General features: G+C 41.6%; 2 pseudogenes; both read left to right on the top strand.

Moving 5' to 3' along the window:
- Positions 1-26,927: 26,927 nt before the first annotated feature.
- On the top strand, positions 26,928-27,444 carry LOC147452395 (large ribosomal subunit protein uL5 pseudogene; annotated as a pseudogene).
- An 863-nt stretch (positions 27,445-28,307) lies between these two features.
- LOC147452394 (large ribosomal subunit protein uL15x pseudogene) lies at positions 28,308-28,739 on the top strand (annotated as a pseudogene).
- The last annotated feature ends 115,440 nt before the right edge of the window (positions 28,740-144,179 follow it).

Below are 144,179 nucleotides of genomic sequence, written 5' to 3'. Positions count from 1 at the left end.
ATGGTTGGAACCAAGTCAAAGCTGTTCCTTCTAATGTCAATCCAAATCCCTCATACTGAGTATGGAAATCCGCAATCTGTTCAGCTCTCAAAACTTGTTTGAGGAGTGAGACATGAGCATATGGATCCATTGACCCATTGTACTTTGTCTTGACACATTGAGCCACTTCATATCGTCGTAATTGTTGTGGTTCAGTCACTAAGTTAACCAATTCGTGGTCTCTTGCAAAGTCGAATATCTCTCTTTCCACTCGTCTTGGAGAAAATCATGGTGGAATCCTCTGAGGTATGTGCTCTGGCATAATTTTTGACTGAAAGTAAGTAGAGATCGGAGTACTTTGTATGTGTATTGTTCTAAGTCAATTGGATCAACAAGTTTGTACTCTCTTCCATACTTATCTATCATCAAAACTTGAACTTCATGGGCATTTGTATATGTGAATGCATAGGGGTTCTTATGGAATGTCAACTCTCTAGTGTAGGGTTCTACACACCTATAGAAGATATATGGATCCCCGTTTGTGAATCTATATATGCCCTCATGAGCATAATCTGTAAGCACTCTCATGGATTCATTGTCTTTGATGAATCTCATGTTTGGTTTGTTGATTAGCGAATGTCTCTCCTCTATGTATTCTCCCAATCCCACTGTTGTCGGCATTGTAACATTTCTTGCGTTTTTCATGTCTCTGAGTGGAGTAGAAAACCCTGGTGGTGGATGATTTTTCATGGTCAAGGCTCACTCAAATCTCTCAAGATAGTACTTGACAAGCCCAACTTGGCTTAGTGAAACTTATCCCTTTTTGCCCTTGATCAGGTCTCTCAAAAGTCAAGAATTTATGACTTTTTGGTTTTTGAAGACTAGTCTTGGGGTACCCTAAAAGTTTGGATTCAGGAAACCTGAAAAAACTCCTGGCTATACCTGACTCAATTTGGAGTTGTCTATAAAAAATTAGAGCACTTTTAGTGAACTTCACTTGAAACAACACTCAAAACAATTCCAGGACATGAACATGGGAATTTTGGCTTGTATCTTGGCCTCCCGAAGGTATTTTTAGCTCAAACTTGAGATTTGGGATGTACTCAAGTATGTCTACAAGATCACCAAGTTAGATACCAACTATGTTGAGGTACATGGATCGCGATCCATGTTCCTCTGTCAAATTTTTTTCTACAAATTTTAACTATGTGTAGACAAGGTCATGTGCAGGCTCTGTGCCAATTTTCATCAAATTTTGAGGTTGAGATACATGGATCGCGATCCATGTTCAACCACATCTGGACTTGATCTCCTAGGAGTTTGTGCCTGACTATGTCCACAAGCTAAATCTCAAATATTTTTGGATTTGGACTTGTTTTGATAGATCCAATACCCAATACAAGTCACCTCTTTTGCTCCCTTTTGACCCAAATTTGCTCAATTTTTTCCAAAACTAGACTTGGGGATATGTTTTCTTGTGTATGCACTATTGATCTCGAAAGTTTCAACTCAAGTTATCACTTGGGAACATGGATTGCGATCCATGTTTGGAGCCCAAATTGACTTCTCTTGGTACCATCAGATTTAGCATGATTAGTAGGTCATGTGGTATCAAAATCTTTGAAAACGGACCTCTCGATTGAAAGTTAGGTCAGTTTTGGCACTTGCATAGAGTACTTGGCAGTTATCGGCTTTTGGTTTGGTTTTTGATATCCAAATTTACTTTTGAAAATACAACTAGACTCCTTGTGATGGGCTCTAGCTATGGTGCAAATATGGTATCAGTTTGTGACAAAGGAACATGGATCGCGATCCATGTACCTCTGTGTCAGATGGTAATAAAACTTGGCACACAGCTTCCCCTTGGTCTACTGATCCCTGCTATAATGGTTTTTATGTGATTTGGATCACTGTAGGTCAAGCAAAAGTCAATTCATTGGTCTGTTTTAGGGTTTTTCTCTTTGCACTATTTTTGGCACTTTTGACACAATTTTTGAACTTTTTTGACAAAAAAAATTTGGAGAATTTTGTCACAATGGTCTCTGCTATAGGCTTGAAAAGTTTTTTTTCCATAAATTTCTCAGAGGTACATGGATCGTGATCCATGTTCCCCCACTTTTGGATCTGAATTTTTGGTGTGCTGATAGCTTATAATGTTTGTAGCCTGCTCCACAAATCTTTTTGCATTTGGTTCAGGTTTGCCCTAGCAAAACTGGCTTCTAGAGTCTGTTGTGACAGTTTTGACAATGTTCTGTTTTTGGCTCTTTTGACCACTTTTTACAACTTTTTTGCATATGGTTCTTTTGGGAAAGTTGTTTCAAATGGTAGTAGCTACCTACTGCTCAAATCTCAACCAAAAAAAAAATCAAAAATTTTCATGAGGTACATGGATCACGATCCATGTTTGGTTGGAAGCCAAATTGACTTTTCTTGGTACCATAAGAATCACCATGTTTAGTAGATGTTGTGGTATCAAAAGTTTTGGATTTGGACTAGTTTTTGTCATTCAAAAGCAAGTTTTTCTGTCTGTCCTGTGGTTTTTGACTAGTTTTTGTATTTGGCTATTTTGTCCAACTTTTTTAAATTTTTTGCTATGGCCCCTTTTGGCAAAGTTATTCCACTAGTTATCACGGATGTACTTGTCAAATATCAACCCAAATGTCAAAAGGTACATGGATCGCGATCTAATGTTGGCATCAATTTTTCATGAATTTTGTTTTGCAGGTTCTCTATGCCCTGTAGAAGCCAATCTCACCCCTTTTTGAATTTGGATCCTAAAATCTCAAGATTTGCCCAATTTTGTGTATGAATCCATGTTTTTGTTGTTTCTACCCTAACAGTCAATTCTGATGTGATTTTTGAGTTTTTCTTTCAAGCAAACTTGATCAAAGCAGTTTCCCAATGCTGTACACTGTAACTGGTCACTTTTCACCAAAAATGGTCTCTGGGGTACATGGATCACGATCCATGTTCCTCCACAGATTCTTGCCAGACTTTCCAAATTGCTTCTAAATAGTCTGCTAATGCCCTTGATCCACAAAATTTTGAATTTGGATCACTTTTGAGGCCTCTACCATCAAATTCTCAAAATTTCGGAGTTATGGTCATTTTTGCCAAAATATGGTTTTCACTCTTTTTTCCCTCAATCTTTTAGCCCAAATTTGATGGTGGTAGTTTCTACTTACCCTACTCCTATTGGCTCTACTATGTATTCTAATCCATGGAATCTCACAAGATCCTTTTGCTACAACTCTTAAGTATCAAATAGGAACTGTAAAACAGGAGACGAGTACTCGAACAAGGGCAGACAAGAGAACGGCGTTACCACAATTCGCATGACCACTGAAGCCCTCTTCGAAGGCTGCTTATAGCTGCATTTTCTTTGCATAGAAAAAAAAACGTCCTCAGCTCCTCTGCCCTGGTTCTGCCGAGTGTTTCCATCTTCTTCCTGCACCATGGTGCCCCCGTCTACCTTCGTTGTCTGGTGGTGTTGTTGGTTTCACTACTCAATTGCCCTGCTCTCGCTGCCATCGCGCTCCATCTGCAGCTCATGTTTTCTTTTTTTAGACTGGTGTGGACCGCTAGACTGGCCACTCTTTTTGTGTTTAGAGAGAGAGAGAGAGAGAAAGAGGGAGGATGTCTTTAGATTCTGCTTCCCATTTCTTTTTTAAAAATGGGTATCACCTACTCCTAAGTATTGAAATGAAACATGAAACAAAAACAAACTAAATGGTACAAAATAAAGTGGAAACGTAAAATGAAACAGCACTCTGAAAACATGGAGAAAATTGAATAATGAAACGCTTTTGGCTATCTCACTCACAACCCTCTTTACCTCTCAAGAATAGATATAGCACCTCCTCGACTTCTAGGCTCTATCAAGCACTAAACCCCGTGTCTAGCTGCTTCGCTGCTAAAGTATAAACAAAATGGAGAGACAAATCTTCAAAAAAGAACTCTCTAAATACGCACTAGGTCACTCACCATCTAACGATCATATCCCCAACAATGGTGCCAATGTTAGCGGGTCGCCGCGATAGATGTCTGCAGCATAGCTTTTTGGCACTAACATAATGTCAATACGCAGGGGAAGTGACTCGGATGGGTCACGGAGACTATATGAGATCGTCAATCTCACGAAGTGAACCTTAAGAAGAAAACACATTAGCTCAACAAGCAAACCAACACTCAATGATCAGGGAAATCTGCATATGTCCTTTCTCACAAGTCTAGGTCATCACGCCATTTTGGCACTCGAACGGACTCGAAATGCAACAAAACTTTAAGAGGAGGTCTAGGACACCTAGAGGCACTATCCTAGAAAGTCTGGTTGCAATCTGACAAGGTACCAAAATCATGATCCATCATGAAAAAGGTCATGAAAACTGCAATAGAACATGCCAAAAATGTTGTCCTATGGTCTAAGAACACTCTCCTATGGTCAAAACGACTATAAACAATGATTTAAGCACTCAAATCTACAATTACAACTCACAGACGCGTAGTCACGAACCACAACAAAATTGACAATGTTTACACTTGAATTATAGAGCAAAGAGAGAGGAACACAATGCAAGTTTTTTAATCAAAAACGGATTACGAAATCATTAACTGCCATGATTACAAGGTGGACCAGCTCGTAGCTTGAGCGTACATACAGCAGATCTCTTTCTTCTTCTAAAGATAAGCCTCCTTTCACATTAAGGTTATTGACATTTATATTTAGGGCATTCTAAATGTCCAGTGGCCGATTCACATAGACCTTTACAAATATCATTACATCATTACAACTCAGGGGATTGACCCACTACTCTAGAATCAAGATTACACAGAGTATTACTACACTAGCTCTGTAAAATAATAAACTACAAATGTGGTGTCCGGCTATGTGTCCGACCAATTGGGCGCCCGTTCAAACTGTCCTAAAACAACAATCATCGGGATGTGCTCTGTCAATAGCATCATATGGGTTGGTTGGCAAGGACATGTATGTGCCATTGAGTTCATTGGTAAAGAACTCAATCGTACCAAAATGTCTACTCTGAACTCTGCTATCTGCCGTATAGAAGGGTCTATATCGGCTGAGAAGGTACCTCTGGTATAGGAATGTCCATCATGGTCAAGAAACCAAGGCATTGTTGGAATTAGGGTTGCAGAGAAACGCACACAGCTTGGAGAAGACGAAGGAAGCTCAAGGCACACAATAGAGAGTGTGTTACTTAGTGTGCAATGGAAAGATAGATAGCCCTAGAGTGATGGGCGTATATACAATGCACGGGGGGAAAACCTCCTAAAGAGAGAAAAAGTGCCCCAGCGGTCCTAGTGTGTTCACACACATCACTACCACATGTATATGGTAACAAATCCCCCCTGGAGTGATGCGGTGAACGAGAGCTGGCACATGAGTAAAGGGAAGTGCCATGCCCTAAGGACATGATCAATCCACAAAGGGGATTAAGCCCAAAGCTTTGCGGAAAGATTCAAGCTTCTCACGAGACAATGCCTTTGTGAAAATATCTGCAAGGTTGTCCTGTGTTGGCACATAAGCCAAGCTGATCTCTCCTGCTGAGAGCCTCTCCCTGACATAGTGGTAATGCACCTCAATGTGCTTTGTGCGAGCATGAAAAACTGGGTTCCTCTCAACTACTGATAGCCATTTTTCGGCTCTTTGTAATTGCCACAGTGAGTTACCTCACCCTACCAAAATCACCCAAACACTATGGCTATCCCTACCATTTCACTGTACATAGGCGTGTGTGAGTTAGGGGGCTTTTCCCATATCTTCTTAAAAACCCTCAGCTAGCTAGTCACTGGGCTAGTTGAGCCAAAAAAAAAAAAAAAAGTATATTATGGCCTCTTTGTGTGTAAATATTTCTTTGTATATAGGGCCTAAATAAAAGATTTTTTCATAATTATTTTGGTATTTATTTAAATATTTCTACCTAGGTGTGTGTTATTTATACTCTGTACATTGCCTCACCATTACCACAATTTTTTCTTACCATTTTTCATACTCTTTATTCCATATAGAAATATTTTCATGTAAGCTTCTTTTATATTTGGTGTAACTCCACCCCAACAAAAATCCAAAAAAACTAGTTTTATTTATGTGTATATTTTTTCACTATTTTGATTTTTCCCTTCCTACATCTATTTTGTTTTTTTCTAAAAAATTAGAACACCAAAAATATTTATCTTTTTATGGTAGCCTCATAATGAGAGAGATTTCTTTTGACCCCTTTATATTTTTTCCACTTATATTATTTATATTTGACATGTACATATTTTTTAGACCCCTCAATATTTGATTTTCTTAGTTGTACTATTCACTTATATCCTAATCTCAACAATATCTTCAATTATAGACCTACCAAATAAGGTCAAGGGTAGGTGGCATGCATACATGCACTATGGAGGGCTCACTCTTGGAGGTATTCAAAAGAATCATCCAAAGAAGGACCCCACAAGGACCTTTGCAGTGGAAAACAACGGTCGGTTTTGCTAAATTTTTAAAATTCACTTGCTCTCCGAATTTGAAAAGGTGATACAAACAAAAGTTGTAGCTCGTGGGCTGAACTTTTGCCTCAAATTTTTTCATATTTTTTTGAGCTACGAGCTGTGAGCTATCATTTTTTTAGTGGACCCCAGTTTTCCCATGCTATGCAGCCACACTCTCTCTTCCACTTTATCATTTTCCTCCTTCACACACACTTCTCCACTCATCATCCCCAACTCTCTCACCACTCCTCTCTTCACACTACTCACCTTCTCCTCAACCTTGAAGAATAAGAGAAACCATGGTGAACTCATACCTCCCACACACAATTCCATTCCAAAATTGACCACCTAGTCTCATTTTTCCTCCTCCAAATTACCCATATCTATCAAAAAAACCACAAAATTCAGCCTCTTCTCTTAAAAGACAGCATCATGGTGGTTGATTACTCAGCTTCAATTACCTTGTCTCTCAAGGAAGGTCAAGAGTGGAGAAAAAATGTACCGTCAAAGCTAGTGGACCGTCAACAAGCGTCAAAATTGGCCCTACTCAAGACACTTGGAGCATCAACCTTGTAAGAAATCCACCTTTTCTTACCTCTTAAGAGTTTTTCTTCCTTATTTGTATCCTACATGGATACTCCCATTGTAAATATCCAATTCCATTTGTAAATTAATACTAACTCTACTAACACTAACCCACTATGAAAAGTCCTATCACCTCCATTTCTCTCCTCTCTCTTTCCCCACCAACTTCTTGATAATTCCAAGCAAAAGAAAATAGATAAATTGCTGAAAATCTAACCCAACCATGGTTAGAGGAGTAACCCTAGCCTTCAAAATTGCTATAAAAGGAGGGTGTAGCTAGCACAAAAGGGGGAGCCATAAGCAAGAGCACTATGCTATAGCTTGAGAAGCAAAGCTCAACCTCTCTAGAAGGAGCTCTTGAGTGGAAGCTCATTGTCTTATGCATGTGCATGTGTTGTAATAGGGGATTAGCAAGGGAACTCTATGCCATTGTAAGAGAGAGAGTGATCATTCAATTGAGAGTAGGAAATCTATCATTTCTCCTACTAGTGTAAGCCCAAACAATTGCTGAATCAAGGAGGGTGGATTTGGACTAAGCTTGGATACTTTGTCTCCCTCCCAACGTGAAGTAATGGACAACAATGATGCGTAAGTGTCTTGGTGTTTTTTGTTAAGTTCTTGATAGCTTGTCTCTGGTGTTGTCATCAATCTAGCCATAAATCCCACATACTGTAAGAGGGCGACAGGGTGGAGAGGACTCCCCTGGCCTTAAGACAGTGATTGGGGTGGCTTTTCTTGTGATGTGTTGTGGTGAAATTTACGCAAGCTATGTTGAGCAAATACTAATCTCACTTTGATTTATCATGACAGATTTGTAAGAAGGTATTAATGCAACAAACACCCCCTCCCCCTTTCTCTCTCTTTCTTAAATATATAGTTGTGTTTGCTTGATCATTGTCGATACGTTTCAAAGCAACCCGAGCACTATCTCTCTCTCTCTCTCTCTCTCTCTCTCTCTCTCTCTCTCTCTCTCTCTCTCTCTCTCTCTCTCTCTCTCTCTCTCGTGTTTTAGTGTGTAAGAGTGTTCCATTGGTGTTAGGGTTAGTGTAAATTCCTTGCTTGTTTGTGGGTTGCTCTAACGATTCTCCTCTTTTGCGTCCTAGTTCGCTCTTAAACTAGGTGGTGCCCCTTGTGTAGTTGGGATTTGGCTGTGGGTTTGTTGTTTTGGTTTGTGTTGTGTTGTGCCCCAGCCCCATTGAGCAGCACGGGAGCCTTGAAGGGTGTCTAGAGGCCACTCTTCTTGTTGCCCGCCCCGGACCGCCTCAAATTGGTGCCCCCACTGAGGACAGGCTTGTGTATGTTTTGTGAAGGCTCAACCTTTAGCATAATCAAGTAGCTTGCATGAATCACGAGAATTTGTATGATCCCTTCATTCCCATTGCAAGGCAAAAGGTACACATAATTGTTAGTACTAAGTTGCAATTTCAGCGAGTAATTCGTAGAATTTTAGGTCCTCTTAGGTTAGCCGAGATAAACACTTCGGTAAATCCTTTTATTTTGCCTCTCATTAGGTACGATATTAGCTTGGACGTCTATATTTTTGTGTTATTTTAAGCATTAGGACATGCATAGGCCATGGATAATGGCCCAGGAATAGAGGTTTTTCCCTTTTATTTTACTCCACACATTAGAATAAACGTTGCAATTAGTAGAAAGATCCATTTTCAACAACGAATGGTGTTCATGTTTGGTGCCCAAAGAGCAGGAGAAATTCTTGCATCACCAAACCCTGTCATTCTACCTCTCATCAACTACCACACTTCTTTTGATGTACATGTGTTCATTTTATTTTAAAATGAAGTGCGGCCCGGCAAAATAGTGTGTGTTTGTTTTTTCTTTGTTGTTACAAGAAACAAAAAAACGATCATTTGTTCTAACTGGGAATGTGTGTGCAGTGAAAGTTCAATCCTTAGAGATCTAGCTCTATTACCAATTGAGTTGCAGGAGCAAGTAGTAAGGCGTCTCCCTCATAACAAGAGGGTGGTGAAGTTAAGACGGAAGGTCCTACGCGTGGATTCCATTTTCCTCTTGTTGTTGGGCACTAAGGAAGACCGCGCATTCATCCAACTAGTGTGTGCCCTAAGACTGGTAAATAGAGTGAAATTTGGCGTTTGGCGAGTGCATTTCACCATTGAGGAAGACTCTTCAGGAAACTTGCGGCCAGAGTTCATGCTTCATAGACTCACATTTGGTGAATTTTTCCCTCATTTGCGTCTTATTAATAGTCTTCCTTTCGCTTTCAACAAAGGAGATAGGGAGCTATTCAGAGCTTGTCTTAATAAAGAGAGCATAGAGAAGATTGCAAATTTGTATAAATTCTCATCCTTCTCTACTTTCTATGACACTTTGTTCATAGAGACATTGTAAATCTCTTTATGCTTTTGAATGATTTGACCATAATCCTAAGGAGTTTTTGTCCAGGAATTTTGTAGCACAAGTGGAGTCTTTAAATCTTGCAAACTTGATTGTACTTGATGAGGATGTTCTTTATGAAATTGTGAGAAGGTTGCCTCACTCCGACTGTGTGGAACTCGAAGGAAAGGAGCTCCTAGTCAATTGCTACTTTCTCACGGCCTTCGACGAGCATGAAGATCTAGTTTTTATACAAACCGCTTGTGCATTGGGAATTGTAGAGCAAGTGCAATTTATCACTTGGGACGTGGTTGCTCTTTTGGATCCAGAAAATGAAGTTCTAGAGATTTCTGTTTATTGCCTTAGCTTTGAAGAATTTCAACCCTTCTTAGAGCTCATCAATAGTCTACCCTTTTGTTTTGATCAAACAAATCGAGACCTTATTGAAGCTTGGATAGCTGAAGAAGAAAACCTAGAGTGGTATTTTCTCACTTCTTCATTTGCAGGCGAGTGGTTCTAAATCTCTATTGTATCCCTTATTGTAACTCGTGTTGTAATCTTTCATAATAATGGAGAGCCAACGCCAAATGTCTGGATATCCTCTTTTCTTTGGAGAGCCTGGAGAGGATGTAGAATTATTTTTGGCAAATTTCAAGATGTCTTGTCGTATCAAGAGGATAGTAACTGATCAAGAACGTGTAGAAATGTTTGAGGTAGTCCTTAGGAAAGATGCTAGCACTTGGTTTGACTCTTTGCCTGAGGAAGTTAAAGAAAATTACATGGAATTTGTCAATCATTTCAAGAGATACTTCTTTGATCCCCAAAACACTCAAAAGCTATGGCAAGACATTGTTTCTCATAAGCAAAAAGACTTAGATGACTACTACTTGTACAAGCAAGAGTTCCTACGTCTTTGGGCTCTATGGATACGAAATGTTGCTAACCCTGGTGATGGTGCAGAATTTCTAAAGAAGGAGAGGTTCATAGCCGGACTCTTTCCTGACCTTAAGGTAAAAGTTGAGGCGGGTGCACCTGCTACCTTTGATGCAGCTGAAACTATGGCTGCTGAGAAATATAGGAAACTCAAGTGCTTAAGGGGAGAGGTTCCAATAGAAGGTCTGAGACCCAAAGGTAAGTCACAAGCATCAACATCGAGGGAGCTTCCTGAGGTAACGGCGGAAGTAATTGAGAAGTTAAACGAATCTTTAAGCAGCCTGTCAATTCACCTGGCACAAGCTGTAGGTCCAAAGGGACAAGCAAAGAAGTCAAAAGAGCGAGATCCACGACCTAGGAGAGTCTTGCAATGTTGGAATTGTGGAGAGTCTGGACATGGGATGTATAATTGTCCTTGGCCCCGTGGAGAGCCAGGGAGACCTAACTTGAATTACCCAGTGATGAATGCAGGAGAAGGAGCTGGTCAACAACCAAGGCTTCTACAAAGGCCAAATGGACCAAGACCACCTCCACAAGGGGTAGAAGGAGTTCCACCTTTGCCAGATCCAAATGTGCATGTGGTAGAGGTGACAAATTCAAATGAGGTTGACATGGAAGCCAATGGAATTAAGCGTGGCCGAGGAAAAGGTAAAGAGAAAGAAGGAGTCACATCACAGAGTGACCATGGACAAGGCAAGAAGGCAAAGGAAACCAAGGAAACCAAGAGGAATCGACGTCGTATCAACCTCCAAGACTTCCCTCTTGGACATGGTATGGCTCCGTACAACATGTTGGAAGACATGAGAGGTAAGGGTCCTGATATTTTATGGCCTCAATTTCTTGCATTATGTCCACAAGTTAGGAGGGATTTAACAAGGGCAGTTAGCACTAGGAGAAAGGTAAAAGAGAGTGTGCCTGTTGTAAAAATTGCACAAGCTGAAATGAATGAGGACATTACACCGGTGCTAGACTGTTACATCAAAGGAAGATTGGTTAGGAAAGGTCTAGTGGATGGGGGTGCACAAATTTGCATCATGACAGAAGGGCTCATGCAAAGACTAGGCATGCACATCCATGAGACACCTGAAATCAAAGTGAAATAGCAAACAATAGCAAGGCTAGGTGCGTAGGCATTTGTAAAAATGTTTTTGTGGAGGCCTTTGGCATTAAGAAGGCAGTGGATTTCTATGTCATGTCTACCAAGGGAAATGGTTACCCATTTATCCTAGGAAGACCATGGCTAATGAAAATGCGAGCTTTGCAGGATTGGGAGAGTGGAAAGCTAATTTGCAGGAATGACAATCACAAGAAGGTTGTCTTTGACATGAAGGAGCAACGCCAAGAGGAGCTCCATGAAGAATCATCTCAAAGTGAGACGGAAGAAGATTGGACTGAAAACACTTCAGAAGAAGAAAGTGGCAGCAGCATTACTGAAGAGGAGTCCTCCATTGAAGTCATGGGGGTAAGGTTTAAGCCAAACAACTAGGAGACCTCTTCTCGAGGTTTGGAAGAGGTAGGTTCCCAAGAGAACCAAAAGGTGGAAGATGAAGGAATGTTAGAAGGTATGTTGTCTATAACACTTACAAAGGATGAAAGAGAGGAGTTCAAATGTGTGCTAAGAAAATTTCCGAGGCTTTTTGCTAAAGACTACACCGATGTGCGTGGAGTAGATGTTGTTCAACACAAGATTGAGTTGAAGCCAGAGGCCACACCTAAGGCTCAAAAGCTACGAAGGCTAGGAGTCATCAAGGAGCAGGCTTTACTCAAGGAGGTAAGAAAGCTTCTAGCAGCAGGTTTCATTTATCCAGTGGAGAATTCAGAGTGGGTCTCTCCCGTTGTTGTCACTCCTAAGAAAAACGGAAAGTGGAGGGTGTGTGTGGATTACCGTCCACTCAATGAGGCAACAAAAAGAGATCACTTTCCCCTCCCATTTCAGGATGAGATACTAAATGAAGTAGCTGGTCATGAGAAGTACATTGTGTGTGATGGCTACTCGGGTTACTTTCAAATAGGTATCGCATTGGAGGATCAATTGAAAAAAACCTTTATCACTCCTTGGGGTTGTTATGCTTTTAGAGTCATGCCATTTGGCCTGACAAATGCTCCTGCAACTTTCCAACGCTTCATGAATATGGTGTTTCAAGCATTCTTTGGAAAGTCAATTAGGGTGTTCATTGATGATTTCTGTATTTATAGCTCAAAATCATTGCATCTACAAAGGGTAGAAGAAGGTTTAAAGAAGCTCTACGACATGGGAGGTCAACTCAACCCCGATAAGTGCCATATAGGTGAGGATAAAGTAATCTTGCTTGGTCATAAAGTTTCTTACAAAGGCATTGAAGTGGATCCTTCAAAGGCAAAGGCTCTTATTGAGCTACCATCACCCAAGAGTATTAAGGAGGTCATCTCATTCATTCAAAAGGTGAAGTATATGTCACGCTTCATTCACTTAGCCTCGGAGTTGCTTCATCCTTTGCAAAAGTTGACACAACAAGTAGAATTTGCATGGTCTGATGAGCTTGAAGAGTATTTTTGTAACATTAAAGTCATTTTGTTAGAGCTACCAACACTCATGCCTCCTTGTTGGGAGTACACATTCTTTGTTAGCTCTAGTGTTGGAAGGGAAACAATTGGTGCTGTGTTGCTACAACAAGATCCCCACAGTACAAGGATGCGACCCATCTACTTTGCTAGTAGGGTCATGAATGCTTTGGAGAGAGACTACACAGAAGCAGAAATCATGATGCTTTCTCTCATGTTTGCGGTGAGAAAGTTTAGATCCTACCTACTACCAAAACCTTTTGTAATTCTCACTGCAGAAAATTTGTTCCCTTGGGTGTCATCTCAAATGAATCTTAGTACTAGGATCTCAAAGTGGATTATGGAGTTGCAAGAGTTCCAATACTCTTTCAAGGTAGAAGATAGTGTGCGTGCACAATTGGCAGGGATTCTCACTTATAGGGTACATGAGAAGGAAATTAAGGTGCCTCAAGTAAAGACCCTACCATTGCCACCACCAAAAAGTATTCCCAATGCTTTTACCTTGTTCTTTGATGGAGCTTTTCGACGAGCCACAGGAAAAGCAGGGGGAGGGCTAGTGTTGCTCAACCCAAGTGGAGAGGTGGTCATGAAAGAGAAGGTCAATCTACCAGGTTCAACCAGCAACAATGAAGCAGAATACGACACACTACTTCATGGTTTGAAGATGTGCATTGGCCAAGGGATAAAACGTCTCATGGTAAAGGGAGATGCACTTCTCATTGTTAAACAGATTTTAGGCATTTGGGCATGCAAGAATGAAAGCTTAAGGACAAAAGTTCATGCCATTCATAAGATGTTTAATCAGTTTGAAGAAGTGCAACTATATCATATTCCGAGGAAACAAAATGAAGATGTCGATTTACTTGCACAACAAGCAGTTACATGTGTTGAGAGAGAAGTGCAGGTCATCATGGTGGCAGCAGCTGTCAAGCAACCGAGATAACAGGGATTGGAGTCATTGGCTCCCATTATCGGCTACATTTTGGAGGGTGAGTTTCCACAAGACTTCACGAAGGCTCAGAAGAGGAGACTCATGAAGAAGGCAAGTTTCTATCTCTTCCTAGAAGGCTCCCTCTATCAAAAAGGGAAGGATCAAGTGTGCAGAAGAGTACTTTACTATCGAGGAAATTCCAGCCATTCTAAAAGGTTTGCATGAAGAGGCATGTGGTGGTCATTTTGCCCAAGAATCAACTGTGAAGAAGATTTTGCTTGCGGGGTATGTTTGGCCAAGCTTGCATGTGGACGTTCAACATTGGTGTAAAAGCTGTCACATATGTCAGATAAATGGAAATAGAAGGTTGGTGCATGGCCCGAGGCAAATAGTTCTTGCAAATATGGGTCCTCTGCCTAGGACAAAAAATGGTAAACTCTACATTCTAGTGGCTGTAGACTATATGACTAGGTGGGTGGAAGCTCAAAGTGTGGCAAGAGTTAATGAGAGGACAGTTAGCAAGTTTGTGTACACTCACATTTGTTGCAGATTTGGCACACCTTTGGAGATCGTTTCCGATAATGGTCCAGGATTTCGGAAGGGCTTGCTCACAGAAGTTTGTAATGAGCTTCACATTCTACATCGGCATAGCACACCCTACTATCCTCAATCAAATGGTTTGGTAGAGAGGGCTAATGGTGTCATTGCAGGAATCATTAGAAAGATGGTGCAAAACAAGACAAAATTATGGGATGACTTCTTGGATGGTGCCTTGTGGGCATATCGAACCACATATAGGGAAGCCACGGAGTTCACACCATTTCACTTGGTCTATGGTCAAGAGGCTTTGCAGCCTATCGAGCTCAACATTCCAACAATGCGACGTCATGGCAAAGGAGCACAAGATGATCAAGAGGTATGGATGGATCGACTTCTTACGTTAGTGGAGCTTGAGTGGAAAAGAGAAGCAGCATACGAGTGCTACAAGAGGAAAGCCACACAAGCGAAAGAAACGCACGACAAGAAACTGAAGGACAAAGGCATCAAGGAAGGAGAGCTTGTGCTAAGGTATGACAATCGACTTGACAATCGTTTTGATGCCAAGTTTGAAACTAGATGGCAAGGGCCATACATAGTCAAGAAGGCTTTCAATTCTAGTTACTATCAGCTTATGGACTTGAATGGTAAAGAGCACTCCAGGAAGGTAGACGGGTATCGCTTGAAGCCCTATTTGAGTCGCCTTCTACCAAAGGATCTACCAAAGATCTGTCCAAAGGCCGCTGTCTCATGTAAGTATTGTTACATGAAGCATGAGTGTAACTCTAGCAAAAATTCTGAGGGGCCAAACAATAAAGATCTCGTCAAGGACTCTGAAGCACTCTCTTTGGAAAAAATGCTTTATGATGGTACATGAATATACCATCATCCAGGGGGAGGGCTAATGATAGCCGTTTTTCGGCTCTTTGTAATTGCCACAGTGAGTTACCTCACCCTACCAAAATCACCCAAACGCTATGGCTATCCCTACCATTTCACTGTACATAGACGTGAGTGAGTTAGGGGGCTTTTCCCATATCTTCTTAAAAACCCTCAGCTAGCTAGTCACTGGGCTAGTTGAGCCAAAAAAAAAAAAAAAAGTATATTATGGCCTCTTTGTGTGTAAATATTTCTTTGTATATAGGGCCTAAATAAAAGATTTTTTCATAATTATTTTGGTATTTATTTAAATATTTCTACCTAGGTGTGTTATTTATACTCTGTACATTGCCTCACCATTACCACAATTTTTTCTTACCATTTTTCATACTCTTTATTCCATATAGAAATATTTTCATGTAAGCTTCTCTTATATTTGGTGTAACTCCACCCCAACAAAAATCCAAAAAAACTAGTTTTATTTATGTGTATATTTTTTCACTATTTTGATTTTTCCCTTCCTACATCTATTTTGTTTTTTTCTAAAAAATTAGAACACCAAAAATATTTATCTTTTTATGGTAGCCTCATAATGAGAGAGATTTCTTTTGACCCCTTTATATTTTTTCCACTTATATTATTTATATTTGACATGTACATATTTTTTAGACCCCTCAATATTTGATTTTCTTAGTTGTACTATTCACTTATATCCTAATCTCAACAATATCTTCAATTATAGACCTACCAAATAAGGTCAAGGGTAGGTGGCATGCATACATGCACTATGGAGGGCTCACTCTTGGAGGTATTCAAAAGAATCATCCAAAGAAGGACCCCACAAGGACCTTTGCAGTGGAAAAAAACGGTCGGTTTTGCTGAATTTTTAAAGTTCACTTGCTCTCCGAATTTGAAAAGGTGATACAAACAAAAGTTGTAGCTCGTGGGCTGAACTTTTGCCTCAAATTTTTTCATATTTTTTTGAGCTACGAGCTGTGAGCTATCATTTTTTTAGTGGACCCCAGTTTTCCCATGCTATGCAGCCACACTCTCTCTTCCACTTTATCATTTTCCTCTTTCACACACACTTCTCCACTCATCATCCCCATCTCTCTCACCACTCCTCTCTGCACACTACTCACCTTCTCCTCAACCTTGAAGAATAAGAGAAACCATGGTGAACTCATACCTCCCACACACAATTCCATTCCAAAATTGACCACCTAGTCTCATTTTTCCTCCTCCAAATTACCCATATCTATCAAAAAAACCACAAAATTCAGCCTCTTCTCTTAAAAGACAGCATCATGGTGGTTGATTACTCAGCTTCAATTACCTTGTCTCTCAAGGAAGGTCAAGAGTGGAGAAAAAATGTACCGTCAAAGCTAGTGGACCGTCAACAAGAGTCAAAATTGGCCCTACTCAAGACACTTGGAGCATCAACCTTGTAAGAAATCCACCTTTTCTTACCTCTTAAGAGTTTTTCTTCCTTATTTGTATCCTACATGGATACTCCCATTGTAAATATCCAATTCCATTTGTAAATTAATACTAACTCTACTAACACTAATCCACTATGAAAAGTCCTATCACCTCCATTTCTCTCCTCTCTCTTTCCCCACCAACTTCTTGATAATTCCAAGCAAAAGAAAATAGATAAATTGCTGAAAATCTAACCCAACCATGGTTAGAGGAGTAACCCTAGCCTTCAAAATTGCTATAAAAGGAGGGTGTAGCTAGCACAAAAGGGGGAGCCATAAGCAAGAGCACTATGCTATAGCTTGAGAAGCAAAGATCAGCCTCTCTAGAAGGAGCTCTTGAGTGGAAGCTCATTGTCTTATGCATGTGCATGTGTTGTAATAGGGGATTAGCAAGGGAACTCTATGCCATTGTAAGAGAGAGAGTGATCATTCAATTGAGAGTAGGAAATCTATCATTTCTCCTACTAGTGTAAGCCCAAACAATTGTTGAATCAAGGAGGGTGGATTTGGACTAAGCTTGGATACTTTGTCTCCCTCCCAACGTGAAGTAATGGACAACAATGATGCGTAAGTGTCTTGGTGTTTTTTGTTAAGTTCTTGATAGCTTGTCTCTGGTGTTGTCATCAATCTAGCCATAAATCCCACATACTGTAAGAGGGCGACAGGGTGGAGAGGACTCCCCTGGCCTTAAGACAGTGATTGGGGTGGCTTTTCTTGTGATGTGTTGTGGTGAAATTTACGCAAGCTATGTTGAGCAAATACTAATCTCACTTTGATTTATCATGACAGATTTGTAAGAAGGTATTAATGCAACAAACACCCCCTCCCCCTTTCTCTCTCTTTCTTTAATATATAGTTGTGTTTGCTTGATCATTGTCGATACGTTTCAAAGCAACCCGAGCACTATCTCTCTCTCTCTCTCTCTCTCTCTCTCTCTCTCTCTCTCTCTCTCTCTCTCTCTCTCTCTCTCTCTCTCTCTCTCTCTCTCTCTCTCTCTCTCTCTCTCGTGTTTTAGTGTGTAAGAGTGTTCCATTGGTGTTAGGGTTAGTGTAAATTCCTTGCTTGTTTGTGGGTTGCTCTAACGATTCTCCTCTTTTGCGTCCTAGTTCGCTCTTAAACTAGGTGGTGCCCCTTGTGTAGTTGGGATTTGGCTGTGGGTTTGTTGTTTTGGTTTGTGTTGTGTTGTGCCCCAGTCCCATTGAGCAGCACGGGAGCCTTGAAGGGTGTCTAGAGGCCACTCTTCTTGTTGCCCGCCCCGGACCGCCTCACTACCAATGCACTCTGACTGTCAGTGTAGATAGTGTTGGAAGTGTCCTGTCCAACACCCAAATCAACCATAAGGCGTCTGAGCCATACACACTCAACCGTAGCTGTGAAGACTACCCTGTACTCAGCCTCACAACTCGAAGTGGCCACAGTAGGTTCTTTACATACAACGTGCTTTATGTTGGACTGTTACAAAAGCCTCGTTTAACCAAATGAGTGTCAGCTTTCTCATACCAAGCACGAGGAGATTGCTTCAACCCATACAAAGCCTTCTTACATCTGCACACTTTGTCCTCTTGTCCTTTTATGACAAAACCGCGAGGCTGCGTTACATAAACTTCCTCAAATATGTCACCATTCAAGAAAGCAGTAACAATGTCTGATTGATGTACATCCCAACCGAAATGAGCTGCCAATGCACATAGAAAACGCACAGTAGTCATACGACAAGTGGGAGCAAAAGTCTCTTCATAATCTATGCCTTTTTGTTGTGCATAACCCTTTGCAACAAGTCGAGCCTTATGGAGATTGATCTCACCATCCAGCTTGCGTTTCAACTTGTAAACCCACTTCGTACCAATGGCCTTTTTGCCAGGAGGCAAATCACATAAATTCCATGTGTCGTTTTCTATAAGTGCATCATATTTTGATTGCATGGCAGCCATCCAATTTTTTGAACTCTGTGCTTCATCAAAAGACAGAGGCTCCTCAACATCATGTAAGCTAGACATAGGCAAAGCATAACAATCCGATGCATAAGATGCATGGCAAGAGCCTGAACGAGTACGAGTAGACAAAGGTGCATCCAATTTAGTACTGTCACGCAAAGTGTGCACCAGCCATTTTGGCAAAGTGTGCAAATGATGTACTTGATGAGGAAAGGGCTGAAAATGAGTCTAGCCTACTCATTTTCAGCCCTTTCCTCATCAAGTACATCATGTACATTTGCATCAGTAATAGGCTGATTTGTAACATTTTCAGAAACCCCCATAGGCTGTACATTTGCCTCATTGGAAATTACATTCGTATTTCCACCACTGAAAAGAGGCAACAAAGTGTCATAAATGTCCTGTGAGCTTACATTACTGTTTCTAGTACATGACAGCAAGGGCTGAACAGAATCTTCCACAAACACTACATCCTGAGAAACCAGAATACGCTTTGTTTGCGGATGATATAACATGTAACCTTTGCTTTCAGCACTATAATCAACAAAAATACATTTGACAACCTTATCATCCGTGGCACCAAAGCATATGCCAAACAACAAAAAACACGCATGTGCTCAATAGAAGGCTTTCTATCATTCCATGCTTAATATGGAGTAATATACTACAAAGCTTTCGTAGGAAACCTGTGAAGTACATAAGTGGCACACATGATGGCCTCAAGCCAAAAAGAATGCGGCAAAGCTTGACTTTTGACCATACATCGTGCCATTTTCGTCAGTGACCTGTTTTTCCTCTCAGCAACACCATTTTGCTTAGGTGTATAAGGCACTGTACATTGGTGTTTTATCCCACGACTAGCCATAAATGCATTAAATTCATGAGACATATACTCCCCCCCTCGATCAGAGCGGAGGGTGCCCATAGTACATTTCAAGACATTTTCAACCATAGCCAGAAATTGTTTGAAGCACATAAAAACTTCGGACTTCGCTTTAAGCAGAAATACCCATGCATGCCTGGAGTAATCATCAATGAAAGTCATGAAGTACAGGTAATTGCCCAAGGACGGAGTTTGCATGGGCCCACAAACATCACTATGCACAAGCTGCAACCTGCATGTGGCCCGAACTGAACCATCCTTTGGAAACTTAGAACGCTGCATCTTACCCGAAATACGGCCTTCACAAACATGTTTGACAGGTGCTTCAAGAGGTAGCAGAGAAGCAACCGTATCAGATTTCTGCAAACGCAGCAAACTGGCAAAATTTAGATGACCAAAACGTGCATGCCAAAGTTTTGCATCTGAAATAGCCCTTGAATCTGCAACAACATTTGCAAAATTTTGTCCACCCTTGTCATACAAATTGAGCTTATACATTCCACGGCACAAAAGGCCAGATGCAACAATTTCATCATCAAAACTGAGATCATGAACTGTACATATGTCATCCACAAATTTGACTACAAGTCCAAGTCTAGCAAGTGCGGATACAGACAAGAGATTCTTCTTGATCCTAGGTACATAAAGTGCATCAACAAGTTTGAAGGAACTGCCATTTGTAGCAATAAGCACAATCTTTCCAACTCCCTGAATCGGATAAGAGGCATTGTTGGCACAAGTGGCTGAATTCCCATGAGGGACAGACTCGAGAGAGGTAAACAATTCACGATGTGAGGTAATGTGCTTTGTAGCACCACTGTCGAAATACCACACATGTGAATCTGCAGTAACTGACAAGCATGCATCATGGACAGCAGGATTGTAAGTGCACTTTGCGCTAAAAGCCCATTCTGCACCAACATCAGCAACACAGTCTCCTTTCACAGAAGACTCAACAATGGCTGCATTTGTAGTGGAACCATCATTTGTAGTGGAACCACCCTCTTTCTTCTTAGCCTCTTTGGCCTTCAACTTAGGACATGACTTGATCAAGTGATCATTAGCTTTACAATAATGGCAATGCATCTTCTTTTTGCTCTTATCACCAGAATTGCCAGACGAAGTGTTGCCAGCAGAAGCATTAGGAACAGAATTTTTGTCACTCGCAGCAGAACCATAAGAAGTGGCTGCATTGCTGTTATCACCCTTTCTTTGAGAAGCAATAAAAGCTTGTTCAACTGCACGTTGTCTAGTCCTGTTTTTTCTATAAAGTGACTCTTGCAACAGCAATGTGCATAATGCATCAAACTTGACAACTTCTGGATTTCCTTGGGTCATAAGTCTCCAAGTACTAGCAAAAGTCTGGTAAGAATCTGGTAAGCCATCAAGAACAGTTTGCACAAGGGAACTGTCTGAAATGACTTCACCTGCAGAAATAAGCTGCTCATTAATATCCTTGACACTAGCAAGGAAAGTTTCCATATCATGTTCCTCGTGCATAGTCTTCGACTCCAGCTCTTTACGCAACAAAGAAATTTTAGCCTCATTGCGGCTTCCATAAAGACCTGCTAGAATATCCCAAGCCTGTTTTGCAGATTTTGCTGAACGGATGTGAGGAACAATGGTGCGCTTTATAGACAACGCAATCAATGGATGAGCTTGCACCTCCTTTACATCCCAACGAGCTTGTTCTGCCGTAGGCAAAACAACTCTAATAGCAGCAATCCTTGCAGCAAGACCTGCAACATCCTCAACATCGCCTACATCCTCAGAACAAGGACGTACATCAATGCCCTGCACAATATTCTAGATGCGCTTTGACACAAGAACATGTTGCATCATATAAGCCCACATAGGGTAATTATCCTCATCCAACCCGTCCTCAGCAGCAAACATCTTGAACACATCTGTGTTGTTGTTGTCAACCATGGTAAATGTTGCACCTGATGTGAAAACTGCCCGAAAATAGGAGAAATGGAACAGGAACAACCCGTGCTATATAGCACAAACTGTAGAAGACTATAAGGCACTTGTTATGCAAAAAATGGCACTGACAAAAAATTTACGCAAAATGACGAATTTGCCTGTGCAGACTTGCCTGTAGTGGAAACGGAGGCCGAAATGAGCCCGAATCAAAAATCTGAGCAGATTGAGCTCTATGAGCAATCCCAAAATTTTTGTCGACCTGCGAACGCTTTCCAAAGCTCACTGAAATTGGAGAAAGTGAGCAGGCGTGTGGTGGAGCAGCTAACGACTAAGCCCAGGAGGACGCAACTTGCTCTAATACCAATTGTTGGAATTAGGGTTGCAAAGAAACGCACACAGCTTGGAGAAGATGAAGGAAGCTCAAGGCACACAATAGAGAGTGTGTTACTTAGTGTGCAATGGAAAGATAGATAGCCCTAGAGTGATGGGCGTATATCCAATGCACGGGGGGAAAAACCTCCTAAAGAGGGAAAAAATGCCCCGGCGGTCCTAGTGTGTTCACACACATCACTACCACATGTATATGGTAATAGGCATGGCTCCTCTATAGCCTACAAATTGTAGCACAATCTCATCTCGGTCCTCAATACTTGGAGTGTCAACCCTAGGCTCGGCTCGTGCCCTGCATGGTGGCTCTAGGTTATCTAGCAACCATCGGCAAATCTGGTGCATGTGAGCTGAAAAGCTCAATATGTAGTGTGCTCATGGCTGGCAATGTGCAAGGTGGTACCATGTCTAAAACCTCTCTAGCATTCAAAATCAGAGGTGTAATTGTCTCTGTGACTCGTAGCTCTGGTCGTGCACTAGTATGGCTCTGCATCCTACGCTCCATATCTGCCATAGACTCTACTCTGATCTGTGTTGAGATCAGTATCCTAGATAGTGGTGAGGATGGAAATCCTAGAGGTGATCAAACCTCAAGATCCATGATTGCCAAAGTCTAGCAGTCTAGGTCAAATCTGGTGTTATGGGGCAATAAACCAATGCACTAGGTGCAAGGCATAATCTAGCAATGAATGGCTATCCACATGGTAATCGGGATCTCTAGATGTAATTTGACTCTAAAATTGGTCACTCGGTCAAAGTCGTAGCCAAATGTAGGTCTAGTAACAAAATCGAGCTCTAATCGCGCGTCGGTGTGCTAAGAATAGCCAAAAGCAGCCAAATCAAGATCTCGCGTGTGAACATGCTCTAACTAGCTAAATTTGGTCAATATCAAGACCAAAATGAATCTCTATCGCAAGTCAAGGTCAAATATGTTCAATCGTGGGACTCTGCGGTCAAATCGAGTCAAATCAAACCAAAATGCATATTGCACGCAAAACAACTCTAAAGCATGTAATCTGGAAAATCGTAGATCCAAAATCAAAATCTGTGTCAAACAAGTTCTATGTCTGTGATTTGGCTCGAAGAGTTCTACCAAACATCGAGCGAACTGTTCGAGCTAGACTTTGGCAATCATGGATCTCGAAGTCTAGCAAGCTCAAAACCGAGCAAAGTTATCAAGTGAGTTTCTCACGTATATATACATGTCACCATTGCTAGCAAAAATATGTTGTTTTGGAAACTTAAATATAGATCGCTTGAACAGCTTAGTTCACAAAGATGGAAGATGCGACTCCTTTCCATTTTGGATCATTGTTTGGAAAAATTTAGCAGATGTTTAGAAGGCCATAATTTGTTTGCGGAAAATTTCAATCTCTTTTGAGCTTGTGTCTGCTCAGGAGAAGGTGGTAAAGAAATCTTGCTAGTTGGCATGGATGAGGGAAAGGGTTGCATCGTATTGACATCGCATTTTTTTGCAGATGATAGAGACTTGCCAAACCAAGAGCTACCATGTATGTCCACTAGGAGGAGAGCTAACAAGTGAGAAGAGATGCTTAGATATTCTCTCTCTCTCTCTCTCTCTCTCTCTCTCTCTCTCTCTCTCTCAAAAAAAAAAAAAAAAAAAGAGAAACAATATCACTATCACCGACTTTTCTCATCATATACAAAAGATCTTTACAACAAAATGTTGAGGTTGGAGAATCCCCAAGAAAAAGTCTTTTCACTTTCAGGGACCAAAGCTGACTAGATTTACTTCAATCTTTGACTTATTTTTCTTCTCTTTCACTTCACCTTGCACATTCTCCCACTTAAGTTTAGTCCTCATGAAAACCAAGCCAACGTCTAAGCACAATTAAACTACGTTGTAGGATTTGTTCTCTCTCTCTCTCTCTCTCTCTCTCTCTCTCTCTCTCTCTCTCTCTCTCTCTCTCACACACACACACACACACACACACACACACACACACACACAACTCTCTGAAAAGTCTATGTCTCTTTCAAAAAAAAAAATCAATAAAAAGATCCTTCTATTAGTTACTGAAACTGCCAATAGGGCTACAACCACCTCTTCAAGAGAGGGATACAACAACCATGATGGGAGACTCTCCCAATGAAAAAACCAGCATATGTACAATGGGGCTAAATCAAGAAATGGGGGAGGGAAAAGCCACATAGGTGGTCGGTAATGCCATCGGAGTACACCCTAGACCATGGTGTAAAAAGGCCCAGGACGCTAGAGTCGAAGGAAAGCCTCTTTGCGCTCCCACATGCGGTCGGAGCTGCCATGTAGTCCCTCAAGCTGTCCTCTGAGAGTATGGATCAGTTCTAGCCAAAAATCACGAACAGTCTCTGTTGGTGGCACAGGGCGAGCCTCAAAGATGCGGAAGCAACGGGCCCGCCTAATGAACCAAAGTGTCAGGCCACTGATGAGCTCCCAACACTCCTCTCTCTCACTGCACCAATCCTGTGGAGTAAGCTCTGTATAGCACGCTGGAGTGAGTCTCTTTCAATTTTTAGATTTCAAGTCTGCTAAAATATAATGCTAAGAGCCGATTGAAAACTCAAAACAACCAATTGAAGGGAGGGAAAGAAGGATAAAATCCAGTTTGAAAATTCAAGAAAATAGAGTTCAATTGCAAAAAATTCCGTTATTCTGAGAAATTTCCTCTATGGATGTTTGTGAAATTAATTTTTCCCGAACACTATTTGAAGCATGTGAACCTATGCGCTCTCTCTCTCTCTCTCTCTCTCTCTCTCTCTCTCTCTCTCTCTCTCTCTCTCTCTCTTTGACACAATGAGCATACACTCATTAGAAGTATAACAAGATGACATTTGTCAAAAAATGATTCGCAGGAAAAACCGAGCAGCAGTACCAGAAAGTAAAACTTACTTTAGCAGCACTACATTCCAAAGAGACACCTACCTAAGATTAGTTAAGCTAATTCTCTGGAATCTCAACATCCCCAATCGTGTGGAATCTCAACATCCCCAATCGTCAATCTCTGTTTGTAAATCCTTGGGATCCTTGCCATTCACAGAGTAACCCACACAAACGCAGTACCAACAATTTCCTGTACTATGCCAGCAAGCTCCTTTGCCATTGAACTGGGATGCATCACACCGGCAATCTCAATCACATCATCGAAAGAAATGTTTCCATTGTGCTTGATGTTCTTAAATGTATAACGAGAAGGAAAAGGAGTCTGCAAGTCAGAAACTAACTAAGAGCTCATGGGACACACTACCATGGAGCAAAACCCTGTTGCGAATGCTAGGACTGAGGGGCTAGCAGAAGAAGAAGAAAAACTCAATCGAGTGCTGCAGCGGCTTGCATGGTCAGATTAATAGGAGGAATTTTCACAATGAAATTATGAGAGTAGGCAGCAAGTAGGCCTCTCTAATCTTAGAACAAAGAAAAATGTTGCAAAGTCATCAACATTTGTAAGATGAAAAGTAAACAATTTGTAAAGCTGTGAAGAATTTGAAGATAGTGAAGCATATGGAAGGTCGAACGTGTTCCAAGTTAACCTTACCGGATATTTTTGGAGGCGTTGAGACCTCTCAAAGACTCTACACAATGTGAAGTAGCAAAATTGGCCAACTATGAAGGTCGAGATATTGATGCCACGATAGAGTGAGCAAAGTGAGAGTGTAGGTGAGGCCAAAGTACAGGGCAGGTCTCTAGCCAGCAAATGTCATTGGATGAGTGACTGATTTGTTGGGTAATAGCTGCTCCATTGATGGACCTGAGAACACATTGATGCAATGTTGGAGAAGACAAGGTTGATTTTACATACAGAGGACGACAAGAGTGAGATTACATCTATGAGGGAGATGAAAAAATTCTACTAAAAAGATTGTAAGATACAACATGTAAAAGTTATAGCTACACGGTCCAAGCATAGCTATAGCAATTCTGCTCATTCAATCGATTCTAGTGCCTGCGAGGTATGGTGTGAGCCAGAGAAGGTGGGGGCGTGTCCTCTTTGGTCCATTTTCTCAATTATTTTAAAAGAACATATATAAGCTAGCATAAGCATTTAGATGAAAAAGGGAGCATTTAGACAAAAATGGGCCTTTGGAAGGTGAAGAGCCTGAAATAGAACGACAAAAGGTAGGCTATGGCGCCCATCTTCTCATTGTCGCGGGTTGAAGCAGGTGTAGGAATGTCTCCTACTGACCATTCTCGTTAATCATGGGCGATCGACGGAGGTCGGGAGCCCTGATTACGTTGGGAATGGTCAGTAGGCGACCATTCCCGGCCTTCAAGCGTCGGGGGGAGGGGGGCCAACACTAACATACTGGGTTGATTAGTTAGCAGTGTACAGCCCTGACATCTGGTGCAAATTTGCCTCAAGAACCCACTGAGTCTTGATTGTGCACCATCTGTCCAATTCTGCAGTCCCTGAGTGCTCTTGAATTGCTTGCGAATCCGTCATGAAATGACTGGCAATCATAATGGGCAATGATTGGAGGAGACAATCCCTTGGAACGGGTGACAATGAGTAAATTGAGGGGATTACAAGCGCTGATGTGTCGGCAGTTGAGCGCATTCCCACTGCTAAACTGGACTAACCTGATTAGTGGAATGGCAAGAGCTTTCCATGTGCTAACTTGTCAGACATCTGTGACGAACGGTTGGTTAGATTCCACAATTTGCAGACGCCCTGATTGGATGGTAGGATCTTCAGTCCCCCCAACCTTGAAGGAAGGAGGAGGACGCGAGTGTCACTGCATCCACATAGCATCGAGGAGTATGTGTGCACATTCTCGAGAATATGACCGCGGCTATTTTTGGGTTGGAATTTCTCCCTTTCCCCTTGCTTTTAACCGAATATTTTGGAAATTGAAAACGGCACGATATTAAGCTGACTGCTCACCTGTCTTTTCGACAATTTTTCTCTATTTTTGGGGAGGAATTTCTCCTTTTCCCCTTGCTTTTAACCGGCATTTTGGATTATAAGGTGACTACTCACTCCTTCCTCTCTCTCTCTCTCCTTGAAAGAGTTGAGTTTTGAGAGAGAGAGAGAGAGATCTTTTTCGCAGCAGCGTATCAGCGAGATCGGTGGGGGATTCTTCTCGTCACAACTATGGCCGTGTCAGCAGAGAAGAAGGCTGCCAACCCCATGCGGGAGATCAAACTGCAGAAGCTTGTGCTGAACATATCAGTCGGTGAGAGTGGTGATCGTCTCACAAGGGCTGCTAAGGTTCTTGAGCAACTAAGTGGGAAAACTCCGGTCTTTTCCAAGGCTCGTGAGGTCTTTTGGAATCAGGAGGAATGAAAAGATTGCCTGTTATGTAACTGTTCGGGGAGCTAAGGCCATGCAGCTCCTTGAGAGTGGCTTGAAGGTGAAAGAGTATGAGCTCATCAGAAGAAATTTCAGTGACACTGGCTGTTTTGGTTTCGGCATTCAAGAGCACATTGATCTGGGTATCAAATATGACCCATCTACTGGTATTTATGGCATGGATTTCTATGTGGGGCTTGAGCGTGCTGGCTATAGAGTCGGTAGGAGAAAGAGGGCCAAGGCACGTGTTGGCCAAGGCACGGGTTGTGGCTATTACATCGTATATCAGTCTCAGGACTTGCGGCTTTGATGGCCTGAAATTTTTCAGAGCCTGAAATACTTATGTAAACGAGTTACTTTTGGCTGGAAATTTTGTGTGGTGGTTTTCTTACGTCTGCTTTGTGTATTGCAAAGCCTACCTAGAAGTTTCAGAGTTGTATACCCAAAAAGAGAGAGAGAGAGAGAGAGAGAGAGAGAGAGAGAGAGAGAGAGACTTCGGCGTGCGCTCCTTGAAAGAGTTGAGTTTTGAGAGAGAGAGAGAGAGAGAGAGAGAGAGAGAGAGAGAGAGAGAGAGAGAGAGAGAGAGAGAGAGAGAGAGAGAGAGAGAGAGAGAGAGAGAGAGAGAGAGACTTCGGCGCGCGCTCCTTGAAAGAGTTGAGTTTTGAGAGAGAGAGAGAGAGAGACTTCGGCGCGCGCTCCTTGAAAGAGTTGAGTTTTGAGAGAGAGAGAGAGAGAGAGAGAGAGAGAGAGAGAGAGAGAGAGAGAGAGAGAGAGAGAGAGAGAGAGAGAGAGAGAGAGAGAGACTTCCTCTACTGGAGAGCAAGTTGGTCAATACTCACTCGTTATCTATGGAGGAATCCATCCCATGCAGAGTGCCCCATACTATATGCCAGTTCAATCACAATATCCAGGTGTGCAGCAGGGACAGCCACGATTTACACTTCCCGAGCAAGCACAACCACATTATCTTGGGGTCCCGCTATTGCAACCACAATTTTCAGGTGTTCAATCACAGTATCCAAGTGCTTGCCAGCATGCTCAGTCTCAATATTATGGCACCCAACTACCTCAGACGCAATATCCAGGTGCTCAACAGGCTCGTCCTCAGTACACTGGCCCACAACAGCAGCAAAGAACTCAGCCAAGTGGCGGTTCGAGAGTAGGAAGGCCGCCATGACGACCAGGTTGAAGAATAAAAGGAAGAAGAGAGGTGCATGCCATGGAAGAATTGGCAAGCACAAAAAGCATCCTGGAGGTCGTGGTAATGCAGGAGGTATGCACCACCATCACATTCTGTTCGACAAATATCACCCTAGGTACTTTGGGAATGTAGGTATGTGCTACTTCCACAAGACAATGAACAGGTTCCACTGTCCCATTGTGAATGTGGATCATCTCTTCTCGCTTATGCCCGACTCTGTAAAATCTGCTCTGGAATGAAAGGGGCCCTTGCTGGATGTCACACCGTTCGGGTACTTCAAGGTGCTAGGTAAAGGCAATGCTCCCCCCACTCCTCTGGTCGTTAAAGCCAATTTCTTCTCTAAGATTGCGGAGAAGAAGATCAAAGAGGCTGGTGGTCAGATCTTCCCTTCTATTAACGTGTAGGCGGATGACAATGCTTTTTTTGCTTCTCAATTTAGTTGTAAAGGATTTTTGTATAAGGATTTGCAGAGATGTCCCCTTCCAAAGGGATCTTGCTACGCTAGAAAATCCGCCTCCTCAATACGGCTACAGTAGAATTCTCGGTTTGTTACATTGATGGAGAAAAGGGCATCCTACGATATAGAGGCATACTGCAGCTCACCCTCCCCCGTTGATGCCTGTGCGGCGGATTGCGACAATGAAGAAGACCACGTCGCCAGGGACATAGCGGTAAACATGAGAAGCACCATCAGTATCAACACCGTGACTGCCTCTATACTCAAGGTCGTTTCTGTCATGAAGACTAAAATACTATTGCAAAGCGCTAATGGGTCTCCAGGTCAAGAGACAGTCTGTAGTAGGTGTATCCAGTGACCTCATGGCAACAATTTAGAGATAGTAAGCCTAGCGACGATTGAATGTAGCCTACTTTTTCTTTGTATAAAAGAGAGAGAGAGAGAGAGAGAGAGAGAGAGAGAGAGAGAGAGAGAGAGATGGCCACGACGAAGAGGAAGCAAAAGTAGTTGCAGTATAAGCAGTCATGACGGTAAGCGCCGTAACGTTGGATGTAACAAGCATGGAAGAGGCCACACCAACCCCATCAGGTGCTCCAATGGTGGGCTATGTGCGCCCAAGGACAAGGTTGTCAAGTGGTTTCTTGCAAGGAACATTGTTGAACAAGGTGTTGTGCGAGATATGCAAGATGCTTGCCTTTATGATGGGTACACACTTCCCAATCTTTACGCCAAAATGCAGTACTGTGTTTCATGTGCCATTCACTCTTAGAAGACGCATGGTACGAGCATTTCCAATGTGGTTGAAGCCATCAGTTGGATAGACATTGAGTGGATTTCGAGTCTTTTGAACGGGCTTGTATCTTATGTTTTGGAAATGTCTTTCTAAAGTCTTTTCCAAAAAATAGAGAGAGAGAGAGAGAGAGAGAGAGAGAGAGAGAGAGAGAGAGAGAGAGAGAGAGAGAGAGAGAGAGAGAGAGTCCGACTTGCTTTTGAGACTCTGAGTGCGTGACAGAGAGAAGCCTTGCGAGTGAACAAGACACGACACTCAAAATTCACTAAACTCGGCCCGCTGAGAGTGAGTGACCAGTGCTCGAAAAAAACTTTTTTTCCAAAAACTTGTCAAACCTACATGTTAGAAACAATTGAGGTAAATTGACTAAATTTGAAGATTTTTATACCAATCTATACTAATTTTTTTCAAATTTTGGAGGTTTTCTCACCAACTATAAAATTTAGAGGTAAGTCTCAAAATTTGTAGGTGGGGTTACACTACACCTAGGTTTTTGTTACACTACACCTAGGTTTTTTTCGAGCACTGTGAGTGACTTATATAGGCGGGACTGAGTCTGAGAGGAGCGAGAGATAGCGTAATTGGCTAGATTGGTTGAGAGCATGCACACCCCGTCCATGCAGAGCTCGCTGCCAGTAAGCGGAGTCGGGCCCACTTTTGTGGAATTCTAGAAGAAGGTGGAGGTAGGGAATGTTGAACAAGGGCATCGGTGCATCAAAGTCATTTTTGACGCGCAACCAAAAAGTTTGGTTTTTTAGAAAATATTCCTCGATTGTGATCTTGCAACTGTGGAAGACGAACCTCATTCTCTCTCTCTCTCTCTCTCTCTCTCTCTCTCTCTCTCTCTCTCTCTCTCTCTCTCTCTCTCTCTCTCTCTCTCTCTCTCTCTCTCTCTCTCTCTCTAAAGGCATTGGAATGAAGGACACAATAGTAATAGTCCCATGGTCCCTCCAAAGTAGTTGGTATACTGCATGCAATGCCTTCACAAAGCAACCTACGTCACATGGCACTCAAGCAAGCAAAGGATATCTTTCAAGTTCAAGAGCTACCTATGCATTATGACGGACATGTTGTTGGGGTATAAAGCCCAATGTGGTCACCCAGGTAAGTAGGCGGGCCGCCAGGTATGTACACATATTCTTTTGTAAAAACCTAATAATAACTCACTATGCTCTACACATTATAGTAGAGCGAGTTCACCATATCATCGTGCTCTTCTTCTCGCACTCTCTCTCGCGCCGCACTTCCGCTCGTACTCCTTCAACTGGTATCAGAGCTCAGATCGAGGCTCGGGGCAGCACTGCAGGAGGCTAGAGTCACCAGCTCAAATTGGAGTGAAATTTGACTGGCAAAGACACGGCCCCAAATCTTGTAGGTAAGCCCGTAGGGCTTGGTGTGCTCAGAATTTCATTCTGAGGTCATCTCGACCACCGTTCGGCTTCGACAAAGTTCTGCGCAAGCCATTTTTGACTACGTGGTCTCAGCGGGTGCAGATCCGACTCTGCAAATTTGGGGTTTTCGGCCTACGACTGGAGGTGCTGAGGATATCGACACTCCCAGAGTGTTGATTTGTGGCTGTCTACACATCGAAGGACGGCTCACAGTTCTTGGAGGCGTGTCACATACGACACGGGCGCATCTACACACAGACTGTAGGCGACATCCACTAGTTCATAAGGTAGCTTGTGTTTGCTGCTTGATATTCCAGATTTCATCCTGACATTGCAGGTACTTCCACATGGGATGTATTGTCAGAGATGATGTATGTCTGTTGAGGGTTTGTTGGCTGTGAGTCACGCAGCAAACAACCGCCGCAGCGGTTACAGCATACAGTGGGAAATTTGTGGATGTATGACTTTGTGGGAAGTCTATGTACTGTCAGATTTACTGCAGCCTTTGTTAAAGGTCGAGTGAGGTTTTATTGAGCTGGGGGATTCTCGAATGTTGAGATCCTTTCGGTGATACAGGTCTTGGAGCGATCCCTCGAGCACCCTTGTATTGACTGTGAGTTAGACAGTTGGGATTGCATCTTTGCTTTACTGCCGTTGAGGCATTGTCGCAGTCTATGCTTACAAGACAGTGACAGGACAGTGAGAGACAGTACAGGTGCAGGACAGGTTTACCCACAGCTTACAGTGTCAGAGAGACAGTGTTTTTGAGTTGTTTTTTGGTCTGGTTTTTAGTACACCAAAGCCATTTTACAAAGGAGACTCTGCCGAAATTTATGCAGAATCTGAAGCTTTCTTGGTTCATTTGACAGGTTGATATTGGTTCAGAGGTCAGTTTACAGGGGAAACTCTGCCGAATTTTTCCCAGAAAAGTAAACTACTGTGAAGCGTAGCTATGGCTGGATCATAGGACACTGCTCTTTACAATATCAAGAAGCTGGATGGAACCAATTTCCCATTGTGGAAGAAGCAGATTTGGCATGTGTTGGTACAAAAGAAGCAGATAAAACCTATAAAGCTCAAGGGGATAAAACCAGAAGATATGGACGAAGATGAATGGACCGAAATGGATGAATTGGCCCTTTCTACCATTATGCTGACTTTGGCAGAAAGCGTTTACTTCAATGTAGCAGACGAGATGTCGGCTTATCAAGCATGGTTAAAGCTGAGTGATCTTTATGAGAAGCAAAGTGCAGCTTCACAGGTATACTGGCTTAAGAAGCTTGTTGACTTGAAGATGAAAGAAGGGACACCTATGTCCAATCATCTGAATGAATTCAACACAATCTATAGTCAGTTGTCAGCTCAAGGTGTCAAGTTTGATGAACCTGTTAGAGCTATGTTCCTGTTGATCACATTGCCGGAAAGTTGGGACACTTTTCGCACAGCTTTGAGTAATTCTGCACCTCCAGATGGTTTGAACATAGCAGGTGTAGAAGGAAGTCTGCTTACTGAAGAAACCAATAGAAAGACAATGGACAAAGGCAAAGGAACAGCCTTAGTTGTCAGGGGAAGGACCAAAGAAAAGTACAAAGGTGGAAAGAGGAATCAGTCTCGTAGCAAGTCCCGCAGTGCTAAAGGCAAGAGTGACATAGAATGCTACCATTGTGGCAAGAAGGGTCACATGAAAAGAGACTGCAGAGAATGGAAAGCAGAAAAAGACAAAGAGAAAGCTGAAGACCATGGTGAGAAGAACAAGTCCTCAGTGAAGATTCAAGAAACAAATGTGACAAACACTGTTGCAGAGGATGACAGTCTAGTGTCAGGAGACATCTACTTCTTGAAGAATACAATGGACTCAGCTCTTCTTACAGCATCTGATGGAAATGCACTGAGTGGCTGGATTATAGACTCAGGGGCATCACTTCATGTGTCTCCAAACAAGGAGTGGTTTACCTCTTATGTGACCACTAAAGATCATGTTCGGCTAGGCAATGGGCAGACATGTGAGATCTTAGGTGTTGGAGATGTTCAATTGAAGTTTCAGAATGGCTCTTCTTTCACGTTGAAGAATGTGAGACATGTTCCCACAATTACAAAGAGCTTGATCAGCACAGGTTTACTTGATGATGCTGGCTACGTCACCACTTTTGGACAGAACATGTGGAAGATATCCAAGGGTTCTATGACAGTAGCACATGGAGTAAAGTCTCGAGGACTTTACATGATTTATGTATCAAATGTCTCTAAAAATGTAATCAATGTAACCGAGCAGCCGAACGTTTCTTTGTGGCATAGCCGGTTAGGACATATGTCCAAGAAGGGAATGGAAATCTTGTCTCGTTCTGGTTATTTGCCTGGCTTTTCATTTAATGATTTTGAATTCTGTGAACATTGTCTGTATGGTAAGCAAACACAGCAGCCACATAAGCATAGAAGCAGTAGAAGAGATACACAGTTGGCACTTGTTCATAGTGATTTGTGTGGACCTATGCCTAACCTATCTCTAGGGGGAGCTTCTTACTTTATGACATTTATAGATGATTACTCGAGGAAAGTATGGGTTTACTTTCTCAAGCACAAGGATGAAGCGTTTAGTGTTTTCAAAACGTTTGTGACACTTGTGGAGAATCAGAGTGGCAAGAAGCTTAAATGCTTACGCACTGACAATGGTGGAGAGTATTTTTCAAAGGCCTTTCAGGACTTTTGTGAGTCAAAAGGCATAAAACGTGAACTTACTGCTCCTTACAATCCTCCTCAAAATGGTGTTGCTGAGAGGATGAATAGGACCATACAAGAGAAGGTCAGAAGTATGTTGTCTAATGCACAGCTGCCAAATGGGTTTTGGGCTGAAGCTGTATCGACAGCTGTTCATCTTGTAAATAGATCTCCTAGCAAGGTTTTGCAGAAGGATTCAGTGCCAGAGATGGTATGGTCAGGCAAGGTGCCCTCATACAAGCATCTCAGAGTCTTTGGCTGTGAGGCATATACTCATGTTCCAAAGGAATTTAAGAACAAACTTGAGCCAAAGAGTAGAAAGTGCATCTTTCTAGGCTATGGTAATTCTGGTGAGATGGGGTACAGACTTTGGGATCCCGAATCCAGAAAGGTTGTCCGCAGCAATGATGTTCACTTTAATGAATCCAAATATCATTATAAACCAGAGAGTGTTGAGGAGATTAGAAGAGTTGTCTTCCAAGAAGATGGACCTGCACGTGCAAGACAAAATGTCAGGGCTCAAGAGGAGCAAGGACAGGATAGAGTGGAACCACAGGTTGTGGCTGAGCCTGAGCCACCTATTGTGCGTAGATCTGGAAGTATCACGCGACCTCCTGATAGGTTTGTTCCATCTATGAACTATGTCATGTTGACTGATTGCAATGAGCCTTCATGTTACAAGGAAGCAGTGCAAATGAAGGACTCCGGGAATTGGCAATTGGCCATGCAGTCAGAGATGACAGCTCTGCATAAAAACAAGACATGGAAGCTAGTTAAATTACCACAGGGAAAAAAGGCTCTACCTTGTAAATGGGTTTACAGGTATAAGATCACCGCTCATGATAGTCAGCCAAAGTACAAAGCAAGGCTTGTTGCCAAGGGCTTTAAGCAAGAACAAGGCATTGACTTTGATGAAGTCTTCTCTCCGGTGGTCAAGATGACTACATTGAGATGCTTTCTTGCATTGGTTGCCATATTAGATTTGGTGTTGCACCAAATGGATGTCAAGACAGCGTTCTTGCATGGTGATTTAGATGTGGAAATTTACATACAGCAGCTAGAAGGGTTTTTTGAGAAAGGCAAGGAAGATTGGGTATGCCAGTTGTTAAAGAGTCTTTATGGCTTAAAACAATCACCGAGGGCATGGTACCATAAATTCCACAAGTTTATGCTTTCTCAAGGCTACAAACGTAGTGAGTTCGATCACTGTCTATATACAAAGAAGGCTAAGGATGGCAGTTGGCTGATCCTTATTTTGTATGTGGATGACATGTTGATTGCTGGCAAGCACTTGGAAGAAATTTCAGCTTTGAAGTCAAAGATGGAAAAATCGTTTGACATGAAAGACATGGGTGAGGCAAGTCATATACTTGGTATGCGCATTTAGAGAGACAGATCAAAGAAGTTGATTTGGTTATCTCAAACAGTGTATATTGACAAGGTTTTGCAACGTTTCAATATGGAGAAGGGAAAGGCATTGAGTGTTCCATTGCCACCATATGTGAAACTTAGCAAACAAGATTGTCCTGTGTCTGAGGAAGAACAGGCTGAAATGGATAAGATTCCATATGCGTCTGCAGTGGGTAGTTTGATGTATGCAATGATTGCTACTCGCCCAGACATTGCATTTGCAGTGGGAGTAGTAAGTCGATACATGTCAAACCCAGGCAAGAAACATTGGGAGGCAGTGAAAGGAATATTGAGATACCTGAAAGCTACAAAGAGTATGCGTATATGCTATGGGAGTCAGGAGCTAAGTGTAAAGGGTTTTACAGACTCAGATTATGCAGGTGACTTAGACAGCCGAAGGTCTACGTCAGGGTATGTCTTTACATTGGCTGGTGGAGCAGTATCATGGCGTTCTAGATTACAAGATTGTGTTACTCACTCTACTACAGAGGCTGAATATGTTGCAGCATCAGAGGCATGCAAAGAATCAATTTGGCTCGTACTCCTTCACATGTGGCATTTGAGTTACCATCTCTTGGTTTATTTGTTCCTGAAATTACGACAATTGCAACATGTGAATTTACCATGGAGAATAAGTTTGCACAAATAGAGTTTTGGAATATGCTCAAGAAGATGGTTCGGAAGCAAGGGAAAGACTTGTATCAATGTGTGTGTGAGCACATTAAAGGAAGAGTATGGCTCTTTTGTTTGAGACTATTTTAATGTGTGTGAACACATTAAAGGAAGAGTATGGCTCTTTTGTTTGAGACTATTTGAGATGCAACATGGTTACTTTGCTACACTATACTCTATAGAGTAACTATTGAGATCTTGATCTAATATTTTACATTGCTTATGCTCGCTCGGTTTCTTGTTTTCTCGGAAGTACTCGCTCGAGGATTGGGATTCCTCGGCTCGAAAATGCTAAAAACGGCTCAAATGGACAAAAACGGACAATTTCGGATGAAATCTGACTCTTGGGGCTCTAAATGCATTATTCGTGCTTAAATGCGTATGAACGAGGTGTGTGCGGATGTTTGATGCATGTGGAATGCAATGAAGAGAAACAAAACATAGAAAAGCAACCAAACTATAAAAAAATTAACTTTTTGGAAAAAAAATAATATTTTTATTTTGTCTTGTGTGTGTGCACAAGAGAGAAAACGTGTGTGTGTTTGTGTATGTGTGTGTGTGTATGTTTGTTTGTGACTTTGTCTGTTTGTTTCTTTGTGTGTTGACTTTCTTGTCTTTTCTTTTTTTGTTTGTTTTGTTTTTGTTTTGTGTGTGTGTGTGTGTGTGCGCGCGCGCGCAAGGGTTGGGTCACACGAGGTCAAGAAGTGGAAACTAGTTAGAGAGTGTGTGCATGGGGGCAACGAGTGCGGGACAAGATAAGTGCAAACATGGATGCAGGCGAGGTTGAGCGGGGTCCATTGGTCACGGAAGCGGAACAGGTGAAAATATACACAAATGCAACAAAGGTTTAAAAATTTGCATGAGAAGGTAAAATTATCCAAAAAAATATCCGAAAAATGCTAAGAACAACCAAAAACTTAGCGAGAGTTCATCGTGTCAAAAATTTTGTTTTGAATCAATTGTTCACATCAGATTTTTATAAGTTCATCAATTTTTGATATAAATTGAACAATTTTAAGCACTAAATCAGCACAAAAAATACTAAAAATATCAAAAATTAACAAAAATCAGTCGAATTCTTTTTGAAAAATATGCAACTTGTTCTAATATATTTTCAGCACTTGGAACATCAAGATTACAATCCCAATCAATTTCCAATGCATTTGACAATCAAATCGATGCAAAATTGACCCTTTTTTGCCTCTTTTTTGCCCAATTTTGAGCCAAACATTAGCAAACTTAATGATGCGATTAGAAAAATTTCTGCACATACGCTTGATTATTGTGCGTTGTAATTTTCAATGCAATCAATCACACATCAATTTACAACCAAGTACTAGTTCAATTATATGTGCAAAAACTAGCAAAATTAAGCGTAAATCCGGTAATTAGTGCACACACACTTTCTATCGCAATTTCGACAGCATAACGGTGCAATTTTAGCAATCAAAAAATATGAACCATCATTGTCATCACATCATCAAACAAGCCATTGCCTTTCACAATTCTAATTGGCACCAATTAAGCCATAATTAGCACTCGAAAATGCACACTTTGTCTACACATGGACATACTAATTGCACTTAAATTTGCACTAATCTTTTGTGTAATCAAAGTTTAATCGCACCTGCAAATCAAACCAACAATTAAGTGGGTTAGTTCACTCACAATTTCATAAGAAACACGTCGATTTCCAACTCCAATTGATTGTAGGTGAAATGCCGTTAAGCGGTTGTAATCACAACTCTAATCAGCAATTTAGCTATGTGTAGCACAAAACGCACATGTGATTAAAGAGTAATTAGAGAGCCTAATTAGGAAAAAATCCCTAATTACACACTCAAAAATCACTCAATTTTAGTCAAAAATTTTACAATTTCATATCAAAAGAGTGATGACTCAACCTCCAATTAGACATACACACATATAAAGCACTTGAATTAGTAGAGGATTAGTCAAAAATTAGTGATCAATTAGTGAAAAATTGGGGTTTTTCTACCTAAATCTACTCCTAAACACTCGATTATACTCAAAACGTCTCCTCTAGCTTAGGCTACTCTCCCCGACAACGGCGCCAAATATTAACTTCCTCGTAGCATAGCTCCAAATAATCAACAAAATTATCAATCCAAGGATGGTAGCAACCCAGCTAGGGCATGGAAACATCACACATGGGTGATTGTGTGAGAGAAATGAGATAGAATTGAGTGGGTAAATCACATGAGATTATCTACAATAAAAAGAAGAGAGAACTAATGAAGGGGATCAGTGTATGCACACACGCTAATCCTTATGCTAATCAAGGTTTCTAATTATTTCATTCTCTACTAATCCTAGTGGTCACATCCTAATCACAAGCTTACCCAAGCTCATGGAGTTATGATTAGAGCAATGCATCCACAAATCATTAATCTACACACTAATCTAATCGTGCACACACTACTAGAATAAAACATACAATAGGCAATCAAGAATTAGAGAGTGATTAGTTCTTAATCTACACCATCAAGACACTAATACACAACTTAATGAAAAGCAAGAGAAAGGCAAAAGGACTCATCTTCATTGCATGCATACAATTAGCCCAGATATAGTGATCAAATTGGTCCTCAAGTGGTATTGAGAAGCTGCCCCCAATCTTGGTGGATCTGGTACCTAGTATTCTTTAAAGTCTCCTTTTAGCGCGCACTCAGTCTTGAATTGATCGATCAGTCTTTTGATGCGAGCTGCTTTTTGACTGTTGGTCTCCTTTGGATTTTCTACCTTTGTCATCTTTGCTTTACCTTTCTTCTTTGGCAGCTCTTTTTCAGTGTCTTTTGAAATTGTCTCGAGCTTTTACCTTAGTCGAGTTGTAGGGGCTGCAGCCGCAGGGAGATCTTCTTCTACATCTTCTTTCAATCTTAATCATTTTCTTTCATTTTGAGATGGTGTTTCTGGCCACCTTTTGCATCCACCAATGGCTTCATATGCAATCTTTGTTATAATTTCTCCACTTCCAATGTACTTTGGGTTGTCGGTCCCCATTTTGACCACGTACTCATGCAAATATTGAGCGTACTTCATTTCTTTGGGTACACTACTCTTCAATGCTAAAGTAATGGTGGTGGCTACTGTATGTGGCGGTGTGGTGTACTTTTGAGGCCGCTTATTGCACACATGAAAGTATTGATTGTAGAGCCTACAGATTTTGGTTGCCCTTGGATCAGCTAAATCCTCAATGTGTGACTAGTCTTCTTTTGAGAATAAATCTTGACTTCATCTCTTCTTTCTCTTACTGAGCTACCGTCATTTTGTATCCCTAGAGCATTGGCAATTATCTAAGGGTAATGACCACCTCTGCCTTCTGGCCATCAAGGGTTGTAATCACAGCCTTGCCGTCTTTCTGAATAGAACTTGCTATTTCATATACTCTTTATCCACTCCTGCTGGAGGATCCATGAAGCAGTTGCATAGATCATCTCTTTCTAGGTGGTTGAGGATGTCCTCCTTGCTGGCGTATTCATTAAGTTCTCTAGGGATCATGGGCACATCAACAGTATTGCCTTGGGGATCTTTGAAAGTGCCCATATATAAGTTGATCCCTTCTGGCGTATTCATTAAGTTCTCTAGGGATCATGGGCACATCAACAGTATTGCCTTGGGGATCTTTGAAAGTGCCCATATATAAGTTGATCCCTTCTGCTTCCAGTGTGGAATCATCCATCCAAGCCTTAGTGATGTCCTTAAGGGCAGGCCTCTTCTTCTTTGCTAGAGATTTGCTGGCATCCATTGATCTGAGTGCACTCCAAGTTCAATGTTATCATCTTTCACAAAATCTGACTTTTACTTAGCTTGTAGCTACCCAAATGGTTTCAAATTTGAATCACAAGCTAATTAGAACATACACTTGCTTTCCACAAGAACAGGATTTCAATTTGATGCTCATATCATGTTGTGAGACATCATACACATATGATGTCTATGTGCTCAGATTGAGGTAAAACGTGTCAAGTGCATAGCCCATAGATTGTACATCACATATATATGCCTAGTTTGGTATTTGAATCAAGGTTGAGCTAAATTTTTGCTTATAGGCTCTATAGAGGTTATGAAATAGGAAATTGGGTGTATTTGATAATCTGAGACTCAAATGGTGTAGCACTTAGTAAACAAACTCATTGGCACATGGTCAAAACATGGGTTTGGTCAAAATCTCTGTTGGTGACCAATTTGGCACTAGAGACATCATACACGTATGATTTCTTTCATCAACAAATGACTCCAAATTCATTGATTATGATGTCTATAGCATATGCACAGTGTTTGTGGCTTTTGAATTGAAATTGAGATTGAATGTGGGTGTCAGAGGCCAAGAAAGGGTTTTGTGCATCTTTTTTTGTACTTGGGAAAAAATAGGTCAAATGAGGTTCAAATAGGATAAAAATTGGTGGGAAGGCTTATGAGTATGTGATCAGGGTGCTGGTTACTCCAAATTCACAGTAGTAAGTAAATTTATGAAGAGTAGACATCATGCGCGTATGATGTCTCTACTGTGACTTTTTTTCCCCCAAGCTTGGTGAGTAGCTTCCCCATGGTGTGTGTAATGCTCTGATGTGCTCAAAGTGGAATTGATTGAAAGTGCATGTGTCCAAGATCAAAAATGGTGTTTTAGACTCAAAGTTTTGAAAAATGATGTGGATTGTGAGCAAATCTTGACCCAATGTATCCAAACTTGGTGAGGTGGCTTTTCATGAGGTGCACAACAAATCTGGATGCTCAATATGCTGAAAACACTCTATTTTGACAGGTTTAGACATTATACATTGATAGAAGAAATCCAAAGCAAAACACCTCTAGATCTTGGCCTCTCTGTCAGTTTAGGATCACAAACCTATCCACTCAAACACCTGCAACTTCCACTTTAAAGACTGTGTCCAGCTGTCAACCCAAGCCATCGGCCATGGGGTCTTTACAACACACGCTAACCAGGTTGAGACAAAAAATAACCCAAATACATACTCAGATCCTTCCTCTTTAATCTTACCATGTCCTACAAAATCACATTTACAAAGCTTCTTACATACAACTCAGTTGTCAGCGTGCATTGAGATGCTTCTCTTTCAACCACTTGCAATTAGCAACCTCCAAAATTGAGTTTGGGATATCCTTTTTACTATGATCCACATTCAGCCGACCATTGACTCACAAAAAATCCTCAAGATTGCACACATCCACAAGCCCCAAAGCGTCATACATTCTCTCATAAGCAGTCCTTTTACTTGCAAGATCAGAGCCCTTCAACATGCACATTCTCTTGCACCCAGAGATGGCCATCACATCTAACGTTCTCCCTCAAGTTAAACACTGACTAGAATTGTGATCCCTCTTCATCGTTCCTTACCACAATCCCTCAGCTGAGCGCTCTTCTTTCTGGACCGAGACTTTTTTTGGCTCCCCTTTTCTTTGCGACAGTTGGCAGCTTCAACGTTCTCTTACACACAAAAAATGCCCATTCACAAAGTCACTACATGCATACACATTGTTCTCTTTTTTCCACTAAAAAATGGAAGCATGTAGTTCTTTGTGCTCATCAACATATGTAGAGACTCAGATTGCATCACTCATCAATAAAAAATTGGAAGCTAAGTATAGATGATCAGCAAACCCGTAGCACGAAGAGTGAGGACCCTCGCAATAATAAGATTAACACTTGAAGAGGGAGAAACTCAAGAAACATCGTTCAAAGCATTAACGGGAAGCACAAAAGCGCATGCACAATGTCAACATTACTCGACAACTTTGATTATCAACAAATATATAGAAAACCATTTTCTCATGGCAACCAGTCCAAGATAAAATGAGGAGCCATTAGGCACTGACACTCATTATCTTCGATGTATAATCATGAAAGAAAAGCATGAAAAAGACTTCCCAAAAAATTCCTAACATAGTTTTCCAGATCCCCAGTCTACTAGAGCATTCATGCTCAGCAGTAGTGTGGGACGCATGTCTAACCTCACCATCCTATCTTATTGCAGTATTAGCAAGAACCACGATTAATTTTTCAATCCATGGGATGAAGCTGACTCGACTAGTGCATAGAGGCTACAAGAGGTTTTCAATCTCTCGGAAAACAAGTAACAACTCGCATCTCACTCAAGCTACACTCAAGTGACTAAAATCATCAAAAGCCAATCGCTCATCGGCAAACAAATCACATCCATTACAGCATCAAATGACATCCAAACGTAATGAAACTTCTAGGACATGTTTATAAGACCTAAGCACACATGGTTATGGTCTCAAACCCCACTTTAGGTCAAGTTCCAAAATTGTAATTATTAACAGCAGTGGATTTTCGACCTAGTCGTTTTTGACCCAGAATGCATCTAAATGCTTAGCAATGATGAGCTTGCCTATGCTTAGTTTTCTATTGAAAGTGTAAGTTCCTAGTTTTGATGAAATTAGGCCGCGGGTCGGTGACGCCAAAAGCTACAAAATACTGTGAACTGAATACGTCAATGCGTAAAGCTCTTACCTGCGGTTGCAAGGCAACAAACGCGACTGCAATGTGACAAGCGGGGAGGGAGTAGGAAGCACGAGAAGGAGAGGAGTGAGCGCCGTTAGCTCACACTGTGTATTTTATTATCCAAAACTTATAAAAAAACTTACAAAAAATTGGCTTTTATACCTTAGCCAAGGTTTTTGGTGGTCAAAACTAATAATCAGGGAGTTCTACCAGAGATGGGTAATGAATGACAGGCTGATACGATCTAGAAGCTTGTAGCCTCGGCTCATTAATTACAGAGTTTATCCGAGAAAATAGGAGTTACAATATTCCCGATTTATCAAAATAATAACTGTTTTACAAAGGGAACTTTGAAAAATGGTACCTGTGTTAGCTTGCTGCTAACATTCCCCCCCTCCTCGCCTATGTCATCCCTTGACACAACTTTATGGGCTAAAATAGTCTTCGGGCTGGCGACTGGTGAGGCGGTCTTTAAGTGCATTCAGTGCCTTTTGGTATCTAATTTTCCTTTCATTATTGGGAACTTGCAGAAACTACATGGTTACTCTGTTCTTCAGCTCCACCGCTGAGCAAACCTGGATGTGAGGCTGCTTATCACTGACGCAAATATCTTCGTTCACCAAGTGAAGAATCCCGTATAGAACGCTTCCTTGAATGCTAGCATATTGTGTGAAGGTAGAAACATGCAATTGGCGTAGAAGCCATAGAGAACTTCTTCGAAAGGTTGGCCACTGAGATCATAGCACAAACCTTTATTTCCCTCGAGGAATGACATCCATGGGGCGCCCGCCTGCTCTGGCTCATGAAAAACTTCAATACAGGTGAGCAGCATTGGCATATTTTATATAACATTGCACAAGAGAGATTTGATAGACTTTTGAAGAAAGACATGGCCTCCACTTGGGGTGGTCTTGATCTGCGCCTTCTTCTTGCATGTCTTTGTAGAGCCTCTCTTTTACCTGTAGTAATTCCACTTTTATGAGAGGGTATGGCAGGGATTCTTGATGCCATTGCACATTGATTTGATTGGGAGTGAGTTGTGTTACATTGGCAGAGTGAAGAACTCTGAACTCCCAATCCATCGTTGCCTTCCACTGCTCATCCACCTCTTGTGTGATCTTTTCTTTCATCGCATCTTCTTCAGCCTTGGAGAGCTGGATCATGGGCAGTGTTTCTGCATCTGTTATGTTTACCTGAAACTCTTCCTCACCACTCAGATCTGCTATGGACTATGTCTCCAGTTCAGCAAATGACACTGAGGGTATATCTATTTGTGGCTGCTCCGATGTGCTTGCCTCTTCTTGTGTTTCTGGTTTTCCGTCTCTCAGCAGAGCTGGTTAACTCTTTTAAGCTATTTCTTTTAGCAATTCTTCTTCTCTTTGGACCCACATCAAGGCCAGGTCTCTATGCTAAGATTGCTCTAGCTTTAACTCCAGCTTGAGGTCTTTGTTCTTTTTCTCTAATGCCTTGTACACTTCATTTGTCCCTTTGATCGAGGCTATGGTTGGATTCTCTCGTATTTGCCGTAAGAAAATTGCCTGATCATTTATTCTTTGTTTTGAATATTGTAAAGAAGCATTTGCGACATCCAACTGCACTTGAATCTTTGAGCTAACAGGGTTGTCCTTAGAAGTTCATTTGTAACTTCTGTTAGTTGTTCATCCTTGGCTTTACATGCATCTGATAACTTTGTAAGCAGATCTCCTAACTCTTCCATCTCCTTCTGATGTCTATCTCTTGCTAGCTGATGTGGTTCAGCTTCGGCTTTCATTTCCTGCACTTTTCTCTGAAGATCGGTGATGAGGTTCATTTTTTCTTCTAACTCTCCTTGGAGAGCGTCAATCACCATCTCTAACTCCTTCGTCTTTGTGCTACGGCCAAGTGCTGCTGATCGGAGTCATTCCGTCATATCCTGAATTTTCCTTGCATATTTGTTTACTTGCAGGATTACTTCATCATTAGACTACAAGTCTTCCTGTCTTGCTAGAGCTGGGTTGATGTGCTTGCAGCCTCTTGTTTGTCTCTCGGCTGCGTCTGGCAGCTGGTTCTTCTTGCGTAGAGGTAGAGGGTTGGTCTTCTTCTTCTTTATCCTAAGGCTTTGTGGATGCCTCATCCATTTCATGCTGTGTTGAGGTAGAGGGCGCTGGCTCAGACTTTGTTGTGTCCTTTTCTTGCTTGGGTTCTTTCTCTGGTTGGTGCTCTTGTGTAGTGGTTGCCTGTGGTGCAGATTCATCTGCCTTTTGTTGTTCTGGCTCTTGTGTAGCTTCAGCTGCTTTCTTTTTTTCAGGCTCAGATTGTTTCTCTTTTTGTTGCTCTTGTGTAGCAGTAGCCTCTTGCATACTTTGGTCGTGTTGTGCCTTTTCCCTTGCCGTTTCCTCAGCTTGTCTCTGGTCCTCCACCTCTTTTGCTTTCCTTGCCTCTTCTTGGGCTTCTTTCAACTTCAGAGCTTCTGCTTCTTGATACATTTTTTCCAAGGACTCTATTCGAGTGATGCTTTGTCCTTGGACCCTTAAGTCCACTAGGCACCCATTTTTTTGGGTCCTTTCCTTGTGCTTGTCGGCTGCGCTGGTAGGCATGTTTTCTCTTTCAAAGCGGGCTTGTTTCTGCACGGGCTCTTCTTGGTGTGGCCACGGCTTTTCTCTTCATCTCCTCTCTTCGTGCTCTCTTCTCCTCATTATCTGAGCTCTCACTGCTATGTCTTTGTGGAAGGATTTCAGCCGACTCTTCATTATATTTGTAGGATCTCTTGGCTGATCTTGTAGCTCTAGGAGCTGCCAGTATCCACGTGTTTTGGTATGGGGCAGGTGGTAGGTTGTCGCCATGCCGATGGCATGGTAAGCAATCCTTGTCAAGACTTCTGGTGCACCCAGGTAAGTGATCTTCCCTTCTTTCTTTGTGCCCTTCAGAGTGGTCAAGACGTACTGTGCGTAGTCCACCGGTTGCCTGGTTGTTGACTTGAGAACTTGTGTGAAAGTGGTGGCAACCGCATGATTTGGCGTGGTGTACCTTGGTGGGCTTTTTGCCAGGAAGTGGAAATGCCATTGAAAATTTTTGTGCTTGTCCGCCTTGTCTTTCTGATCACCGTCGTGTCTTCCGTTTTTCCATTTGAGCTTCCTTGCTATTTATTATTAATTTTTGACCTGTTAATTTGAAAAAATCAAAGAAAATAGCAAAATGCTCAAAAAAAAAGTAAAGTGAAAATCCAATAATTAAGAAAATCCATTGAAAAACACAACTTTATTGTTTTTTGTTGGATTTTTCTATTTTTAAGTCTCATTATTAATAAAAATGATGAAAATATCCAAAAAATATCTATTTTTTATGATTTTCTAATAGTATATACACTATTTACACTCATCGGGAAGATATTGATGAATTATAAGGGCATTATTAGGTAATTCTGCAAAAAAATCACACATTAACATCGAACTTTTTCTTCCCTCTTCAAACATTGCCCTTAATTACTTAGTACTTAGTGCCGTTCCACCCCTCCTACATGGCGTACTCTGGGACGACTGTGTGCATGGGTTGAACAATCATGCCTATGCATAGCCGTGGTTGGCTCTACCATGCTTTGAATATTAATGCAATTCAAACCGCTATGATGTGCAAGAGCTGGGTCTTGAGTAATTAACTCAAGGGTTTCTGATGTCGAGGTTTGCTGCTGATGTCTTCCAAACAGAAAATCTTGTAGCTTGTGTGCTCTTTGTTTGATTGTGCCATCAGGATGCTTCAGCACGCTGATTGCTTGGGCTATTGGTAGCACTTTTGTTTGTTGTTGAGCTTTTTCTCGCCATTGGTAGCGTGGCTTGATGTTGTATGGTGTGGTGGAGTCTTTTGAGACTTAACTCGCCATTGCTTGATTGGTTTTATGGTATGTGGAGAAGATAAGTGCTCCTTTTTCTTCCAAACCAATTTCATGTTAGATTCCTTCTTCGGAGATGCTCGTCTCTATGTTTTTACCATTGGAACCTTCTTTTGTTTTGTCGGTGAAGTTTTAGGCACCCAGATTTGAATCGGCTTATCCTTAAGTTGTGCTTTTGGTACCCAAATTTGCCAGACTCCTTGCATGCTACTTGTAGCATTTGCTTGTCAAGGGGATGGAGAAGATTGATTGCTTCGTGGTTTGGCCTACTGATTGCTTCCTTTCCATTCATCCTTGCTCGATGCAATTGGAACAATGAGTTGCCCACCTTTAGGTGATAGCTTGAGCTGATTTGTATCCCAATCTGGTACCGCTTTGTATGTCCGCATCCAGGGAATTCCAAGAATCATCGTCTCATTCATGTGTTAATCTGGTAAGCATACAAACTGATGAGGACATGAACATCCATGTACTATCACGTTCAAGTTGACAACTCCCAATGTTGGGGTTGGGTTCTTATTGCATCCTTTGATTGTCGCTATTCCTGATGTCAATGCTTGACTTGTTGCCTTCTTGTACGTGGAATAACTGACTGCATTTACTCTAGCTCCTACATCAATCAAAGCATTGGTGCTATGATTGTTGAGCTGTACTTTGATGCACAGGTCCATTCCGTCTAACCAGTCATCATCTGTTGAAACTGCATCTTTAGGTAATTCCCATTGTCGGTCATGTATTTCTAGTGTGTTGATGGGAGTCCGTATCTGTAGCAGCTTTCCATTTGAGTACCCGAAGCCAAGCTTCCTCTTAAGCTTCATCAATAACCTGCTGTCGTTTAACCTTTCTTTGCTTGGTTGTGTGCATTCTTTCTAGCAATTCATTGGTTAGCGGCAAATTGTATTTCTTTGAACGACATCCACTAATCCAATTAGCCATTGGTTCACCATCTAGGGTGGACAATTTTACAGCTCCACTTGGAGATACATCTTCAATGATAAACGGTCCGTTTTCCTTTTTCTTAAACTTGGGAATAGACTAAAACTAGGTCCCCTTTCTTGAAGATTTTTGTGATTAAGTGGGAATCAAAAAACTTTTTTTGTTTTCGCTTTTGTGCATAGATGTGAGCTACAACAGTTAGCCTTTGCTCATCTAGCTTTTCCAAATCTTCAAGTCTTGCTAACAATTCATGTCCAGTCCACTCAAGATTCCATGCTACCCTTAATGTCGGCAATAGAAATTCTATTGGCAGTATGGCATCAAGACCATAAGCAAGGTTAAAGGGTGTAGCATTTAAAGCTGTTTTGAATGAAACTTGATAAGCCCATAGAGCAGCATGGAGATTCATTTCCCAGTCTGTCCTTCCTGAACTAACCACTTTAGTCAACATCGAGCTAAGAATTTCGTTCGTATGCTCAGCTTGTCTGTTTGCTTGTGGGTGATAGGGAGCTGATTTGTTATGGATGACCATAAATTCATTAAGCAAATACTCGTTCACCTCATTGAGGAAATGAGTTCCCCGATCACTGGTAATTTCTATTGGTAGTCCATATCTCATGAACACATACTCATATAAGAATGCAGCTCAGTGGTTATGGCATCATTCTTTTGAGTTGCTTTAGCCTCGACCCACTTGGTCAAATAGTCCGTAGCTACAATGATATATTGAGCTTGGGCTTTATAAGCAGGTGGCTGTATTGGCCCAACAAAATCTATACCCCATTTTGCGAAAGCTCTAGCCCCCATCATTAGTCTTAAGGGAATGCTATCAACACGTGTTGGCATTTTTGCTCGTTGACAAGCATCACACCTTCGAACATATTATTTGGCGTCTACAAAAAGTGTTGGCCACCATATTTTTGCCATCAAGATTGCTCTTGCGGTGGTCTCACTAGAAAAGTGACATCCAGCTAATCCAGCATGTGCTTGTTCTATAATCATAATATACTCATCTTCATTTGCACAAAGACGCAAGTGTTGATCTTTACCTCTCCGATACAATAGGTTCCCAATAAGAGCATAGTCTGGCGTTTACTCATATCCTCAGGAAATGTTCGGATTGATAAGCAAGTAAACAGATGTTACTCCACTTAGGAATAGGTGACATTTGAAACAACGTTACATGAGGTATGGGTGCTTGTTTTTTACATTGAGAACAATCCTTTACAAAATATCGAGCATCACTCCTCATAGTCGGCCAAAATACTCCAAGTCTCAAGATTCTTTACATAGTTTGCTCTTCCACAAAGTGAAGTCCTACTATAGTAACATGTGCTTGACTTAGGTATTGTTCTTTTTCTTCAGGATTAATGCATAAGAGCAATATTCCGTCTCGATTTCTTGTGCATAGTTTACCGGCTAGTAATTGGTACATAGCTGAGTGCTCGATTAATCTGATTGTGATAGGAAGTGGTATTTTGTGAATCCACTTGAGCTATTGTCATTAATGACACCATGTTTTTCGACCATCGAGGTATCATTTCCACGGAGAACAAATAGGCATCTAGTAGATCATAGTCTACCCCTTTAGGTGATTCTCCTGAAACAATCCTTGACAAATGATCTGCTCGTTGATGTGTAGTGCCCTTTTTTACAACCACAGTGAAATCAAATTCCAAAATAATGATGAACCATCTCACTATTCTTCCTGTGTTGCATGGCTTGTTGACCAAGTACAAAAAATCTTGGTGGTCTACAAAGAACACAAACTTGTTGGATAATAGGTAATGTCTATACTTTTTAACGCCATAGATCATTCCTAATCCTTTCCTTTCGGTGGTGGTGTAGTTCTTTTTTGCCATGTTCAATTGTCGGCTAGCATAAGAAACAGGAAAGTCAATTTTCTCGTCTCTTGGTTGAGCTAGTATACAACCAATAGCAAAATTGGAAGCATTTACATGTATGTGAAATATCTTATTCCAATTTGGTGCTTTCAATATTGGAGCTGAGGTGAGAGCTTGCTTAATCTTCATGAAGGATTCTTCACATGCCTCGGTCCACTCAAAGTGTGTAATCAAGCTATACATGGATTTTACAAATATAGCATACATGTAGATGAACCGTCTGTAATATCCACAATGCCCCATGAAGGCTTATACCCCCTTGACTGTTGTGGTCTACGCAAATTAGCAATGACATGAATTTTTTCCAATATCGGTAGCTATGCCATTTTTAAACACTATATGTCCAAGAATTTTTCCTTGTCTACCCATGAATGTTCACTTTTCAGGATTTAAGCAGATCCTATAAAGTCTACATTTTTTGAATACCTTTTTGAGGTGTTCAAAATGATCAGCCTTGATTGATGAATGTACACATAAATCATCCATATATACTTCTAAGAATTTCCTAAAATATTCTTGAAAAGCATGGCTCATCAACCTTTGAAATGTGGTTGGAGTATTAGTTAACCCAAACGGCATAAACTATAGGAAAAAATCCCCCTTCTGTTGCAAAAGCAGTTTTATGTTGATCTTTTGGGTCAACCAAAAGTTGATTGTATCCCGAAAATCCATCTAAGAAGCTGTAAGATTCTTTTCCTGCAACTCATTCTAAAACATGCTCAGTGATTGGAAGAGGAAAGTTGTCTCTAATGGTAGCTGCATTCACTTTTTTTAGATTAACACACACTCGTAATTTTCCATTCTTCTTGGGTACTACCACAATTGGAGATACCCAATCTGTGTGTTCAATTTCGTAAATGAATTTGGCTTCCTTCAGTTTTTCAATCTCTTCTTTTATCTTCCTGGCAAATGTTTCATTATATGTGTATGGCCTTTGTCTACTTGGTTTTGCATCATCTCTCATGGGTATGGTATGTTGACAGATTTCTGGATCAACACCCTTGAGATCCTTGTAAGACCAAGCGAAGATATCTTGGTGTTCTTCTAGAAAAATGAGCAAAAGCTCTTCTTCTTCTTTTGTTAGGTCATTTGCAATGTAATCAGGTCTAGGCTCTTTGCCTGGTTCAGCCAGGTCTATCTTTTTAGCATTTTCAGGCCCTTCGTAGGACTCGCCCTATTTTTGTAGTTCCCTAACAGGTTGTTCGACTATGATTTTTCGATCTTGGAGAGCATACTTTTTGTTATGCAATATAACGCTCATTAAAGTCAAAAAAATTTTCCTCCCCTCCATTCAAGAGTAGCTTAGCTCTCATATGTTCTTTTTCTGACCCCGAACCTTCTGAGGTAGTTGAGTGTTCATCTAACTCATCGGTTGCATCATAGTAGAGGTCTGAAAAGACTTGTTGAGCTTTCATCAAATCCTTGGGTTCCTCATCTTCGTCTTCAATATTCAAGGTTGAAATAATTTGGATGGGAATTATGTCGTAGCCATCCTCATTGCAAAATTTAGTAGGCATAGACGTATTCACAAGTACATCCATGGTCGCTAAAATTTGAGTCCACTCAAATGGCTCAAACAAATGCTCTGGAAAGGGTTCAGGTACATAGGCTTTGTCTGTGCAGTCCCTTTCTAGGATACATTCTTCTCGTTTAAACTTCCATTTTCTGAATCTCCACACATCCAAATAGAAGTGTCTTTGTTTAACCAGGATGGAAGCTTAGTTTCAACGGAAGAGACTGACTCAAACTCTTGTATGGGTGTTTTCAAGACATCTCTATAAGTGTGATCTTTTAGATTTACTCTTGTTATAGAATCCACTTGCTTCAAGTACAGATAATTGTTTCCCCAATCTTGGATAAGTTGTACCTGTCGCATGAAAGGTCTTCCCAATATGATTTTATAATTGAGTTTTTCCCCAAAGTCTACTATGGCAAAAGTGTGTTGATATTCATTTCCACGGGAATTGACTATCACCTTTTCAAGTAGACCTAATGGTCTCTAAATATGTTCGTCAGCCAATTTCAATTTCATTCGAGTTTTTCTAATGGCTGGTTGTCCCCAGGATTCCCATATTGCTTTAGTGGCTATGGCTATGCCTGCTCCACTATCCAATATTGCCATGGTTTCAATGTCATTATATTTCACTGGAAGGGTGGTGTTTCCTTCTTCCCCTTCGTAATATTCTCCAACTTTGTTCATGGGAATAGATCGAATCTCTTTGTTGTCCATTTTGTTTTTCAATTTTCCCAAATTTTTTGAGATTAACCCCGTTATTCCCACCTTCTCTAGGGTTTTCTGTAGATCATTCCATAAGTATGGTCTGAGTTTTAATAGTTCTCCCAAGGTAAGAGTGCATTGGATGGGTGTAGACATGATTGAATGAATGTTTTCTACTTCTAGGGTCTGTTAAGCTCTTTTTACTTGAGTGGTCTTACACACTATGGATTCATCTTTGTTATCTCCCAAGTAAGAGGGTAATGTTTTCAAGGTCAATGGTTTCCACAATCTTGAAGCTTCAGATCCGCAATCCCCGTACAAGGATTGTACATCCATGTTCATATAAGAAGGTAGGTTATCCAACCAGACTTCCTCTATATGCTAACTTTAGAGGTAGGTTGCTATCGTTGATCTCTCTAACTTTTTCCCATAAGTGTCCTGGCTAGTCTTCCTCTACAAATGGAATTCCGTCTAAGGCATCTTCATTGTCCGGCACTATCAGTTCTGGTTCTTTTGTTTCAAGGTGGGGTTCTGCCACCACATCAGATTTTCTTTAGTGTCTCTTACCACCACAAGCTTCAAGTTTTGCGATACTTTCAAGCTTGGGTTTTTGTTTTTCCAGCATTTCTTGCATGATACCAAATTTTGATAAGCTTCCAGCTTAGCTGCTTCCATGTCTGGAGAAGGATAGTTTTTCCATTTGTTTTCCATGTTTTGGCATGCTTTAAGTCCTGCTTGGTAGGCTTCTAAGGTGGCATTTATAGGCTCAAAAATTTTATCAAACCAGATGGATCCTCTAGATTTCATCGTTGTTTCCTTGATTTCACTTCTAGTTTCTTTCAAATTTTCCTAGAATAGCTTTTTTGCTTTCTCCTCGATTTCAACTCGTTGTTTTTGTTTTCTCGTCTCATATCTTTTGCTTCTACATCTTTTGATTCTTTGAGAGGAAACTTTCGTATCTTTCGAATCATCAGAGGAGTTGTGTTTCTTTTTCTTGGTCTGGGCTCTAGTGATTACCTTGATTGGAACAATTGGTTCACTTTCCGATGAGCTACTAGGTATCACTTACACTACGTTTACTACTATTTTACCCTTGTTTAAAGGATTTTTAGGACAATCTTCTGGAAATTCTCCTCCCTTTTGGCAACATTGTATGCAATAGGCTTCAACTAGCTTGAGGTTTTTATCAGGCTCTGGACATTCATTTTTCCAATGATCAACTGCACCACAATTGTGACAGTTTCCTTTTCTTGGTTTAATCATGGGTCTTACATGGGAGGTCTCACACCTTGATTGGCTACATAATACATTGGTGCGAGCCCTGATGGAGCATAAGTCACGGTTTCTTCCATCAGTGGTGGATGTGAATTATACCAATCCCCTTCTACCATTACTACAGACGGACTAGGCTCTACATAGGGTGTAAGAGGCACTAATGCTTGTTCATCTATGACTCCTTCAGAGTGCATGTAGTTTACAGGCACTGTATTATCTCCTAGGTACGGAAGTTGTTGACCCAACACAGGTTGAGGTCTTTCCATACCCATTGGTGGTCTTTGAGCTTGGGCCATATTAGGCTAATATCTGTACATGGGTTGTCCTTGTGGCCTCATGGGCACGTACTGAACATTCCCATCATACTTTGGTCTGAAGTAGCACTCGTCGGTCTCATGCTTGGTCCATTTATCCTTGATTGCACACCATTTTTGTGGCCTAATCGGTTGTCTCTGTTGAGGTATCCCTTGTCCTGGTCCTCTCATAGATTCTTTTTACACATTGTTCATCATGTCGTTCATCCTTTTGAGCATATCTTCTATGGCTGAAAGTGGTGCTACAGCAGTTGTTCCCACTTGTGTTGGTTTAATGGATGTTGTTTTCCCGCTTTGGTTATCCTTGGGGACATCTTCTTCGGTAAAAATATCACAATTGTCTCCTAAGTCAATAGCATCTGACACACGCTCTTCTAGGGTTGTATGCTTTTTACTATAGAGTATAGCATGAAGTTCTTTGTTTAGCAGTCCCTCTAGAAACAAAGATACGAGTTGTTCTTCTGCAGGTATCTCTAGCCCTGGGCATTTGGCAATATATTGTGTCATTCGAGTTGCACAATCCCTAACAGACTCGCCATGTTTCTGTTTAAAGCTGTAGATTTGAGCTACCGTATTATGTTTGATTCTCATTTTGGAACAAACAGCTACAAATCTTTGAGCTCATGTGTTCAAGTCCATGATTGACCTTGGTGGAATGTTTTGAAACCATGTCAATGCTTTTCCTTCTAATGTTATTCCAAACCCCTCGAATTGAGTATGGAAATCGAATATACGTTCTGCTCTTAGCACTTGCTTAAAGCTTGCTAAGTGGTCATATGGATCCCTTGATCCACTGTATTTTTTGACCCATTTTTGAAAATCAGCTAGTCTGACGTGTTTGTTTGGTTCAACTCTCGGTCTCCTGGTAGTTGGTTCTGTTCCGAGTCCTTGGACTGGCCTTAGTGTCACCCGGTTTTCTATGTGATGAGGTGGTTTCTGGTTTCTTAACATTACTCTTAGATGATCTCTCACGGTGTTCATCTCTTGGAATTGTTTCTGGTCCTTGTCCCAATATCCAATCCCTTATGGAATACCCTTGGTATTTGGGATGTTCTACCTCCTCATGAGTTATCATAACAAAGTTGTTATAACAATCCCTAAACAGGTAGGTTTGTAGGTTTGTTGATCCCTTATCTTTGATCTTGAAGATATAAATGATCCTCATGGCTGTTAGTTGTCTTGGTTTGGCATGCAAAGTCCATAGAAGATCTTTTATATTTCTATCTTCCCAACAATAGACTTCAATCCTAGGCTTATCCGTACTAAGCCGTTTTAGAGGCTTCATCATATCCCTTGACTTCTAAGGTTGGTGGTCCTTCTTTTGTTGACATATGGGATTACGATGTTTACTTCTAGCCCCCATTTGTCTACCACATCAGGGTTTTTGGCCTATACATACTGAGTTCCGTTTTTGTCCATGTACATTTTTCCTTGTTTGTTGGCCCTAATCACTTCTTCGAACTCAATACCATTGTCAGCAATGCGAATAGCATACTCCTCGTTAGGATCCAAGTAAACCTAGGCTCCATGGCGGTTCGTCTTATAAAAAGAGAGTATATGCTTATAGCGCATTGTCGTTTCGATTTTCGAGTGAGTCGAGTAAGAAGACATTTTAGATGTTGAATCTGAAAAAGTGTCTGACACTTCTTCAAGAATTGTGTGCAAGGAATTTCCTTGATTCACGCTGTCTTCGGTGGATACTCTACTGGATGTTTCTCCAAGTATGCCCTGATTTCCTAGTGCATGACCAGATCTAAGGTTCATATAGACTTATGAAGCCCTGGATAGAGTACTTATCTTTGGATTGACCTGTTGTCAATTTCCACTTGTTTCGATTGCAACTTTCTGTCAAGCTACTGATTCCTCGTCTGCAACCTGATTCCTGTACAATTTTGATCAAGGTATCTATTCTTCTATAAAGACAATAGAGTTTTTGCTAACTCTCGTGATTAGTCTCTGTGTATCACTTCAAATCGAGCTATGGGAGTCAAAAATTTCCCTAGTGTTTGGCCTTTGGACACAACCTTTGGATTTTGGAACCTTAGCATTTTGGAAGTCTTAATGGGCTGAATATGAGGGTCTTTTAAGCCCATTGTTGCACATTGCTCTTTTGCAGATGGCACCCCCGTTGGATCCTTGTTTTCCCTCCTTTGGATCCCTACTGTGGCCCGGTGTGCTAGCTTAACCAATATTCTAGCTTTTTCTCCTCTGGCACTTCCCCATATTAAATGATCAGTTTAACATGAGAAAATCATTTAGGAGAATTCGATATTGATTATTATGACATTAGGTCTCTTCGATCCCCGAAAACGGCGCCAAATGTGGGACGCATGTCTAACCTCACCATCCTATCTTATTGCAGTATTAGCGAGAACCACGATTAATTTTTCAATCGATGGGATGAAGCTGACTTGACTAGTGCATAGAGGCTACAAGAGGTTGTCAAACTCTCGGAAAACAACTCTCGGAGAGCAAGCTATGTGGACAATTGGTTGTGTGCAAGAGTGCAGCACTACAGGAAGATGTTGTTAGCGAGTGAAGATGACCAATGGCAGGTGTTTGATACGAACGGATGATAAAAGGTAAAGCAGGGGGGTGGGCAACCCACCGAAAGTATGCAGTGTGTGGAGGAGATGAAACTTTGGTACATAGCCTGTACATGGGGTTGTGGTTTTGCCAATGCTTTGAGTTGTCACTTTGGTATGCAAGTTTCTAAAGTTATGTAAATTTGCTTTTGGTTGAACATAAATGTTCGACGAGGGGGCTGGGCAATGATGGTGTAGCCAAAGTTGGTCCAAGCTGGAAAGAGGTCAATGTCAGGTTAAGGTTGCATGCAAGTACAGTGCAGAAGGCTAGAGCAGGTAGGAGATCCCTGGGCAAACCAATGGCAGTGGGAATGTGTGCTTAAAGCGGTTTTTTTAGGTTAGAATGGCTCTAGGATGGTCAAGATGGGGTAGCAGGTGAAGGTTCTCAAAGTGCCAAGTCGGTGCTCTAGAATGTACTATTTGATGGGCTCTAGAAGCCGGTCCAGATGGCTTGTCAAACGGAACCCCGGTGCTCAAGATATTGTAGTTCAAAGCTGAAGGCTAGCACCGAATAGGTGAAGGCAGATGGTTTTCCAACTTTTTGGCCTCTTGGTTCAAGACAAAGCCTAAAGATAAAGGAATCTACACGACTCAAATGCAATGGGGTGGATTTTCAGCCGGTCCTTACGGCGAGGCAATCGCATCAGTAGGCACCAAGTTGCAAGCAGTTGAAAGTTAGGAGAGTAAAAAAAAAACTTGTTTGTTTTTTTGAATTTGTGAGCCTTGGAGGTCCATGTCATGTCGAGCTACCACATGGAATTCTATAATGGAAATGGCCTATGAACTTTGAGAATAGCGGAATTAAGAGAATTAGAGTGAGTATTTTTGTGAGATTACTTTGAGAACATAGAGGATGAACTTAATTGATAGTAGCAACATGAACATAGTACTTAATTAACTTGTCATGAGCAATACTTTTGCAAGAGAGAGAGTATTAGAGAACATGACAATAGTTGAGGACCGGATTTACTTGGAGCCGGTCCCCCCTCCAAAAGGCGTTTGTATTATAGATTCTCCCATCAAGAGAGACTTGTTACAATACAATATTTGTGTTCCTTGTGACCTTGGTGATGCTATGAAGATGGAAATCTTCATGCATCACGAGTATAACATAAACTTTGCAAAAAGCATTGACTATCCCAAGCCTCAGTCCTAAGGCCTCAAACACCTTCCAAGGTGGAGAGAGCTAGCGGGGAATGAGGGTAGGGAAGAGGAAGAAGAATCATTCATAGGAGAAAGAAATAGTTCCTCACTTATCATCACTCTTCTTGCTTAGCATATCTTAATAGCATAGTAATGAAGATGAAGAAGATGGAAAGCTTAAGCATTGAAGCATGTGGTTGGATTTGCATTCCATAGCCAAGAGTGTTGGTGTAGGCTCTCTACTTCTCAACAAGCTTGGAGAAAGAGATGTAGCTCTTGCCTTTGCACTCCACACAATGAGAGAATGTGTGTGTGTGTGTGTGTGGGAGAGAATACCCCCATCTCATGCTTGGTCCACCTCTCTCTCTCTCTCTCTCTCTCTCTCTCTCTCTCTCTCTCTCTCTCTCTCTCTCTCTCTCTCTCTCTCTCTCTCTCTCGTATTATTGTATTATTTCATTTGGACATGTATCCTCTTTTTCCTCTTTGAAAGAAAGAACTTAATTATTTATTTTTATGTATCTACATTCTCATTGGACCCCTTTAAAACCTATCCCCAATAGCATTCAAACACATCATGAGGGCCACGTGTAGCGGATCGTTTGAACATGTGTCTTTTATGCGTATTAAGTCATTTGGTCGAATAGAATACTTCAGGGACTTAGTCAATCAAGCATGGAAACATTGATGCCTCTTGAGAGTTATCTTTGAATTGATACTTCAAGAACCTTAGTCATTTAAGCATGTGAGAAACACCTCAAGCTTTTGGGTAAGGTTCCCACTAACACTTAGCAAGCCAACAAGCACTTCATGCTTGGGTAGGATTCCCACCTCAAGGTCAGCCCTAGCTTTTGCCTAAGGTCAAAAGACTTTTGAACACTAACTTTTGGAGGTCTTTAATGAAGTTAACCCTACAGTATTTAAGCTCCATTAGATAGCATTGCTCTTTAGCAGATCATCTCTCATTTGAACCCTTTTTAACCTTGGGCCCCATGTTGAGACAAATCCATAAGCACATACCTATATTCTAACCCTTATTCCTGTTTATTCTCCCACATCAAATGATCAATTTAATATGAGAAAATCATTTGGATTGGTTAGATATTAGATTTTATGACATTACCTCTCTCTTGAAATCATAGTTCTCCTCAATTATGAGGTAGAAGAGATAAAGTCTTAGTCATTAGTCTACGTTTCTTAGCGAGTAGAGGATCCCTTTTTACCCTATGACATCATTCGAGAATGGATGACTAGTCCATCTGGTGCTTAGGAGACGTAGATGCCGCAAGCATGTCTGCTTTTTAGTCCATATCATACTTCCAAAGTAGAGTGACAAGTTCTACTTGGTGTTTGGGAGACTTCGTCACCACAAACATGACCCTAGGCATGCATACTTCTTAAATTTTGTGCACAATAAAAGAAAGAGAATGAGTGTTATAATACAAAAACATTGTTCATTTAAAGTGCATTTTCATTTGCTTACTCTAGTTTAGAATTGTAAGCATTGACAAGGTTCATATTATCCTTAAGCTAGGTTTCTTGCATCCATCTAGCATCTTTAAAAGGTTAATTCTTAAACTTAACAAGATATCATTGGATAATCTTACCATTTCTTAGTACCTTGTCTTCGTGTCAAAGAATCGATTTGGGTTGCAACACCTCTTCTTGATCTTCGATCTCTAGCGGATCCTCAATTATTGGTTCTTTTGTGGCTCTCCTTTGTAAGGCTTGAGTAGGCTCACATGGTTAACATTGTGAATGAGCCAATGGTTGGGCAAATTTTAATGGTTAAGCCATCTCATTAATTGGCTTAAGAATTTAAAAAGGACCATAGTATCTTTTTGCTAGTTTAACATAATACTCTTGGTGGCTCGTAGGATTCTTGTCCGTAGTATGCCTTAGACGAGCCTTGAGAAACTTTAGCAAGACCCAATCACTTTTCTTTTAAAGGCTAAGGCTCTTCTGTGATTATTAGCAGCAACCCTTTTTGCCTTTGTTGTGAAATGGATATAATCTTTTTAATCTTTGGTAAAGATTTTTTTAATTCTCGGCTATATTCATCAGCAACAAATATCTTCCCATATAATTCAAGTAGTAAGGGACTTTTGGATCTTCCCTCTTTAACCCCAAAAGGTGCTTTCCCCATAGAAGTATGTAAAATGTCCCTGTACACATACTCTATAGAGGTAAGTACTTCTCTCATTGAGAATGGTGATCTACTTCCATGACATAGGCTTTTAGTAGATTCAAGAATCGTTGGATTAGTTATTCACTCTGGTCATCCATTTGTGGATGATAGGTCCAAAGAGAAATTTAATGTACTTCCTAGATTCTCAAAGAGACCCTTCTAGAAATTATTGGTCATTCTAGGATCTTTGTCCGACACTATGGATGTTTGCAAGCCATGATACTTGAAATTTTGAAATCTAAAGAGGGTTGCCGTTTGATGTGCCATAATAGTCTTTTTGACAGGCATAGAGTGTGTTTTCTTGCTAAACCTATTGACTAAAACAATCTAAGTTGCTTCCCTAGATCAAATTTCAATTTTTGGTATCCCACGCATTTTGAAACATACTCTTGTATGTTTACTTTTCATGGTAGACCAACAGAAATACATTTCTACTCCTTGAAGAGTAGATTATGGAATCCCTCTTTGCCCCGCATAAGGAGAAGCATGGAATTCATACATGACTTTCTCACGAAGGGAGTGGGTAGCACATAGCTTATTGCCATGGAGAAGATAACCATCCTGCAAGGTATTTGGTTCCTCTTTCTTCCCCAAAGCAAGGTTTGACATTACATCTTTGAAGTCACGGTCAATAGCATCTTCATCTATCATGGAAGATAGATCATTGTGAGTTGCTATAGACACCGCATTGCCTTTTGGTCGTCCTCATGAAAGTGCATTGGCCACTTAATTGTGCTTACCAGCAATGTGAGCAATATGAAAATAAAATTACGAAAGAAAATTTTCCCACCTCATTTGTTTGTCGAAAAGCTTGGTTTGCATCATGAAGTACTTGAGACTTTGGTGGTCTATTCGTAAAATGAATGGAGTCCCCAATAAATAGTGCTTCCATGTGTCTAGGACATGTAGAACAGCTAAAATCTCTTTCTCCTAAATGCCCAAGACATGTTCATCCGTATTGAGCCTTCGCCTCTCATATGCTATGGCATGCCCTTCATGAAGCAAAACTGCTCCAAGGCAATCACCACAAGCATCACATTGGACCTCAAATGGCTTTGAGAGAACCAAAAGCATGAGGACTGGTTCAGAGGTAAGCTTCTCTTTGAGCTTGTCAAAAGCTTTTTTCTCCTTAGCAGTCCATGAATACTTAACGTTCTTCTTTGTTAAGTCATGTAATGGTCTTGCTATTTGAGAAAATTTAGCTGTGAAGTGTCTATAGTATGCACACATACCAATAAAGCTTCTTAGCTCATGTAGATTCCTTGGATTAGGCCATGCTTTTATTACCTCTAACTTCAATCCATATGGATACCATCTTGAGAGATAATATGACCTAAGTATTGAATCTCTTGAATGAAAAATTCACTTTTCTTTTGGTTGAGAAAAAGCTTGTTCTCCTCAATGCTTGAAAAATCATTTGGAGATGTTGCTTGTGTTCCTCCAAGGACTTGGAGTAGACAATGATATCATCAAAGAACACTCCAGTGAACTTGCGGTAGGGTCTAAATATTTTCACCATCAAACAATTGAATGTGGCTAGTACATTGGTCAAGCAAAAAGGCATGACTAGATATTCATAAAGACGAAACCTTGTACGAAATGTGGTCTTTAGGATATCTTCATCCACTATCCTTATATGATGATAGCCACTTTTAAGATCAATCCTACTGAATTAGGTAGAGCCTTGTAGCTTATTGAACAGATCTTCTATCCAAGGCACAAGAAATCTGTTTTTGATAGTGATATGGTTTAGTGCTCGATAGTCCACACATATATGGTATGTGCCATCTTTCTTTTGCACTAAAGGAGTGGAGAACAAAAGGGAGAGGAGCTAGGCCTTACCATCCCTTTGTCTACCAATTCTTGTACTTGCCTCATGATCTCCTCTTATTGAGCTTGGGAAACTCGATAAGGAGGCTTGTTAGGCGGTGAGCTTCCTGGTAGGAGCTCAATTTGATGGTCATCATCCCCTCGTTTTGGAGGTAAGTCCATAGGGATATCATCAATGAAAACATCTTGGAATCCATTTAGAAAAGTAGACAAGCCTAACTCTTCTTGATTCCTACCATTTTCATTTGATAAACCATTAGCGTCATTAGTGGATTCTTTGACAAAAATCATGTATATAGAAATCGGGCTTTTCATTGACTTATGAAAAGCAAGCATATTTACGAGGGATATGGTCTTCCCCGACTCATTAGCATCTATGTACATGCTCTTTTCCCTGTAGGTGAAATAGATTTTCCTTTCAGGGAACTTCATGTTGGCAGCCATACGGTTGAACCATGGTGCCCCTAGGATAACATCCTCATGTTGGAGAGGAGAGATAAACACGTCTTCTTTGTCAACGTAGCTTTGGACATGAAACCTCGACTTCCCAATCAAGGGAGTAATGGAGGCTTGATATCCCTTGAAAGTTCCATTGGAAGTTACAATATCTCCCATCTCGAAAGCTTGAATGCCCAAGTTAGTGGCCAGCTCCGTTGATATGAAGTTGTGAGTAGAGCCAGGGTCAAAGAGAATAAGGGCATCATGCTCCCTTACTTTTCCCCAAGCATAGGAGAGGGATGAGCCTTTGCAATGAGTATCCTCTTTTGGAGCTTCAACCATGGAAGCTCTAGGAGTGTCATTGCGTACATTTCTTTTGGGGCAAGAATGATAACCATGTCCTTGCTCCCCACACTTAAAGCCTTTATGGTTTTTATGAAAGGCCTTTAATTCTTTGCGAGAGAGCTTATTTTGACCTTTGTAAGCTCCTTTCTTCTTGGCCTTGTTTTTGTTGATGTTGGCGTTGCCTTTGGAAGAGTTTTGAGCATTGCTCTTCCATTTAGCTTCATTTTGATCCTTGTTTTCCATGGGCTTGAAATTTCTTCGCATCCCTTGTTGGAAATTGATCCTTGAAGCAACCATAGTGTGGTGGATGGCTTCGGTGATAGTTCTAGGCCGTTGTGAGTTGACATACTCAACCATTTCTTTAGGTAATCTCGCACAAAGTTGGTGCTTTTGTTCGGAAAAGTCTATCCTTTGAAAGACTATAGCTTTGAGATGTAAATCCCAAAACTTGTCTACATATTTGTGGATAGACTCGTTGAAGAGTAGCTTCAAACTTCACCATTCGGTGAGCACTTTGTCCTTGACATTGCTTGCAAGGAATTGTTTCATGATGGAAACTCATAGAGTTTTTCATGTCTTTGGGGCCTCGCCATTTCCACAAAGGCTAGTGTTAAGGCGGTTACGCCGCTAGCGGAAGCTATATAGCGAGAACTCAACCAACAACAGAATTTGTCAGACGAGGACGAAGCTTGACCCACAGGCGCATGGAAATAACTAGGTGGGTGTCAAATCACCTACTCGACCTTCTAATGACAATCACTACTAAGGAAATCAAATCTAAGTTCTAGAATACGCAAGTGACTGAAATCCGTACTACGAACGAATGCTATACGAAACAGGATCTAGAATCATTGAATCGATCTCAAACTCAAGGGGAAGTCTATGCACTAGGTAAGAACAACACCCTAAAGACTTGAACTACAAAATCAACCTATAACCACTCCGTGCGGTAAACGCGTATGAAGACAGGCCGAAAAATAAAGGTGATCGAAACTTGACCCCGATGGTACTAATGTGTAGCTCTACTCGTTGTGGTTCTATAGATATGCTGCACGCTCTATTCCGACACACGAGTTGGAAGAAAACTCACACCGAAGCTCGTAGGAACTTACCACACATAGAAGCCGATAGCGCACACTCTTGGTATCTGTGCGTAGCTCTCGTCGTTGCTAACACAATGGCGGTGTCGCTTCTCCAATGGCGGCTCTGTAGCTCGCGTAGCAAGTAGATAAGACTCTCTCTCTCTCACACTCTCTCTCAGACACAGTCACGGCGCTCAAAAACTCACTTTGATTAATAAACTGAATCCCCTTAGGTTACAAAAACTTTGGCTTATATACCTCAGCCTTGGAGGTGAGAACATCTCTAACTAATTACATCAGCAAGTGAAATTACTTTGGGATTACAAGCTGGAAACTCAATTTGAGTCCCGTTACTTAATGAATGGCTCAATTCAAAATCAATGTCGGAAAGACATTTATTACAATCAATGGTTACAAAAGTGATGAGTGTGAGCAAAAATGTGGGTGTGATCCTCTGCTGGCTCAACACTCCCCCCCCGCCGCGTTCATGTCGTCCCTGACATGACTTTTATGCTTGGTCAATAAAGTCCTGTCGTTTGGAGCATCTGCAAATGTGATTCGTATCATAGGTTGCCGATGGTCAAGGTTGGGCCGAATATTTTACTCTCGTGGGTGAAAAAGCCGGTGTAGAAAGCTTCTTCAAATGTTTGCATGTGGAAGCTAGGCAAAAACATAATCCTCTTGTATAGGAGGTGCAACACTTTTGGAGAAGGCTGCAATGAAAGATTATACATCATCTCAGTCACTGTGTCGGCTGTCGATAGTAGACTCGAGGTCGTGGCTTTATCTGGCGCGAACACTTCAATGCAAGCTAAGAGAGTCCTGCAAATTTTCTTGAGCATCTGACACGAAAGGTCAGGAGAGCCAGTAAAGAGCTTGATGGTGCCCGTTAGGGTTTTCACCATGTAGGCTTTACCTATTCTCTCTCTTGCCTTTGGTCCTGGCATCCTTGGGTAATTAAGCCAATTTGGCTTCTTTTCTGCAATCCTGCCATGCTCTTTCCAGCTTCTGACTCTTGGCACCGGGCAGAAGGTTGCATCCTCCCGAATCTCCTTTGGTGCCTCTACCAAGTAGATGAGGTAGGCTGGGTATTTGTTCAGCCAACCTTTCCTCCATCTAGGCTGCGAATCTACAATCTTCTTTGATTGTTCCTCTTTTGTGATGTCGCCTTCGTAAAGAGCGACATACTGCTCCTTCTCTATTCTCTTTTTTGTTTTTATCACTTCAAACTTCATCAAAGGGAAAGGCAGGCTGGGTTGCATCCACTCTTCATGGAGCACTTTTGTGTCTAGTCCCTGAAGTCTAATGGAGATTAGGAGTCTCCTCTCCCATTCCATTTCCGCCTTGGCACTCTCCTCTGTTGACTTTTCTATTTGGTCATGGAGCCTTTGTTCTTCTTCTTCAGAGATTCTTGAAGTTGAGGCCACCTCTTGAACTGGGGCTGGATCTTCAATTGTGGTTGCCTCTCCAGTTTCTGGTAGCTCTATGGTTGCTCCACCTGATCCTTCTTGTGGTGTCTCTGTCTCTCTTCTTTGTTGCTCTTGTAGATCTTGGAGCTGTTTGCGGAGGGTCTCATTCTCTGTTCTTAGTGTTTGATTTTCTAAAGTGAGCCTCTCCTCTGCTGCCAATGATCCCTCCGCAATGTGCAACCTTTGCACTTGCTCTAATCTTAGCTCTCTTTGTAAGCTTCGGACCTGGTCTTCCAGAGCTGGTACAAGAGCTCCCTCTTGTTCGGTTCCTGCTCTGCTAGCTCTAGGGGTAGTCCTGAGTCTAGTGATTGTTCTTTCTTGGAGCTCGACTCTTTCCCTTAGCTCAATGAGCTCATCTTTAGCCGCCTCCAAGTCGTCTTCCATCCGCTCCCTTGCTTCCTATGCACTTGTTACTTCTCTTGAAGCCTCGGCTAGCTGGAGTATCAAGCCATCTCTCTCGTTTTCCGCATCGTAGAGTGATGCTTTATGACTTTCAGATTCAGTCATAGCATCCTCTAATTTCCTCTGCAACTTGGCTTCCCTTTGTTTGGCTGTCCCAATCTCCACTTCCTTTGCCTTGGATCTTTCTTTGATCTTGTTGAGCAGTTCATGCACCATGTGCATGTCTTTTTCATCTTCATCTGTCAACTCTAAAGCTTTTTCTGCCACCACCTCCACTGGCTTCGGCTCTTCTAGTACGTTCTGCTCGTCCAGTTTTTCATCACTTTCTTTTGTACTCTTTGTATTTTCCTCTGTCCCTCTCCGATCATCTCGTTTTTGTAGGGTGATCCCATAAACCGCCTCAAGGGCCTCTTCTTCAGTGTACCCTATCGCTACCAGATCCTCATAATCGTTTTTCTTTTGCTGAATTGGATCTATCTCCTTTTCCTTGGTCCCGGCCTCCGGCTTTCCCATACCAGTCGTGTCCATCTCTACTGTGGTCTCTTCCACAATGATTTCCGTCTTCTTTGGGCTGGGTACATCAGTAAAGGAGGGCTGATTGTCCTCAGTCATCTTGGCTTTCCCTTTGTTTGCTTGCCCGTCTTTCTCTTGAGGTTCAGTAGACTCATCTACTTTCTTCTTCCCCTTGTCGTCCTTTTTCAGCTCAGCTTTTAAAATCTGTACTTCCTCTTCAGTGTATGGCTCGACAGGTTGTTGCTCCAGTATAGCCTCTGACTCCTCATAAGCTCTAATATATTGATCATATTAATCAACATGTGGCCTGGCTGAGCTAGTTCCGACTTTAGTGGGGTCTGGCACCCACTTTTCTTCAAAGTCCCCCTTTAGAGCTCTTTCCGCTCTAAACTGTTCCACTAGTCTTTCCATTCGTGCCGCTTTCTGACTTTTGGTTTGCTTGGGAGCAACCTTCTTCTTTGCTTTCTTCATAATCGGCTCATCCACATTCTCTTCAGGTTCTGAAACTATTTCTAGTTTCCTGCGTGCTCTTGTGGACGCCCTCTTGGATACTTCAGGCTGTTCTTCCTCCTCATCGGCTTCTCTAAGCCACTCATTCTGGGAGGGAACCTTTGGCCATTGATCTCTGGCTCCAATAGCTTCATAAGCTATTCTTGTCAGAACTTCAGCTCCTCCTATATACTTCGGCTTCTCGTTGTGCATGACAATTACTTGCTCGTGGATGTGTTGAGCGTAATTCACCTCTTTTGGCATATTGCTCTTCAATGCCCATGTGATGGTAGTTGCAATGGCATGGGGCGGTGTCGTATACTTTTGCGGTCTTTTACTGCAAATATGGAGAAACTGGTTGTACAGTCGGCAAAGGGTTGCCGCTCTTTGGTCTGCCATATCTCCATAAGGTGCATTCTACTTCTTGGACCCATAAACCTCTATAGCCTCCCTTTTTTCCCTGACAGAGCTCCCTTTGTTGTTCAGCTTCAATGCATCTGCAATGAGCTGTGGAGTGATCTGTACCTCTACTTTCTCTCCATCTATTGCTGTCAATGTGGCTTTCCCATCCTTTTGAATGGAGGTGGCCAACTCATACACTCTTCTTGTATCTACACCTGATGGTCTCGAGGTGAAGAATCTGTGCAAGTCTGCCCTTTCCAGGTACCTGCTGATGTTCTCTGACCTGCTATAATCCACCAATTCTTGTGGGATCATCGGTATATCCACCGCTTGCCCTTGAGGATCTCTGAAAGTCCCCTGGTAGATCTTTATTCCCTCTTGTTCCAGTACTGCTTCCTCCACCCAAGTTTTGGTTGGCTTGAGGGTTTCTGCTGGAATGTCAAAGGGTTCCGCTTCTGCAAGAGCATCTTTGATTGTCGGTCTTTTTCTCTTCGTTGCCGATAACTTGGCGGAATCCATGGATCCTGTAACTCCAATTTCAGAAGTTAGCGTCTTTTTAGTACTGAAAGCCGAAATGAAGCTTTTAACTATCCAAATGACTTGAAAATTGAAACATGAGCTATTCAGGGCCTAAGGATGCAGGGTAGGTGAAAAAATATGCAAACTGGGCTCAAAATCATGCTGGAGACATCATACGCGTATGATGTCTTTTGTGTCAAAATGACTTCATATTGGTTGTGCTTGTAGCTGATAGTGTATACATGAGTATCATATGCTTGGATTTGAGTTTGGATACCATTTGGTCAAGTTTTGGCCAGTTTAGTCCAGATCAGGCTCTTGGCAAAATTTTAAAAGGGAATTGGATTTTATGATCCAAATTGGATAAAACTTGGTGGTTCACTTTCAAATGGCATGTAGATCACTTTTGTTTGGTGGTTGAAGCCCTGAGGTGCCAAAATCACATAGTGAGACATCATACGCGTATGATGTCTTTTAGTGTATTTTTGGACCAAATTTCTCTATAAGCTTGGATGTGGCTTTAGATAGGCTTATTCAGTGGATTTATGAATTTTGGATAGATTTTGGGCTAAAAATGGCTCTGGAGACATCATACGCGTATGATGTCTTTTTCATCAATTTTTCATGGGATTGGTTCTGTGGACTCCCCATGTACTAGTGAAGGACTGTCCCTACTCAAATCTTGGTTTGGACTTGAGTATGTTGGATTTGGGCTAAAATAGGCTTTGGATGAAGGATTTTCCCTCAATTGGGCTAATGGGGTGATCCACTTGACCAAATGGTTCCAAACTTCATTTGTAGCATGTATTAGATATATATAATGGATGTATGATGACAAATGAGCAATTTTGGCTCTGTAAGTGCAAATAGACATCATACACGTATGATGTCTTTTGTGTCAAAATGGTGCTTTTTGGTTCCAGATAGTTTATAGATGTGTTAATCAACAATCCTACAAGGTTTCAATGAGTTTGGAGTTATTTTGACAAAATTAGGACCAAAAATCAATTTTATGGCCTACTTTGCATCTTTTTGGTTTTCCTTGGGTTTTCTAACTCCAATTCTCATGATACTTGGTTCATAGGATGTGATTAACATGTGGAATGAGGCTATGCACTCAAATGTTGAAATGGATGTGAAAATCATGCTGTGAGACATCATACGCGTATGATGTCTTTTCTTGAAATGTTGGTCTTTTTGTGCAAAGAATGCTTTGTGCTAGTGCCCTAAGCCCTGCTAACTAGTTTTCAACTTAAAAAGTCATTAGTTTAGCTAAAAAGCCCCCTTTAGGCATTTCAGTCTCCGAAGTCGTCTTTTTGCCTTGGAGTTGAATTTCTTCAACTTTTCTTCTCGAGAGTTGCATTTCCAGCTCATTGGATATGTTGTGAAGCCACCTATTTGGTTGAACTTGACTTTGGCTCCCCGTTCTCCATCTTTCTCCATTTGGTTGCCCGAAAGCGTCTTTTTCACCATCGGTAAGTGAATGAGCTTTCTTTTGGGTTTTGCTTGCAAACATAAGTCATCCATGTATATTTGAAGTTGCTTGTGAAGTTTCATGTCATTTGGTCGTCAATTTTAGCCGTTATGCTAAAATGACGCTTTGTGTGTCCGCCGCCGAATCGGTTGTTCCGACCTACTTTTGGTGATCCAAACCCGGAGATACTCCATGGTTGCATTGCCCTCGATGTTGTTAAGCTTCCTGAGAAGTTTTGTGTCGTTTCGACCACTTTTTTCTGTTTGCCTCTTGCAGGCTCTGTTGACCTAGGGTTTTTCAAGTCGTTCTTTCTCGAGCTTTGAGTGTTAGAAACCCATCTTCTATGTTAGGGTAACCCACCTCTAAGTTCTTGCAAGGTTTGGTTAGGCGGTTGTGCCCCTACCTAGCGTTCCTCCCCATTCCCCGTCTACTCTTGTTTCTTGGTTTTGGTCAGTTTTCGCGACAAAAGTTAACGATAAGCATCAAAAGCTTATGGCAACGAGTCTACCTCTCATGTCTGGTGTCCTCTGAGCTCTCGTAGCAGTCGTAGAAGGCGGTAGAAGGTCGGATGCTCCTGTGTGCTCTTTGCTCTCTCCAAGAAGGTAATAGTGGAAATGAGCTTGAAAGTGAAGTGAAAAATACTTAACTTCGGACTTCCCGGATCACTTGTTACCAAATTTGACATGTGCTCCTATCTCGTCGTGAAATGCACTTTAGGATTTGAAATTTCTCAATTTGGACTCCGTTTGACCTGTTTCTGAGAAATCTGTCCACTTTGCCAAAATTCTGTCATTTCGGGCTTTCCGCAACTTTTTCAGAATTGTACCCAATTTTTACCATGGGTTGCCCTTGTCATTAGGACCATCACCGTCTATTCTTTTCTTTTTTCCGATCTCATTTCACCTGCTTTTTTATTTTTCTTTTACTTTTATCAAGAAAATCATAAAAAATAAAAGAAAATAGCAAATTGAAGCCAAAAAATTCCAAACATACACAATAAATAGCTGGTAACCCTGTGTATATGAATATACACTTATTTGTGATTTCTGGACTTGGATTACCACTTTTTAGCTCCAAAAACACTCTTATTTAGTGATATTTACACGTCTAGAGACCCAAATTCATCATTTGATCTCTTCTTGTTGCAAAACAAGATATATAAGGGCATAAATATTATCAATATCCGCAATCAAACATAAAAATTACAAAATCATGTAAGACACTGCCCTTGTAATATAATTTTTGTTTTTCTTTGTTTTTGTCGCTTATAGCTGCTTTGTAGCTCCTATATACCTGTATACCCCCCCCCCCCTCCTAGTCTGAGTCCTCCCGGACGACTATGAAGTGTCTGTGGGTGAAGCATTGTAGTTTTTTTGGTCATAAGTTCCCAATGCAATTGTAGAGCGACGATACAACATCCTTTCCAATAAAGCTGCTCTTTGTTTGATTGAAGGATTGGTGGTCGGGTTTTGGGTTGGTTTTGGCACTTCGGTAGTAGAATCAGTAGATGGATTCTTCTTTACCTTGTTGTTCTTTTTCACAATCCAAATCTGCTTCCGCTTCGCTTGTTCTTGCCACAAACTCTTTGCGACCCAAACCTGCTTTGGTGATTTCCTCGCCTTGAAATACCTAGGAGTTTCCGTTGATTGTACTGAAGGGATTTCCTGTTTACAAATCTTTGGGATCCAAATTTGCTTGCTATAGCTTTGTGCCGTCATGAACTTCTTTGGAATCCAGATCTGTTTCACTGTCCTTGATTGTCTGGAATCACTCTGTTGTCTGGTATTGAAGACTCTTTTTCCACCTTTGTGTTCTCTGGCACAACCTTTTTTGGTCTCCATACCAACTTGACTCCGTTTTTTCCCAAGGTTGAGCTGTTATATTATTGCTTGTCTTCCTTATCCACTGTTGAGAATTCCTCGTCGAAGAGTAATCCGGTTGTATAGAAACTTTTGGTTGCCATTGCTTCTTCTTTTTCTCTGGTTGTTGTTTACCTTTGTCTTTGGATTCGTCCTTTGGAGTTGGCTCTTCTCCTTTGGTGAACTTAACTGATTGACTTTCACCTTCGTATTTGATAAGCACTGATTTAGAACTCCAGTCAATCATTGCATTGTATTGCTTCTGCCATGGTTGTCCTAGCAATAATGGATGTTGTGTAGCTTGGTCTTCAACCACGTAAAACATATGAGGATACACATATTGGTTAATCTGTATATGTAAAACTGTGCATCCGACAGTTTTGATTGAATTCTCAGAGTAACTCTTTAACTCTTGCTTGGCAGTTTGTAGTTTAGTGTCATTTGTCAATTGTCTATACAAACTGAGTGAAAGTAGGTTAGCTTGAGCTCCTGAATCCAATAGTGCTCTGGCTTTGATTTGGTTGGTTCCTACTTTGCATTCAATGATGGGTTCTTCTTTGTCATTATCCATTTCTGTTATACTGACTGCGTTTATTCGTATTGCTCCTTCATTGCGCTGTTTCTGACGCAGTAGTCTTCTTTTCTCCATTCTTTCCTTCGCCTCGGCTTGCGCTTCCTCCACAATCTTTTTCTTTTTCTGGACACGCAGCTTTTCTTGATGTATTTTGAGAAGCATGTCTTGGGTTAGCGGCAAAAGATACTTTTTCACTCTGCATCCACTAATCCAATTGGGCATTTCTTCTCCGTCTAATGTAGCAAGCTTGACGGCTCCACTTGGTGATAGATCTTTAATCACCAGAGGTCCCATCCCTCGCTTTTTAAGCTTCTTAGCATGCTGTTTCAGAGTGTAAACTAGGACATAGTCCCCAACTTTAAACTCTTTAGTCCGCACATGCTTATCAAAAAATTCCTTTTGTCGCCTTTTTTGAGCGTAGATAGAAGCTACTGCTTTTAGGCGAAGCTCATCTAGCTTTTCCAGGTCATCTATTCTATTAGAAAGCTCGTGCCCTGTCCACTCTAGATCCTTAGCCACCCTTAAGGTTGAAATCAAGAATTCTATTGGTAAGATAGCATTTAGCCCAAAAACCATGTTATATGGGGTCGTTCCTATTGATGTTTTATATGCTACCCTATATGCCCATAATGTTGAATGCAACTTCTGGTCCCAGTCAGTTCTCGATTCAGATACAATCTTCGTAAGGACCGTGCATATGGTTTTGTTTGTTGCTTCAGCTTGTCCGTTTGCTTGTAGATGATACGGGGCTGATTTCCTATGGATTACCATGAATTCATCTAGAAGGATCTCTATCACTTCATTTATAAAATGTGTGCCTCTATCACTCACAATTTCTATTGGCAATCCATATCGTACAAAGACGTATTCATACAAAAATTGTGCCGTGGTCCTGGCATCTGCTTTTTGAGTTGCCTTTGCTTCGACCCACTTTGTTAGATAGTCTGTAGCCACAATGATGTATTGTGCATGAGTCTTATATGCAGGAGGTGAAATGGGTCCGACATAATCAATCCCCCATTTTGCAAAAGCTCTTGCCCCCATCATTGGTCTAAGCGGCATATCATCTTTTTTAAGTGGCACTTTGGTCCGCTGACAGTCATCACACCGTCTAATGTATTCCTCGGCGTCCATATGTAATGTTGGCCACCATATTCCTGCGGCTAAGACAAGTTTTGTTGTCTTATCACCTGAGAAATGGCCTCCACCTACTCCTCCATGAGCTTGCTCTAGGATTATCACATACTCAGACTCTGATACGCAAATCCTAAGCTGGTTGTCTTTACCTCTCTTATAGAGTTGATCTCCTATTAAAGCGTAATCTCTAGCTTCTGTCTCTACAGATTTCTGACGAGCTTTTGACGTTCCTTCTGGGAAAGTTCTATTTGTGAGATATTCAACAATATACTGACTCCATTCTGGAGCGATCATTATCTGATATAATGTCGAATACTCTGCTGGCGGTTTTGATGAACACAAAATACATACAGTGACATATTCATGTACGCTTTCTTTCATTCCTGGCCAATAGACTCCCAATTGTAACAAATTCCTATATGTGTTCCTTCTTGAACAATGAAATGCACATTCCTGAACATGTGCTTCGCGCAGATATATATTATATTCCTCAGGATTGATGCATAGTCGTAAAACATGATCATTTCCCAATTGATACAACCTTCCTGCAACCAATTGAAGATTCTTGGATTGCTGAATAGCAATATGTTTCTGGTTGTATTCTCTTCTATCGAACTCTCCTCCATAGGTTAATAGGTTAACGACATTTTGAGACCACTTCGGTATCATTTCTATGTTGAACAAGTACGCGTCTGGCATGTCGTCATCTACTCCTATAGGGTCTTCTCCATTCGTCAATCGCGAAAGATGATCAGCTCTAAGATGTGTTTTTCCTTTCTTTACTACTACCGTGAAGTCGAATTCCAGTAAGATAATGAACCATCTCACTATTCTCCCCGTATTGCATGGTTTATTCAATAGGTAGAGCAAGGCTTGGTGATCCGTAAAAAACACAAACTTGTTGGCTAGAAGATAATGTCGAAATTTTTTTCACAGCATATATCATTCCTAATCCCTCTCGCTCTGTTGTGGTGTAATTCTTCTCTGCATTGTTGAGCTGTCGACTGGCGTAACAGATAGGAAAATCCATGTTTCCTTCTTCTGGCTGAGCCAGAATTCATCCTATTGCATATGCCGAAGCATCTATATGCACATGGAATATCTTCTCCCAATTGGTGATTTCAAGACTGGAGCAGTAATGAGTGCCTCTTTCAATTTCTTGAACGATTCCTCACACTCCTCTGTCCATTCAAAGTTCACTATTAGCCTGTAAAGTGGTTGGCCTATTATAGCGTACATGTAAATGAATCGTCTATAATATCCGCAATGTCCCATAAAGCTCTGTACTTGTTTCGCATTGGTTGGTCTAGGCATATCCACTATAACTTTTATCTTCTCTAAATCCGTGGATATTCCGTTTTGTGAGACAATATGTCCCAGAATTCTGCCCTGTCGGACCATAAACACACATTTCTCAGGATTGAGACAAATGCGATATGTCCTACATTTCTCAAATACTTTTCTTAGGTGTTCTAGATGCTCATCTCTCAGTAGAGAATGTACACATAAGTCATCCATGTATATTTCTAGAAACAACCTTAAGTATTCTTTGAAAGCATGCGTCATCAGCCTCTGGAAGGTTGCGGGAGCATTGGTTAGACCAAAAGGCATAACCCGATAAGCATAAATTCCCCACTCAGTTGCAAAAGCTGTTTTATGTTGATCTTCCAGTGCTATGGCTAGCTGGTTATATCCTGAAAAACCATCAAGAAAGGAGTATGCTGTTTTCCCTGATACACGCTCTAGAACATGATCAGTTATCGGCAGGGGATAATTGTCCCTGATTGTTGCAGCATTCACTTTCTTTAAGTTGACACACACTCGGAGTTTTCCGTTCTTCTTAGGTACTACCACAATCGGAGATACCCAATCGGTGTGTTCAATCTCGTATATGAATTCAGCTTCCATTAGCTTATCTATCTCTTCTTTGATTCGCTTAGCAAACGTATCATTATATGTGTATGGTCTCTGTCTGCTAGGCTTTGCGTCTTGTTTCAGTGGGATTGTGTGTTGGCATATCGATGGGTCAACTCCCTTTAAGTCCTTATAAGACCATGCAAACACATCCCTATACTCTCTGAGAAGACTCAAAAGTCTCTCTTCCTCGCTGGAGACAAATCTGTGGCTATGTACACCGGTCTAGGTGTCTCACCTGGAGCTGCTAAATCAACTTTTTTTGCATCCTCCGGTCCGTCATAAGATTCGTTCTCCCTTCTCTCTCGAATAGGTTGGGTTAATACCACCTTCCTATCCTCTATTGTGAATTTCCTATAGTGAGAGGGAACATCCATGTTTTCCTTGATTTTGGCGTTTTCGTCCTCTCCACTCTCAATTCTGTCGTCCAAACTTCTTTCAGAGTTTTCTTGAGCTCTCTGTACTTGTTTCTACGTTCTAGCTTGGACTCCGTGTGTTCTCTGTTGCGCTTGTTCTTTTCTGATTTTTCAGTTTCTGTTTTCGTTCCATTCCTTTGAACTTGATTTCTTGAGCCTCTTTTGTCTTTTCGTAAGCTCTTTTGATCATTGCCTCTCATTCTTCCAGAAATCTTGTCCTTAACACAATCTTCCGCCTTTACTAGCATTAGGAATTGATTTTTTCCTCTTATTCTAGGCATTGGATTGGTTCTAACCCCCTTTGTTTTTTTCTTTGCTCTATAGCGTTTCTGGCGTTGTTTAGTTTGGTTCGGAAAATCATAAAATCGGACATCCGTTATAGTTTCTTCGTTTCCGCTTGAATTGTCCGTTGACTCGTTGTCTGCTTCATTTCCCCACTCTGGATGATCGGGAATGTCATGAAACACCTCCTCTTCATCTTCCTTTTCCAGTGTATCGTTCTTCTCAGTTTCTTTTTCGAGTACAGTTCTCAACATGAAGTACGGAACCACGTCGTACCCGTCCTTGTCGCAAAATTTTATTGTGGGACCATCCGGAATTGCACAAACATCTAGGGTTCCTAGAATGTGTGTCCATTCTAATGGTTCAAGCGTGTCCTCTGGAAAGGGTTCTCCTATATAAGTTTCGTCTTCGATAGCCCTTTCTAAAACACATTCTTCTCGTTTCAGACTTCCACATTTCGAAGCTCCACACATCCATAACTCCTTGGGTTTACCTAACCAAGCTGGAAATTCGGATCCCGCCAAAGTAGCTGAATCAAACTCCTCCACCGGTGTTCGGTTCGCATCTTTGTAGCTATGGTCTTTCAGGTTCACACGTGTAGTGGTTTCCATATTTCTCAGGTATATGTGATCGTAGCCCCAATCCTGGACCATTTTCAACTGTCTCATGAATGGTCTTCCCAGTATGATATCATAGTTATTCTCCTTGCCAAAATCGACAATAGCAAAAGTATGTTCGTATTCAATGCCGCAAGAAGTCACTACAACTTTCTCTAATAACCCCATAGGTTTCTCCATGTGTCCATCTGCTAATTGGAGTTTCAACCTAGTCTTCCTTATTGCTGGTTTCCCCATTTTTTCCAGATTTCTTTTGTAGCAATGGCTACCCCAGCTCCGCTGTCTAGTATTGCCATTGTGTTCACTCCTTGGAATTCAACTGGTAAGGTTGTATTCCCCTCTTCACCTTCGCAATACTCTCCGACCTTGTTTAAGGGTACAGGCTGAGCGTTCTTTTGTGGTTTACTCAGCTCTTGTATACCCTCTTGCAGTCTCGATGTTGGGTCTTTTATCCCAAATTTCTCCAAGCATTTTCCTACAGTGGTCCACATATGTGGTCTTAGCCTCAAAAGCTCAGCTAGAGTGATAGTGCATGTCACTGGTGTTGACAAGATCTCTATCAATCCTTGCGAGTCCATGACTTTTTCTGATGAGATTCTTCGTGAGGGAAGTGCTCTAGTCTCGGATTTTGCTTCATACTCTCCTAAGTATGAAGGTAAGGTTTTCAGTGAGTGAGGTTTGCTCTCCATTGTTCTAACAGAGCCCCCATCTCCCCAGTAAGATTGCAGATCCAAGTCCACTTGAGATCCTGCCTCAAATTCCACTATGGGAGGGTTCCTGATGTCCTTTTCCCAATTTGTCTGATTAGCTTGGCAACTTAGCTCGTTTGCAAAGTTTGCCTCTCTCACTTGTTTCCAAAATTCATTGTAATCCTCATCTCTTCCGTAAGACCTCTGTATGACTGGATGAAAACTCTCTATCTCCTGATCGGTTGTGTTCAATACTATGCGGTCATCCTTGTGTGTATTTTTAGGCTTTTGTGCAGTGGGAGTCTTTTCAGCTACCCGTGAAACGATAGTCTCTTGCTGAATTGGGTTTTCCTTTCCACAATTCATTGTTTCTTTTGGTGGTTCTAATAAGGCTTGTGCAGTCTCGATCATTCTCTGGCACATTTCAAGTCTCTGCTTTTCCAATTCCGCGTTTGGGTATGTCATCCACCTCTGTTCTTGTGTTTGGTTGTTCTTTAACCTAGCTTCGTAAGCTCTCATCAGTGCGTCCAATGGTTCGTGTACTTTGTCGACTAGCACTGATCCCCCTGAGCTTAAGCTCGTTGTTTCTTTGATACTCTTTTGTTTCGTTCTTTCCGGGCTCATCTCTCGTTTCCCGTTTTGACTCTCAAGTTTTTCTAATCTATCTTTAGTTCGCTTTAGTTCCTCAGCTAGAATAGCGTCTTCACGTTCTTTTCTCAACTTCATGCGTGCTTTTCTAGCTTTCCATGTGTTTTTTTGACTCCGCGGTCCTTGACTAACCATTTCAGTCGCTAACTTTCCATTCTCAGGTTCTCTAGTGGTTTTCTTAGCTTGAGCTCTAGTAACAACTTGCGTTGGTATCAGAGTTTCATTTTCAGACCCACTGCTGGTAGGAATAGTTTCTAGCATATTCAATGTCGTCTTTTGCACTTTGTTTGGATTTTTGAACAATCCTCAATGAAGTGAGTAACCCCACACTCAGTGCAATAAGCGTTAATTCTAATGATTTCCGTATGTGGACAAACATTCATCAGATGGTCACCTCCACACTTGTAACAGGGTCCTAGTGCTGGTCTTGGTCCCATTTGATTCGTCCTTTGTGGATAGGATGGTCTTTGTCCTGTTAACCCTCCATGAGCTATGAACATCAATGTTCTTGCGTCCAAATTGTATCTCTCTTCATCAGAAGCACTTGTAACTGTTGGTATTCCAACATTTCCCAATCATGCCCCATGGTTCTGGTTGTTTGGGTTCTTCTGGTGGGTAATACACAGTTGGAGACATGTGTGCACCAGATTTTCATAATAGGCTTGAACAGGCACTAAGGCTTGTTCTTCCTGATTTCTTAGGTTGGTGCATATCTAATGCCCACTGGTCTTGCTCCTGGTAAAGGTGGTTGTTGTCCCAATACCGGTTGCGGTCTTTCTATCCCCATAGGTCCTGGTACATTTCCCGTTGGGTATCGAGGTACTGGATGTACTTGAGGTGGTGCTAATTGAGCAGGAGGTGCATACTGACGCTCCCTTATATACCCCTTGTTGTAATAGCACTCCTCTGTTGGGTGGTTTGTCCATTTTTGTTCAATAGCACACCATTTCAGTGTTTTTGGCAATGGTTTTTGGTATGGTGCCATCCTTTTTAGAGCATCTTCTATCATTTGCTCTACATTTGGCATGGTTGTTGTTTGAACATTATTTTTAGTGGTAGTCTCGCTCGCTACGGAGGAGGAGCTACTGGATGCAAAATCTGTATCCGCTGACACCTCTCCATAAACCGTACAGTTATCCACTAAGTACAATGCCTCTCTCGTCACTTGTTCGAAACTTGTACAAGCTTTCAAGTGCAAGTCCTTCTTGAGAGTGTCGTTTCTCAGTCCCTCAATAAAGAGAACAGATAGTCTGTCATCTTGTGGTCGTTCACGTACTGGACATCTCTCAATGTATTGTTTGAAGTGAAGTGAAGCTTCCTTCACTTTTTTGTGTTCTCTCTGTTTAAAAGCATATATTTGTGAGACCGTATTGTGCTTAATCCCTCGTTTTGAGAATTCCTCAGCAAACTCTCTTAGCAAATGGTCAATGTCATGGAATCCCCCTATGTTCAATGGTTGAAACCATGTCAATGCCGTACCTTCTAGAGTAAGACCAAATCCCTTGTATTGTGTATGGAAATCTGTTATCTGCTCAGCTCTTAAGACTTGCTTAAAGAGTGACACATGTGCATACGGATCTCCTAAACCACCATACTTCTTTGGCATACACTTCGCTACTTGAGATGGTCTCATACGTCTATGGTCTGCTACCAATCTCATTGCTCCTGTGTCCCTGCTAAAGCTTTCTCTAGCATCATGGACTTCATGGGTTACCCTTGTCGGTTCCCCCGCCCTGAATCTACTACTAGGAGGTAAATGTGATGGTTCCACTTCGAACCTTGGACCTGGAGTGGTATATGTGTGGATTGGAACTGCACTACCTCGATTCGTATCCATTGACTCTCTGGAATGTAATGATCCCATTGGTCCGGGCTTCGAGTACTGAGGTTGACTGAAAGAGTCAGCAGCCTGAGTTCTTTGTCCTCCTGTCGTCATTGGGTTTTGCCCTCCATTTGTTGGTGCTGGTCTTTGTGAGCTAGAAGTAACATAATACTGATGTAGTGGTCCCCCAAAGTATGTATATCCTTCTAATTCTTTCTTGCCCATTGTTGAGTATTGCCTGCCATACTTGTCGTAAGCGGCAATTTTCACTTCCGATCCCTCTGTGTAGGTAAAGACATAAAGTCTCTTTCGGTCTGTCAACTCTCCGATGTAGGGTTCTTCACATCTATAATAGAGATCTTGCTCCCCATTATTATATTTGTATAGCCCCACATAGATGTTATCAGTGTTGATCCTTGTAGTTTCATTCTCTCTTCTTAACCTCGCATCAAGGAAGTTCATTATTGGTGCTTTCTCCTCAAGTTCTTCATCTACTTTGGCTTTGGTGCCCATCAATCCCCACCTGTCCACAATGTTAGGGTTTAGGACTACCAAGTACATGGTACCCTCGTCATCTAGATATCTATCTCCGCTATAGTTCACAGGCACTAAGTCCTTGAACTCACTAGGTCTCTCCTCTATCTTTACACAATAGCGGTCCATTCCATCTTTGTAGATCTTGGCACCTTGCTCATTGTCGTACTGGTATTTTATGAACAATAGCTTCATTGTGGCGGAAGGGCTTGATGATCCTGCTGCCATATTTTTTCTGTTGTTCAGGTTCAGGTGTTCCAAGTGTTTGGTGAAAATCTCGTAAGATCTCTCCGAAGAAGTATCAGAGACACTTCCTTCAAAGATCGGCTCTAATGGTTGCACCCAACTTTGGTTTACACTTCCCTCGGTTGATATGACACTTGCTGGTTCCCCTTGTTTTGGTTGGTTATTCTGGAGGTTCCTGCCCGATCTCAAATTCATCAATTCCCCTAAAGGACTTTAACTTTTCCGTCTCGGCAATTTGTTTTCCCCAAGTTTTTGTGGTCAGAATTGATCCAAACTAATTGATACTTGGTCAATTGTTTAATCTTGTCAGTTGGACAACTTCTGTTTCATCAAGTGAGAATTTTGTTGCAGTTATGCTGAAAAAGACATTATACGCGTATGATGTCTTTTTTCACAGATTTAGACTATTTTGGTTATGCTCACTCTCAGAAGGCCCCTTATGCTCTTTCCACTCACAAAATTCAGTTTGAACTCTGTTTGAGCAAGTTATGGCTAATTTAGGCTTTTCTTGGCAATTTTCCGCTTTTGACTTGTTTTTTTGGGTCAATTGTGATCCAAATGGGATGAAACTTGAAATATAACCTCTAGACAGCTATTACAATGGATCTGTGTTAGCAAAGTATCAAAATATGTCCAAAATTAGGTCAAAGACATTATACGCGTATGATGTCTTTTTCATCAATTTGGGTCAAAACTTGATATTTATGCTTCCTACAGTGCTTGTAACAATCTTGTCAGGTCAGATATCAAAAATAGGCAGGGGATGTGCCAAAAGACATTATACGCGTATGATGTCTTTTGTCCCAGATTTTGACTATTTTTGGTTTTAAGCCTTCTCCAATGTTTATAATTGAGTTTCAAGTGTTTTTGTCAGGTTTGAATGTAAAAACAAGATCTGAATCCAAAATTTCCTTTTCTTTGCGTTTCTTGGGCTCCGACTTGTCTTTTTGGGTTTCTTGAGTGTTAATGCTCTTGTTTTAAGTTGAAATTAGGGTATAACCCCCCTTTTGAACACTTTGGTAAAGTCAAAATTTTTGTTTTGGTCTCTGTTTGGTCATTTAGACATCATACGCGTATGATGTCTAAAGTTGCAGATTTCCAATTTTTTGGCACAGAATCCTTCCTAAAGCTTTCTCAAGTGCTCAGCAACTCTCAGATACACAGAAAATTTCTCTGACTTTTGTTTATTGCAAGTTTCACTACTAACTCGACGGTTTAGTGATCTAACATGCAATCAACCATATCAAGCAAATACTCCAATGATTATTAGCTCTAGATCAGGATCAAATGAAGTCCTACCTAAGCTATTCCTAATCATAAAATGGGTTTGGTAATTGTGATTTTAAAGAGATCCACTGCCACTCACGGACTAGCAAATTCTTCTTCTATCAACAACTACTCAACACCAACAAAACAACAAACCAATCTAAGCTAAACTAAAAATATTGTCAACACGGAAGACCCAGGAATACCCCACTTCCTAGTATCTCTCGAGATCTTCGGAGTCCACCACTCCTAGATCTTTTCTAACTAAATTATACAAAGTAGTTTATACGACTCACATCGTAGGATTAGTCTAAGGTCACCTACTTAAGGCTCTCGTCCCCAGCAGCGGCGCCAAATGTTAAGGCGGTTACGCCGCTAGCGAAAGCTAAATAGCGAGAAATCAACCAACAACAGAATTTTTCAGACGAGGACGAAGCTTGACCCGCAGGCGCATGGAAACAACTAGGTGGGTGTCAAATCACCTACTCGACCTTCTAATGACAATCACTACTAAGGAAATCAAATCTAAGTTCTAGAATACGCAAGTGACTGAAATCCGTACTATGAACGAATGCTATACGAAACAGGATCTAGAATCATTGAATCGATCTCAAACTCAAGGGGAAGTCTATGCACTAGGTAAGAACAACACCCTAAAGACTTGAACTGCAAAATCAACCTATAACCACTCCGTGCGGTAAACGCGTATGAAGACAGGCCGAAAAATAAAGGTGATCGAAACTTGACCCCGATGGTACTAATGTGTAGCTCTACTCGTTGTGGTTCTATAGATATGTTGCACGCTCTATTCCGACACACGAGTTGGAAGAAAACTCACACCGAAGCTCGTAGGAACTTACCACACATAGAAGCCGATAGCGCGCACTCTTGGTATCTGTGCGTAGCTCTCGCCGTTGCTAACACAATGGCGGTGTCGCTTCTCCAATGGCGGCTCCGTAGCTCGCGTAGCAAGTAGATAAGACTCTCTCTCTCTCTCTCTCTCTCTCTCTCTCTCTCTCTCTCTCTCTCTCTCTCTCTCTCTCTCTCTCTCTCTCAGACACAGTCACGGCGCTCAAAAACTCACTTTGATTAATAAACTGAATCCCCTTAGGTTACAAAAACTTTGGCTTATATACCTTACCCTTGGAGGTGAGAATATCTCTAACTAATTACATCAGCAAGTGAAATTACTTCGGGATTACAAGCTGGAAACTCAATTGAGTCCCGTTACTTAATGAATGGCTCAATTCAAAATCAATGTCGGAAAGACATTTATTACAATCAATGGTTACAAAAGTGATGAGTGTGAGCAAAAATGTGGGTGTGATCCTCTGCTGGCTCAACAGCTAGCCCACCATTGACGACTAGATTTTGTTGAAAGTGCATAGCTTGGAGGACTCTGTGAAGCCCTCGTCTCCAAAGGCCGCATCAAATTGTTGGATGAAGGCCAATACTTTGTCGGTGGCACCAAAGGTGCCATCATAGGTAAGAAAAGAGATACTCTTTCCTCCCTCTTTGAATTTTCTTGAGCTTTTGGGACCTTCGCCATGTTGGTAAGTTTTGTGATGTCCTCTCCTCTTGTATTCTCTAGGAGAATAACTATTGCTTTCATTGGAAGAGGAGGAAGGTGAAGAAGAAGGAGAAGAGGGTGACCTCTTTCTTGCCTTTTTCTTCCTTTGTTTCCTCTCTTCCCTTTTGGAGTGATGAGGAGAAGTACTATGGGTTGATAGTTTCCTCTTGGGAGGAGTTGGTGATAGTCTAGACCGCCATCTTCATGGAGCCACATCTTTAGAGGAACTTAGGGATTCACTTCTTTCTTGTTCTTTGGATTCCTCCTCTTTTATGGGAGAGAGTCTTCTTTTGGAAGTCTCATCAAGTGGCCTCCTAAACTCTCTCTCCTCTTAGAGAGGAAAGGAAATCCCATAAGCACGAAGTTGTTGAGTAACTTCGGCTTGCAAAGTAAGGTTTTCCATAGCTTAATGCAACCTAGTAACAAGATAATTGATAAACATGGGGGCATCATCATTAGCACCTTCATGTGCAATATCAAAGTTATCAATGTTCATTCTACTCTCTTGGTTATTTTTAGCCATGCTAATAATACTTATGTGTTTACTTAGTGTAATCTTTGGCAACTCAAAACCTTAGTTGCTACTCATCTTAGCCTTTGAAAATAAGCACTTAAGTATTTACACCCACGGCTCAAATTGGTTAATTATAGAGAGTAGTGGGGTGGGTCTAACATAGCAAAATTGCTGATGGATAGCTCCTTTTGGACTTCTTATGGCTCAATAATGGTAAAGCCATAGGCAAGTCTAAAAAAACTCCATTATTAAAACCAAATTTCTCGAGGTGTGCACCATATCCCACATAGTGGGCTCAACAAAACCGATAATAGATCCCAATCCCACTTACCCTTATATAAATAACAAAATCAACCATTAATAGGCTACTTAAGGACCTCTCTTCTTAAGCAAGAAAAAAGAAACCAAATGCTCTGATACCAATGTAATGGAAATGGCCTATGAACTTTGAGGATAGCAAAATTAAGAGAATTAGAGTGAGAGATTACTTTGAGAACATAGAGGGTGAACTTAATTGATGGTAGCAACATGAACATAGTACTTAATTAACTTGGCATGAACAATACTTTTGCAAGAGGGAGAGTATTAGAGAACATGACAATAGTTGAGGACCGGATTTACTTGGAGCTTGTCCCCCCTCCAAAAGGCGCTGGTATTATAGATTCTCCCATCAAGAAAAGCTTGCTACAATACAATCTTTGTGTTCCTTGTGACCTTGGTGATGCTATGAAGATGGAAAGCTTCATGCATCACGAGCATAACATAAACTTTGTTAAAAGCATTAACTATCCCAAGGCCTCAAACACCTTTGAAGGTGGAGAGAGCTAGCGGGGAATGAGCGTAGGGAAGAGGAAGAAGAATCATCCATAGGAGAAAGAAATAGTTCCTCACTTATCATCACTCTTATTGCTTAGCATAGTAATGAAGATGAAGAAGATGGCAAGCTTCAGCATTGAAGCATGGCTATTGGTTGGATTTGCATTCCATAGCCATGAGTGTTGGTGTAGACTCTTCACTTCTCAACAAGCTTGGAGAAGGAGATGGAGCTCTTGCCTTTGCACTCCACACAATGAGAGAATGTGTGTGTGTGTGTGTGTGTGTGTGTGTGTGTGTGTGTGTGTGTGTGTGTGTGTGTGTGTGCGCGCGCACGCGCACGCGTGTGTGTGTGGGAGGCACTATCATTGGGATTGAATCTCGCAGCCCTTGAAGGCCCCTTTTTGAGAGCAATGGAGGAGGACACTAGCAATATCCCTTGTGCCTCCCTGGTATGAAGTAGAGGACAATCCCACGGTAGAGGAGAAAGAGAGTGTGAGAGAGAAAAAAATCCGGAGGCCATTTCAAGGACCGGGCAAAAGTCAGCTGAAGGACCAAAAAGGATCCCATAAGAGAAAGAGAAAGAAAAGGTGCTCGAGGTCGTGTGCATAAAGAGGAGCATAGAGAAAGAGAGAGAGGGAGTTCTAAAACAAAAGGGGAAAGATGTCCGGGCAGAGAAGGATAAGGGAATAGAAGAGAGAGGGAGAGTTCAAGGGAAATCGAAGCTAGGCAGGACCAAAAGGAGATAAGGATGGGGGAAAAAATAAATGAATAACAAATAATAATAAAAAAGGCCTATGTCGCTAGTGCACCCCCCCCAAAAGCACAAGCCAAAGAGAGAGCAGATGGAAGTAAATTGGCTCCCCCTTCCTAAGTTTCCAAATTGGGGTGCCAAATGGGCCAATTAGAAAGCAGTTTCCAAAGTTGAAGACCCCCCACTATAAAAGCCATTTTTTTAATGAAATGGGGGCTTTTTTTGTGCCGTTTGAAGCCTGCATAGTGGAGTCTTTTGGCAGAGGAGTGTGCCTGCCAAATCCCTTTGTAATTTCTCTTGAAAATGGCCATTGTGATGGCATTGCAAGCTGTGTAGATACCTTTTGAAGCATAATCAAGCCATTGTTGCCCTATTTTGTTGTCGTTCCCCCTTCTCTTTCTCCTGCTCTTGTGTTTCCCCGCGGTGCCAGCAGTGTGGATGTGTATGCCCCACCCCCCCCCTCCCCCCCGGACTGACAGTGTTGTGTGTGAGAGGGTGAGATTGAGAGACTGTGTGTGTGTGTGTGTGTGTGTGTGTGTGTGTGTGTGTGTGTGTGTGTGTGTGTGTGTGTGTGTGTGTGTGTTGTGTGTGTGTGTGTGTGTGTGTGTGTGTGTGTGTGTGTGTGTGTGTGGCTGTTTAAATCTTAACTAATAAGACATAATTGAATTTTTACATTCAAAAGACTGTTGGCCAAGGAATAATGAACTAATATGTACAAAAATAACTCAGTATCTGAATTATTTAGGTACAATGATTGTAGGAAAGAGATCCTCTTTCAGTAAGATTAGTAGTAAAAGAACTTCCCCGTTCCTTAGTGAGTATTTCATTACAGTAAGGTTGCTTGCCAAAGAAAAGAAAACCCTCCAAGCTAAGATAGAGTCCTTACCTGCATCCATCCAAACAAGACAACAATCCAGTTAGCCTTGGATGTGTTTGACAGGTATCAATGGATCATATCAGTTGTTATTCATGTCCATATTATAGGATTTAATTACTTTAGACAAGCTAGGTTATTTAGTAGTCTTTAAGAAAATGAGTGGTACATTTTACTTTCTAATGCGAGTGGTGAAGTCCACCAAGAGTCCAAACATTTCAAGATCCAAGCTCGATAGCTATGCTTAAGCCCAAAAATAGCAACCATATACTTACCTTCAGACTTAGTAATCCCTTGGTATCATTGGTATCCCTTTAGACAAAGATAGGTCATGTCCGACCTTTTCTATATAAGATGCCTAATCATTTAATTTCTATTTTTTGGCAAGAGACGGTATCAGCTGAAACCACTAGCATAGCCAGTTAGCAGGGTAGCAAGACTCCCTCTTATTAATATGGAATCCCATTTTTTGAATCATACCTTGGAAGTCATGCCAAAGCTGAAAATACCAGCCATATACTTACCTTCATAATGCCAAGATATCCACAAGTCATTATCAACTTTTAAAGAACGACAGTGTCCGGCCCTTGACTAAGTAAGATACCTTACTTATTTATCAACCAGAGGTACTAGATGGCAATGAATAACACCCCAACCATTCCAGAGGTACTAGATGGCAATGAATAACACCCCAACCATTTGTTTTATATGAAATTACAAGTGCCAAGCTGTACTTAAGCCCATCAATTTATCACGCCAAGCTAACACATAATTTCCAACCCTGCACGTCATGCAGCATGTCATATTGCTTAAAAAAAGAGTGTTAATTAACATCCTGCAATGGTTAAGAACAGAGCCCCAATCAACCAGTATGTGCACAAACGCCAGTATTACAACCAGTAGCGCACAACTTGCAGAGCCATAATCAACCAGTAGCTACAAACCTGCAACTGCTCAAGAAAAGATCCAGTACAACACCCAGTAGCAAGAAACAGTCCGAGCATGTGTTTGACAGTAACTCAGCCCCATTCTATGCATACGAGGCCTTACGGCACATGCTAATCATGCCCCGGCCTAGTAGTTTGAAAAAAACCAGTTAACCATGTTTATATCAACAGGCTCCCAATTGAAGCCAACCATGCCAAAATCCATAACCAGGTACCTTACTACAAAAACCCATACTCAGGTACCTTACCACGAAACACAGGTAAGGTCCTAAAGCGGCAGAAAAAAACCAATATGGCCATTTGTAGAGCTAACACCATTCCCTCAGGTGTTTATCCCCATTGGTACAGTCAACAAGATTAAAAAACAGTTGCTTTTTATGCACAAGCAATCCCAAGGCCAACAATAATGCCCATGTTATGATTATGCAGCGGTTTTTCTCAGAACCAACACCTAAATTACATGTAGGTGCTTCAAAAAGCTTCATTATTTTGCTCAAATGTTAGGCAAAAAATTTTGTCTCTCTAAGTCTAAGACATATACACAGTGTAGACGACATCTATCTTACCATGCAAGGTACTGCAACAACATTAAAACAAAAACCAAAGCTTTGTAGTAAGGTACCTGTGTTTCTTGAGCTGCAAGCTCCATTTTATCAAGATCAGATAGCAATGAAAAAATGAGCAAAAAAAAAAAACCTACTCCAGGGCTAAGTGAGGGCCACAGTATGCCCTCACCTCTGTATATATAGGATGCCATGCACTCTCAGAGCCATTAGTTTTGAATGCAATCGGCCGCCCTCAATCTGCACGAACCTGTAGGCGCCATAGCCTAGGGAAGGTGATCGAGAGTGGACAGTGGCCGCCTACCCCATGTAATGATATTACTTCATGCTTTGGTTTAAGCGGGGACCAAGTCCTAGGTTGTCTTTATTATGCAACCATTGGGGGGGGGGGGGGGGGATTTTGTTTTTCTGGAAAGTTTTTCTTTAAAAAAACCACTTATGACTAGTATACTAGTGTGTGTGTGTGTGTGTGTGTGTGTGTGTGTGTGTGTGTGTGTGTGTGTGTGTGTGTGTGTGTGTGTGTGCGCGCCTGCCCTAACCTAGGCACCACACACAATGGGTTGGTAGCAGGCCCATTGTGTATGGGCCTACTACCTTATGAGAGAGATGAGACTCTCTTTCTGAAACAATAGTCCAGGCCAGTTATGCCGACTGTGAGCTTGTAAGATGGTGTTTCGAATCTGATTATGGTTAAATCCGTTCTGGCAGTATTTTTTAACTAGTACAGATATCTCTTCGCAGGCCAAAGAGGGGGTAGATGAAGCAGTAGCAAATTAAGTAAAGAAGGCCAATACAAGAGCAAATAGAGGCTTTGTATGGCCTATTGCTATTTCTTTTAATGAATTCTATGTGAGGAAGCTTAAGAAGATCCTTTCTCCAGATAAATCTAAGGTCATATCCACCTGTAGATGGGGAGTGAAGTGATATTGAAAGGTTCAAAAATTGGGTTGATTTGCAAAAGTCCCCAAAAACAGTCGAATTATCTGGGAGGGAAGTAGGCTCAATTTTTAGGCAGTGGGGGTAGATTAGATCAATCTCTTTCGAGAACATTCTGTTGTTAACACTAAGCAGGTCATCCATATATCTAAAAGTATGATTGAATGATGGAAGTATTTTATGGTTAGTTTTCATGTTCTTAAGACACCATTTGTATTCGAAAAAAGCCAGGTAAATATTACACATAAGTGGTGAGCAAGAGAAGCCCATAGGGATGCCAAGGCATTGGTTAAAGCAGCAGCCGCCTGCAATAATAGTGCAGTTATTCAACAGCCAGAAAATATAGGAGGAGAGTTTTGTTTCTTTGAAGTGTAGAGGGTGTATGGAGTGAGATGCTTGAATCCATCTGGGTTTCTTGGATAGGGAGATAAAACGATACTTTATTTTTTTACCATTGGTAAAGGCTAAATTAATAACCTTATCTAAAACAGTCTTAAGGCCGAGATCTCCACTAAGTGGAATGTTTTTGTAGCATTGTGTAATATCGGCTGTAAAGATGTGGAAGATATGTTGAGGAATATTAAGTGTGACTTCTATTACGTTTTTTGTTAACCAGAAGGGATTATATTGGATATTTAGGAAATCCTTGCAGATTCTCTCCTTCTCTACACAAATGAGCTCAAATTCTGTGAGAATAATATCAAGGCAAAGAGTAATATCTTTGGTGATATCTGTGAAGATACAGTTAGAGGCATCAGATATCCATCTGAATTTATGTTTGTGGAATTTATATGTAGGAAATAGTACTGGTAACCTGGTGTTACTAATAGAGTAACCAAGCTGTCCTAAATGTTTAGAGATCTTGTTAGAGATATCTTGCGGCGTTTTGTTAGTATGACAGAATTCTTTCCCTGATACTCGATCCCGAGCTGCTTTCTAAGCAAGGTATTTGCACATAATAGTAGGATAGTTGGAGCTTTTTTCAAGCCCGACCACAAGCCATTTATCTGACATTAGTTGATAATCAAAAGCTAGTTGAGGTGTAAGCCAAGAACTATCAGAAGAAAGCCACTTCCTAGGAAGTAGAGAAATTTTATGAAGGAAGCATTCCTTCACTAATTCCTTTAAGTCCGGTAGGACTGTCATCTACAGTCGGAGAGCACTGAAAAGGTCAGTGAGGCAGCTAAGTAAAGCTGATAGGGCAAGGTATGGGTTTTTTGGATAGTTAGGTATGTGATTGAGCCCTTTGGCCAGTAACTTACGTATTGTGACATTATCGATAATGTTGAGGTCCTAAGTACAGACATGGTTACCAAATCCTTCAAAATCCCTGCAGAATGAGGCAAATTGAATGCATGTACAGTAAGGAATTGTTTCTTGTCAAGGAAATTCATTATTTAAAACTAATCCATTCATAGGATGATGGTATTTCCATCCTATGAGAATATTGTCAAGCAGTTTATGATTCCCAAAAAATACGTCAAAGCACTCACAAAAAATACTTTTTGGTAAGATCCAATCAAGAAGTATATTGTGAAACAGACAATGTATGTAGATAGCACCACAATTCGAATCTTCTTTGCTGAGAACTTTTCTTCCGCACGGGTTTGTAGAGACCTGCAATATATTCATGGGTTAGATTTCAGGGAAGTTTTTGATTGCAGGGAACCTGCCTCTCCCTCTTGTAAAGCTACGAGTTTTTCCTCGATTAGACAAGGAGCTAGGTGTAAAAAAAAGGTGAAAGAGTTGGGAGTAGCCAAAGAGTTAGCTCTTCTCAGAGCAGGAGAATCATCATCTTCAATACAAGGTTTAAGCAGATTAGTGATGAACTTGACTCCTTTAAAGTTAGCATAAGTGGTGAGGTATAGACCGGGCACATCAGCTTTAAGCTCTTTCAGAATATCATGCATAAGACCACGGAAGATATTAAAGGCAATTTGTGCAATCACAATCTGCTTATCCTGTCCACCTAGCCATGAGCAGATGAGGGATAGATGAAAGTCAACTGGTTTTTCAGGGAATAACAGATCCAAATGGTTGAGGATATACCATATTGCATGATCAAACCACATGATGCTTGATTCATAGGTAGCTTTGGGCTCAAGAAATCTGCAGGCACATTTCACATAGGGGCGGAAGATATTCCAGATGGACTTTGTGTAGAAATCTGGGTTACTTTTTGCAAATTCCATGCTACCCTTAGTACGTATGTACAATCCAGCATTTGAGGGGCATTTGGAGTGGTTGATGAGATGAAGGTTAAAGGGGGATTTAATCAGTTCTCCCTTGTCCAAGAACTGTCCACCTTTAAGAATCTTGAGTTTACAATCTTCCACGATTGAGGCGAGAAGGTTGGCAAAGTACACCTAGGTTTCACTAAGAATAGGACCCAGGAAGGCTTTGTTTGGTAGAACCCACATTTGATGGTCAACTCCGAGATATTCAATTTCTATTTGTCTTATTGGTAAGACAGGAAAAACTTTAGAGATTTTTGGTACCATCTCAAGGAGGTTAATATCATTGAGGGAGCAAAGATTATTTTGAAATTCTTTTACTGCTTCTAGTGCTGCACTATCTCAACAGAAAATGCCACCAGTTGGAGGGATGGAGGGGGTATTTAGGGTGCAGACAAACGAGGGGTTAAGCCCACAGAGTTTTCTAAGGAAGTTTGACAGCTTAGCTCCAGATGAGGAGAACAGGGCAAGCTCTTGCTAGTATTGTGAAGCAAGGACAGGAAGTTGGGCAATATATTAGGATAGCAAATTAACACCTTCTAGGGGGTCTTTGTCCAATGTAGCCAGAATTTTTACTTAATCATTAAATGGCAACATATGCAAGACAGATAGTTTTTTATCCGAGACAAGGGCTGAATCATAAATAAGCTATGAAGCATCCAAATTGCTAATACATCTGAGGACAAGAGAGGAGGCCACAGAGAGGGGCTCCGAGGTAAGTTCCAATTCTTGAGATAAAGCAAGAGTCTGCAAAAATAGTGAGGTCAGGTTTACTTTGTCTTGCCATAGTATGTAATACATAATTTGGCTTTCCTAGCAAGGAAAGGTCTAGTTCTAGTAGCCAAGCCATTCTTTGGTGTATGGTCTTTAAGGTAAAGCTTCATCCAATCAAGAATCTTTGCAAGATTCTCAGGGTTGTGATTAGTACTCATGCGAGCTCTCATTCTATAACATGAGCAGTCTTGAAATAGAGGTGACATAAAAATTAGCAGAGTGTCTATATTGTAAATTATACTTGGTCTTGCAAACCTTCAACCGGCAAAGTCAGAGACTATGGTAGCCGTAAGCAGGGAACCAGAAAAAGAGTCTAAAATGGGCCACCTAACACCAGTCTACCAATGAAGAATTTACAAACTGTGGATCCAATTTAGAGCTCCATTCCTAAGATAATTTTCTAGGCCAGCATCCCGGTTTCCCCCAAAAAGAAGAAACCTTATGTATAGGATGTGTGTGTAGCTGTTTAAATCTTAACTAATAAGACATAATTGAATTTTTACATTCAAAAGACAGCTGGCCAAGGAATAATGAACTGATATGTACAAAAATAACTCAGTATCAGAATTATTTAGGTACAATGATTATAGGAAAGAGATCCTCTTTCAGTAAGATTAGTAGTAAAAGAACTTCCCCGTTCCTCAGTGAGTATTTCATTACAGTAAGGTTGCTTGCCAAAGAAAAGAAAACCCTCCAAGATAAGATAGAGTCCTTACCTGCATCCATCCAAACAAGACAACAATTCAGTTAGCCTTGGATGTGTTTTACAGGTATCAATGGACCATATCAGTTGTTATTCATGTCCATCTTATAGGATTTAATTACTTTAGACAAGCTGGGTTATTTAGTAGTCTTTTAAAAAATGAGTGGTACATTTTACTTTCTAATGCAAGTGGTGAAGTCCACCAAGAGTCCAAACATTTCAAGATCCAAGCTCGATAGCTATGCTTAAGCCCAAAAACAGCAACCATATACTTACCTTCAGACTTAGTAATCCCATGGTATCATTGGTATCCCTTTAGACAAAGATAGGTCATGTCCGACCTTTTCTGTATAATATGCCTAATCATTTAATTTCTATTTTTTGGCAAGAGATGATATCAGCTGAAACCACTAGCATAGCCAGTTAGCAGGGTAGCAAGACTCCCTCTTATTAATATGGAATCCCATTTTTTGAATCATAGCTTGGAAGCTATGCCAAAGCTGAAAATACCAGCCATATACTTACCTTCATAATGCCAAGATATCCACAAGTCATTATCAACTTTTAAAGAACGACAGTGTCCGGCCCTTGACTGAGTAAGATACCTTACTTGTTTATCAACCAAAGGTACTAGATGGCAGTGAATAACACCCCAACCATTTGTTTTATATGAAATTACAAGTGCCAAGCTGTACTTAAGCCCAGCAATTTATCACGCCAAGCTAACACAAACTGTTTTTAACACATAATTTCCAACCCTACACGTCATGCAACATGTCAGATTGCTTTAAAAAAGAGTGTAATTAACGTCCTGCAATGGTTAAGAACAGAGCCCCAATCAACCAGTATGCACACAAATGCCAGTATTACAACTAGTAGCGCACAACTTGCAGAGCCATAATCAACCAGTAGCTACAAACCTGTAACTGCTCGAGAAAATAGCCAATACAACACCCAGTAGCAAGAAACAGCCCGAGCATGTGTTTGACAGTAACTCAGCCCCATTCTATGCATACGAGGCCTTAAGGCACATGCTAATCATGCCCCGGCCCAGCAGTTTGAAAAAAACCAGTAAACCATGTTTATATCAATAGGCTCCCAATTGAAGCCAACCATGCCAAAATCCATAACCAGGTACCTTACTACAAAAACCCATAACCAAAAACCCATACTCAGGTACCTTACCACGAAACGCAGGTAAGGTCCTAAAGCGGCCAAAAATATTGGCCATTTGTAGAGCTAACACCATTCCCTCAGGCGTTTATCCCCATTGGTACAGTCAACAAGATTAAAAAACAGTTGCTTTTTATGCACAAGCAATCCCAAGGCCAACAATAATGCCCATGTTATGATTATGCAGCGGTTTTTCTCAGAACCGACACCTAAATTACATGTAGGTTCTTCAAAAAGCTTCATTATTTTGCTCAAATGCTAGGCAAAAAAGTTTGTCTCTCTAAGTCTAAGACATATACACAGTGTAGACGACATCTTTCTTACCATGCAAGGTACTGCAACAACATTAAAACAAAAAACCGAAGCTTTGTAGTAGTAAGGTACCTGTGTTTCTTGAGCTACAAGCTCCATTTTATCAAGATCAGATAGCAGCAAAAAAATGAGCAGAAAAAAAAAAACCTACTCCAGGGCTAAGTGAGGGCCAGAGTATGACCTCACCTCTGTGTATATATAGGATGTCATGCACGCTCTCAGAGCCATCAGTTTTGAATGCAATCGGCCGCCCTCAATCTGCACGAGCCTGTAGGCGCCATAGCCTGGGGAAGGTGATCGAGAGTGGACAGGGGCCGCCTACCCCGTGTAATGATATTACTTCACACTTTGGTTTAAGCAGGGACCAAGTCCCAGGTTGTCTTTATTATGCAACCATGGGGGGGGGGGGGGGATTTGGTTTTTTTGGGAAGTTTTTCTTTTAAAAAACCACTTATGACTAGTATACTAGTGTGTGTGTGTGTGTGTGTGTGTGTGTGTGTGTGTGTGTGTGTGTGTGTGTGTAAGGGTAGAGATAGACCTTGGCAGTAGGTGTGCATTGTGTGGTGGACTTGTGGAGTGTGTAAGCATTGGGAAAAGAGCAGGCGGTGGTCTGCTAGTGTAAAGTGTGTTTTTGAAGGTGTTTTTTGAGAGGATAGGGGTGGTGTGGATACCCTCGGCTATAGAGAGGCCTTTGTTGTTGTTTAGGTGTGTTCCTCTATTCCCCCTCTTTGGTGCCCCACGGAGGAGCACATTGATTGCTCCCCAATGTTAAGTTTGTGATTCAAGATGTGGGAGAGTGTTGTTCCCTTGGTCCCTTTTTTCATGGTGATGAGATGCGGACGAGTGGATTGCAGATTTTGAGTTGTTTATGCTCTGATTGCGGATGCAAAGTGATGAAGAAAAGGTTCACATAGTGCCATTGGTGCTATGAGGTAAAGCAAAGGCATGGTTCGATGGTCTGGAATTTTTGGATAAGCAAGATTGGGCTTGTTTTTTAGGGCAGTTTGTGTGTTGGTTTCATAAAGTGGTGTTGGTTTTGCTGAAGCGGATGCAAAGATCAAGGGGCTACGGCAAAAAATAAGTGAAACTTTTGATGCTTTTGTCGAAATTAAGGATGGTGCCAAATGTGTGGAGGGTGGAGTGTGTCAAGGTAAGGCCTTTAATCGATTACACTCCTTGGGATTACCTGTTTGTGAGATGCCTATGTCGATTATGGAGGAGCTTGTCAGCGAAGATGAGCCTATGGTCAAGAGAAACCTGTGCGCAAAGGATTTGCAAATGCCAAGTGCCCAAAGCAGCTTGAAGAAATAGGGCATGTTCTTGTGGACTGCTTGTACAAAAGGGTGGCAGATTATGGCCGAGTTGTGGGTGCCAAGAGCTTGGAATTGGATGACAAAAGTGGGCAAGATGATGGTCCAACTCTTATAGAGAAAAGAGATGATGGAGATGTTGATACCAAGTCCACTTATGGTGATGATGGTGAGAGCACCAGCTCTAGCTTTTGGGTGACCCCACCAGTAAAGAGAGTAGCTTCAATGATGGATCCACTTTCTATGGCGAGGAGACAGTTTTCGAGAAGTCTCTGCTGATGATAAAGGTAAAGTTACCTTGTTATATGCATAAAGATGTGGTGGTAGCTGCCACAAATGAAGAGCAGGTAAAAGTGTCAGTTTTTGGGAATGATGATATGCAGGTGAGGGTGCTATGCAACACCATGTTGATGACAATGCTCATCAAGGTAGATGTGGAATATGCTTTGGTTGTACAGCACGTACAGGGGTGAAGGAGAAATCTGTTGTTGGTATGAAAAGAGGATAGGCCACAGGTACGAAAGGCGAAGGGCATCCAATGCAGATAGATGATGCCTTGGGTACAAGTTCTTTTGGTAAGGTATCCTTGGATGATGAGGATGATTGGGGACTTCATTACCTAGTGGGTGAGATGGATGGAGAAGCACACGTGCTCGTTGAGAAAGCTTTGGTGAGGATACATGTGATCCAAGGGCTAGCCCCTCCACAGGTGGAGGTTCGTTTGGGAGAGCAAGAGTCTGCTTTTATGGTTATGCCGTCAGAGACTACAAGGGGGGGGGGGGGGGGGGGGCGTGTATATGTGTATCAACTACAGTGCCCTTCATAGGTCTTTCTACATGGTTGAGAGACAAGATCGGATATATCTAGTGAAAGTGGTGATATGTATGAGCATGATGGTATGATTGATGATGTTTTATTTGTGATGGACAGTTGGCTTATGGATGCTTGGCGAGAGGGAGGTACGCCCAGAGCAAGCTATGTGGACAATTGGCTATGTGCGGGAGTGCAGCACTACAGGAAGATGTCGTTAGCGAGTGAAGATGACCAATGGCAGGTGTTTGATCCAGGAGGATGATAAAAGGTAAAGCAGGGGGGGTGGGCAACCCACCTAAAGTATGCAGTGTGTGGAGGAGATGAAACTTTGGTACATAGACTGTACATGGGATTGTGGTTTTGCCAATGCTTTGAGTTGTCAATTTGGTGTGCAAGTTTCTAAAGTTATGTAAATATGCTTTTGGTTGAACATAAATGTTCGACGAGGGGGCTCGGTAATGATGGTCCAGCCAAAGTTTTTCCAAGATAGAAAGAGGTCAATGTCAGGCTAAGGCTACAATCAGGTGCGGTGTCAAAGGCTAGAGCACGTAGGAGATCCTTGGGCAAACCAGAGGCAGCGAGAATGTATGCTTAAAGCGGTTTTTTGGTCAAAATGGCTCCAGGATGGTCCATATGGGGTAGCAAGTGAAGGTTCTTAAAATGCCAAGTTGGTGCTCTAGAATGTAGTGTTTGCTAGGCTCTAGAAGCCGGTCCAGACGGCTCGTCAAACGGAACCCCGGTGCTCAAGATATTACACTTCAAAGTTGAAGGTTAACACAGAACAGGTGAATGCAGATGGTTTTCCCACTTTTTGGGCTCTTGGTTCAAGGTTATCACAAAGCCTAAAGACGAAGGAATTTGCACGGCTCAAATCCAATGGGGTTGATTTTTAGCCAGTCCTTATCGCGAGGCAATCGGATCAGTAGGCACCAAGTTGCAAGCTGTTGAAAATTAGGGGAGTAAAAAAAAAACTTGTTCGTTTTTCCAAATTTGTGAGCCTTGGAGAACCATGGCCTATCGAGCAGCCACGTGGCATGCCGTAGTCCCATATGCGCAAGTCCCATTGGGGTTGAATCTTGCGGCCCTTGAAGGCCCCTTTTTGAGAGCAATGGAGGAGGATGTCACTAGTGCCTCCCCAGCATGAAGTAGAGGCCAATCCCACGGTGGCGGAGAAAGAGAGTGTGAGAGAGAAAGAAATGCGGAGGCCAGTCCAAGGGCCGAGCAAATTGAAGGCCGGGAAAAAGGTAGCCGAAGGAACAAAAGGGAGCCCATAAGAGAAAGAGAAAGAGAAAGAAGGGATGCTCGAGGTCTCGTGCATAAAGAGGAGCATAGAGAAAGAGAAAGAAGGGATGCTCAAGGTCTTGTGCATAAAGAGGAGCATAGAGAAAGAGAGAGAGGTGTTGGTTTGCAGGCCTATGGTGGATGGTGCCTTGCAGCCATGGCGAGGAGTTGGGCGTGCAGAGAAACGAGAGAGAGAGAGAGAGAGAGAGAGAGAGAGAGAGAGAGAGAGAGAGAGAGAGAGAGAGAGAGAGAGAGAGAGAGAGAGAGAGAGAGAGAGAGAAAGACAGAGAGAGAGAGAGAGAGAGAGAGAGAAAGACACACACAGAGAGAGAGAGAGAGAGAAAGACAGAGAGAGAGAGAGAAAGGAGAGAGACTCGACACAGAAGGAGAAAAAAATTACACACTATGCTTGTTAATTAATTGAAAAACCAAACCATTACAAATTGGGCTTTCCTCTGCATGCTACAAGGGATAATTCCCACGGGTTAGACGACCAATCACTAGGGCTTGAAAACCCCAACAATCCCCCCTCAAGCCCGAACTAGACAAACCCTCTCATGATACCTTGAGTTTTTTGTATACTCGTCAACCATAAGTTTTAGGTTCTCTCACAACAAAGGATATCTGGTGTATCCATAACCTAGTGCTATAGGGTGTAGGTCAAAAAATTAGCTACCAATGAGTGGAGTTTTTGGTTTACTACCAAACCTTGGGTTTAAGGTGTACCCACCAGTAACCTCATGAAAGTAGGACAAAAATGACTTGAGCAAAAACATATAATTTGGGAGGTCTTACCACTCATGTGTGGCAGTGTCTATAGCCCGTACAATTTATTTTGACTAAAAAAAAACATGAAAAGAGTTGAACTAAAAAGTTCATTGTCAACAGAATATATTGGAGGTTCAGTGTCTCCCTCAATCATATGAATTTGCTTTTTACCCTTTTGAAAGCATCTATTTGATGAATGATTTGTTTTACCACAGTGAACACAAGGATTCTTCTTGAAACAGTCTTTTGTTTGATGATTGTTGCACCCACAAATGGCACAATATCTGGTACTACTGAATGGTCAAGATGAAGTTGAGGTAGCAACACAATTAGTGACTGCATAGGCACTGCAAGTATTAAAAGAGCTGATGGGGGATACTGCATTGGAGACTGTATATGCACCAGGAATAATAGGAGAATTGGTATGGGGTACCCTTCGTTCTTCTTCTTGTAATGAATTGATAACACCAACCAAGGAGGGCAGCAGATCTTTCTCCTTTAAAACGGTAACAAACTGATGGAATTTATCAGGTAAACTCTTTAACAAAACGGCTATGAGATCTTCTTTTGGTATTGGGGCTTTGACATAAACAAGTTGAGTTTTAATACTCTTCAATCGGTTAACTAAAGATGTAATATTTTCATCAGCACGCATAGCAAGAGAATAGAACTCCATCTTTAGTATCATCATTGAATACTTAGCTTTAGCACCAAAAACTTTCTCTAGTTGTATCCAGGCAGCACTGGCAAATCGCATGTCATCAAGATAATGAATAAAATTATCTTTGAGAGATGTCAGAACAATACCTAATGCTTGTTCGTCCTTGCATTGTTTCTCGACATATAACGCTCTGATAACTACAGCGGATGTGCCTAATTTGTCACGTGATAGCGGCTTAACGATGCTCCACAAATTCTTTCGCATCAGATATCCCTTCACTTTAATTTTCCAGGTGTGGAAGCTGGATCCATTAAACTTATCCACTTTCAATGCCATACTGGATAAAATTACTGCTCTGGTCACTGTCGTTGAAGTCAAAAAATTAATTCTTGTTGCTTGCTACAATTATTATCGTTGATAAGTTTCACATTCGATTTATCCTTTGAAGAATCAAGTGTTGCATATATTGCCTTGATGTTACTGCTGGTCTAAAACTTACTGTTTAAACCTTCAAGATTAAGTACCAATTTGCTATCCGATCACTAAGTGCGGAATTGGAGGTTACCCGAGGGTGGGGATACCCACGGTCTTAGGGGGCTCAAGGCCAAATAGGGTGGTCAATTGCATTTAGTGTGAAATGTCAACAGAAAAAAGAAACCTCTATAATGCAACAATGGCGCAAGCAACAGGACAAAGCAATGATATGCTCAGGGCCGCGGGCTGTAGAGGGTATATTAGCGACGAACCTGCAAGTGTTGAAAAATACTCAAAAAGCCAGGGTGCTCATGTTGATGGTGTTTGTGCTTGGTTTGTTGCAGACTGACATGCTTGCTTCCCCCTTAGCAAGCGGTTGCTCCCGCGCCTTGTCGACTCAAGCCGATGCCAAGCAAAACCACCTCGCTCTGATACCAGGTGTTGGTTTGCAAGCCTACGGTGGATGGTGCCTTGCAGCCATGGCGAGGAGCTGGGTGTGCAGAGGAACGAGAGAGACAAAAAGGAGAGAGATTCGACACAAAAGGAGCCAAATCCCTTTGTAGTTTCTCTTGAAAATGACCATTGTGATGGCATTGCAAGCTCTGTGCATGCCTTTTGAAGCATAAGCAAGCCATTGTTTCCCTGTTTTGCTGTCGTTTCCCCTTTCCCCCTTCTCTTTCTCCTACTCTTGTGTTTCCCCGCTACGGTGCCAGCAGTGTGGATGTGTATGCCCCCCCAAACTGACAATGTTGTGTGTGAGAGGGTGAGATTGAGTGTGCGTGTATAAGGGTAGAGACAGATTGTGGCAGTAGGTGTGCATTGTGTGGTGGACTTGTGGAGTGTGTAAGCATTGGAAAAAGAGCAGGTGGTTGTTTGCTAGTGTAAAGTGTGTTTTTGAAGGTGTTTCTTGAGAGGATATAGGTGATGTGGATACCCTGAGCTATAGAGAGGCCTTTGTTGTTGTGTCGGGTGTGTTCCCCTATACCCCCTCTCCATCTTCTAGTGCCCCCGTGTGCTACCAGGTAAAGCAAAGGCATGGTTTGATGGTCTAGAATTTGTGGATAAGTAGGATTGGGCTAGTTTTCAAGGGCAGTTTCTGTGTTAGTTGCATAAAGTGGTGCCGGTTTGTTGAAGCGGATGCAAAGATCAAGGGGCTACTGCAAGAAGTAAGTGAAAAGGTTGATTATGAAGAACCGGAAAGCTATTGTTAACCCTCACGGCTCACGGACACCCCATCACCTACGACGGACGCGTATTATGTATTTGGTAGAGTCAGGTACCGGGCTTGTCTGTCCAATAGGGAAAGGTAGAGTGATCGTCGATGAGAGGCACACTCTAACTGGGACATTCAAGGGATTAGTTGGCTAAGCATGGGCGCCCAAGTGTGAATGGGGTGAGCTCCTATAAAAGCCAACTAAACCTAATTTTTACTCATTCTCTCATTTGTGCAATAGAAGAGTGCTCTTGCTCCATCTCCATCTTCTTCTTCTTCACCTCCTTGTGTGTGTGTGTGTGAGAGAGAGAGAGAGAGGGAGAGTGTGTGTGCGATCGAGCATTACGAAGGCATGACGGCGGCGAAGCGGTTGAGCGCGGCACGACTGCAGCTTCTTCTTCATCGCGGCGAGGAATCCACCACAAAGGCGAGCGTAGAGCGGTGAGTGACACACCCTTTGTTCTCTTGAGCTTGCTAGTTTAGGCTTGTTGTGTGCTTGGAGCCATTTGTGGCTCGCATATGGTGTATTGGCAAGTCCCTTGCTTCGACAGTGCGGCAAGGAGCGCACATTTTTGGCGCCGCTGCCGGGGATATGCTCTACACTAAGCTCGGTTAGCACTTTACGCTTTTTTGTGGTGCAATTTCTATCATAGGAAAGGCAGGGAATGAGGGTGTGTAGTTGTGTGGAGATTTATGTTTTCTGCGTTTAATTTTCTGTCAAGTTCCAATTTCTGCAATTTTCTGCAGTTTCTGCATTTTTTGTGCTTCTTCAATTTTCTGCATTTCTTGCGTTTTTTCAATTTCTGCAATCTCTGTGCGTTTTCAATTTTCTGCATTTCTTGCGTTTTTTCAATTTCTGCGTTTTCTGCATTTCTAAAAAAAATCTGGCAAAAAAAAATTTACAAAAAATCGGAAAATAAAAACGCGAGTGAGCGGGCGGTTAAATTTTTCGAAAATAAAAAACGTGACTCTTAAAACGGACGGGTTGGTTTGTATAAAAGATGGATCGGGATCATTTGTCCAGGCCCAGGCCTGGGCCCAGGCCCAGGCCCAGGCCTCAATCCTCAGTCTTATGATATATACTAGACTCACTCTTATATATATACCCTACTCCCTCAAGAGAGAATGAGAGCATGTGGGACAAGTCCTCCACTCTCCTCCTTTCTCTTCCCACTTGCACCCTTAAACTTTCTAGTTTGGGCCTAGTTCCCTACTGGAAATTGACAGTTTTAAGGATTCCGAGGGCATAGAGTGACCAAACGGAGGGCTGTAAAGCACGGCACGACCCTCTGACCAATACGCTCGTTTCAAGCTATCACACGGCCCATTCCACGACACGCTCTAAAAAATCTAGCAAAAAAACAAACAAAAAACACGCTAAAAACTAGTCACAAGGCCTCCTAGAGCAGCTTTTTGACACCTTAGGGTATCAAAAGCACATGCACTTACGCTCTGGGCGGGTGCTAGAACACGAGCATATTGAGGGTGCCTCTGTTCATACGGACACCCATTACCCATCCACGATAAGCTCTAGACCCTCAACGGGGACACAAGGTAGCACCACCCAAGACCCTAAAATAGCCGCTAGTGATTCCTCCTCCGACTCAGAAATCATGGAAGCATACCCTACCCAAAACACTGAGAGAGAAGGCCATGCACCTCCCGAAGCTCCACAGCCTAGTACTAGTATGTTTAGCCGTTTCATGGAAACATTAGGTAGAGCTACTCGCTCGGAACCTGATGCAAATGAAGCACACGAAGGGGGTGGGGAAGTGGACTCTCCTTTCACATCGCACGTGGACCCCACACCCCCAAAGAGTGTCCATGTGGATATCCTGCCAACTTCTTACCAAGAAGGCCCTGTTGAGCTGCCTCCTTCAGAAGTTCCCTCTAGAGTACCGTTGGTGACAAGTAAAACCACGGGGAGCAACATTGCTTCTACCTCACAAGAAACCGTTAACACGTCGACTCTAGAAGGATTGTTCATTAATGATCATTGGACATACGACCTCCACACTGAGGTGTTGACGGATCTACACTCTGGCCACGCCTACCATGTAGGATGGATAGAGATTGTACAATCCACCTCTAGTGCCACGAGCATCGAAGATCAACAGAAAATGATCTGTAATGTTATCCATGGCATTATTCAATCAGAAAGGCAAAACCGAGGGGTAAATATACTCTCAACTGGCCCCATGAGATTTCTGGATACGAGCAAGGCTCAACAGCCTACTCTATCACAAATGGAGACTCCTCTAATGAGCCCCATGGACCCATCTTACGTCATTTCACCTGGGGTCTCTATGCAATCTGAGCCTCCGAGCGAAAACTTTAGCTTCCCTAACTTGGCTCAAACCTCTATTAAGGAAAACACAGTGCTCACTCCAGGGATAAGCCTGACAGAGAATGTACCGATGACATCTACGGTTAGCGCAGTGCCACTACCTAGTGTCGTAGTACCTAATATGGGGCCTCGACCATATGTGCCTCTAGCCCCTTATGCACACATGGCCCCCACACCTCCAATTGTACCACTTGTTTATGCTCCTCGAGTGCCGCTCCCTAGCCCTTATCCGAGTGGACCTATGCCCGGTTATGTTCCATATCCTGCATCATCCACACATATGCCAAGACCGGTACCCGTCCCTCTCCCACATATGATTCCAAGAGTACCTCCACCGGCCCTGCCTCCTCACATAGGTGACTTGGCAGCGTTTGCTCAAACCATAGGTCGATCTATCGCGGAAAATATGCGTCATGCATCTGATAGAGAGCCTAGAAGTAAGGCAGTACAAATTGCCAAACTCACGCAAAAATTCAATGGGGACGAAGATGCTAGAAAACACATTGAAGTGTTTGAACAAGTATGTGATTCCTTAGGGGAACGCAACGAACTACATAAGTGCAATGCCTTAAGCTTGACATTAAGTGGGAAGGCTGGAGATTGGTATAGAACCCTAAGGGTGGACGAGAAAACAATCTACCCTACCCTTCGAAGGTTGTTTCTAAAGGAGTACATACGAGAAGGTGTGCTTTGGGGTGTAGCATCTCAGCTACAGAAGGCCGAACGTAAGGAAGGAGAGTCAGTAAGGGACTTCATTAGTCGTCTAAAGCACTTAAACTCTCGTTGCCCTGTAAATGAGCGCTTCAACAATAACCAACTGCTTGATCGATTCATTCGAGGGTTGAGGAATGAAGGAATCTATAATGGACTAGTGATTAGAGGTATCACAACCTGGGAAGATGTCACTGCCAATGCAATCCAATTAGAGGACAACTTGATGATAGCAGGCATGAGGGTGTCTACTGACACGAGATCCACTAGCTCACAAGCCATTGAGTATGAACCCATGACTGCAAAGCCCATTGCCAATGAGCCAAAGGTATTTGAGACATTCTTGACAGACCTCACCAAGGCAATCCAAGAGTCTCTTAAGGATAATCGACCCCCTCAAAATAGTCACATGTATCCAAGAAGGGAGCAACAATGGTGTTCCATTTGCTTAGGTCCACATAGCACTAGTGAGTGCCCTACGTTTAGAGTAAAATTTAATGGAACTTGCAACGCATGTGGTAGGTATGGTCACCAAGCTAAGGATTGTTTAATGATCAAACGTATGATGGCAAATAGACCACCTGTAGCCTGGACGGATGCGCCTCGAGCTCCTGTATTGATGCCTGCTCCACCTGTTGAGCAACTACCGCAACACATGGTCCCTAGATCTCAAAATGTTGTACAAGCTACACCGCTACCACCTCCTGTGCTAGGACCGCAGCCCCCGCATCCAAGAGTCGCCCCTATGAACCAAGTGGGTTGCGAGCCATCAAATGCTTATGCAGATGGCTGTGAGGAGGAAATAGACACTAGTATTGCCTACGGACTTGATACATTGGAAGAGTGTCCTATATACTACATGGAAGATTGTTGGGGGCAAGTCAAGCCGGTTTATCAAGCTGCTGCTCTCGCATCCAGAGGTCAAAATATCAACACCCAGGCTAGGAGGCCACCTCTTCAATGCTACGAGTGTGGTGGACCACATCGGGCAGCGGAGTGCCCTATTAGGCTGCAAAAGAATGCTGCACAGATGCAAATGAATCAAGGGAGCACGTCTGCAATGCCAATACTCACATGTAATCGTTGTGGCATAGATCACTTGATTGCCCAATGCCCCTATAACCCAAATGCGCCTAAAATCACACCCCTGAATTTGGTCGAAATTGCTAGTGTGACATCGCCAATACCACCCGTCGCACCCGCTTATGCGATTACACGGTCCATGCTTCAAGGGCCAGACATATCCTCGAAGAGAGAGATACCGCGTCAGTTATCCAAGCAAAGAAAAAGAAGACACGAAGGAAGAAGTCGCAGAATACGGAAAATTCAAAGCCAAGTTCCAAAACAAACATAGGAACAGGAGATGACCCCGTGTATATGAATGACCTCGAGGATGATTCAGATTCAGTCGAGACAATGGAGACTAGAACCAATACCACAAAGAGAAAGACCGACAAAGAAAACCGTAACATGGAACCAAATGAAAACCGAATAAGAGAAAATCATAAAGAGCCTCTGAAAACACCACAAGTGTTTCCAAATCCAATCCAAGACCCCAAGATAAACCGCAGGGGCAAAAAGGGAAGAATCGTAAAAAGAAGATTGGGACGTACCCAAACCCAGTAGACGAGATTGAGCAGGTGAAACATCTAAGAGGTTTAGTGGAGGAGACTCAAAGGAAACTAGAACCAGAACCCATGCATGTCAAAATTCATGACACAGTGTTTCCCACGCAAGTTCATCCACCCCACATGAACCATAGACCGTTAGCCATATCTAGTATCATCCAAGAAGGGAGTGAGGACGGGACATCAGAAAGTGAGCATACACCTTCTTGTTGGAAAGGATGTTTAACGAAGGAATACCTGATCCCATTGAGGAATATGAGATTCCATCCTCACCAGTTCCTAGTCAAGGACCTACACCCTGCAAAACGCCAATGAATGTTGCCAAACTAGTGGACTTCATGTCTTCTGAGGTCCGAACCACGATCATAGCAAAGCTGTATGGAGATCCTGAGTTATTCCTTGCACTTCGAGCATTCCTTAACGGAGAGCTACGAACGGGATTACCGCAGTTTGCGCAACCAAATAGGCCTGACTCGATTATGATTGATGAGGAAAATCATGTGCAATCACTTGACTTAGATGGACACGAGTCTGTGATCGAGGTACCCATTAACGAATTAGGGCAGTATTTTGAAGGCGACGAGTCTAATGCGACCCTACCCATCACTACCAAGGGATTAACTATAAAGGGAATTCTTGATGGTGGTGCGGGAGTTAGCATCGTTACAAAAGATTGTTGGGAATCCATGGGAAAACCCCGCCTCAGTGTTACTAACATTGTGGTAAAGATGGCAAATGGTACCATAGCCAAACCTATGGGGATGCTCAAGGATCTTAAGATCAAAGTTCTAGGACACAAGGTACGACATACGTTCATTGTAATGGATTTCTCTAAACACCTTATGTCATATGAAATGATTTTAGGACGACCATTCATGAGGGAAGCACAAATGGTTCATGATTGGTCTAAAAATCATGTCTATTTGCAATTCCAAGACTCTGTCCTTAGAGTGGATTTGGTGACTGGTAAGGTACACCCCTTAGGGAGTAAAACCATTATTGATCATCGCTCTGACACCACAGTTCACTCGGCCCCACTACAATATTGTTACACTTGTAAGAAGGATACAGACATTGGCCAAGATTCTCCTTATATGGATATCCTACCTGGGATGACTGAGTCGGACAATGTGGATTGGGTCCACCTAGCATCAACCATAGACACTTGGGAAATAGGGGGACGACCTGGGTAACACCTGAGGGGGATGAAATGCCTGTACCCTTAAATATGCTACAAGCAATGCATATCGCTTCCGACAAGACTCATCCTAATGTAACGAAGAAAACATACAAGTGGGTCCCTAAAGCTTCTTTAGTGACCATAGCTAGTGCTAAAAAACAGAAGCCTTGTAAGAAACGTACCACTCGCTCCAAGAAAAGTAAGAAAATGTTGCGATGGATCCCTAAACGACTATTGGAAGCCCAAGGATACTATCAAGGAAATGATCAAATCTGGGTGCCAAAACGTAGATTGTGCTCTTACCTATCACCTGACCCAAGTGAGCCCAATCCCGTAGCTCCAAAACGAATCAATGATCGTGGAAAGAAAAAAATCACAGAATGCTACACACCCGCTCCCGAGCTAGTTTGGGTACCAAAGAAAGAACGATTTGTTCCACCTAGCTCAGGAAGGGGGGAGTCCCATGAAGATTCTAGCTCCTCATGTAATACATCCATAGAGGTAAAAGCCTCTACACAGCCTCCATCTATAGTAGTGGACCTCCATGAAGCTACAAAAGAATCCACACCTCCCAGTGTTCAAGAATCACCTGATGAACCACTTCAAGTTCGATCCTGGGAGAGTACCTTACCACCCTTGCAACTTGACGAGGCACCTAGGGTAATAGAAAACTACTGGCAAAAATCCTCACCTATTACCAACTGGAACAATTGGTTTCAAAGGGTGACAAGCTCATTTCAAACGGTATGATCTACCCAAGGAAGGGGGGAGTGTTTGCTGACAGTCCTCATTCATTTGTTTCCCTCTCAACCTTTTTCCCTGACCTCTCAATCACCAATCTTAGGGAATGTACATATAAAGCTTTATACTCACAAAAATAAAAATAAAAAAAGAGCAAGAGCAATTAGCAAACGAGTATGCACATTAAAAGTCAAAACATTGACTCAGACCTACACATTTACATCCGGTACACTGAAACAGAAACCTATGTCATGACTATTTTAGAGTTGAGTGATTAGCAAAGTTCTCTTTTCCCACTGATGTGCCTCCTAGAGGTATTGTTTGTGTTTCATAGTGTGTACAGGAGCGTGTTGCTATTGATAGGATTTGGACCTTCATGGAACCTTTCTCTCGTTCACACTTCAAATCAAGCGCGACCATCAACACAAACAGGTGTTTTATGTCCATTAGCATTGCCCTTATCTTTTTGCATCCATGTTTGTCTGCTTTGATTGTGATTGGTAGCATAATATTCAGCGCATTGGCTTAGTATCAAACATTTAATTCAATGTAATGTTTTGTCATAATCACTTGTCTAGGTTTAAAAATCAAGCAGTCCGACTAAGATAGTTTGACCAAGTTAGGTGTTAGAAATCTTCTCTTAATACCATGGGGAATGCCTTCCTAATAAGCAATGGTTACTTAGGTTCTTAATCCGATTTAGGCAGCATTGTATGAAATGTACTAGGGCTTTCTAGTGGGCTTAACCCTATTGACCTTTAGCTTAAGTATTATAAAGGGAGTTTACTAATGTGATGAGCCTGGGGAGGGTAACAGTGTTATATGACCCCCCAAAGTTACAAAATTAAAATGTTGAAAATGAACAAACAAAAAATCAAAGTGCCACAATGTAAAATTTTAAGCTAGAAGAGAAATCTCAGCTTGATTTAGTACTTCACTCACATGTATCGCCTATGGTACTAGAGCCCTAGAGGTTCCCAGTGTGGGCGCTTTTCCTTGAAAAGCAAAAAACCCAAGGCATACAAAATAAGCACACACATCATAATTGAATCAATGTGAAAAGACTTTGGGGGGTCAAAGAAAAGGTAATCAGTCAGGCGATGATTTCATGAGAAATTCCTTTTATGGTAGCTTAACTACAAGGTTTTCTAGATATAGCCTCTAGTCAGCCCTCGAACATGAATACTTTGCTCTCGCGATTAAACAACTTAATTGACCACAGAAAATTAAGAAGCTTACCCATGGTATTAATATTAGATCTCTAGTGCCTTTCGACCGTCAAATTAGCGACCCCAGACTTGTTTAATTTTCTACCTTTACATCTGTTTATGCATTTGATTACATTGCAATTTAATGTTCATTGCTAACAAATTGTTTGAAATTCTTTTACCAATCAATTTGTCTACCTAAAACTGCATATGCTTTTTAAGAGAATGCAATTACTGTGCCAATGTTGTTGGATTTTGCAGTGACTGAAGAAGGCTAAGGACATTCATCTCAAATGCTCTTGCACCTCGACGAACCAGCTTCAAATCAATAGCTTCCGAGGACGGAATCTACATCAGGAAGGGGGGCATGTTAACCCTCACGGCTCACGGACACCCCATCACCTACGACGGACGCGTATTATGTATTTGGTAGAGTCAGGTACCGAGCTTGTCGGTCCAATAGGGAAAGGTAGAGTGATCGTCGATGAGAGGCGCACTCTAACTGGGACATTCAAGGGATTAGTTGGCTAAGCATGGGCGCCCAAGTGTGAATGGGGTGAGCTCCTATAAAAGCCAACTAAACCTAATTTTTACTCATTCTCTCATTTGTGCAATAGAAGAGTGCTCTTGCTCCATCTCCATCTTCTTCTTCTTCACCTCCTTGTGTGTGTGTGTGTGTGTGTGTGAGAGAGAGAGAGAGGGAGAGTGTGTGTGCGATCGAGCATTACGAAGGCACGACGGCGGCGAAGCGGTTGAGCGCGGCACGACTGCAGCTTCTTCTTCATCGCGGCGAGGAATCCACCACAAAGGCGAGCGTAGAGCGGTGAGTGACACACCCTTTGTTCTCTTGAGCTTGCTAGTTTAGGCTTGTTGTGTGCTTGGAGCCATTTGTGGCTCGCATACGGTGTATTGGCAAGTCCCTTGCTTCGACAGTGCGGCAAGGAGCGCACAGCTATGCCGAGGCAGTGAGAGTTGCTAGGGTAAAGAGCAGGAAAGTGAAGAGAAAACTAGAGTTAGGCTTGTTGAAGCCTACAGATTATGTAATGTGGCGACGGCCAGGTGTTTGGTGTACCAATCAAGGATGGGGCCAAATGTGCGGAGGGTGGATCTTGCCGAGGTAAGGCCTTTAATTGATTATACTCCTTGGGAGTTACCTGTTTGTGAGATGTTTATGTCAATTATGGAGGAGCTTGTCAACAAAGATGAGCCTTTGGTCAAAAGAAACTTGTGCGCAAAAGAGTTGGCATATGCCAAGTGCCCAAAGCAGCTTGAAGAAATAGGGCTTGTTCTTGTGGGGTGCTTGTACGATAGGGTGGCAAATTGTGGCCTAGTTGTGGGTGCCAAAAGCATGGAATTGGATGACAAAAATGGGCAAGATGATGGTCCAGCTCTTATAGAGCAAAGAGATGATGGAGATGCTGATACCGAGTCCACTTATCGTGATGATGGTGATAGCACCAGCTCCAGCTTTTGGGTGACGAGTAAAGAGAGTAGCTTCGATGATGGATCCACTTTCTATGGTGAGGAGACGGTTTTTGAGGAGTCTGTGTTGGTAAAGGTAAAGTTAGCTTGTTATATGCATAAAGATGTGGTGGTAGCTACCACAAACGAAGAGCAGGTAAAAGTGTCGGAGTTTGGGAATGAAGATATGCAGGTGAGGGACACCATGTTTATGACGATTCTTGTCAAGGTAGCTTTGGAATATGCTTTGGTTGTGCGGCATGTACAGGGGTTTCCCAAGAAGGAGAAAGCTATTGTTAGGTATGAAAAGAGGAGAGGCCACAAGTATGGAAGGCAAGGGGATTGAGTGCAAATAGATGATGCCTTGGGTACAGATTCTTTTGGATAGGTATGCTTGGATGATGAGGATGATTGGGGACTTGATGACCCAGTGGGTGAGATGGATAGAGAAGCATAGGTGCTCATTGAGAAAGATTTTGTGAGGATACATGTGATGCGAAGGCTAGCCCCTCCACAGGTGGAGGTTCTTTTGGGAGAGGAAGAGTCTGCTTTTATGGTTATGCCTACAAAGGCTGCTGGGGGAGAGTATGCATATCAACCACAATGCCCTTCACAGGTCAGTCTACATGGTTAAGAGACAAGATTGGATATATCCAGTGAAAGTGGTGATATGTATGAGCATGATGGTATGCTTGATGATGTTTTGTTTGTGATGGACGGTTGTCTTGTGGATGCTTGGCGAGAGGGAGGTACGCTAACAGCAAGCTATGTGGACAATTGGCTGTGTGCGGGAGTGCAACACTACAGGAAGATGTTGTTAGCGAGTGAAGATGACCAATGGCAGGTGTTTGATCCGGGTGGATGATAAAAGGTAAAGGAGGGGGCGTGGGCAACCCACCTAAAGTATCAGTGTGTGGAGGAGATGAAACTTTGGTACATTCTGTACATGGGATTGTGGTTTTGCCAATGCTTTGAGTTGTCAGTTTGGTGTGCAAGTTTCTAAAGTTATGTAAATATGCTTTTGGTTGAACATAAATGTTCGACGAGGGGGCTAGGCAATGATGGTCCAGCCAAAGTTGTTCCAAGCTGGAAAGAGGTCAATGTCAGGCTAAGGCTACAAGCCCTGGGCAAACCAGTGGCAGCGGGAATGTATGCTTAAAGCTATTTTTTAGGTCAAAATGGCTCCAAGATGGTCCAGATGGGGTAGCAAGTGAAGGTTCTCAAAGTGCCAAGTTGGTGCTCTGGAATGTAGTGTTTGCTAGGCTCTAGAAGCCGATAAAGACGGCTCATCAAACGGAACCCCGATGCTCAAGATATTGCAGTTCAAAGTTGAAGGTTAAACCGAACAGGTGAATGCAGATGGTTATCCCACTTTTTGGGCTCTTGGTTCAAGGTTATGACAAAGCCTAAAGATGAAGGAATTTGCACGGCTCAAATCCAACGGGGTGGATTTTTAGCCAGTCCTTACGGTGAGGCAATCGGATCAGTAGGCACCAAGTTGCAAGCAGTTGAAAATTAGGGGAGGAAAAAAACAATTTTTTTGTTTTTTTAAATTTGTGAGATTTGGAGGGCCATGGCCTATCCAGCTGCCACATGGCATGCCATAGTCCCATATGCACAAGGTAGGCATGGCTACAAAGTGTATAAGGGCCAAAAGTAGTGCCCCTTATAGACATCACTTGGGTGAGGCGCTCCCTTGGAGCTCGTGGTGATGGCGGGCCTGTGGAGGCATTGCCTGTGTCGAGGTTGATGGCGCAGAGCGGCGCGACCGTGATTTTGGGAGGAAAGGTGGTGGTCGGTGGTAGGCGGCTGGTCGTGACGCTATTGTAGCACACAATGATGACATGGCACTTTCATTGGGGTTGAATCCCGTGGCCCTTGAAGGCCCCTTTTTGAGAGCAATGGACGAGGATACTAGCGATATCGCTATAGTGCCTTCCCGGCATAAAGTAGAGGGCAGTCCCACGTTGGAGGAGAAAGAGAGTGTGAGAGAGAAATAAATCTGGAGGCCATTCCAAGGGCCGAGCAAATCGATGGCCGGGCAAAAGGCAGTTGAAGTACCAAAAGGGAGCCCATAAGAGAAAGAGAAAGGAAAGGTGCCCGAGGTCTTTTGCATAAAGAGGAGCATGGAGAAAGAGAGAGAGGGAGTTCTAAAACAAAATGGGAAAGATGTCCGGGCAGAGAAGGACTAGAAGGGAATAGAAGAGACAGGGAGAGTTCAAGGGCAACCCAAGCTCCATACCGGCCAAAGTGGGGAGATGAGGAGAAAGTGGGTCAAAGGCCCAAAAGGGTAAATTCAGAGGTGAAAGGAGGTAAGGATGGGGGGGGGGGGGGGGGGGGGGGAATGAATAAAAAATAAAAATAAAAAAGCCTAGGGGCACTAGAAACATCACTAGTGCACCCCTCCCCCCCCCCCCCCCCCCCCCCCCCCCCCCCCCCCCCCCCTCAAGCACAAGCCAAAGAGAGAGCAAATGGAAGTAAAGCGGCTCCCCGTTTCCTAAGTTTCCAAATTGGGGTGTCGGATGGGCCAATTAGAAAGCAAATTCCAAAGTTGAAGACCCCCCACTATAAAAGCCATTTCTTAATGAAATGGGGGCTTTTTTTGTGCCGTTTGAAGCCTACATAGTGGAGTCTTTTGGTAGAGGAGTGTGCCTGCCAATTCCCTTTCTAATTTCCTTTGAAAATGGCCATTGTGATGGAATTTCAACCTTTGTACATGCCTTTTGAAGCATAATCAAGCCATTGTTACCCTGTTTTGCTGTTGTTTCCCTTCCCCCCCTTCTCTTCCTCCTGCTCTTGTGTTTCCTTGTGGTGCCGGCAATGTGGATGTGTATGCACCCGCCCGCGGACTGACGATGTTGTGTGTGAGAGGGTGAGATTGAGCAAATGTGTTTGTGTGTGTGTGTGTGTGTGTGTGTGTGTGTGTGTGTGTGTGTGTGTGTGTGTGTGTGTGTGTGTGTGTGTGTGTGTGTGTGTGTGTGTGTGTGTGTGAAGGGTAGAGACAGACCGTGGCAATAGGTGTGCATTGTGTGGTGGACTTGTGGAGTGTGTAAGCATTGGAAAAAGAGCAGGCGGTGGTCTGCTAGTGTAAATTGTGTTTTTGAAGGTGTTTTTTGAGAAGATAGGGGTATTGTGGATACCCTGAGCTACATAGAGGCCTTTGTTGTTGTGCCGGGTGTGTTCCCCTATTCCCTATGCACAATTTTGAGTCTCTTATTTTAGAAAAATCTTGGCTTCCAAGAAAAGAAGCTCTAATCTTGACTCACTACCCTTTCTTCTCTAGACATACTCCTTCTTTCCTAAACTCTTTCTACTCCTTCTCTTCTAAAAATACTGCTTTCTTGAGGGTCAACTCTTATCTCTTAGAAATATACTTGAGGCTTAAGTTTCCCATATCAACCTATCATTTTTAAGTGAATAAAAGCCATAATTAATAGTTCCAGAGTCCGATTTTCAATCCGATCATTCCATTGGAATGCTTTATGACTTAACAAAATGCAAACCTTAAATATTTAGAAAGTAAATGAAATAATTTTATTGAAAAACATTGGGTACATTTTAATCTCCCCAAGGTAGGGATTTGAGATGTTCTCATCTCAAATAAAATTCAGGATACTCCTACTCTAATTACTGTCTTGACCATCATTATACTTAGTCTGCTTCAGTTGTTACTATTGCTCCATTAGTCAAACGTGGAGAAGTGTTTCGATAAATGTCCCAAATCTCCACATTCAAAGCATCTAACATTCAAGCATGGAGGATCTTTCACATTAGTAGCATAATCTCTCTGTGGTTGTCTATCTCTGAAGCTCTTATTTTGTTCAATTCTTCTTGTAATCCCTTGTTCTTTCATTAAGGGTTTAGCTTGTAGTAAACATCTTGTACGGTGGTAGGTTTTAGGGCTTCCAATCACAAGCTAATTGGTTCTCTTAAACCTTGACAAAAGTAAGCTACTTGCTACTCGATGGTCATTGGAGGTGCGTAACAACTCAGCTTTACAAATTTTGAGTACTACTCTTCCAAGGATAAGCTATAATGTTTCAAGATAAAGAAATCGTTCATCTTTATTGCTTCATGGGTAGGGGGTAAGTATCTTTCCTTCACCGCTTGTTTGATTTCCCACCAACTCTGAGAGTTCTCTAATACTCCCATGTCACAATAATGTTGTTTCCACCATAATTTTGCTTTCCCTGAGAGGCAAAACATCCCTAGCATCACTTGATTTGTAGGTGTGGTCCTTGCAGCAGAGAAGTAATCATCCATATTCAATCCATACTTTTGCATCTTTCTCAATATCATCATCGTCTCCTTTAAAAGAAGTTGGTTGCATTTGTTTGAGCAACAAATTCTTTTCTTGAATTTCTGTGTAAATAGCATCGTTCTGAGGGTTTTCCAACACAGAAGTGATTTGAGGATTCCCGTGAGTATACATCAATGTTTATAATAACTCAAATCAATAGGGTATTTTTCCAAACTTAGACTTATCCAGTCCACTAAAAGCTCAATCATATAACTTACCCAATCGTTACTTTCCCGATTCATTAAAACTCAATCACATGAATGAATCAATATTGACTTATCTAGTCCATCAAAGCTCAATCACATGACTTAACCAATTATGACTTAACCAATCATGCCTTATCCAGTCTATCAAAACTCAATCACATGCCTTAACCAATCATGGCTTATCCAATCAACCAAAAACAACTTACATGACTTAACCAGTCATACAATTTTTTTGAAGAATAATAAGTCAATCTTTTTATTCATAAAGATATCAAAATGTCCATCATCGTGTTCACATTGGCTTCAATAGACAATAAATCTCTATACAGATCTATCCCTATCTTTTCAACAAAAACTTGCATCAATTCACTTAAATTTATATCAATCGTAATACTTTTTGCGACATCATGGTCTGCACATGGCTCAAGATCCTTGACAAGAGCATCATCTCTACCATCATCAATTGCAAAATTCTTCCATTGTATGCTGCATTTTTTTACCATCTCTCTGAAATTTCAGCATTTTTTATCTCTCTTGGGCTTTTTGTACATGTCCTTCCATACCAAATTTTCTTCGATCATGGGTTCATCAAAACCCCAATCATTCTCCTCATCTTCAATAGACGTATTTATGCATGAAATCTCAAACAAGGCTACAGCCTTCCCATCAAAAGCTTTGCTTGTAGAGTTATGCTGCCTACAACCGGATTCGATAGCTTCCTCAGAACAAGACAACCTTTGCTCATCGACAAACACTACTTCATATGTATCAGAAATGTCATCCCTTTGCTCATAGCCATCGATGTCAGGGGCAAGAGATGAAGAACTTATCGCATAACTCAAAGAGGATGATGCACCACATTCATTGGGTTTTAGATCCCTTTCCTCACATACATGCTCATGCCCATCAAGGGACTCCAAAGTTTTCATTCTCATGCTCATGCCCATCAAGGGACTCCAAAGTTTTCTTTCCTTTGTCAGCATAATGATTTCCTTCTAGACATCTTTGTTTCAAATCCCTAGTGTCTCTCAAGTATGGAGAGGGTTTAAACACCATAGACTCATCGCAAGAAAAATTCCCATCAAAAAATGCTTCATCAAGTGAGACACCATCGTATAACATATCAGATGCCAAATCCACACTACCACCCTTATACTCACATTCACTACTATATCCACTCTCAAAATGTTCATCATCAACATTAACCTTGCATGAAGCACTCTTCTACAGGATTCTCTTGCTGCATGAATCATAATAGACAAGTTGCTCTTCGCATACAAATCATTTACATCATAAGCAATAGATTCAAGCCAACTTCATACCGTTTCCCAAAACTCATCTTGTATTGAAACAAAAGCAAAAACAACATACCTTTCTATTGAATCTTGAGGCTTTGGAAACCTCCAATAACGCATCAACAATGAAAACTTCAAAGCCAACCAACTATGGTGCCAATCATCAGGAAGCATATGCATAAAGACAAAAGAATCATAAGAAAGTCCCTGAGAAGCAAACTCAGCTTTTGCCCCATCATTTACAGTGCAAAGTTGCAGCATCTCTTGCTCAACTTGCACAATCCATGCTTTCACAGACTCCTTAGATGTACCATAAAAGTAACAAGAATTCATGGTTGGCACCTCAACTTCCACATAATGCTTCAACAATGCAACCTTCATCAATTGCCAATTGTATTGTATATATATAGGAAGGTTGTCATAAAATTGTAAGGCATCTTCACCCAAGATCTGATACATGAAATTGGTTCTATCTTCATTATCATAAATACCAATGTCTAGAAGCAGATCATCAGCCAAAGCAACCCATGATTGTACATATTCATCTTTCCTCCCACAAAATCTCATATCATAGAGAAAATTTGCATCCATCTACAACTGTTTTTGCTAGATAATTTGCTTCTCATATGCATACATCCGATCCACAAAACTTGAAGGTACTAGAGGAAGATCCTTGATGGGTGGCACAAAAATACCTTCTTTTCCCCGGTTGCCCAATCAATAAAGGATGTTGTGTGGGCTTATCTTCTACCACATAAAACTTATGCGGATAGACATATTGGTTAAGCTGTATTTGGAGCACTATCCAACCCATTACCTTCATTGAGTGCTTTGAATAATTGTGAAGGTCTTGTATTGTGTTGACTGTAATTGATTGTTGAGTTGGTGTTTCTTGTAAAGGCTGTAGGAGAGCATATTACCTTGAGCACCTGAATCAAGCATTGTTGTTGTCGCTTCCACTTGATTGCACCCTAGTTTGATAGTAATTGTGGATCATGCATGTCCTCGGTTTCAAATTCTATTGCTTTAATGGCATTAATCTTCAGTGGAGGCCCATGTTGTAGTTTCTATCGAAGAAGCTTCCGCTTAGCTATTCTTTCCTTGGCCTCTGCTTGTGCCTCGGTAACAATCTGTTGTTTTTCTTGGGTTCGTTTCTTTTTCTTGTGAATTTTCAAAAGCATATCTTGGGTTAGTGACAGATGATATTTTTTAAGCTGACACCCACTAATCCAGTTGAGCTATTTGTCACTCTTTAATGTAGCAAGTTTAACGGCACCACTTGGTGATAAGTCTTTGATCACAAATGGTCCTCGCTTCTTTAGCTTATTAGCATGTTGTTCTAAAGTATAAAGCAAGACATAATCGCCTATTTTGAATTCTTTTGAGCATACATGCTTATCAAAAAACTCTTTTTGCCTTCGTCTTTACACGTAGATGGAAGCTACTGCTATTAAGCAAAGCTCGTCTACCCTTTCAAGGTCATCTATTCGTGAAGACATTTCATGGCCTATCGACTCAAGTTGTTTGGCTACTCATAGTGTTGGGATTAGGAATTTCATAGGCAAGATAGCGTTAAGAACAAATACCATGTTGTATCGTGTTGTTCCAATTGAGGTTTTATAAGCAATTCTATAGGCCCATAGTGTCGAATGTAACTTTTGATCCCAATCCATTCTTGACTGTGAGACTATTTTGGTTAAGACTGTACATAGAGTCTTATTTGTAGCTTCTGCCTACCCATTAGCCTGTGGGTGGTACGGAGCATACTTTTTATGAACCACCATGAACTCATCAAGAAGATTTTCAATCACTTCATTTATAAAATGTGTGCCCCAATCACTGACAATTTCTATGGGTAGAACATATCTAGCAAAGACATTTTCATGTAGAAATTGTGCAATAGTCTTGGCATCAGCTTTTTGTGTAGCTTTAGCTTTGACCCATTTAGTGAGATAATCCATGGCTACAATGATATATTGGGCATGTGTTTTGTAAGCGGGGGGTGAAATTGGTCCCACAAAGTTTATTCCCCACTTAGAACTCCCATCAATGGCCATAAGGGAATCTCATCCCGTTTTATTGTCACTTTGGTACGGTGACAAGAGTCACATCATCTTGTATATTCATCCGCATCCATACGTAATGTTGGCCACCATATTCCAATGGTCAGGACCATTTTTAATGTCTTTTCCCCTAAGAAATGGCCTCCACTTATTCCTTCATGTGCTTGCTCAAGGATTGGAAGATACATGATTTCTATTGCCCATAGCCTAAGCTGGTTATCCTTTCCTCCTTTATAAAGCTGGTTTTCAATCAAAAAGAAGTCAGGAGCTTCAACTTCTATCGCTCTCTGATGTGCTCTAGTGGTATTTGCAAGAAATGTTTGCGTTTCCAAGAAGTCAACAATGTATTGACTCCATTTCAATGTAACTGTTATTTGAAACAGTGTCGCATGGTCTACTAGTGGGTTTGATCTACATTTGGTACAACTAGTTATATGATCATGAACATCAACATGCATAGTCAGCCAATACACTCCTAATTGTCTCAAGTGTAAGTTTTAGTGGATGAGCAATGAAATGTTAAGTCCTGATTATGTGCTTTCAACAATTAGGCATCATATTCCTCCGGACTTATGCACACTCATAGGATATCATTGGAGCCTAGATTATATAAACATTCGTCCATCAACTAAAAGTTTTTAGCTTGCCAAACCATTCATGGTTTATGGTTTTTGTTTGTCTTATCAAATTCTCCACCGTGTGATAGTAGGATTACTATCTCTTGGGACCACTTAGGTACCACTTCTACATTGAAGAGATATACATCAGGGATATCATCCTCTACTCCCTTTGGAGCTTCTCCATTTGGCAATCTAGAAAGGTTCCCCTTTTTAACCACTACAATAAAGTCAAACTCAAGCAATATGATGAACCATCGTACAATTCGTCTTGTATTGCATGGTTTGTTTACAAGGTATAAGAGGGCTTGATGGTAATGAAAAACGCCAACTTATTTGCGAAGAGGAGATAATGCTGAAATTTCTTAACATCATAAATCATTCTGAGCCCCTCTCTTTTGATGGTGGTGTAGTTATTTTTAGCACAATTAAGTTGTTGACTGGCATAGCAGACTAGGAAATCCATAGTTTTGTCTCCTGGTTGAACCAAAATGCATCCTATAGCAAATGCAAACGCATCAATATGAATGTGAAAGATTTTTTTCCAATCCGGTGCTTTTAACACTGGAGCGGATATGTGAGCATCTTTTAATTTCTTAAATGATTCCTCACACTCATCCATACATTCAAAGATCACTATAAGTCTATACAGAGGTTGGGCAATGATTGCATACATGTGTATGAAGCTCCTCTAATAAACTCAGTGTCCCATAAAGCATCATACTTGCTTTGCAAATACCTAGTCGGTGTGTTCTATCTCATAGATAAACTCTGCTTCCTTTAGCTTATCAATTTCTTCCTTGATGCACTTAGCAAAGGTGTCATTGTATGTGATTGGCCTTTGTCTGCTACGCTTTGCATCAGGTTTTAAGGGGATAGTATGCTGGCATATTGTAGGATCCACTCCCTGTAAGTCCTTATATGACCAGGAAAATACGTCCTTGTATCCTCGAAGAAGCCTTACAAGCTCCTCTTCCTCTTTGTGACTCAGATCCGTTGCTATATAGTCTCGTTTCAGTTCCTCTCCAGGTCTTGCCAAGTCTATCTTCTTTGCTTCCTCTAGTCCGTAATATGACTCCTTATCATGTTGTTCTCGTATGGGCTATGTCAATACTATCTTTCGGTCTTGAATAGTGAATTTCTTGTAGTGGGAGGGTACGCTCATATTGTTGTCACTTTTGTCTTTTTCATCTCCTCCACTTTCCAATTGAGTTGTTCATACTTCCCTTAGAGTTTTCTTGAGCTCTTGGTACTTCTTTTTGCCCTCAACTTTGGTCCATTTTGGTTCTCCCATTTCATTCAGTTCTGTTTCCTCTTTCTTGGGTTTAGTTTTTGTTTTCAACTTCTCGATCCCGAGAGAATTGGCCTGAAATTTTGTTTTTAATGCAGTCTTTGGCTTCATCAGAGATAAAAATTTATGTTTTGTTCCTCATTTTAGGCATTGGTTATCTATTGCTTTGTGTGCTGCCTTCTTTTTCTTAGAGTGTTCTCAACGTCTATGTTTTTTATTTGGGAAATTGTAAAACCTCACCTCCGCTATCATTTACTCTTGCTCACTGGGGTTGTCAGAGCACTCATTATCTGCCTCGTCTTTGTTGGAATTAGGGTTCCAGAGAAACACACACAGCTTGGAGAAGACGAAGGTTGCTCAAGCCACACAATAGAGAGTGTATAACTTAGTGTGCAATGGAATGATAGATAGCCCTAGAGTGATGGGCGTATATACAATGCACGGGGGAAAAAACCTCCTAAAGAGGGAAAAAATGCCCCTGCGGTCCTAGTGTGTTCACACACATCACTACCACGTGTATATGGTAACAAATCCCCCCTGAGTGATGCGGTGAACAAGAGCTGGCACATGAGTAAAGGGAAATGCCATGCCCTGAGGACAGGATCAGTCCACAAAGGGGAGTAAGCCCAAAGCTTTGCGGAAAGCTTCAAGCTTCTCACGAGACAATGCCTTTGTGAAAAGATCTGCAAGGTTGTTCTATGTTGGCACATAAGCCAAGCTGATCTCTCCTACTGAGAGACTCTCCCTGACAGAGTGGTAATGCACCTCATTGTGCTTTGTGCGAGCATGAAAAACTGGGTTCCTCACAACTGCCAATGCGCTCTGACTGTCAGTGTAGATACTGTTGGCAGTGTCCTGTCCACCAACACCCAAATCAGCCATAAGGCGTCTGAGCCATACACACTCAACCGTAGCTGTGAAGACTGCCCTGTACTCAGCCTCACAACTCGAAGTGGCCACATTAGGTTGCTTCTCGCTCAACCATGATATACATGAACTACCAAGCATGAAACAAAAACCACTTGTGGACACTCGCGTGTCAAAACAACCAGCCGAATCTGAGTCCGAAAAAGCATGTAAGTCTAGCGGCAATGATCCTCCCTTGGGATAAAACAAGCCAAGATGTACAGTGCCACTAAGGTAGTGGAAAATCCTCTTGACAGCCTGCCAATGCTTAGACCCTGGGCTATGCATAAATTTGCTGACCTGTGAGACTGCAAACTGAATATCCGGCCTCGTGCTACATACATAAATGAGGCAGCCAAGAGCAGTTTGGTAAAGAGTGACATCAGCAGGATCGCCAGCATCATGTAGACTCAACATCAAACCTGTTTCCATGGGAGTGGCAATAGGTTTGCAATCCTCAAGTCCAAACTTACATAGCAATGTCTCTATGTAACTTTTCTCACACAAGGCAATACCACCATCACACTGCTTAAACTGTATACCCAAGTAATGATGCAACAGCCCCAAATCTTTCATTTTGAAAGTAGCATTCAAATCAACCTTAAATTGTCTCTCATTTGGTCCAGTGATCAGCAAATCATCAACATAAAGAACCACAATGAGAAGTACATCACCCTCACGCTTTACATACAATGTGCTTTCTCTTGGACTATTACGAAAGCCTAGTTTAACCAAATGAGTGTCAGCTTTCTCATACCAAGCACGAGGAGATTGCTTCAACCCATACAAAGCCTTCTTACATCTGCACACTTTGTCCTCTTGTCCTTTTATGACAAAACCGCGAGGCTGCGTTACATAAACTTCCTCAAATATGTCACCATTCAAGAAAGCAGTAACAATGACTGATTGATATATATCCAACCAAAATGAGCTACCAATGCACATAGAAAACGCACAGTAGTCATACGACAAGTGGGAGCAAAAGTCTCTTCATAATCAATTCCTTTTTGTTGTGTATAACCCTTTGCAACAAGTCGAGCCTTATGGCGATCGATCTCCCCATCCGGCTTGCATTTCAACTTGTAAACCCACTTCGTACCAATGGCCTTTTTGCCAGGAGAAAAATCACATAAAGTCCATATGTCATTTTCTATAAGTGCATCATATTCTGATTGCATGGCAGCCATCCAATTTTCTGAATTTTGTGCTTCATCAAAAGACACAGGCTCCTCAACATCATGTAAGCTAGACACAGCCAAAGCATAACAATCTGATGCATAAGATGCATGGCGAGAGCCTGAACGAGTACGACTAGACAAAGATGCATCCAATTTACTGTCACGCAAAGTGTGCACCAGCCATTTCGGCATACCTCTAGCCTGCTCATTTTCAGCCCTTTCCTCATCAAGTACATCATGTACATCTGCATCATGTACATCTGCATCAGTAATAGGCTGATCTAGAACATTTTCAGAAACCCCCATAGGCTGTACATTTGCCTCATTGGAACTTACATTCGTATTTCCACCACTAAAAAGAGGCAACAAAGTGTCATACATGTCATGTGAGCTTACATTACTGTCTCTAGTACATGACAGCAAGGGCTGAACAGAATCTTCCACAAACACTACATCTCGTGAAACCAGAATACGCTTTGTTTGCGAATGATATAACCTGTAACTTTTGCTTTCAGCACTATAACCACAAAAATACATTTGACAGCCTTATCATCCAATTTTCTGCGCTGCACTTGTGGCACCAAAGCATATGCCAAACAGCCAAAAACACGCATGTGCTCAATAGAAGGCTTTCTATCATGCCATGCTTCATATGGAGTAATAGACTGCAAAGCTTTCGTAGGACACCTGTTAAGTACATAAGTGGCACACATGATGGCCTCAAGCCAAAAAGAATGCGGCAAAGCTTGACTTTTGACCATACATCGTGCCATTTCCGTCAGTGACCTATTTTTCCTCTCGGAAACACCATTTTGCTCAGGTGTATAAGGCACTATACATTGGTGTTTTATCCCACGACTAGCCAGAAATGCATTAAATTCATGAGACATATACTCCCCCCCTCGATCGGAACGGAGGGTGCCCATAGTACATTTCGAGACATTTTCAGCCATAGCCAGAAATTGTTTGAAGCACATAAAAACTTCGGACTTCGCTTTAAGCGGGAATACCCATGCATGCCTGGAGTAATCATCAATGAAAGTCATGAAGTATAGGTAATTGCCCAAGGACGGAGTTTGCATGGGCCCACAAACATCACTATGCACAAGCTGCAACCTGCATGTGGCCCGAACTGAACCATCCTTTGGAAACTTAGAACGTTGCATCTTACCCAAAATACAGCCTTCACAAACATGTTCGACAGGTGCTTCAAGAGACGGCAAAGAAGCAACCATATCAGATTTCTACAAACGTAGCAAACTGGAAAAATTCAGATGACCAAAACGTGCATGCCAAAGTTTTGAATCTGAAATAGCCCTTGAATCTGCAACAGCATTTGCAAAAAAATTTCCACACTTGTCATACAAAGTGAGCTTATACAACCCACGGCACAAAAGGCCAAATGCAACAATTTCATCACCAAAACTGAGATCATGAACTGTACATCTGTCATCCACAAATTTGACTACAAGTCCAAGTCTAGCAAGTGCGGATACATACAATAGATTCTTCTTGATCCTAGGTACATGAAGTGCATCAACAAGTGTGAAGGAACTGCCATTAGCAGCAGTGAGCACAATCTTTCCAACTCCCTTAACTGGATAAGAGGCGTTGTTGGCACAAGTGACTGAATTCCCATGAGAGACAGACTCGAGAGAGGTAAACAATTCACGATGTGAGGTAATGTGCTTTGTAGCACCACTGTCGAAATACCACACATGTGAATCTGCAGCAAAACTAACAAGCATGCATCATGGACAGCAAGATTGTAAGTGCACTCTGCGCTAAAAGCCCATTCTGCATCAACATCAGCAGTACAGTCTCCTTTGACATAAGACTCAACAATGGCTGCATTTGTAGTGGAACCAGCATTTGCAGTGGAACCACCCTCTTTCTTCTTAGCCTCTTTGGCCTTCAACTTAGGACACGACTTGATCAAGTGATCATTAGCCTTACAATAATGGCAACGCATCTTCTTTTTGCCCTTATAACCAGAATTTCCAGACGAATTGCTGCCAGCAGAAGCATTAGGAACAGAATTTTTGCCACTCGCAGTAGAACCATAAGAAGTGGTTGCATTGCTGTTACCACCCTTTCTTTGAGAAGCAATAAAAGCCTGTTCAACTGCACGTTGTCTAGTCCTGTTTTTTCTGGAAAGTGACTCTTGCAACAGCAATGTGCATAATGCATCAAACTTGACAACTTCAGGATTTCCTTGGGTCATGAGTCTCCAAGTACTAGCGAAAGTCTGGTAGGAATCTGGTAAGGCATCAAGAACAGTCTGCACAAGGGAACTGTCTGAAATGACTTCACCTGCAGAAATAATTTGCTCATTGATATCCTTGACACTAGCAAAGAAAGTGTTCATATCATCTTCCTCGTGCATAGTCTTCGAATCTAGCTCTTTACGCAACAAAGCAATTTTCGCCTCATTGCGGCTTGCATAAAGACCTGCTAGAATATCCCAAGCCTGTTTTGCAGATTTTGTTGAACCAATGTGAGGAACAATGGTGCGCTTCACAGACAACGCAATCAATGCATGAGCCTGCACATCCTTAACATCCCAACGAGCTTGTTCTGCCGTAGGCAAAACAACTCTAACCGTTGTAATCCTTGCAGCAAGACCTGCAACATCGCCTACATCCTCAGAACCAGGATGTACATCAATGCCCTGCACAATGTTCCAGACACCCTTTGACACAAGAACATGTTGCATCATATAAGCCCACATAGGGTAGTTGTCCCCATCCAACCTGTCCTCAGCAGCAAACATCTTGAACACATCTGTGTTGTTGTTGTCAGCCATGGTAAATGTTGCATCTGATGTGAAAACTGCCCGGAAATAGGAGAAACGGAGCGGGAACAACACATGCTATATAGCACAAACCGTAGAAGACTATAAGGCACCTGTTATGCAGAAAACGGCACTGACAGAAATTCTGCACAAAATGAGGAAATAGCATGTGCAGTACTGCCTGTAGTGGAAACGGAGGCCGAAATGAGCCCAAATCAAAAATCTGAGCAGACCGAGCTCTGCGAGCTTACCCCAAGTATTTGTCGACCTGCGAACGCTTGCCAAAGCTCACTGAAATTGGAGAAAGTGAGCAGGCGTGTATTAGAGCAGCTGGCGACTAAGCCCGGGAGGACGCAACCTGCTCTGATACCAATTGTTGGAATTAGAGTTGCAGAGAAACACACACAGCTTGTAGAAGACGAAGGAATCTCAAGGCACACAATAGAGAGTGTATAACTTAGTGTGCAATGGAATGATAGATAGCCCTAGAGTGATGGGCGTATATACAATGCACGGGGGAAAAAACCTCCTAAAGAGGGAAAAAATGCCCCGGCGGTGCTAGTGTGTTCACACACATAACTACCACATGTATATGGTAACAGTCGTCTCGTTCAAGATGCTCTAGGAACAACTCCCCCTTCACCTCTTCCGTGTCTTTCTTTCCGTGGTTGTCTTGAGATTCATTCACCATCATCGTCTATTATATCAACCATATAGTATAGAACCACATCATAACCGTCCTTGTCACAAAAATTTGTCTTCGGTTCCTCCGTAATAACACACACATCTAATGTTGCTAGAATATGCGTCCATTCTAAGGGTTCTAGGGCCTCCTCTTGGAATGTATTCTTTATCCTCGATAACTCTTTCTAGAATACACTCTTCCAGCTTCAAGCTTCCACAATGGGATGCCACACACATCCATAGTTCCTTTGGTTTACCTAACCAGGCTGGAAGCTCAGATCCTACTAATGTAGCACAACCAAATTTCTCTAACAGGGTTCGGTTCACATCTTTCTAACTATGGTCTTTAAGGTTTATTCTTGTAGTGGTTTCCATGTGCCTAAGGTATATATGATTGTAGCCCCAATCAAGTGGACCATCTTTAATTGTTTCATGAATGGTCTTCCAAGTATTATGTCGTAGTTATTCTTCTTCCCAAAATCAACTATTGCAAAGGTATGCTCGTACTCAATGCTACAAGAGGTAACAACTACCTTTTCTAGGAGCCCTATGGGTCTCTCCATATAACCATCTGCAAGTTACAACTTCATTTTGGTGTCTCTCAAAGCGGGTTTTTCTCGTTTCTATATGATAAGTTGATAACCTTCGGACTCCTAATCTCTAGTATTCATCACTATCCCAGGTCTTTCGATCGATTTCTTCGGTTCCAATTTAGTTTTTAGACTAATATTTGTCTTTTCAGATTCATGTATTGTAAAGGTTTTTGGTATTGATACTAGAAGTCCTACCCACTCCTCTGGCTTTCTTGCCATTGGCTCTAGCAAGGCATGGGCTGTTTGGATCATATTTTGACACATTTCTAGTCTTTGTTTTTCTAGCTCTGCATAGGGGTATGTCATCCACCTTTGTTCTTGTGTTTGGTTGATTTTAAGCCTTGCTTCATAGGCCTTCAGGAGAGCGTCTAGAGGTTCATTTACTTTCTCAACTAATACAGATCCTCCCGATCCCACACTTTTTGGTTGCCTTTTCCTCTCAAGCTCTATGACTTCTGGAGTTTTTGGTTTTTGAATAGTTTGGCTCTCAATGCTTTCCAATCTATTTTTGGTTCATTTTAATTCTTTCGCAAGGGCCATTTGTTCTCACTCTTTCCTAGCTTCCACCCATGCTTTTCTAGCCTTCCATGTGTTTTGTTGGCTTTTTCATTCAATGTTGGGTGCTTTCATTCTTGGTTCTTTGATTATGGGTTCCACTCTCTCTTTTTGACCTTGTGCTCATGTGATAACCTGTATAGGTATCACCGTTTTTTTTTTTGAACCAATGCTTGAAGGGATTGCCTCCAAGATGTTCAAAGTTATTTTAACCGCTATGTTTGGATTTTTTGGACAATTGGTGATTAAATGATTGATGCCACAGTCTGGAAAATACGCATTCACCCGAACAATTTCTGTATGAGGACAATTTTTCATGAGGTGGTTGCCTCCACACTTGTAGCATGGTCACAATGGTTGTCATGGCACTTCTAGAGCTCCCCTGTGTTGGTAAGCAGGCCTCGGTCCACCTAAACCTCCATTGGCTATGAACAACAATGTTCTCTCATCCAAACTATATCGACCTTATCCTGCATTATGTGACACTCTTGGTGGTCGAGCATGGCCAATCATGGTCCATGGTTCTAGTGCTTTTAGCTCTTCAGGTGGGTAATATGCAAGACAAGCCATATGTCCACTTGGCTCTTCATAATATATAGGTACAACCACTAAGGCTTGTTCCTCCGGTTTTTCCATAGTGGGTGTATACCTCATACATATAGGTCTTGCTCCTGGGTGGTGATTGTTGCCCCAAATTTGGCTGTGGTCTTTCAACCCCCACTGGTCCTTGCAAATTTCTTGTTGTATATCTAGGCATTGGTGGTACTTGGGGAGGTGCTACATGTGCTTGTGGAGCATACTGTCGTTCTCGCTCATAACCCTTATTGTAGTAGCACTCTTCAGCTGTATGATTCATCCATTTTTGCTCAATGGTGCACCACTTTGGTTGCTTAGCCTGTGGCTTAGCAAACGGGCTAATCCTCATCGGTGCCTCCTCTATGAGTCGCTCTTGATTTGCCATTGTGGATCACTCATTTGTGCTGCTTTTGTGGACTTACTACCACTTTGTTGTGATGATGATGAATCATCTCTGTCTTTTTGGTCTCCATCCTTCTAGATCGCACAATCGTCTACCAAGAATAAAGCCTCCTTGGTTAACTCATTCAGGGTGGGGATTTTCTCATATGCAAATTCTTTTGAAGGTCTTTATTTCTTAGTCCCCAGATAAAGATTAACATGATTCTGGATTGAGTAGGTAATTCTTCCACCGCGAAGAATTTTACGTATCGTTTCAACTATAAGGCTACTTTCCTAATAACATCTCCCTCTTTCTGCTTGAACTTATGGATTTGTGAGACTGTATTGGTGGGCTATCCCTCTTTGAGAGAATTCCTCGACAAATTTATCAAGATGGCCTCAAAATCCCGTGTTTCAACAGAATCAAACCAGGTGGTGGCATCTTCCTCTAAGGTGAGTCCAATTCGGCAAATTGTTGGATGGTCTCAAAATCCTGTCTTCTCGCTTCATCCATCTTCTAGCAAAAGCCATAGCCCCTTTGCATAGGTTGGCAAACCAATCTACGTTTGAATGGGGGAGGGAACATGCAAAATTTTTTGAGGAAGTGAAGGGCATGCTTAGCTCTCTCCATACCATAATGCCACCAGATCCAAAGGAGACCTACTATGTCACTCCAAGTGTAGGTTTGGAAGCAATTGGTGTTGTTTTGATGGAAAAAGATCCTAAAACATCATACATGAGGCCGGTCTATTTTGCAAGCAAGTTGATGACTCCCACAGAGAAGGGATACACTAAAATGGAGAAAGTGGTATCTGCAATCTTGTTTGCTGTAAGAAAGTTTCAATCGTATCTTCTTCCTGTGCCATTTGTTTTTCTCACCTTGGAGCACAATCTACCATATGTAGTACATCACGTGAGCCTCTCATCTAGAATAGCAAAGTAGGTGCTTGAACTTTAGGAATTTGAATACACTTTCCTTGTAGAAGATACCACAAGAGCAAGACTTGCAGACATTCTCACCTACAAATTGAGAGAAAGGGAAGGATCACGACTACAAAGAGAGGAAGGCTCAAAATAGTTCAAAGAGAAGAGATTGATAATGCCATACTTTGTGCTTTGATGGAGCTTATCAACACCAACATGACAAAGCAGCAGGGAACCCACAAAAGGAGGTAATGGTTAATAAAGGTATCAATCTACCCAATGTCCACTCTAACGATGAGGCTGAGTATGTTGCTCTAACCCTTGGGTTAGAAGAATGCAAATAATTAGGCATACAAAGACTTATTATAAAAGGCGATTCTTTGCTAGTGGTTAGGCAAATCCAAGGGACTTGGAGGTGCAAGAATTGTACATTGTTTGAGTGGCTTGTTAGTCGAAGATCTTTGATGAAAGGTTTTAAAGCAACACAAGTACAACACATTGTGAGAACTCATAACAAGGAAGTAGACTTGCTCACAAATGCAAAGCTTCAAATGGCGGTAGGAGGTGTGAAACTTTATGAACCCAAATATCAAGGTCAAGAGGAGCTAAAAGACATTATTTTTTCCTACAAATAGGTGAGTGTCCCAAACACTTAGATAAGGTGCAAAGACATAGACTAGTTAAGAAAACCTTACTAGTTGATCGGGGATGACATATCACAAAGGGAAAGATTTGGTCTTCAGGAGAGTAACAAGTGTGCAGGGGATAGAGAAAATTCTTCTTTCATGTTCATGATGATGTCTGTGGTGGTCACTTTTCTCAAGATATTACAAGTAGGAAGATTTTACAAGCAGGGTTTATTTGGTCGAGCTTACATCATGATGTCCAACATTGGTGTAAGGCATGTAAGCAATGCCAAATTGCTGGGGATAGACGACTAACATATGAGCCTTGAGTTCCAACAATATCCTCTGGCCCTTTTGAAAAGTGGGGTGTGGATGCAATAGGTCCCCTACCTCGTACTTCTACAGGGAAAGTCTTCATCATCATGGGTGTTGACTACATGACACGATGGGCAGAAGCAACAAGCACAATCCGAATCACTACTGAAGAGGTATCAAAGTTCATTTTTGATCATATTTGTAGTAGGTTTGGAACACCCCTAGGAATCTTATCAGATTGAGGCCTGGGTTTTAGGGCCGACCTTTTGAATGATCTCTTGAGGAGGTTAAAAGTGAAACACTTGCATTCCACACCATACTATCCTCAATGCAACGGATTGGTGGAAAAAGTGAATGGAATGATATGTAAGATCATTTATAAGCAGGTTGTGAACTAGCCTAATGATTGGGATCGCCATTTGACTGTTGCTCTTTGGGTATATAGGACATCTTTCAAGGTATCTACCCAATTCACCCCTTTTCACCTAGTTTACGGATAGGAGACACTTCTCCCCATTGAGGTAGAGCTCTCAAGCTTGTGTGTTCTTGCAAGAGTGGCAAAAAAACCAAAGGAGGCTCTACATGAAAGGATCTTAGATCTCCAATGACTTGAGCTAGATAGAGAAGAGTCCATTGATCAATACATCACCCAAGCTACATGCCAAAGGGACAAAATCAACGAGAAGCTCAAGGGGAAAGGATTGAAAGAAGGTATGTTGGTTCTTTGCTATGATAACCGACTTGATACCCGACTTCACAAAAAAAAAATTGCAAAGATGGGAGGGACCTTTCATGATAAAAACAAAGTTTGGGAATGGTAGTCACAGATTAGCAGATCTATCAAAAAAACTCCACAACACCAAAGTCAATGGATGGAGATTGAAGCCCTACTTTTGACGTATCAATCCGCTGGTAAGAAGTCATCTACCTACATTGTCTAAGCTCCAAATTGGCATGGCTCCATTTGGCTTGGCAAATGCTCCACTTATTTTTAAGGCTTTGATGTGCAAAGAAGACCCAGCCTTGGAATTTGAACCTACCCAAAGCAACCCTCCCATCTCCCATTTATGCCCATTTATGGGACCCTGGTAATCAAAAGCAAGTCTAATGGAGTAAAAGAGTGCATGTCACTCCTCCTATAAAAAAGAGAAAAAGGAAAAGGAAAAAGAGAGGAAAAAAAAAAGCAACATTGTCCTCCTAGAGATATGAATACCTCTAGACTTGGGGGAGGGGTAATATGAGTGGCATAAAATGAGGAATCCCAAACTCCGAGCGAACTTTTTCGATCAGCGATGATAAAATCGAGCGAGTTAGTGAGAGGCACTCTATCAAAATACACATAGCCAAGAGTTTTTGCAAGTCACTCATTTCATTAAATCACTCATTATTCACTTGAGAGACTAAATAAATTGACCCTAAACCTCCTAAAGATGGCGGTTAAATTTAAGAATAGATATGCTAGGCAAGAGGTAGGTGCTAGAAAGCCTGACATTGGACAACTCTTGAGGTGCAAAGATTGTTGGGGGACAGGGGCTATAACAATTTTTTTTGGGAGGCATCTCTCTCTCTCTCTCTCTTCTCTCTCTCTCTCTCTCTCTCTCTCTCTTCTCTCTCTCTCTCTCTCTCTTCTCTCTCTCTCTCTCTCTCTCTAAGCTTGCTTCTGGAAAACATGTGATGAGTAGGTGACGGGAAGTGTTTCCACCCAACTCTTAACAATGTGTGGCCTTACTATAGAGGCGGGGTGAGATTGTTATTTTATGCAAGACACGATGATGCCTTGCTAGTATCATTCCGTCTAGCGTCCTCTCTCTCTCTCTCTCTCTCTCTCTCTCTCTCTCTCACTCTCTCTCTCTCTCTCTCTCTCTCTCTCTCTCTCACTCTCTCTCTCTCTCTCTCTCTCTCTCTCTCTCTCATATTATATAATTTTAAAAATCTCCCTCAAAGGGTTGCGTCGGTTGCATCGGCGAAGACCCTCTGAAGGAGTTTTTTTTTAAATAAACATCGAAGAAAGAAGACCTCTCTTGCAATGGTGGTGCCTTTGTTAGGTTTGTGTGTCTGCTCTAGGAGAAGGGGTAGGGAAATCTTGCCACATTCCACCTTAAGAAATCAAGATGGAGCTACCTAGGTCTTGCCAATTTTACTTTTGGGTTGAATTAGAGGTATCTTTGAAGATATCCTCGTTGACATCAAACGAAAAGTTGATTAAGGCAAGGATCTCAGTCCGTGGAGGTGGAGGTGGAGAGAGAGAGAGAGAGAGAGAGAGATGATATGTGAGAGGGAAAAGACAGAGAGAGAAAAAGAGGGAGAGATATTTTTTAATGGGAAAATTACAAAAATACCCCTCTAATTCGAGGAAATTCTCCTCAAATTGCAAAATACCATTGTGCCTATTTTGGTTGGATTGTTCAAGATTTTCTAATTTCTATTCCTTTTTTACAATTCAGATGCTTACCGTATGTAATTTGTCGCAAATCACTTGGCAAAAAAAGGCAATTATGTCTAAAATGGCAACTCATCTTTAAAGCGTGCACAACAGACTCAAATTCTAGTTTTAGCATCTTGTATTGATAAACAATCAATCTTCTTATGAAAAGCGACAAAAAATTTATTCCTGGAGAAATTTGGCATTTTGGGAATTTATGACAAAATATTGGGGGTAGTTTGGAAATTTCCACTCGAGTTAGCAGATTGGCACATGGAGGACGGAGAGACACAAAGTCGATGTGCGTCGATGCGAGGGTGGGCGCTTCAAGTTTTCTTCTCCTTCATCCCGATGGTATCTGACAGGCCTGTGGTGCATTGTGTCTACTTGACGGTGGTTACAATGGAGAACATTAGCTTTTGTATGTGTTGGTTTGCAAGGAGCGCATTATATATCTCTCTCTCTCTCTCTCTCTCTCTCTCTCTCTCTCTCTCTCTCTCTCTCATTTGCGACTGTGAGAAAGTGCAGGCTACTAGAGTTTATTGTGATAAGGAGTGCAAGGGGTAACGGCGATCTATCTGCAGGCAACAAATTGCTCGTACAATACAAGAAGTAGTGACTTCAAGCTAGGTGAGGTGTGTGCGCCCTCAGTGCAAGAAGAAGGTGGCATGCAAGAAGACGCGCAAAGATATGTTATGAAGCCAACAGAGAGAGAAAGTAGCAGGTATAGGAAAATTTAATACTGGGTCCATAGAGGAGATGCTAGTGAGCCAAGGAGGACATGTGCAAAGCCCACGATTGCAATTCCTAGTGAATCACTTTATCTGTGCAAAGAGCATCTTCTATGAATTAAGGGAGAGCACACATGCATGGAGCTTGCTATGTCTTTTGCTCTCAAATTTGGGAGATTCCAAAATCTCCATAACAAATTAATAGTCTTGCATTCCCTACAAAGGGAGAGAGAGAGAGAGTTAAAAAAAAAAATCCTCGTGACTTTAGTCTTCACACTCATAAAAGAGAGAGTTTCTTTATAAAAAAAAAAGAACTCCCCTCAAAGGATGTGCGCCTCCGCAGATCCTTTGAGGGGAGTTCTTTTTTTAAAAAAGAAACTCTCTCTTTTATGGAGTGAAGAGTAAACAAAGGCCACACTTTTCCTTGAAAACTTTCTCTCTCTCTCTTTGTAAGGATGCGCTCCATCTTGATTTCTTATGGAATAATGTTCTGGGATAATTCTAATCCTTCTTCGAGAGAAGATGCATGAACCAACCAAAGGCACCACCATAGCAAGGGAGGGTCGAACCCTAGTGCACGCAACCCCAAGTCTTCTATGGTAACCACAGAACTGCAAGGCCGTGCTCGTCAAGAGTACGATGCCTCCATTATAATAAAAAGAAAATGTGCACATCCTGTCCCTCATGTGTCGACACTTATCTCACCACTCGCAACCCCCTGAACCCTTTGCTACCTCGTGTAGCTCTTGGTTGGCATCGCATCTAGCACCTTCGCAGAGCTCGGGTTTGCTGCCACCATTCCTGCTCCCCTCGTAAGACATCGTTCATCTTCTCTTCCACCACTTGTCACCAGAGCCACACTTTTGCTTGCTTGATTGCCAAGGGATCTTCCTAGATTCGCTTCAAAGAAGCATTCCCAAAATCTTACCGACATTATACTAAAGTCTCTATACTTTTTTTTTACTCTCTCTCTCTCTCTCTCTCTCTCTCTCTCTCTCTCTAGGGAATGCAAATGGGAATTGAATTTTCTTTTTTAAGTTCTTCAACGTGTTAAAAAAATTTCTCCCTCCAATGCAGCACCCCCCCCCCCCCCCCCCCCCCCCCCACCTGGGTGCACACTCTTTGAGAGGAAAAAACTACAAAAAGAGGGAGAGAGAGTCTCACTTATTTCTTTTCAATTTTTATATACATTGAAGAGAGAGAGAGAGAGAGAGTCACACTAGGGCACCCGTCCCACCCCCGTTTTGCTAATGGTTGTAAATAATGTTGTCAAATTGGACTTAAAAACAAAAGCTACACATTTTTCTCAGTAAGTGGGAGTAACGCATGTGGTTAAAACTCTGGCTTAGACGTTGTTTGTTAGGGTTGTTTCCTCTAAAATGAACTCCCGTATGCACTTTCTATAGTTGGCTACGCCTTGGACAACTTAGCCGAGGATGTGAGGCCGTTCCTCTGACAAGGGGTAGAGGCTAACTTTTTTATTTCATCTACAAATGATTAGCTACCACCTCTGCATGGCATGTACTTCCCTGTCCTAGTGTGGCATGGGCCTAAGACAAATCACTCTTCTCATTCAAGAGTACTATCAACTCTCTGTGTGTGTGTGTGTGTGTGTGTGTGTGTGTGTGTGTGTGTGTGTGTGTGTGTGTGTGTGTGTGTGTGAGAGAGAGAGAGAGAAGAGGGCTCAACAAATAAGCTTCTGACAATTTTACCAGTCTCAGAGATGAATATATACCATCCCAAGGAACGATACACTTTTGTGAATTTTAAAATTCAATATTGCTCAACAATTAGGCTTTAAACACATGGCACCCTCATTGTCCCTCTACTGAATGCCCTCATTACCTATCTCTCTCAATTATAAGAGTTAGATACTATAATATTATAAAGACTATATATATATATATATAGAGAGAGAGAGAGAGAGAGAATATAGAAGAAAAATAGACATGGTCCCTATGTGGCATGCCCCACTCTACTACATCCTTGACGTTGAGGATGGGGCTCAAACCGCACCACATAGAACAACATGGGCCCATACCATAAAAACATTCGCTCGGATTTTGGTTCGCTCGAAAAATGTCGCTCGGTATATGATAAGACTCGCATAAAATGGCAACTATCTTTTTGCAACATTTTCAGTCTACTCAAACTTCCTCTTGCTCATATATGTACATATTTTTCTACGCTATTAATTCATCTATAGTAAATTCCCTCTCCTTGTTTCACCTTTGTGGTGACACATACATCTTACTCTTCCTAAAAACTTCACCTTAGTTATATGTTTATATTGCTATCCTTTTCTTTTTTGCTTTGTAAATAAAATTAAGCATACAATAACCAACTATCTACCTTCAAACTTTCTTACCTCTTGTAAATTACTAGTAGGAGAATAATATATCTATATTCCACCCCATATAGATCAATTATCATGACAATAAACTCTCCACTTGCCTTTACCAAAGATTATGGTCTAGCTTTACATGTCTTTTATGCCCTACATAGGTGGCTCAATATCTCTTAAGAATATCCATATAGTTTTTCTCCTTTGAAAAAAAGACTAAAATTGTATATTCTTTTCACAAGCAAATGAGTTTGGACCTCCTCTCTTTGTTTAAGCATCATACCCTTTTGAAAAATCGTCTTTGACAATCGAGTGTCGCAATTCGTGATGGTTAGCCAACGTCTTTCCTCCCCTTAAACTTGCGCGAGAAATCAAGTAAGTGTTCTACTCTCAATTTACCATTGGTTTGTTTCTCCGCAGTTATTCAATTAGTCTAAAGGAATTTCTTGCTCCAACTCTCTTTTGCTTCATCACACATGCATGTGGCTACCTCTTATGGTGATTTTATTTGTCACAGCATTGCATAGATGGAGATGAGCTCTCTATGCAAAGTGTGTTAGTTTGTTGTAGGTGATTTCCTTGAGTTTTGAGAGGCAAGTCTTGTGCATATGATCTTTGATGAGTGCTTGAGAGAGGAGGAGTTTGGATGTATCATGGGTCTTCTTATGGGAGAAGGTGAAAATAACTCCACGAATTGCATCTTTACACTGAGTGCATGGCATTGGGTTGCATAATTGTTGGTGGTGTCAAGTGTCCAAAGTGTCATAGGAAGGGATTCTCAAAGAGCATTGCTTGAGTGGTTGTGTGCAAGTGTTATTTGGTTGGTTTCCTTCTCCACTCCCAAAAGAAGGTGGTGCCCCAAGTAGTGTGTGTACTCCTCTACGAGCATTTTGTGAGCGTTGGCTCAATTGTTTGGGTTTAGAGGCTCCATTTCAAACAGCCCGCTCTCAATGTCTATGTTGCAAATTCATCTCAAATTCAAATCTCACGTTCTCCTTGATGTATTAAGCCTCAATCCAATCTCCTTCTATGGTCTTAACACCTAGAATCTGGTTAAATCCTCCTGACACTATCTAAATATTTCTCAATTCCCTAACAGGTTTTTAAAACCAAAGTATGACTCAAATTAGATGAAACTGGGTTCTTGAGTTTGTCTTGAGGTGCTAGACCCATTGGTCAACCCTAAAATCAGCTCTGGTCTCTAAATATGCCCTTGAGATATCATACACGTATAATGTCTATCTTGCCAAAATGACAAGATTTCCACTCCATAGGTTCTCTACCATGCAAGCGACTCTCAAAAGCTTTCAAAACTCAGTTTCAACACTTTTTGTGCTAGACATGAACAATGTAGTCATTCACCTGTCTCAAACCGTCTTTTGGCACTTTTTAGCTCGAATAGGGCTTTCCACTTGATGACATCGGTTTGATGTGCTCATTACTTGGAATAGATCACAAGGGTATACTCATATGTACAATTTGACTCAATTCTAACCTCTAAGACATTATATGCGTATGATGTCTTTTTGCCCTGAATGGAGTTATGTTTCTACCATAGCTGCCCCTTGATATGTGCAACATGCATATGTACTCACATCCAATTTTGGATATCATAGTTGTACAATGTCACTACTTTTTACCTAGGAACTTCTTGAAAAGAGTAATATGCACTCAATTCTTTACTTATTTGCCCAAATGAGATGAAACTTGGTGAATGTGCTCCACACAACATGCAGAATGTGAGTAATTATGGTGTTCAAACAGGACTTTGTGATCCAACTCTTTCAAAATTTGACTAGTAAGCTTTAATTTTCTAGTACAAATTACTAGTAACAAAAAAAATTCAAATGGTAATTTTGGGAGAGGGATTAATATGAAGCACGCGTAATATTTTTTGGCTCAAAATTTTCAATATTTATGTCACATATAGCCCTTGTCTTTATGAATGCATTTGTCCTTTCAAAATTGACTTTGCATGTTTTTTTTTGTCAATCATGCTACCAAACAAACACTATTGTAGTTTCAAACACGATTCCTAACTCCTCTTGCAGCTTAGAATTCCAAACGAGAAGCATACTCTAAACAGCATAACAACCATCATATGCCCAAGGTTTGAGAGAATTTTGTTTTTTGGACCTTCCAATATTAGGTGTGCCTAATATGAAGGTGTCTATTTTTTGGGTATTTTTCCAAGGTTTTAGGTTCCATTTTGCTGATAATGAAAATATATCCTCCCTTTGAGTTTCACCCATTTTGGATCTCAAGTTTGGGTTTCATCACAAGGCTTGCATATTTTAGAAGGTCTTTGACAATTTTGGTAGTTTCTTCTTATTTGTAACTCCAAATTCCTCTTTTAAGTGTCAAGTATAAACTCTAGGAAACCAAAAATGAGAAAGGTTATACCTCTAAGATGATGCTTGCTATTTGTCACACCTAATATAAATATCATCAAAAATCATGTTCTTTGCCAACTTTAGGTTTTCCAAAGTGTGTACACAATTTTTAGGTCTCGTTGAAGCAATGATTTGACTTTGGATGCCAAAATCCCCAGTTGTATCCTTTTTTACTTACTTTAGCAATTTTCTCCCAAGTTTAGCTCTATCTAGAGATTTAGTGATTCAAATGACAAATGAGACCAAACTTGGTAGACTATACCATGCATGCAATTAGGCCATAAGGTCAAAAGTGAAAAATGAGCCTCAAATGTGAACTTCAAATATTGAGCATGTCTAATATCCACAAGTAGTCCTTTTAAGTGTCCAATTACCAAGTTTGGCACATGATTGTGTTCCTAGTGATAATTGAAGAGTATTGGCGTTGTCAATTATCCACAAGTAGTCTCAGGTCATGATGCCAAATATTAGGTGTGCCTAGTTATTAGGGTTCAAGCCAATTGTCAACCGGTTGCCAAGCCTCACCATATCGATGCTAGCAAAGCAAGAACCAAAGACATAAAATGTCAATCCATGGGACGTAGCTAACCCGACTAGTGCATGCAGACTACAAGAGATAGCTAATCTCCCAGAAAACCCAAGTCTATGTCGCTCTTGCTTATCTAAGTCTCAAGTCTGTGTCAGACACCAAAAGCTACTTTCTCCTCCGCAACCTTATCCCACAAATTTGTAAAGCTACAAGTCTCCAAATGAAATGAAACTTGATACCTAGCAAGGGCAGAGTATCCTCTACACTCTCATGTGCTCAAATGTTGTTTCTGACACCTGGACAAAATCGCGCATAAGATAAACAACCCATTTTAGAGTTGTCCATTTTGGTGCCAAAAGGACTCTACAGCTTCCTCTAGACGTGCTCTATCTATCTCTAAGGTCAAAATCCAATTTTAGTGTGTGTATGGTGCATAGGAAGCAAAAACATCTCGTAGACGATGGGCACAATTAAAAGTACAACTTCATCGCAAAAAACTTACGTAGAAAGAGAAATCTTTCATCTGCAAACACATTGATATGCTCAGAACAACAATGCACTATCGTATGCGAGAGAGACGATAGATTGAAGAAACACTAGAGCTGCTGTCTGCAGCAACGCTTACTCTTTATTATCCAAAACTTAGGTCTTAAAGTTACAAACATTGGCTTTTATACCTTAGCCAAGGTGTAAAAAGGGATTCCTCGCTAATTGGGACTCGGTATAAGGTTAAGCGACTACACAGAATTACAACCGTGGAAGCCATTGGCCCCTTTAGACTCACTACTACTACCCAATAATATTACAACGGCTTTGGATGTGCGGGATTTTTCAATTATAAAATGAGTTTGATTAGAATGATTTGACTTGAAAAAATGTGTGTAGTCCTGCTTGATGCCCTAATTAATGCTCTTCTTTTGCTCTTGTTAGCTAAGTAGCTAACCACCTAGAACAACAGGTCCTCGGACTACAAATCTCAATAGTTGTGCGGGGCCTCAACAACACAAGGGTGTCGCAACAAATGCTCAAGCACTTGAGTGCATGAGGAGAGATCAATGTCATTGAAGTAGGTCTCCGCAATGATGCATGCACAATATCTAGCTCCAAACGTGCTAAGGGAGCGTACCATCACCGAAGGACTGGGCTATGACGTTACTATAGGGTCCACACACATGTGCCTCCATACCAACTTTAGAGACTGCTCCAAGAGCAAGCGAGGGAGATCCACTCGAAGAAATGAGGCGATTGTGGTGCAGAGATGGACTGCCAAATTGCTCCAAGGCTGGCGATACCATGTGAGACTCCTCAAAGGCACCCACCGCGCGGGGGGGGGGGGGGTTGAGCTCACCAGCAGGTGACGCCTCTCCTAGCGGGACTATAGATGTTAAGGAAAATGGTAGAGGGACTGAGAAAGGGGAAGAAGGCAAAAAGCTAGCAATAGAGGGAGAGAAGAAGTATCACGCTCATACATTGATACATGCATGTGAACACCCCCAAAATCCTTGATCGTAGGACATGTAGTGGGCTCTTGGGGCATATCCACACATAATCTTGCTCTAGGGGGTTGCTTGCGTTCTCGAGCTTTGAGTCGATTTTCTTTCGCATGGGAAATTGCTTCCGCATCCCAAACTTTGTGGACGGGGTCTTTGTGCTGTCTATCTTGCTTTCGAGACCTTCCATTAGGTGAAATTTGGACTCACAAAGGGGCCTTTTAGGGAGTTTGACTTTACCTCTCTCTATCAAAACGGGTGCATGGATAAATTTTTGCAAACAAACTCCAAAGTTGGCGGAGGTTTGATAGTTAGGATGTCCTCTTCAAGCTCTATCTACTGATATATAGCACGCCATGAGATTCCTCATATTTTAGAAGATTCTTTTTTTAATTCATCTATGATGTGACAACTCTATCGGAATCTAAGTGAATAACAATTTTTTTAATTCATCTATGATGTGACAACTCTATCACTTAGATTCCGATAGAGTTGTCACATCATAGATGAATTAAAAAAATTATTATTCACTTAGATTCCGATAGAGTTGTCACATCATAGATGAATTAAAAAAAGAATCTTCTAAAATATGAGGAATCTCATGGCGTGCTATATATTAGTAGATAGAGCTTGAAGAGGACATTCTAACTGTCAAACCTCCGCCAACTTTGGAGTTTGTTTGCAAAAATTTATCCATGCACCCGTTTTGATAGAGAGAGGTAAAGTCAAACTCCTTAAAGGGCCCCTTTGTGAGTCCAAATTTCACCTAATGGTGATTGTGAACCCATGCTTATTTAGAAAAATAAATGTTAGAGTAGTGAGTGATTGAATGAAAAGAGCATAAATGCTCCAAACTCACAAACTCACTCACTCTCAAACTCTCAAATGGAGTGCATTAAAAAAAGGGGTTTATATACATTTTCTCCTTAATGTAATCTAAAAAGGTGTAAATCTTGATAAGATTACACCAATCAAATTTTAGAAAAATAGTTTATATAAAATTATAATTTTCTTTTAAGTTAGTTTTGACTTATATTAAGAATTTTAAAAAAAAATTATACAAAAAAATTATAATCCTTAAGTTCTCATCCAATAGTAATTAAAATAAATAAAAATTTAAAAATGATCATAATATTATAAAATATATAAAAATAAAAAATAATCCACTTTAAGTTGTCTTTTAATAATTATGATATATAATCTATATAATTTATTCATTTATAAACATTTATTAGAGATATAAATAAATGACGTGGCTATGAGGTGGCCATACATGGATGACATGGCCAGTCTATGTGGCAATATGATGTGGTGATCAAACCCTCCTCTACTGCCATGTCATTATGTGACATGGAAAAATGGTGACATGGAATGTTTAGGTGGCAAAAAGGTGCATGGTGAGTTGGAGAGTTGATGATGTGTCATGCTTAGTGGATTGTAAGGTGGCAAGTGACGTGGCAAGCCATGCAGGCACCATGGACGAGTGTCACATGAGGTCGTGGATGACATGGCATCTAATGTGAGGTGGCAATTGAGGTTGGTGGATGAGTTGGCATTTGGGATGATGTGGCACACCAAGTGTAAAGTCAAACTTTTGACTATGGTGATGTGGAGGTGACATGCGTTGATCATATGGACTTTTGGTGATATGCCCGTCTCCTTGTATGACATGGAATAGACAAGTAGGATTAGGAGAAAGAGACCAACCCATGAAATATGGACAAGTGTCAAAATTTCTAAGCTTGACACTTAACCAAACCAAAATAGCCGCACCTTAAGTTAATTGTGGAAGTGAAAAAATTAAAACAATAGAAAAGTACCTTTCTCCAACTCAAATTGACTCAAAAACAAATTCAATAGTAGTTTATGATGAAAGCTATAAGATACATAAAAATCAAATTGAATGGCATCATAAATTATTTATTATATTTTTTTAAAATCTCCCTTAAGATCCTCTGAGCAATCTTTGCTATTTTTCAAGCTAGATCTAAACAAAATGAACCATTAAAGATTCTACTTTTTTGCATCATCACATTCTATAGGTTGTAATCTATCAAATGACCATTGAATATTGGAAAATAGTCTATACATCATTAGAGATCTGGTGTAAAAAATTAAGGATTTTTTAAACAGCAATTCTAGCAAAGAAAAGTAAACAATAATTACATAGAGACCCAAAATATTTTTAAAAAATCAAGTTAAATTGCTTATCAAGTGAATAGTTGATCTACAAAAGGACAAGTCAAGCAAATAAATTCATATAAAGATATAGACAATTGTTCATCAAGGTTACAGTGTTGTGACAGGGCGTGACAGGCTGGACCAAAGTACTTCTTCTACACTAAAATTTCTATTTTCATTTGAAAAATTGAAGATCGGAGCTTTCCATAGTGTTTAATACTATGCATTTTGTGTGGCCACCAAATCTTGTTGCTAAAAAGTACATGCAAGCAAGTCAAATATACATAATAGTGTGGAAAAACATACAATTTTTTTGGTAATTCTGCTAAGGGAGACTACTAAAAGTGGGTACACCTTAACATGCATACACCCCCTTACTTTTGCCCTATCTAGCTTCTACTAGGTCATTGATGGTTGTTGGAACCCTTGGTTTGTTTCTTGGTAGCCAATGTAGTTTCCGATGAGGTTGACCGTCTTATGTTGAACAGGGTTTGACTTGGAGTCACTAATCACTAGTTACTTGCTTCCTGGAGATTGGTGGAGATCCAATATGGTGTAGAGAGCCCCCCCTTGATTTTGAGGTGAGTTGGGTCAAGATTTTGCATTGTGGTGCAAAATGTCACTTTGCGGAGTGAATATGGTCTTTTTGTCCTATATTGATGAGTGAGCCTCAATTGCACCCCTAAATCTCCACAGTTCCTTAACATGATGGCCTCAAAACATTTGTAAATTTTGGTCCCCATATGACTCTCTTATCTTCGGTGTGTGGAAGATGTTAGGTCAGATTTTCTGAAGCTTTTTGTATTTGGAGCTTAGCAATGTGTTGTACCCCTAGTGATGATCCTCTGATTTAGTTTTGGTAAAATTTGGGTGTTAGGTGTAGCCGGTGTTAGCATTTTGGCCCCTCAACGTTCCTAGATTTCCGTGTGTTGTCGTGCCCCTAGTAGCTCCTGTGGTTGACAATGTGGTAATCAAAACACTTCTAGATGTAGTAAGGAACTTACCCCTCATGGTTAGGGTGAGTAAGAGTCAGGAGTCAGTGCGTAGGAGAGCATAGAAGGTTGCCGAAATCCACCACTCGGAGCTCCTTCTCTAAGGTCTAGAATGCAATTGAGAGAAATATTGGCCTATGGGGCTATACATACCTGGACTTTCCCGATGCCTCCTCTCAATTACCTACCCAATGAGCTCATCATGTCTAATTGCATACTCTCGGATTGAAAATTTTTGAAAACTGACATCCCTCTATCATTCCGTCATGATTTGCCGAGATGACTAGTTGGTGAAAAAGGCCGCTAAACTTTTTGATCCGATTCGCTTCAAAAAAAATTTGACTCTTTCCTTAAACTTCGAGATTTGGCGTTTGAAATCGAAATCCAATTTTGACATTCTTGCTTATTTATTTTATTTTTTTGAATTTTATTAGCTTTACTAGCAGAAAATTAAAGAAAAAAAGCTAAATCACTCAAAAAAATTCTATTCAATACTCAAAAAACTCTAAAACACTTCCACTCTTATTATTATGCCTTACTTTTCTGGATTGCTCCTATTTTTCATGATCTCGGCCTAATTATATGCTAACAATTGAAATTGTACTATAATTATTAGAAGATATGTACAATATATACACACACCTAAAGGTTATCAAACGGAAACCCCCATTCATCTCATTATTAGGGAAATCATTTAATTGGTTCAACAAAAACCAGACATTAACAGACAATTACTTCAAATCATTGCCCTTTTTACTTTCTAGATTCATATGCTTCTGTTCTTTCCTGATTGTTTCCTTGTCTCCCTCCCTCCTGGCTTCGATTCAGCCTGGGTTGTGTAGTGTAGCGGGTAAGAAAGTTGTGTCTATGCATGGCCCTAATTGGCCCTATTATGCTATGGATGTCAATGCAAATAAACACATTATGATGTGCGAGAAGTGGGTTGAGTATGGCACTCAAGGGTGTCCGATGTCAAGGTTTCCTGTTGCTTGAATCTTTTGAAGAGAAAATTTTGTAGCAATTGAGCTCGTTCTTTGATAGTGCAATATGCATTGTCTGTTGTGTGTTGCTTGGATACAATGGTCTCTGTAACTATGAGTGCCTTGACTTTAGTACCCAATTATATCTGAGTGTACCCGACTTGACTTGTTGTGGGGTCTTCAGTACCCATTGTTGAACTTTTTTGACATGGATTTTTAGTTTTATTGTCGCTGTACTTTGCTTCCTTGGTTGCTATATCCATGTCCTCTATTGAGCAGGTGGATGTAATGTTTTTTCTTTAAAGTTGTCAGCGATGTGTGGTAGTCTTTTTGGCACCCATAGTTGTTGAGGTTGGTTCTTGAGTTGGCTCTTGGGTATCCAAATTTGCTTGACTCCTTTCATAGGTTGGCTAGAAGAAGACTTTAATGGAGTAGTGGTTGTATTTATGACTGATGACTTATGTTTTCTAAATGGAAAATTATTGAGAGATCCTTTCCAATCTTCCTTACTGTATGCAAATGGTATTCTTAGTAGTCCGCCTTTAAGTGTGAGTTCCAGCATTCGCGCATCCCAATCTTGTACTGCTTTGTAGGTTCGCATCCATGGAATCCCTAGTATTAGGTCTGTTACCATATACATGTGGTAGTGATGTGTGTGAACACACTAGGACCGCCGGGGCATTTTTTCCCTCTTTAGGAGGTTTTTTCCCCCGTGCATTGTATATACGCCCATCACTCTAGGGCTATCTATCTTTCCATTGCACACTAAGTAACACACTCTCTATTGTGTGCCTTGAGCTTCCTTCATCTTCTCCAAGCTGTGTGTGTTTCTCTGCAACCCTAATTCCAACAATTGGTATCAGAGCAGGTCACGTCCTCCCGGGCTTAGTCGCCAGCTGCTCCACCACACGCCTGCTCACTTTTTCCGATTTCAGTGAGCTTTGGCGAGCGTTCGCAGGTCGACAAATATTTTGGGAAAGCTCGAAGAGCTTGGTCTGCTCAGAATTTTGATTTGGGCTCATTTCGGCCTCCGTTTCCACTACAGGCAGTACTGCACAGGCTATTTCATCATTTTGTGCAGATTTTCTGTCAGTGCCGTTTTCTGCATAACAGGTGCCTTATAGTCTTCTACGGTTTGTGCTATATAGCACAAGTTGTTCCCGCTCCATTTCTCCTATTTTCGGGCAGTTTTCACATCAGGTGCAGCATTTACCATGGCTGACAACAACAACACAGATGTGTTCAAGATGTTTGCTGCTGAGGACAGGTTGGATGGGGACAACTACCCTATGTGGGCTTATATGATGCAACATGTTCTTGTGTCAAAAGGTGTCTGGAACATTGTGCAGGGCATTGATGTACGTCCTGGTTCTGAAGATGTAGGCGATGTTGAGGATGTTGCAGGTCTTGCTGCAAGGATTGCAGCTGTTAGATTTGTTTTGCCTACGGCAAAACAAGCTCGTTGGGATGTTAAGGATGCGCAGGCTCATGCATTGATTGCGTTGTCTGTGAAGCGCACCATTATTCCTCACATCCGTTCAGCAAAATCTGCAAAACAGGCTTGGGATATTCTAGCAGGTCTTTATGCAAGCCACAATGAGGCTAAAATTGCTTTGCTGCGTAAAGAGCTAGAGTCAAAGATTATGCATGAGGAAGATGATATGGACACTTTCCTTGCTAGTGTCAAGGATATCAATGAGCAACTCATTTCTGCAGGTGAAGTCATTTCGGACAGTTCCCTTGTGCAGACTGTTCTTGATGCCTTACCAGATTCCTACCAGACTTTTGCTAGTACTTGGAGACTCATGACCCAAGGAAATCCTGAAGTTGTCAAGTTTGATACATTATGCACATTGCTGTTGCAAGAGTCACTTTCTAGAAAAAACAGGACTAGGCAGCGTGCAGTTAGTTGAACAGGCTTTTATTGCTTCTCAAAGAAAGGGTGGTAACAGTAATGCAGCCACTTCTTATGGTTCTGCTGCGAGTGGCAAAAATTCTGTTCCTAATGCTTCTGCTGGCAGCACTTCGTTTGGAAATTCTGGTGATAAGGGCAAAAAGAAGATGCGTTGCCATTATTGTAAAGCCAATGATCACTTGATCAAGTCGTGTCCTAAGTTGAAGGCCAAAGAGGCTAAGAAGAAAGAGGGTGGTTCCACTGCAAATGCTGGTTCCACTACAAATGCAGCCATTGTTGAGTCTTCTGTGAAAGGAGATTGTGATGCTGATGTTGATGCAGAATGGGCTTTTAGCGCAGAGTGCACTTACAATCCTGCTATCCATGATGCATGCTTGTCAGTTGCTGCAGATTCACATGTGTGGTATTTCGACAGTGGTGCTACAAAGCACATTACCTCACATCGTGAATTTTTTACCTCTCTCGAGTCTGTCCCTCATGGGAATTCAGTCACTTGTGCCAACAACGCCTCTTATCCAGTTCAGGGAGTTGGAAAGATTGTGCTCACTGCTACTAATGGCAGTTCCTTCACACTTGTTGATGCACTTTATGTACCTGGGATCAAGAAGAATCTCTTGTCTGTATCCGCACTTGCTAGACTTGGACTTGTAGTTAAATTTGTGGATGACAGATGTACAATTCATGATCTCAGTTTTGGTGATGAAATTGTTGCATCTGGGCTTTTGTGCCGTGGGCTGTATAAGCTCACTTTGTATGACAAGTGTGGACAAAATTTTGCAAATGCTGTTGCAGATTCAAGGGCTATTTCAGATGCAAAACTTTGGCATGCACGTTTTGGTCATCTGAATTTTTCCAGTTTGCTGCGTTTGCAGAAATCTGATATGGTTGCTTCTTTGCCGCCTCTTGAAGCACCTGTCAAACATGTCTGTGAAGGCTGTATTCTGGGTAAAATGCAGCGTTCTAAGTTTCCAAAGGATGGTTCAGTTAGGGCCACATGCAGGTTGCAACTTGTGCATAGTGATGTTTGTGGGCCCATGCAACTCCGTCCTTGGGCAATTACCTGTACTTCGTGACTTTCACTGATGATTACTCCAGGCATGCAAAGGTATTTCCGCTTAAAGCGAAGTCCGATGTTTTTATGTGCTTCAAACAATTTTTGGCTATGGTTGAAAATGTCTCAAAATGTACTATGGGCACCCTCCGTTCCGATCGAGGGGGGGAGTATATGTCTCATGAATTTAATGCATTTCTGGCTATTCGTGGGA

This window comes from Adiantum capillus-veneris, chromosome 8, assembly GCF_014529385.1.
Source record: "Adiantum capillus-veneris isolate H3 chromosome 8, ASM1452938v2, whole genome shotgun sequence".
In the NCBI taxonomy this organism is placed as follows: domain Eukaryota; kingdom Viridiplantae; phylum Streptophyta; class Polypodiopsida; order Polypodiales; family Pteridaceae; genus Adiantum; species Adiantum capillus-veneris.
The sequence above is the reverse complement of the archived record's forward strand: the minus strand, read 5'-3'. Positions and strand labels throughout refer to the sequence as shown.